Consider the following 126384-nt stretch of genomic DNA (forward strand, 5'->3'; position numbering starts at 1 on the left):
GTGATGTAAGTTGTGCTTCCTTTTGGTTGTGATCCAAGATCCTTTACTGGGTCCTGCAACTCATGAGAGAGAGAGAGAGAGAGAGAGAGAGGGAGAGAGAGAGAGAGAGAGAGAGAGAGAGGAGAGAGAGAGAGAGAGGAGAGAGAGAGAGAGAGAGAGAGAGAGAGAGAGAGAGAGAGAGAGAGAGAGGTTCTTATCTGTAGTCTGCAGCCATTAGTTGGGTCTTATCAGGCATCAACATATTGTACAAGTACATCCTCCTGTCCAGCAGAGAGCGGAAAACTCCTGTGTCTCTCTCTCTCTGTCTGTCTCTCTCTCTCTCTCTCTCTGTCTCTCTCTCTCTCTCTCTCTCTCTCTCTCTCTCTCTCTCTCTCTCTCTCTCTCTCTCTCTCTCTCTCTCTCTCTGTGTCTCTTGCTCTCTTACATCCCATAGTAGTTCAACCCAACTGGTGGCCAACTAGAGCACCACATCAACCAGGGGCAGACGGACAGACAGACAGACAGACAGACAGACAGGTGCGTGGACACATGGTCATCAGTGTTATTTGAAGACATCTAGCAGTGGAGTGTCAGTAGTGCAGAGTTCATCGGTGGGTCTCTGATCATCTTTGATCGTTTCAGAACATCGCTCATAGGGAAGGAAGTGAAGTGAAAAGAAGGAGGTTGTGCTCAATCGACAGACAACACAAATGAAGACGCATGTGTACACCAGAGAAAGTAACCACAAACCCGGTGAGTGACCAGATCACACACACACGGATCAGATCAGTTATTGATCATGACTGATAATGCCTGATCTGATCTGTTCATTGGTCATCAGCACAAAACATGTTACAATCCCACAGATGAATTATTTTACAGCATTGATAGAAAGTGTAAAAATGTGGGATTGTGCTGAATGTAAACAGAGAACTTGAACGTTGTTTATGTTTCACTACTGTGAAAGTAGTTGTTAAGTGAGTTTATCCTCTGAGAAAGTGTTGATGTTAAAACCTTAAAGACAGATGCTGACACATCACTCAGACGTTTGGATGAAACGTGACGCGAGTCCAATATTTGATATTTCCTGTCAGTAATGAAGGAGCATGAATTGACCTTCTGAACACAAACAATAAAATCATGAAGTGTTTGTTTGTGTGACAGAACCACCGACTTCAGCTGCTCTGAATTCATTTAAGAGTCGCTCGCTATCATGAAAGTTCATTACATTAAGAAAAAGAGGATCTGGAGTTGAGGAACAGCAGTCGATGTCTGAAGCAGTGAAAGGAAATCGATTGCAGAAGCGTGTTTTAAACAACTCAGGAATCATTTGTGTGTGTGATGAGTTTTCTGCAGTTATGTTTTTTTTTTGAGCATCAATGGCTCTGTTGATCTGTTGATCTAGATGGGAAGAATTGATAGTGAGCCCTATTATGATAAATACATGATGTTAAATAAGCAAAAACACACACTGACTATAACAATGTTTTATCAGCTTAAAACAAGAAACGTAGTTGAGTTCATGACAAGCTCAGAAGTGGAGTGACACCTGTTTATAGCAACGGTGTGAACATTTACAACACCATAACAAGACTTCAAAAACCAAAGTTCTTTCATTTCAGGTCCAGACAGAAGTGACTAAATGTTTGATCGGAGACTTTGACACCTGCAGATGTATGAGACGTTAATACAGAAACACAATGAGAAGATGCTGAGATCGTCTCTCACCGCAGGACGTTTCATCAGTCTCGGGTCATGATGGAGAAATCTTCATCCCCATCCTCACCCCCTCACTCCCCGGGTGTCATCCAGAGCATCGGTCCGGCTCAAGCGAGCCCTCCTGATGCTAATGATGCAGCGAATCGTACTGACCCAACCTCACCCGGAGGAGACACCGAACCGACCCCGACCAAGGCTTGGACACCTCGCCGGCAGAGCCCTCCCGTGTCGTCAGCAAACTCTGCCCCAATCTCCTCCTCGCCTTTGACACCCCTACCCCCCAATATTCCCGTCATCAGTCTAGGTCACAGCAAACCCCCCATGCTGGCCACCCCGCTGACAGCCCTACACCCAGCACCCCCCCTCCCGCACCGCCCCGCTGAACTGCGTCTGACGCATCTTTCCTCGCTATCCGGACCAGCGGCCGCCCTGTTACCCCCTCCGTTTCTACAGACGCACCCTTTCATCAACAGGTGAGTGACATGATGACAACTTTGAAGTGCTTCTCTAGAATCAAGATTTACTCGTCCTCGTGTCATTTTAAATACAACTCTACTGTCCTGAGCTCTGGTGACAGAAGTCCCGCCTGTCCGTTAAAAAACCAATCATCAACCAGTACAGACTAATGAATCTGTTGAGTTGGGGCTTTATTCAGAGTCAATCTGTGTGCATGTGCTAAAAACACTTTTTCAAGGTCATTTAAGCTTCTATGCAAGAACCAAAATGGTATAGTCGGTTTCAGTTTGTTGGTCAAAAATATGTTGTGTAATTGCGATTTTCAAGTAAATCGGACTTTAGTATTGTATGACTGAAATAACTGCCTGGAGGCATTGCAAACATGGCCGCCTAGTGGTGCCACTTACCTATAGAGACTTCATGTGTTTTACATGTACATGAAATTAAAATAAAGTAATTTGTGTATTCATTGATGCGTGCTGTCTGGGGAGGAATTTTGTCCGAACCCAGAGTCCCCCCCTTAACTGGGAAAGAAACCAGCCAAGAGTGAGGTGATGGGTGGTGGAGGGATGCTGTGAAACTTGTTGCGGGATAGAGACGGCTTTATATACCGGCTTCATCTTGCACTGATTGGATGGTTATCTGAAAGTGTGCTTCCTGAATTTTGTTAATTAAACCTTCAATTTGTGTAAAACTGGCGTGAGATCTTTCATCTGCTTCATCTCAGAGCATCACAGAATGAAATGGTTAATGAAAGAAGATCTGATAATGTCACGTCTGTAGATCGTGTCAGAAGCTCCTGAAGTGTTCCTATAGATTTGTGTCTTCAGTCATCTGCATTTGTTTCTGAATCTTTTCTGCTCATTTCTCCTCCTCAGTTCTTTTCTTGCTCCGTCTAGAGGCTTTGGGATCTTCAGTAGCGCTCGTATGAAGAGACGGCCGTCGACACACTTTGAATTGGATCTCAATGAAGGTGAATTTATTTTGTGAATGTGTTAAAAAAAGGATAATGATTCAGAGTAGGATGCGTTTCAGCCCTGCTGAAAAAGACAATAGAAACCATCACAGAAATTCTAGTGGTTTCCATTAAAATATCATTAGGAATCATTAGATTTTACCATTTAAACCACTACAAAATTCCTTTTTGTAGTGTGTTTTGGGCATTATTCCAGTAGGATTTAATGCCCCCACCAGTTAAGCCCAACAGTTTACCAGTAGAGACCCACAGAGACCATTATAGTTTCCAATACAACAAATTAAGTTCCCATTAATGCCATTAAATCCAATAGAATTTCTGTGATGGTTTCTAGTGTTTTTTTTTCTGCAGGGAGATCAAGACGATGATGGTGTTGTTGTGGTGTTTAAAGGAACATTCCCCTTTTTTTGAAAAAATGCTCATTTTCCAGCTCCTCTAGAGTTAAACATTTGATTTTTACCGTTTTGGAATACATTCAGCTGAACTCCGGGTCTGGCGCTAGCACTTTTAGCATAGCTTAGCATCAAGGTAATGATCAAGGACTTTGCTGGCGTAATATGGCTGCATGAGGTGCAATGATATTACGCAGCAGCCAAACATAGTCTGCTGCTATTGAAAGTAACCAAGAGGGGACTATTTTCGGCGCTGGGTAATATCACTACGTCTGCTACAGCCATGTTACGCCAGCAAAGTCCTTGATTATTACGCCAGAATGAGAGTATAATCCTAACCATATCTGCCTAAGACGGGTGTAGGCAAGTTCGGTCCTACAGAGCCGCAGTCCTGCAGAGTTTAGTTCCAACCCTAATCAAACACACCTGAACAAGCTAATCAATGTCTTTAGGATTTAGACATCAGGTTAGATTATCAGTGCTTAGGCTAAAATATGCAGGACTGCGGCTCTCTAGGACCGAACTTGCCTACCCCTGGCCTAAGAAATCATCATATCTGCTAAGCTATGCTAATAGTGCTAGCGCCAGACCCCGAGATCAGCTGAATGGATTCTAAAACGGTAAAAAAATCTAATATTTAACACTAGAGGAGCTGGAAAATGAACATATTTTCCAAAAAAGTGGAGTGTCCCTTAAAGGTGCCATTTGGTTGTCTTAGGTTTAAGTGTATTGGCAGTTTTAAAATAGCTCTGAGTGTCGCTCATACGATCAGAATGTAACTCTGTTTAGTTTGTCAATTTATTTCTTGATTCTTCGTTTGAATAATCTTACATTAATTTAAGCATCAAGTGACTTCACATTCTTCTGCTGTGGTACAGTAAAGCAGGATCTCAGGTTGTCTTCTGTTGTTCTCCTTCAGGTCCTCCACAAAAGTTGGCTCGCCGTGTTTTCACTAATAGTCGAGAACGCTGGCGGCAGCAAAACGTAAACGGGGCTTTTTCTGAACTTCGCAAACTCATCCCGACTCACCCACCTGACAAAAAACTCAGCAAAAACGAGATCTTACGACTGGCCATGAAGTACATTAACTTCCTCGTCAGGCTGCTGAACGACCAGGCGAGCGCTCGGCCGCGTGAAAGAACGACGGATGGCACAGAAGACGCCGCTGGCGAGGTGCGACCCTGCAGCCCCAACCTTCCCCACAGAGACTCCGTGACGGCATCGCCTGGATCCAGTTGTTATGGCGACACAGACGGCGAGGATGGTGCAGGTGGAAAATGTGGTAGCACTGGGATTGTGGAGAAAGTTCCGGAACAGATTCTGGTGGTCACAGCAAGTGACTGCCAGCGATGACCAACAACAACTAAACATAAAGCGATCCAGTTTAACTGCACTGTTACAAACTCTTCAAGACGTTGTGCGGTGAATTGACATTTTCTCTCTGATGACATCACGCGTGTTGTTAAAGCACAGATCTATAGTTCATGTGTTGATATGATTCTTCATGTCTGTTAGTTCTGCATTTGGTTTCCTCTTACAGGCAGAAGTGCTGACATATCAGAAAAAGCCTCAGATGGAGAATAAATAAACAACTTGACATCACTTTGACATATAAATAACATGGGCTTATTCACAGCATTGTATCTTATTAAATACCTTCAGTTGGCTTTGAAACTCTTTTGATTTGATTAGTTTTCATCTGTTGTAGATTGGGTTGCAGAATGAACTGAACCGTGTGTGAACAGAATGAGAATAAACCTGAAGCAGTGTGACACCAGTTTATGTGTTTGTATGAGCGGCTGTTAAGCTTATGACTGTGATTCCATCATTATTATTCCATCAGATGTGAATCAATAAGGATAACTGATGACTGTGTGGCGGTCTCTGGGACGGGGTTAAATTAAGTCAGAACTGAGCCTTAGATTATTATATATTATCCCCTGGTTTCACAGACAAGTCTTCAGGCTAGTCCAAGACTAAGATGCATGTTTGAGCTGTGTCCACTAAAAATAACTTGCCTGTGACACATTTTAAAGAGCACCTATTTCATTGCTAAAACAAGGTTATTTTGTGTATTTGGTATAAAATAATGTGTTTGCGTGGTTTATTGTAAAAATACACATTATTTTCCACAAACCATACATTTTTGCAGCTCCAGATTTCACTCTCTTACTGAAATTGGATTTAAAAAGCTTTGTGTCCCTGATTGGCCATCTAATCTATACGTTGTGATTCCCCTGAATACCTCTGAAGTCAGCAGGAAATGTGACGCTCCTTACCATGTTTGAAAGATTCTCTCACAATGCAATGCTAACAGGAGTTAACATACAGGCAGAAGAGTCAGAAGCGGGAGGAATTATGATAATATCGGTCTCTACATCACCAATCCCAGGAAGTAAACTGTTGTCTACAATCCGTGTGTTTGTTGTAGTCCAAGAAAAGTGATTTACGTTGAAGATTATAACTTGCGTCATCGATTACTTTGGGATTTGTAACCTTTTGCAAATCATTAACATTTACTAATACACACTTACACACCAAAGGAAATGTAAAATCATGAATTGGACCATTGGTGCTCAATTAAAAAAATATTTTAATTTTTTTTTTTTTTAAATATGCCAGTGCTATTGATTTGTCTCAAGAAACACCAGTAACATAAATTCTAAGGGATGTTTATATAGATAGTTAAAAATTTTAATTTAACTAAAGCCCAGTCCTGGCTTAAGCTCAGTCTGTGAAACCAGGCCTAGGACATTTAACACATTTCATACATACAAAAACATGACTGGTGTACTTTGACTGGTAATTTTTGTAATCTTGAGATTATAAAAATGGTAGCGATAAATTTAACGTGTGTGTTTTCAGTTCAGTCTGTGACCAGGATTAAGCCTCATCAGGGAAATCGGCATTGGGATGTGGATCAGACTATGTGTGGCAGTTCTGCTGATCAATTGAGTATAAATGATTTTTTAAAACAGGCCTTAGGACGGAGGTGTTTTTATGGCAGAATGGCGCAGATGTGACTCTTTCTCTCTATCCGTGGGTTTGTTTTTCAGAGAATAATTTTTCATTCTGCAGTGCAGCGCCGACTGTTAAATAGAGAAAAGGAAAATCGTGTGTTAGGAAGATCCGTCCGGATTCATGACAGAACCGTGAGAATGGGAACGAGCTGGAAAATCGTCTGTTTGTCCCACTGCAGCTGTGGTAACGTGAGGTCAGAGGTCAAGGGAGTTCGTCTGTGGATATCTGATGAGGTTTTACTGCATGACTTTCATTCTGTCAGGAAACACCTACAGTTGATGCCGTGTCATCGCTGGCCAAGCAGCTTCCTGAGGCAGCCGACACACAGTTACACACAGAGGTGGGAAAAGTCAAAACCTGCCCCTCTACACAGAGACCGCGTGGCCGAAAGGGAAACTTGCGTAACTGTTATTCAGGACCCGACGCGTGCGACGGCGCGTTATTCGTGGGTCACAGTAAGGGCTGGAGTGAAGCAACGGGGTGAAAACCACACACACACACACCTGCATAGTTTCATCATGACAGCAGTGGTTACTACGGTTACGACATCCAACACTGAGCACTTCCTGTGGTCACGCACACATATAACAAACTCACGCGACTGTAAACGCGACTTCTTGGTAATGTAAATCGAGATTTAGAGAATTTTATTTTTAAATTTAAAGTCACAGAACAAGTGAGTAGTTTGTTAATATTCTTACAAGTATTTTTTAACCCTTAAGAGATCCTGGGGACATTTTGTGATCATCTTGACTGTGATGATTGAATAATGGACAAAATTGCCAGAGGTGAATCATTTTTGATACATTTTAGAATTTCACATTTTTAAATTAGCTTAAAATGGCTAACCTACGTAAAAAATGACACATGTAATCCTAGGGACAAAAAATGCCCTATTGAAAACCATAACTACCATTTTTGACCCCCCACTTATCTTAACATAAACTAATACATACGTTTATGTCAATGTATCATTTTAAACTACTGGCCTTCAAGTTATAATTTTTATACTTGTCCACCAGGTGGCGCTACTTTTTACCATGTCATGCATTCATCAAAATGTCACAACTTTTGCTGTTTTCTGCGGACCGCATAGCTGCTGAAAAGATAAACCTTTAATGTTGAAAATGTGTGTGTGTCTGAGTGGAACGGGGTGGGGGTGATGTCAGGGTGGGGTCCGTGTTGAGTGGAGCAGGGGGGGCATATTCAACATATCCAATTCTTCTCTCTTTGAAGGCCACATTTTGCGTTATAAACTAATTCAGTAATAAAAACGATGAGAGGCAAGAACCGAAACAAAATCAATCTTCATTTTGTTTCTCGCTCATGTTGTTTATGCAAGTACACTGCTATAAGTATGAACAGTATAGCAGAAGTAGTGAAAATGGCAAGGCATTACAGCACACATAAGGCTCCTGAAATAATCATGCACTTCAAGAGCGAGGATGGCTCCTCATCTTCCTCCGAGGATTCTGAGGTCGACACGGAGGCCTCAGAGGTGGAAGTAGACCAGCTGGAGTCTAATTCATTAGAGGGATCTTCAGAAGACTTATCAGAAGGTGAGAGCGGAGAGGAGATGGATGAAGTGATGGCAGGATGGACATAAAAATGAAAAATCTTTTGGTCTCCCACAAACATGGAGACGCTCCGCTACTTCCCAGCAGCCAGTGATTTGATCCCAGGGCTCACACACTATGCCACTGCCCGAATCAGTGCCCGGACTTCAAGCTTTTCATTGATGCTGATGCATGAAATCCTGCAGCATATTGGGGCCACGACAAACCTACAAGGGAGACAATCGCAGACTGGAGAGATCTTGAGACAGAGAAACTGCAGGCTTATGTGGGGCTGCTCAATCTGACCGGTGTTTACAGATAAAAAATGAATCAGCCCTCAGTCTCTGGAGTGAGAAATCAGGACAGGTCACTATCCGGGCTACGATGTACCACAAAAGGTTTCACGGCATAAGCCGAACACTGTGGTTCGATTAATGTTAAAATATTGGCATATAAACGGTTAAAATTTCCACAGATTTAATTAACATTTGATATATATGTTTCAGGAAGACATAGTTTTAAAAGACTGAATTGCTTAAAGTGGAAAAATTATTGACGTATGATTTTTTTAGAGCAGTTTTTGGGAAGATGCAATTTTGGCCTTAGATCACAGAGTTTTGAATAAAATCTGACCTTGTTCAAAAAAATAACAATGCATCAAAATCAATGTTGCTACCAATCTTTCACCCATTTCAGGGTATAATAATAATAATAATAATAATAATAATAATCACATGGTAGTTCAAATGTGTTCTGTAAAAATAAATATGGATGTATGTAATCAAACGGGCATATAAAGGGTTCAAATTCCCACACATTTTATTAATATTTGATATGTATGTTTCAGGCAGAAGTAGTTCTAAAAGATTGAATCGTTTAAAATAAAAAATATTGATGTATGTTTTTTAGAGCAGTTTTTGGGAAGGTGTCATTTTTTTGGAACACTTACATAAGTTAATATATAAGGATCTCTTGAGGGTTAATTACCTGATTTTACTTTACTGTCATTGTTATCAGCTTAGTACATAAAGACAAAAGTCTTGTAAACGCCCAGTAGTCTACTTGGAAATAAACGTCATAGTGGCTTTAATTAAACCGGTGGACAAAAGTTGATCAGATGTCGTATTTGTATCCTAAAATGAATTAAAACATTAAAACATCTTTTGTGGTTAATACATTTTTAATTAAAGCTGTTAGAAGAAAACATTATTACACAAGTGCAAAATCCATCAAAAGTTTCAAATAGATATTCACATATTACAGACACATTGGCCTTATTTATAAAGCGTATAAAGACTTTGCAGTGGATTTTTTACATGTACAATCAAATCTGTGCATACACAAAAATCCACAGCAAAGTCCATATTTATAAAAACTGTCCTTAACGTGGAAAAGTGCTACGCGCCACGTCAGGGTCTGAGCAGACGTACACACTTTTGCTTGTCCAATTGCTGATGATTATTTGAAATAAAAGCCATTCTTGCTGCTCGAAAAGGATTTAAACATTGACAGGTGAGCTTTTATATGTCTATGACATTAATTAGGCATCGTTTAGAACTATTTAGCTGCGCACAAGTTCAAGATCATTTTTCTGTACGCACTTTTGAGAAATGATCATAAGATCAAATTTAGGACATTTTATACGCTGCATTTTATAAAGAAGCCCATTATCTGTGTGAATCATTACAGCTTAACATCACAATTTTATTGGAGCATGAAACACTTAAGTGTGATGTTTTAAATGCATGTCACGGCTGATCTTTTCATTTCGGCTGTTTGTCTCGAGTTTATCAAGACCAATAAGATAAATACAATGTATAGTTTTTCCTCTGTACACACTGTTTATATCATACATGATGAACATACAGACCTAAAAAGTTCACAGTTATTTCAGAGAGCAAATCTCTGTCCAGACAAAACCATCAGCACCCAGTTCATGCTTCACCCAATATCTGTTACTCTATTTTATGTTTACCGTATCTGCGCCTTCCGATTTCACTGACTACAGAACCCAGCGCTACTCCCACAGCGCCTCCTAAAGTTCCTGCGAGAAACACACCCAGCACCGCTCCCACCAAAGCTCCCAGAGCAAGCTCCTTTGGCACACGCTTCGCACCCGAACCCGCCGTCTCCAAGATGGAACGGAGCACTGAAGGAGGTTTAGCGCAAGAGGAGAGGAGCGCCGCGGAGTCCAGACGAACGTTTTTTTCTGCTCCGGCCACAAGCTGCTGCTCCTCCTCCTCCTCCTCGTTCAGTGCGTGCAGAGAGAAAGTCGAGTTCTTTCTGTCCTCTTTGTCTCGCTGTCTCTCTCTCCAAGCGGCAGAGATCTCCTCCTGTCTCCGCTGGACGTGGCTGCCAGCCTCAGGGTACAGCGAGCAGCTGTAGTAATCGCCTCCGCTCTCTCTCACCGTTTGCCGCACTTTTTCCAGCAGCTCCGTCAAGCCGCCTCTGTCCCCGCGCTGCAGCACATGGTAGCGGTCGCCGCATTTCTGCACGAGCTCCAGCATCTCCGGCTGCTTGGAGGCGATGTACGCCTCCACCCCTTCTACACCCGAGACTCCCTCCAGCAGTTCGGAGCGTGTGAAGAGGACGACGGTGTGCCGTCGAACAGCATCGGGGCCGAACACGCCCTCCAGCGCACGCAGGGCCGGCAGCTCGGAATTTCCGGGTCGGTTGACGGGGATGCACAGCAGGAACACGTGAGGGCCCGGGGCACACAGAGCCACGCAAGAGGAGATCTGGCTTTTCACCTCCTCAGGAGATCTCTCTGAATCGAACCAGTCTGGCGTGTGGACCACAGACACCTGATGGTCCTGCACGAGAGCTCGACTTTTCACGCACTGCTGAGAAGTCGCCGTGACTTCGTCTGCATCGAAGACCTCGCAGCCCAGAAGGAGGTTCCCGGCCTCGCTCTTCCCAGAACCGCGGCGACCCAACAGGACTATCCTCAGCTCAGGCAGTGAAGAATCGCTCAGAAGATCAGAGGAGGACCAGGTTGATGTTGACGTAGTTGAGATTGTTTCACTGCCATTCAAAACCTTCCCAAAACTGTGATGAACTGGAACATTAAAGACAAAACATCAGCACACAAGCATAGCAGACATTCACAGATGTGATTGATTGATTGATTGATGATCAGATCATTAAGTGTGTGATTTTACGTCTTTAAGTCATGTGACTAAATCTTTTGGCCTAACAGATGATGAAAGTCCCATAGACATGAATCTAACTCACTGGTGTTGACGTAGCTCTGATTGTTTTGATCATCTGACACCTCCAGCATGTTACTGAGAATGGCGCCCTCTAGAGTTACAAACACATCATTCACATTTGAAACACATTATTTTATTAACTTGATGAATTTGAACTTTTAATGCTATGATTTAGTTTCTGTCAAAGAAAAGACAAAAGCAGCAGTTGTTTTTCAGCACCTTTGGTGAGTTGGAAACTTGAGCTGCTCTCCAGTGCCGAATGCTTGAAGTTTGTTTCCTCAAACTCGTAATGTTGTTGTTGTGAATGAAGTCCATTGACCAATCGAGTCTCAATCGTGGCATCGGTTTCGGTTTCCTCTGTACTGATTCGTGTCCGTTGATCTGTAAATCCTCTCCAGTTTCTCTCCAGCATCTGATCTCTCACCGGCTCCTGAATCTCTTTGAATCCTCCATTCATCAGGATCATCTGCTCCACCTGAACAACCGTTCAAATCATTGATGTATAGTAAGGAAATTGATATTGTGCGGTGCAAATGTTTTTGTAAAAATGAAATTATTCAAACAATTACAAAAACAAGATAACTGAGGTAAAAGAATTATAGTGCAATTAAAATCTAAATTGTGTGCTGTTGAACTGATGTGTTTAAAACTTTGAAGGCACTACTGCTTGTGTAGTCATGTGTAGTCTATTGCAACATTTACTTAATAAAACGTTTAAATAAATGCATGTTTTCAAAGTCACTGCCCAGCAGGCATTTCAACGTTGATTCACAGTTGAACTAACGTCAAGGACAAGGTTGAATCACTGTTGATTTTGCAAATTGAATCAACGTTAAACAAACAACTGACATTATTTCAACCAAATTGACTTTTAAGAATTGTATTAACCTTTTGCAACAGTTTAGCATTAACTGTTGTATCAATGTTGAAACAAGAACTGACATTATTTCAACCATATTTCAACGTTGAATGTCGGTCATATGCTTGCTGGGCGAGTAATCGTGTTAAATAATCATAATGATTTTGCCCATAATTGAGCAGCCCTATGATCGTGAACACAGAGAGCTAAATCATTCTAGGCCAATCTCCCATTTCTTTCTAAAATACTAAAAGTCGTGGCTAGCCAACGCCACACATTTTTAGAGGAATGAAAAAATTCCAGATTTATGACTTCTGAACCTAGTTTGAAACCTTTTCTATTCTGTCTTTGAAACTATTGGCAGAGAAATAACAAACACTTCACAGTTAAAACCACAGCATGAATGCATGAGAAGTGTGCTCGAGGTACACGGATGACGTCATACAGCGATCAGTCTGCGCAGAATCCGACTCACCTCCTCCAGAAGCGTGACAACCTGCTGCCTGTCCTGAGGTTTGCGGTTATTGATCACATGACAGCGGCCGCCACACCTCCTCACCACCTCCCGAAGCGCCGCCTCCCGACTCAGGTACTGCTCCAGACTGCGACTCCCCAGGTAATCTCCACAGGTGAGCAGCACCACCGTGTGACTCAGCACCGACGGGCCGAACATCTGCTCCAGCTGATCCGGAATCCGCTGCTCCATCTCGGTGAACTCGTTGACTGGAATCAGTATGAGGAAGACGCGGGGCCCCGGGATGCTGGGGTCGAGGGCCCGTCGTGTCTCCGCCCGAATGTCGTCCTCCACCTGCCCGCCTCTCCAGTACCAGCGAGGGGTCTCCACCACGCTCAAACGCCGGCCTTCGGACAGCCCTCGCCGTACCTGACACTCGCGTGAAGAACCTGAGGGTCTCTGAGTTGAACTCTGACCCAACAGTGTGTCTGCTGTGAGGGTCTTTCCACAGCTGATGCTGCCCACCAAAACCAGACAGAGCTCAGAGTCGTTCCTCTTCTCCAGAGAAGAAACTGAAAGAGGAAAAGTTCACACGAAAACATTCAGATTGACGCTCTGTCATTGTTTCTCACTTAACATTAAAGAGCTCACAGGAATTCAGTCTGAAGAATCTCATTCTGTGTTTTATCTGCTGCAATGAAAAGCTAGCAGCTCACAAAAAATACATTCAGTTCATTGAGATTTCATTTTCTATCATTACAAGATTGAGCTACAACAACGTTCGACACTGCAAAAAAATGACTCAGTATTTTTTTCTTGTTTTCAGTACAAATATCAAAAAAAATCTTAATTAAGACGCATTTTCTTGATGAGCAAAATGACCTAAGAAAATAAGTCTAGTTACTGAAAACAAGACAAAGTAGGAAAGTCATTTTTTGCAAAGAATGCTTAAGAAGCTTAAATGCTCATGAGCAGTGTTGGGGGTAACTCATTACAAGTAACGTATTAATATTACTGTTCTGAAGTAACGAGTAAAGTAACACATTACTTTATTAATGTACACATTCATATTTATCGAACACCTAACCTGTCAAATGTCTTAAAAATAGGCACCAGAGCGATGTTTGTGGTAACCATGGTATAAGAGGAATAAATGAATCTCTGTGAATCTCACACCTGCTGTGTTGGGTGTGCATATTTTCTAATAGATCAACGGCTTGTCGTCAATTATTCCTAACATATTAATGTAGAATTACACACACTATGCGTCGCGGCTGAGCGGAAACAGTTTAAGTCAGAAACGGAGATGGGAGGGCTGAGCGACATTTTTGCGATGTAAATATGCAATTTCTGAATGCAGAACTTCTCTGTCATAGAAAACACCTGCAAAGACTGAAAGAGATAAAGCCTCAGACAAATAAGAAAAAGTAACACAAAAGTAACTTAAAAGTAACGTAAGCATTACTTTCCATGAGAAGTAACTAAGTAACGCAATTCATTACTTTTTTGGGGGGTAACTTAACATTGTAATGCATTACTTTCAAAAGTAACTTCCCCAACACTGCTCATGGATTCAAAACATAATGATTAAATGTAAACCATATCAGTCACTGTAAAGTACTATTCGGACGGGATTAGTTTTACATAGGGAGGTGGGGTAAAGCAAGTTTTTATCAGAGCTTCTCAGTAAGTCACTTTAGATTAAAGCATCTGACAAATGCACAAATGTAAAAAAGTTTTTTTTCCTCTAATTTCAGCCGATTTCAGCTACATTTAACACATGTCTTTTTTAACCACATAATTCAGTAAGAATGATGTTGAAATTATGTATAATTCTCAATTCATTTAAGATAACACTGTCAGAAATGATCTTAACATCATTTTCTGATCATGCACTGACACATATAGATAAAGACAAACACAGATTTTAGGAGAAAATGGAAGTCAATGTGAAGATGATGTCATTCATTCATTTATACATAAACTCTCGTCTGTTCTGTCTGAGGTTTAGGATTTATTGTTCTGTGACATCTAACCAAAACACACACAAGACACCAGTCAGTCCAGTTCAACAACATTCCAAAACACGCTCGCACACACACACACAAGAAATCATTATTTCACCAGATTAATCACTAAAATATATAAAATCATTCCTCTGTTTGTTCATTTATGACATCTGAAGACATCACACCCCTGAAGCTGTAATTCTGACATCACATTTCTAAAACACAGTTCTTCATTAAACATGACACCATCATCATCATCATCATCAAAACCACACCAGCACACAAACTCACATCAGTATTAACACATCTGTTTTATAATCTTACCATGAGAAGAGAAATCCATAGTGCTGTTGGAGAGATGTCTGTATGTGTCTGATCTCTCACGCTGTCAGATCACCGTACGTCCTCACAGTCTGACCTGCTGTCATTCTGATCAGCGCTGGGTGGAGGCAACGCAATCCATGCATCTGAATCACACCGATGCAGCCGCACCCACAACAACCATCCTGCAGACCGCTGAGGGTGTGTCAGTTTCACCTGAGCTTATCACACACACCAGACACACACACCAGAAACAAACACACACACCAGACACACACTGCTGTGCTGTAGACGGTGTGCATGCGTGCTAAAGATCTGATATGTGATGAATGTGGACTTTTCACCAGAAATTCTGCAGAAATTTCCATCATGAAACGCAGATATACGGCAAGCGTCGTCATATAGGGAAGCGAGTGATGACACAACAAACCAAACACAATCCACAACAAACAGACCGATTCACAGTTAAAAGAGAATATTAAAATCAGCTTTATTGAAGGAAAACACAACAGAAATATAAAATCAAAGACAAAGCTAAAAATGGAGCGTTGTTTGTTTAAGAAGCAGATTAAAAGTTGAAGTGTCTGTGGATTTGTCCAGTGCAAAACTGCATTTGAGTCTTTTCTTGATGTAGGGATGATTTCATATCGGCCAGTAGAGCAGCACCATCAGGACCGATCGGTTATAAACCCGGCATCACGTAGGCAATGTTATCTAGAGTGTTTGACTGATAACAGACAGATTCAAGGTCAGAATTAAATCATTTCACTCAACTCATGTTTATAATAATCCATCTGAAGAATCGGTACCAGCAGATGATGCGGACATCCGTTGAGCTCTGAAACCTGTGTGGTCAGACAGACCAAAGGACCCAAAGCACAGAGAACCGAGTCCAAGAGAACCGACAGAGAACCAGATACTGTCACCATCCCCTACATGAGACACACACACACACACACACACAATAATGTTGTGATGGTTTTGAGGCCCTGACACCGTCTCCGGTTACTCTCTGCATTCATGACACGTAAAGATCAAAGAGGGCAACATGTTCAGACTAAACTCTTTCTTTTAACTCACAGGTTTGTATGAGCGTTACTAGGAATCTGATCCCATCAAAACAAACTTTAACCAGTAAACGTAAAAGCCCACCTGCCGGACAGATGAGACGTGAGTGCGAGTGAATATACACCAGTCTGTTACCTCCGTCTCCTGTAGTCTACGGCCAATCAGAGACAGCGATTCGCCCAACAGGTGCAGGTGAGCGGCAGCATCGATGGGATCCACATCAGGGTCTCTGAGAGAGGAAAGCGTCGGCGTGTTTGCAGGTAGCAACGCCGATCCGTTCTGGAGCGAAGCGACTGCCGTTTCCTGTCTCTTCTGAACACTGACTCCTTCTGCAGGTGGATGATGACCTCATCAAACATCAACCAATAGAATCCACTTTAACACGTGAACTGTCAGGTTACTGACCTTTAGGCTTGCCGCCGTCTTTCGGCTGTCGAGACGTTTGATGTTGTTTGACGTGTTTGATGGCGTCCGATTTCATCTGTTTCCGCTGAAGATACTCTGATCTCTCTCGCCACACCTGAGAACCACCAAAGTGTGAGCAGAAGAGCAGCACCTTACACACGTGTGTCATCATGAGTAAAGATGATGAGGATGATGAGCACCTGTTTGTCTCCCTCTGGAAGCTGCTTCCAGGCATCAGCCAGCCGCTTACTCAATTCTCCGAAGTCTGAATCAACAACAACAACACCACCACCACGACAGATCGCAGACACTTTACAGTCTGATACAATAAACATTTATTTTATAATAACACCATATATTCTTAATACTTCATCCCATATATGAACATGACATGTACGGCTGTGTATTTTCAGTAAAACTACTCTCTCACACAATGCTACATTCCTAGAAAGGCCATGCAAATCAAGTTGTATTAAACAGCACATGACAGATCTCAGACACTGATACTTTGTCATGTTACGTACAGAATTCATACTGGGACTTCTCTGGGATGAATGCGTTGTGTGAATTTGTCCATGTGAGATTATAATGATGACAGACAGACTCACCGAGTCCCGGCTCCTCCTCCAGAATGCTGTTTCTGTACTCCTTATAAAAGATCTGATACGCAGTCAAAACTTTCTTTTTCTGAAAGACAATGAGAGCGAAACAATGAGAGATTAATGCTTCACACAGATTCATGATTACTGAAGTAAAATCTCAAATAACAGCTGTTGTTGTCGTCTACTAACTAAAGCTAGGGCCAAGATTTTTAAAATCATAGAGACCACAAACATGATTAAAAAGAATGGACGATTTAACACGTTTGTTCCTATAGTGCTCCTATGTGGTCATGACAGCGCACCATCAGATTAACTTCACAAACAACACCAGTCTCAGCTGAGAACACAGGAAATCTCGTGGAGATCTCGTGGCCAAACGTGACTTCACAGTAAACAAACACGGCAAACAACGTTCAAAAAGAAATGTCATTAATAAAATAGACTGCTTTTTTACATCTCTGATGTTCATCTCACTTTGGACTGTGCCTGCTGCTCATAAACAGATAGATTGATCACACGTCACTTACGGTGGATTATTATTAATGAACCGATCACAGATAACAGAAACCTGACTTATATATTGGTGGTTTAATGTGTTTACTCTAATGGGCTACTAAAATAAACACAATTCACATGCGGTTGGTCATGGGAGGGGTGTCTACAGAGAAATAATGTTACTCAGACACAAGACAAAGGCTTAAATCATTTCAAGTGCTTTCTTTCTTTTCTTTTAAACACAATGCCAGGTGAGAATAAAGTCCAATTATATAAAGTAATAATACTAGAAAAGATTACAATTCATTTCATCTACAAGAACTATGTTTGGATTAACTTGATTAAAAACTTTCTTGAAAGTATCAATAGAAAAAGATTTCTCACAGAGACAGAGGAAATACAATCTAGTAGAATATGTTGAATGGATGATGAATTCTGACAAGATGAACATTTTGGAGGATTTCAAGTGCTTGCCCTTAATGTTACACTTTTAAAACAGAAGATAAACAACCCTGCTATTCTTGCAGCGGATACATCACGTGTCCTGCAGACTTCACCTGTCTGTAATTATCAAACACCTCCATTAGCTGCTTCAAGCTGTGTTTTTAGCTCAAATCTGCAGGATGGTAGCTCACCAGGGTCCTACATTCATTTCTTAAAGATCTCTGATAGTACAGCAGCAGTACTCATGCTCCTAACCTCCAGCACAGACGGACAGTTTTTCTCTCCTTTGTTTGAAAAATCTCCTGGTATGAAGCGCTGTCAAAAGCATGACAAACCAGCAGATGGAGATATATCCCTAACCGTAAAGCCAGAAGCCATTGCAGAGTTTTCCCCTGAGCACGCCACAGGCTTTACCCAGCTACACGACAATGCTGCAAGCAGAGTTTCTAAAAAACTTCACCCTCGCAGGATTTGTATACGTTTGGTTTCAGTCACCTGATACTGCGTTGAGACAAACGGTTAAAGCGCATAGATAAAGCTTTGGTTTTAAAAATACCTGTGTCCGTGTGGATAGGACCTTAGACTTGTGTGGAAAGACAGCATATACTACATGGATAAACGTATTGGGACACAGCAAAAAATGTTAATTGTTAAATAAAGTGAAATAAATATACTATTCTGAATGTAACTTGTGCAATGGTGAGAAAATTAGCAAACTTATTTTTTTTGTTGTTTGTTGTGTTTTTCATTTTATTCGGCTTAGGCCAAGAATTTTCTTTCGGGGCATCCCTATGCAATATCTTCACACGGAAGGTGACGTTTAACACCCTGCCCAAGAGGATGCAGCACAGCTTGCAATGATGCTGCGGACAAACGCATGAAAACAGCGACATAGAGCGCATGCACATGTTGCAGGCTCAAATAATTGAAGTAAGTGACAAAATGTTTTAACCGAGAACCGAGCGCTCTATCCTCCCCATTATTAGCAGACACGCCCCTTGCTGCTGATTGGCTACATGTGTATTGTGGTACTCTGCCAGATACACTTTACCAAAGCGTTTTATCCAATGACTCAAATGGCATCATCAGATTTATCTTGTGCTCTTTCTCATCACCTTGTCTTTGCTCTTGCGTTTGCCTCCTTCCTCTCTCTTCTTCTTCTTCTTCTCCTCACGCCTGTGATGACCCCCACTGTGTGCACTCCATTCTGTGCTGCCATTGGCTAAGACAAGAGGTGAAAGATGAAAATGTTGCAGTGACATTCAGACTCACAGCTGTGTCGATGACGTACCTGCCGCTGCTGTTTTACTGCTGTGTTTTTTCTCACGATGTTTGTCCTTCTTTTTCTTACTCTTCTTGCTTTTCTTTTTCTTCTTATTATGAGATAAAGATTCGTGGATCGTAAGTTTCCCGCTGCCGTCGGCGGACGATGATCCGCTGCTGTCGGCCGCAACATCGTGACCTAATCCACCGTAATGACCTGACAAACACAATCACCGCATCAATCAAACACAACAACAACACGAGACTCCACACAGCTGGCAGATGAGTTGATGGCACCAGAGATGATGTCATCACGACTTCTATCACCTCTGGTGTACACCGGGGAAAATGGTTCACATAAACCCCAAACAAACTTTTATCTCTCTCTAAACCTGACAGGTGTAAGTAAACATCACGCCCACCTTCCAACTCCACCTCCTCGCCCACCACGGGCACCACCTGCGGCTGTTTCCTGGATGAGGAGACGTCTTTCCTGCGCTCCTTCGATGGGGAGAAGGAGGGACGCGGCGCTTCGGAGCCCACGGCTGTTGGGGAGGTGATGGCCTGCAGGAGACCCATGGCTGTCATGGTCGTCTGAGGAGAACCCGACGGGTCAGGAGACAACAAGTGCGACCGGTGACTCTCTGAAGACCGTTTCTGCTTTTTGTGGTGAGATCCAGAGCTGTGGTCTACATGGGAGACACGTTAACAACCCAAAACAAATTTAACAATAACACACACAGACACAGACAGTGACGTACCTTTGTAAAAATGTTCTTCATGTTTGGTTTTCTTCTTGTGAATCTCGCTGCTTGTGTAAAAGCCGTGAGAGTCCTGTGAAGAGCACAGTTCAGTTTCTGTTTGATGAGAGCAGATGATTTATATGATGATGATGATGATGATGATGTCAGTACCTTCAGTTGTTTCTTCGAGGACTTCCTGACCTCTGCATCAATGATTTCTTCTTCTCTTAGCAAATCTTTGTAAGATCTTCTCTTCTCTCTCTGACTGCGACCCGCGACCAGACTCACCTCACTCTCCATCTACACAAATACACCCGTGTTTATGTCAATTTAAAGAAACTTTATTGGCATAATTGTGTCTCTTACAATATTGCCAAAGCATTATACATAACACATACAATAACTCAATAGTAAGAAACATTAAGGTGGATTAAGTTAAGGTGCTGTGTGATGGATGAAGTACTACTGCAAATAAAGTCATGGGACATTTACAAAATAAAACAGACTTTGAAATATAAACCTTTGAAGTATATAAATGTCATGAAAATTATTTAATTACAGTTAAAGTGATTTTTTAAATGTAGTAAAATAATGTTTTAACTGTAATAACCATGTTGTTTTATTTGTACATAAGCCATGGTTCATTTTCTTAAGGGCATGTGTGTATTTATATGTGTGTGTATTATATGTATGAGTGATTGTTTAGAAGTGTATTGTTTATAGCTGCTAACACGCTAGCCGGCTAAACTTATTTATCAGTGTATAATCCATACAAACTAAACACTGCTCCTCTGGTGGAGAGAATAACTCAATATGTTCGTTTTTATAATACTGATCAACTGTAATTTCTTGAATTAAAGCAAATGCATTTAATTACCTTTATAAAACATTAAACCCCTCTTGTAGTCATCTTGGCCGTGCGTCAGTTTCTCACCGGATTGTAACTTGGCGCGCCGTGACGTCATGGCGCACGTCAGCGCCTCTAGCGGTCTGGCGGTGTATTGTAGCGTGACGGTAATCTACCAAACCCAGACAGGAATGCGATACAAGATCAAGAAGTCAACAGATTTCTGTCCTGCAGTTTTCAGCTATTGTGTGTCTGTTGTTGTTTTTTCCTTCTTCCTAATTTATTGTGTCTGCTAATGCGCTCCGTAACCAAAGTCAAAATGAAAACTATGTACTATATAAATATTACACATTCAAGAATGTAAACTGCGTTTAAATTGCTTGTATTTGAACACATTTCTCCAGTATATATTTATTCGTGTCAATATTTACACGCAGTGACTGACATCAGCAGTACAAACAAAAAACTTCAGATTGTTTGTCTGAGTCATGTTTACTGAGCGCGTTCTGCTGGCTCATGGTTAGCGCGTTCACGCTGAGTCACGGTTATGCTTTTCTATTATCGCTCACACGCACACAACAAATCAAACACACTACAAATCACACACAACGCACAACATTTACACAATAAACATTAACCTGAAGTTCTCATACATCCGCGCGCTCTCGTGTTGTCAGATATTTAACATAAACTCGCAGTAAAATTAAACGTTTTGATACTTTAATGAGATTTAAAGTCGAATTATCAGATGCCAGGTTGTTTGATTTAAAAATCAGATTTCTGAGATCAGATAAATGAAAGGACGTTGGATTTCCACATATGCACTCTAGATCACGTGATGAAATTTTGTTCAGAGTCATGTTTTCAACATCACACCTCGAGCTCCATGTGTTGAGTCATGTTTAGTTCTGGACCTCCTCCTCCTCCTCCCATTGTCCTGTGATCTGCTGCTGTTACCCTGTCTCACTCACTCATTGTGTCTTTGTGTAAGAGAGAGAGAGAGAGAGAGAGTATATAAAGCAGATCACTCCAGTCAGACTCAGATCATTCATTATCAGACATCAGAAGCAAACGTTCATCTGCTGAGTGAGTAAATCTTTTGTCTATCTTCATTTTTAAGCTTTTAAAACAGAGATATTTGTGTTGTCAGCTGTGTTTTATGTTTATCACAGTGGATTCTTTAATTCTATAGAATTGCAATGATTTGTGTTTAAAGTCACAGGCTGTGTTTTCGTTTTTGCTCAGAGAAATGAATACGATGGAGAAACCCCAGACACAGCTGATCACAGACAGGTGAATCTCTCAAACTCTCTTCTGTCCTTAAATGTGATTCATTTGAAGAGATGTTTAGCACATAACATAAAGCACAACAGCATCAACAGACAGACAGACAGATTATTGAAATTTGATGTCAGACAGTGGATAATAATGATTGAATCGGTAGTTGTCGCAGTTGAATGTAAAGGATTCAGTGATGATGATGTTTATGGGTGTGTGTGTGTGTGTTTCCTCGCAGTGATCTGTCTGAACAGATTAAAGCCGTCACTAAAGACAGTCACACCAGAGCAGAAAACACTGAACTGATGCTGAGCTACCAGAGAGGACAGGTGTCCCTAAAACAATATCAGGTAATCTGTCAATCATCTTTATCCAGATCGATCTCAGCTAATGGAGTTTTAGCGATCGACTGATAAAAAACTCATCTGATTTGTGTCCTGCTGTGTTTTCAGATGCTTCTGTGTTCGCTCTATAAGATTTATGAGGCGTTAGAAGAAGCTCTCGACAGGAACGCCGCACACGACTCCGTGGCTCCCATATACTTCCCACAGGAGTTGGCACGTCTGCCGTCCATCGGGAAAGACCTGGAGTATTTCTACGGTCAAAACTGGAGAGAGAAGATCACAGTCCCGGCCGCCACGCTGAGATACGTCCAGAGACTGAAAAAGGTGAACAACCAGATCCATCTAGTTTCCGAAACTACCAATAGCCTTGTTAATAAAGTTGTAATGACTGACTGGTATCCTGTTCTCTAGCTGTCTGTATCAGATTAGCTGAAAACCTTTTAAGAGGACATTTGATACAGTCTGAAAAATATTTATCATCTCATACTGTATTAATAAAGCTCATGTTTTCTCATTAAGGTGGGCAGAGATCACCCTGAATACCTGTTAGCCCACGCTTACACGCGCTACCTCGGTGACCTGTCGGGTGGTCAGGTGCTGGGTCGCATTACCCAGAAGTCTTTGGGACTGAAGAACGGAGAGGGCTTGTCATTTTTCTCATTTCCTGCGGTTAGCAGCCCAAACCTCTTTAAGCAGCTGTACAGGAGCCGTATGAACAGCGTGGAGCTGACGGAGGAGCAGAGGAGAGGAGTCCTGGAGGAGGCCATCACTGCGTTTGAGCTCAACATTCAGGTGAGGTTTCGTTGTGTACTCATAAGTGATGATCATTTTATTATTCATCAGAGGGAATTGTTAAGTGATTTTGTGCTCCTCAGGTTTTTAATGAGCTGCAGAACTCTGTGTGTGAGTCAGAAAACAACATGAGACAGAGACACACAAAACAAAAAGACAACACAACGACTGCAGGTGAGATACACACAAACAACACAACACAAAGAGAAGAAGTGTTTCATTACAACATTCAACATTAAATTATGTTTGTGTCTCCTCAGATCTTCCAGTGTCTGAATCGAGCAGCTCGTCTCTGATCCCACAGTTTGTGCGAACGCTGTTGGGTGTGTTTGTGATTCTGGCTGTCGGGATGGTTTATGTCTTTTAAACAAACACAACACCTGCCACTCACCTGTTTATTGTGTAATAACGTTCACATGTTTAATAGAACCTCACTTCAATGCATTCATTTAAAACACACATCACTGTATTTTTACTGTACATGAATTCAGATCAGATGTATAATCTGTGTTTAATATTTATTATTATGCATTTCATTTAATCAGACTCAATCCAGAACTGAATGCTCAGAATTTTTTTGTATATATATGTATATACATATGTAGTTGTTGTATTAATACTATATTTTTGTAATAAACTCGTTTGAAGATTTATTTGATGAAATGTTTGGTCTCTCATATGTTTCTTTAATACATGTAGCAAGAAAATGAAATTCTCTATCATTTTCTGCGGACCCCTGAACCTCAGTTTAAAAACACCTGGTGAAGTCTAAGTAATACGCAGAATAAGAAAGGTCAAGAATTTCCGTATACCCACTTTAATACTTAAAGAGTAACTTAACCCTTAACCAATGTTTTTTAGTTAATGATCTGTAAGAATGGGGCTTTATTAGTGCTGTTCATTGATTTGAGTAACTTTTTTGACATTTGGGTATCAAGTGTTTCAATACTACAATATATGGTGTAAAAACGTTTGAGTGCCGCCCTCTTCAGGTTTAAAAGTGGCTACTGCGGTTGAATTTTCCTGTTGGATGTTGCGGTACCGAGTGATGTAAGCAGTACGATCCTACGTAAGCAGGTTCAAGCTCACCACGTCTTTGTTACGATCTCACCACACACTTGGTACGAGCTCAGTTCATCCCCTCTATCTTCATTGGGATCTTCCCACTTTTTGTATTTTTCAAATATTGCCAGTGGGTGGAGTCAAGCTCAGACCAGGCGTTTTATTTACTCTTTAACAGCCAGAACTTTCATTCATAAATTATGATGTGAAGCCCTGATATATACCTTGGTGGGTCAGTACCTGCAGAGTTTACCTCGATCAAACACACCTGAGCATGCTAATTAATATCTTCTTGGAAAATCCCAGGTAGGTTTGTTTGATCAGGGTTGGAACTAAACTCTGCAGGGCACCAGCCCACCAGGGTAGGATTTGAAAAACCCTGCATTAGGCTACAGCTGCATCCGAAAGCTTCTGACAGGAAGGAATCAAGACAAAATTCAATGTTGGGTTTACTTCCCGTCTCCTGAGATACCATCATTGTCCTGTCCCACAATCTATGCATGTGTGCGTGGGGAATGTGATGGGTCGAGTTCAAAACAATAAAATGGCAGCCAAGAAGTTCTGACTGTAGTATTTTAGTATGAAATTAGTATTGTAGTTGTTAAATATTCGATTAGTTATCACATATGTGCTTTCTGTTTATATTTCAAATAAAATTCCATTTTGCTGCTTACTAAGGCTGTCCGAACGCAGTTATTGCCTCATGAGGCAGCGGGGCAACCAGTCAGCAGCTTAAGCTTTCGTACACAGCCAAAGGCATGAAGGCAGCTCTGGGAAACGCATTCAGATAGACTTCATAGTCAGCGTAATAGAATTCTGTTTGATTTATTTATAAACAGAGCACCTTTGTGATAACTAATCGAATATTTAAAAACTACAATAATAATTTCTTAATAGAAATTCAATCAAAAGATGTAGAAAGTGAAAAAACACATTCATTTACACAACATTTGTGATTCAGACGTTTTTTTGGCAACTCGATCACATTCCCCCCCATGAATGCCCAAGCACAGAATTGTGGGACAAGACGATGAAGATATAGGAGACAGAAAGTAAACATAACATTAGATTCAGATGTGCCTGCTAGAGTCACTTTATCTTGAGTTTGACAATGAGTTTATAAAAGCACCATCAGACGCTCATCAGTACCAAAACAGTTTGATTGTCAGCAGTTTCTATTCGTGTGGTTTGTCAGCTCAAGGTTATTGAGTTCACAGACTGTGCTGAGAAATTTGGACCAGTACACAAACTTAACTTCAGTCATTCTGAGAGAAGAAATGCTGGATATCATGGCTAACAGAATAACAGCATTCACTGATATCAAGAAAACTTTCTACAAAAACAGAGATTCACAAGCAGATAAACAAGACATCCAAAAACTTCATAGAAGGCACAGCGACAATGAACCTTTATCATTGCTCCTTCACTAAATGTTTTCCAAACATCACATTATCACAACACAAAAACACACAAGTGTGAACATTATATTTTAGATTTATAATGTCAAAGCAGTTAAAGTATGACAACAGATTATAGCTCATTTACAACATCATTTAATGTTTTTTACATTAACTCAGTGAATACATACATTTCTATTAAATACATCTGATATGAATTCATAAGCGGCCACACGCACACCAAAGGCTGAAATCAAATCTTTATAGAAGTGTTGAGGTAACAAAGCTGTGGTTGTGTTCAACGTGAACGCAGAAGCAAATCTTCAGAGTCGATGGAGGCTTTCAGAGAGAGAAGAGCTCATCGTCTTTCTGATCCTGTTTGCTGGTTTGCTGTCGAGGGCTTGTGTGACTGACGCATGCGGATGACGTTTGCTTCATAGAGGGAAGATGATCTGCAGCTTTTGCTCGGTTGGCTAAAAACTTATCAAAATCTGTCAAAGAATTAAAAAGCAGAAATCAGATGAGTGACTTTAAATATATTTGATCAGGTATAGTATAGCGTGACTGATCATCAGATTCTTACCCTCGCTGGTCACACCATCATCATCATCAACGTCCGGCTGCAAAATAACATTCATTAATCCCACATCAGAAACGCTCATTCATTGCTATATTGCTGATCTAAGACTGAAGTGGGAGAATATTTTCTTTACCGATTCTGTGGTCAACCAGTTTTCAATATCATCCATAACAGAGCTATGTGGAGCTGGAATCTGACAGGATACAAAATACCACACATAGGTCAGTCAAATCTTTAGTTTAACTAGGCTTACATAGTAAACTATCTAGAAGAACAAACACACAACACATGATGTCATTACTAACATCACAGCTTCACATTGAAAATAATCTGTTATTGATTAATGAATTAATTAAATGTTAAAAACGCTTCAGTAACACCACAATAAAAACCCACCAGACTCTCACAGTAAATCCACTGAGACTGACGGATCCAGCTGCTCTCAGTGTCCTTTACAAACAAACAAACAAACAAACAAACAAACAAACACACCCATACCCACACACACACGCAGACGCACACATATACACATACACACGCGCATACACACGCGCATACACACACACACACAACACACACACACAGAACCACACACACACACACACACACACACACACACACACACACACACACACACAGTTTTTTTTAGTTAGGGTTAGTAGCCGGTCAGTACATGAAAAATTAACAGCACACAAACAGTGAGAGATGAAAACATTCCTCAGCTTTAATAAAGGAAACTTGTTTACCATATCTTCTACATCTTAAAATATCCTAGGAAATCTTTTTCATCTTTCTCATAAAATGTGGTACAACTACACTGGCCAGACAACAGTAAAGTATAAAGTATACTTGGCTCTCTGCATTTGTGCGCTTCCCGTATGCCTTAAAAAGGGAGGTCGACCTCACAACCCGTCCAACTTGTAACCCAATTTTTGAGACTTTATGCATACAACAGCGCATGTGCGAGGGAAACGAATACACACAGTAGTGTGCAGTTGTTAAAGAAGAGTGCAGAAGCTAAAGCAGAAAGAAATTATTACTTGATGAGCACTTCATCCAAAAGTAACCACGTTTATACAATCTGTATTTAAAACCTTTTATCCTTCATTTACGAATGTCTGGTAAATCAGTGGTTCTCAAACTTTTTCAGTGTGCGGCCCCCCCCCCCCCTGTGTACAGTGCATCCCACTTTGTGGCCCCCCTTGTGTATGGTGCATCTCATTGCGCCCCCCCCCCAAAGATAAAGTATGACATATTCTAAAACTTACATTTTTAATTAATTAAATTACGCAATTTGCATAGGGCCCCGCACCACTAGGGGGCCCCCTTGATCTCAAAATAATTTAAATACCATTATACCAAATCAAAAATATTAATCAATTCTTGTTAGTATTGACGCCTGGGCTCAGATTGATAAAAGTACAGTGTGAGTGCGTGCATCTGGGCGAGTAGGGAGGGGTGACATGCTCATCTACTCATAATGCTTTCATCAGAAACAGACTCCTCTGGTAGATCGTAAATTAGGCAACAATCTATTTAAATTCACACTTCAAGCAATCTTCAAACAAATTAAAGAGAAACTTGAGATCTAAGATTTAAAGTGACAATTGCCAGAGATGGAGCAGGCTGACACAGAGATGTGTCTGTAGCTAAGATCACAGTAAGACCACAATAAGCTGTTTAAAATGTTTATATTATATATCCTTTTACTGCATGATCATATATGTTGCTGAATCACTGTGTTTTAACACTATAGTGATGTTTGCTTTACCTTAGTGTGTATTATAATTCAATATCAATGCTCATCGGAATTAAAGTCACTTAATCTGCCCTTGATCTTGTCACATTCTTGGAAATAGTACTGTATAGCAGAAAAAACTTTATTTTCTAAAGGCCACAAAATTTTGCATTTCATTTAACCCGGCTGAATCGCCACACTGGTTTCCTTCTTTCATATAACAATCATCTAAGGGTGAAGACATTTTGAACGCGTCCTCTTTCGACCACTTTCAACCACATTCAGAGGTAGTCGAAACCCCTTTAGATTGGATTGCTTTTGTAGTGTTAACCATATGTGGTTAAATGTGTTTGAACAGCCACACACGACCGCCTTCTCTCCGCCCATTTATCTAATCTGAGGTACTAAACACAACTTTTACGTCTTTTTTGACTTCTGGTGTGAACACACAGTGAACAGCGCTATTTTTTTAGCCTTTCATTGATAAAACTAAAGCGGCTGATCTCCGTAGTTTTGTAAGTGTGTGAAAGTTGCGCCATTCTATTTCATCGATTGCGCTGAAATATCAGAGAAAGCTTTAACATATACACGTACAAAACACTGTGCAGCATGTTTACTAGCTAAACAAGCAGCGGACTCCGACATAATATTATTTCGCGTCCATATAAACTCATATAATCATTACTCCCGCTCGCGTTTGAATGACAGCGGAAAGACTCGCCCACCGTCTCACGGACCACCCCCTCACAGTACTCAGGACAGATCTTAATATCAAGTGTAAACAGCCCCTAAGAGTAAAGGTGTACTGACCCCTGCGGTGACCTGCAGTCGTGTGTCAAGCGCTTCAGCGAGACCTTCAACAGCTCCTGGATCTTCATACCGAACACTACACACAAACACATCAAATCTCATTTCAGTTCACTCAGAAGAGCTGTTGAGCTGTGAATAAATGTCACAAACCTCTTTCTCTGTTCAGCCAAAGAGCTGCTTCTCGTCTGAGCAAACATATCAAACTCTTTATCTGCATGTACTGAGAGAGAGAAAGAGATGCACAGTCTATTATCTTAGGACACAAAATATCACAAAAAATGAAAATATTCCTCACCTGAACTGTTTATGTTGGTGGATGGATTGTGGGCTGTATTGGCTTGATTGGCAGCTGAGAGATTGTTGTGATTGGATGATGGTGACACAGGATTCAGATCAATTAGGTTTCCTGTATCGGTCTGCTTAAAAAAAATCCAATAATTAAATCATTTGAAAAGTATAAACAATCAGGCAATACATGCACACCTGCAAATCTCAATCATGAAAAGGTTAGGGTAAAAATATTTTTACCATATTTTGCTGTGAGTAACTTTAAAAGAAAATGGCATTGTTCATTCAGCACCAATATTATAACAACATTATACCCAACTGAATTCACCATTGTTAACAATAAAATAAAGATTAACCTGTGCCTCCAGATGATCTGTTTCCCCTCTCTGCATCTTATTTAATCTATCAAACCTTTATCGAAAGAAAGAGAGACATAAAGTTTATAAACATAAAGGAGTTTGGGTAACACTTTAGTATAGGGACCAATTCTCACTTTTAACTAGTGTCTTATTAGCTTACATATTAGCGGTTTATTAGTGCTTATAAAGGACATATTAATGCCTTGTTCTGCATGACCATATTTTACATCCATTAACCCAATCCAATACCTAAACCTAACGTCTACAACAACTACCTTATTAGCTATTAATTAGCAGTAAATTGGGAATTTACTAAGGCAAAAGTCATAATTAATAATCAATAAGTGTTCCCCATACTAAAGTGTTACAGGAGTTTGTTTTACAGCAGCATTTAAACTCATGTCAAAACCTTTCATAGCGGATGAAGATGTTGTTCAGGTCATCATTCATGACCAGAAGTTCTCCGATCATCTCCTCTTCGGAAAGATTAGGAATCAACTCCACAACCCTCTGCTGCATCTGCTTGCACACTGAAAACAACTGCTGCTCACACACAAACACACAGACACACACAGACGCACACACACATCAGTGAGAGAAACAAATATATTTGACAACAACCAATCTTATCAAGCACAGCTACTAAAGCAACAACAAAAAAAATCCAAAGAAAAAAGTGTAAAACACGCACGCACGGACGCACCTGTAGTAATTCTGTATCAGATGCTGTAGTTTCTCCAGGTTTGAGTTGATTTAACATCTCAGTCATGACAGTCAGATTTCCTTTCACCAAATCCAGCTCAGATCTTATTTTCTGTGGATATTAAGCAAATTAAACAAACTAATACTGACCACCCAGGACAACTGACCCCAAAATGCTGACCCCTACACCACTGACCTAAAAACTACCCACCATAAATTTACTGACCACTCTAAACTATTAATCCCAAAAGTACTGACCTCTCTAGACCACCTACCTTAAAGATAACCCCCAAAACTACTGACAACAATAGACCCAAAATACTGACCACTCTACTGACCACTCCAGACCACTGACCCCAAAACTACTGACCACTCCAGCCTACTAACCACTAAACCAGTGGTGTCAGGTGGGCCACAGTTTTATGCCATTTTATGAAATATATGAATTTATCATAACGCAACGCATCATAACCTGAGAACCACGCCCACCGGGGGAACACAATCCATCCGTCTCCATTGACTTTGTATTACATGAGGCTGCCTCTTTGTCATTTCTGGCTTATAACAAAAAAACAGAATAATGCCTAAAGCTGCTGTGTGACAGGGTGCACTGCTAACAAGCCAAATAACCCAGAAATACGTTTTTATAAGCTATGGACCCCAAAAACTAGCGTTAAAGACACAAAAGTGGAAACAGGCAACTTTTTATAGTACTACTAATATATAGTATAATATACTAAATATACTACCAATATGGCGCTTTTCCATTGCATAGTACCCCACGGTTTAGTTTAGTTTGGGTCGGGTCAGCTCACCTCACTTTGGCGTGGTGTAAGATTTAAAAAATATAGGAATTTATTACTTGGTCACAACTTGTTACAACCCCCGTGCTGATAGTGATCAAAAACTATTGTCACAGCTGTTTATCCAATACAGTGGGGGTTAAAGGTGATCTTCTGATTGGTCAATTTGAATGCATCAAGTTAGGTTTAGTCACATGGTCAAGAGATAGAGGATATAGGTCAAGGTTTTTATGATTTCTGGGCTTTTGCATTTTGGCTTTTGCGTTGGCCTTCTCCCTTTCCTTTTCTTCTTCACCTGAGCTCTGGGGTTCCAGTTCTCAAGTGTGAATCTCTTTCTTCTAAACTTTCTTTCTCTATCTTATCAGGTAACATCTCACATACATTGGAAACAGTCAATTGTTTGTATTATTTACCGTTTCATATATTTATAGTGTAACCATTTCAACTGTAACTTTAAGTCAGTACTGTAATTAAACCTTTTCATTTACAAATCTGTTGTTTAGTTTTGATTTAGTGTTAATACTTAAACGCTCCATATTGCAATACAATATAATTTGTACTCTAGCAACGCTCTCAGATATATTGTGTCCGAAACCCGGGAACGATTGCAGTTTTGTTCCCCTTCCGAAACCTGAGATCCCTTACAGTGGTTAGCTTTTCCATTAAGTTTAGTATCACTTTGCAGTGGGAGGGATTATAGGCGTGTCGTTATATTTGCGCTGCCTACTGCTGTGACATCATACAAGTGAGAGCGTTGTTGTACATTTATTTATTTCTCAGTCTGCCACAAAGTTAAAATTGGCCACCACAAATAGATGTTTGCACAATGCGTTTATCACTACCTCTGTCTCACATTACAGTTTCTGTACAAACCAGCGTGGTGTCAGTCGGGGGCGCTCCGCTGAGCCTCATTTAAGTTGCATTTAGCATATATTAAGGCTGACGTGCACGTCGCAAATGTGCCACCACAAACTGCAAGAATTGAAAAAAACTGTTATGTTGTTCCTGATTCTCAACCTGTGGATGTTTTTCATCGCTAAAAGGGAGTTTGGGAACTTATAGCAGAACACAGATGACAACATGTTTGCTAAAGACAGCGCAAGCTCGCACAAAGGTAAAGCTAATATTTACATTATGGCGATGACGCTGTAGTGACAATTCTCTCAGACCAATCAGTGATCTACAGTGTTTTCGCGTCACGTTTGGTATCAGCTCGGGTCGCTTGCAACCCCAACCGAGGTGGTACGAAAAAAGTATCGGGTACTACGTACTGCACCCAATGGAAAAGCTCCCAAAAGTAAGCTGACCCGACCCAAACTAAACCAAACCCTGGGGTACAATGCAATGGAAAAGCGCCATATTAGTAGAACAGCGCTCACTAGAGGGAAACGTAGTCAACAGCTTACAGCTCGACAGCTTATAAAAACTTATTTCTGTTTTTTTTTGGGCTTGTACACCCTGACACACAGCAGCTTTTAGGCATTATTCTGTTTTTTTTGTTATAAGCCAGAAAAAAAGAATGGAGACGGATGGATTGTTTTCCCCCCAGTAGGCGTGGTTTTCAAATGGGGGTGGTGATAGCGTAGTGGATAAGACACACGCCTTTGGTGTGAGAGACCCGGGTTTGAATCCACTGTGACACACCATTGTGTCCCTGAGCAAGACACTTAACCCCTAGTTGCTCCAGAGGCGTGCGACCTTTGACATATATAGCAATAGTAAGTCGCTAAGTAGCGTCAGCTAAATGAAGAAGTAAATGAGCATAACTGCGCTCTGTCTCTATTAAACTTCAGGCAACCAACAGAACAGTATTATATTATTTGTGATTGTTTAATTAAAATTCTTTGTTTTAGATTGTTCTGTATCACTCATTTTCTTTGAAATGGCACAAGGGGCGTGAACCCTACACCAGGGGAGCACCACTGCTCTAAACTATATCCCATTATAAATCAAATGTTTTCTTAATTGTCCTAAAGACCATCTATTTATGTAAAATGAGTGTGTTGAATACCTGTTCTTGTGAAACGGGGGTCTGTTGCGATGGTGAGGAGAGGTTTGTACTCGGATCAGACGGCGACACAGACATCTCATTCTCTTGAATACTCTGAGTTCAGAGAGACTTAATCATTATATTTCTGATCATGAATCAGGGCAGCTTTAATAGTTGAAAGAGATTTACCCTGTTAGGTGTGTGTATAGGGGAAAGAGAGTCTAGATCTGTCATGGGAAACTCAAGTCCCCTCCGCCTCAAATCTTCATAAACACTTACAACTCCAGAAAGAGACGGAGTGTTCCTGAAGGCATCGGCCCACGCCTGAAACACAGAGCCCAGCATTACCACTCTACCTGACTCGACCTGGGTCATTATATCCTTAAAAAAAATGTATTTCGTTCTGTAATTAGTTTTTTTATTTCAGTTTAGTTTTAGTTCTGTTTAGTAGTGTATAAATCCTTTTGATTAAGTTTTTTTATGCCTTTCTTTTAGTTTTTATTTACTGTTAGTCTTGTTTTAGTCTTTAGCGTAATATCATGGTAGCGGTGGTCAAAAGTTGACATACACCTTGCCAAATCAGGAAAGGATTTTATAAAATAAGGTTTGTTTGGCATTTAGTCCTAACCCTAACCCTGCTCTGTGCTTTATTTATTATCACCATATGTCTTTGAATGTTGTTATTGGTGAGTTTGGGTCCTCTAAACAGTTGAGAAATGTTTATCTGTGGAGAAAAATGCTACGCTTGGTACTTTTCTTTTAGACGTCCAATCACAGTGGAGGAAAAGTATGACAAATACCACAACAACCAATTAGCTCATCCTACTTGTACAAACTTATGTCTGTGTACAACGACAGAAAATCAATGCAAAGTTTAATGTTCTGTTCACAAGTGTCCATTTTTGTACCAGAAGACATCCCTGGACTAACATAATATAATTATTTGTTGACTAAACAAATTGTTGATTATCTGCTAAATCAAACATATAAGATTAGATTAATCTTAAGTATAAGATTAGTTTAGCGGACATTCCATATCAAAATCATCAGCTGATGCTGCCAAGCATGACTTTACATAGTTTAAATGATTTAGTCTACAGTACACTGAAATAATAAAGTCTTCTTCAGTTAGTTTAATGGTTAAGCTAATCGTTGGCAATGAAGATGATGATCTCTGAAACTTTTTCTGAAACTCTTTACTTTAGTTAAGTCCCACAAATGCTACCATCAATTCTGATCACCATCCACTTGCTGTTATTTGAAGCAGAATCATGTTTAAAAAAAAATCCCATATTGGTCTCATTCACCATCACTGCTGTGCAGGTCAGGAGACCAAATAGACATTAAACTGTCACATACTAGTCAATAATGATCCAGCAACATCTGATTATTTATGATTCAGTAACTCTGTGTTTAACTGCTGGTCCAGCACCATTTAAAATACAAAAACTCAACTTTTGTTTTTCAAAATTTAATTTAGTTTTAGTTTATTTTAAGGTCCACATTATAGTTGCAGTTTAGTTTTAAACATTAGCTTTCATTTGATTTCAGCTAACGAAAATGTTTTTTTCCCCTAATAGTTTTAGTTTACGTGATAGTTTTCGTTTACTATAATAACCCTGGACTGGACGTGATAATCGACACCGTCACGCACCTGAATGAGGCTCAGCACTTTGTCGTGTAAGATCATAGGAGGGTTGTTTTTGGGCAGTATCGCTCGTACTAAAACCCCCTCCACAAACTCTTTTCCACAAACATAAACATGGAAACGATGGCCGCAGTTTTTCACACACGTCTCAAGAACCTGAAACACACAAAACCAGCCAATCAGGATACAGACATCTGCTCACAGAGGAAGTGATACACCTTAAAGTCACTTACCGTCAGAGCCAACATCACTTCCCTGAAGTTCTTGTTACCCACAATCCTCTTCTTTAAAGCTTTGACTGCATCTTTGGGTCTGAACAAACAACAGAAACACATTCAGACTCAACATGACGGTCAGTTTTACCCATCACTGAAGTCTTACCCATCATCAGTCTCATTGATGACATCACAGATCTCCAGGTTCAGGCTCCAGTCCTCTGCCTGCAGGGCAGCACTGGTGGCTTTTTCTGAAGACAAATGACCAGAAAGAAATAACACGGCTGACTGAATAGTTAAAATAAAATGACTCAATACATTACAGAATATTCATACCCGTCAACATTGGGATATGAAAATAAGGGAATTTTAATGAACACAACAACACTGCTTTTCATCCTCCACCCTCCCTCGGAAAAGGGTTGTGGGGATACAGCTATGGTGGATGTCATTTGACTGATATGTTACAGATATACTGACGCCTGACTGCTTTAGGTGAATGTAGCAAAGATCAAAGTGACTGGGATTTTTTATAAAAAGATTATAAATACGGGAGAAATACAGGGAATTATTTAAAAGGGATGATGGCGGGATAGAATGGTAAATACGTGAGTGTTGACAGGTTATTTTATTAAACCGATTCAATTCAAATTCTATTCAAATTAATTTTGTTTGTTTTATTCCAGAAGACTGTAGATGCAAAACATTTATGTACATTTGCAAAAGTCATCAAATTTAGAAATGCAAATTTCATAATGCAAATTTCTTACACCAACTCACGCGCGCGCGCGCGCGCGCGCGCAAACCCCCCCCCCCCCCACATGCGTTCATGTGACAGTCAGCTGCTTTAAGCGCAGTCTGAGGCTCATTTGTTTAAGGAAGAAAGCAAACGTGAAAATGTTAAATTAAAGAGGAAGTTAAATGAAGCTTCTGACTCTGAGCAGAATGAACTTTGACTCTTCGTGAATGTTTATTGTCGTTTACGTAAGACTCACCTTTAGCCGTGACGCGACCCGTATGGACGAGCACAAGTTCACTTTATTTTCACTTTTAACAATGACTCAATATTTTAATTTACGTTATTACATAATCGTCAACATTATTTCAATCATTGTTGAAGGAGTGAATTGTAACTTTTCATGCATCGATAAAACCTACAGACACGCGTCAATGCGCCGCATAAATAAATAACGCTCGCGTGAGAATGAAGTAAAGTTATTAATAGCGTAAAGTTTAACACTTACGAATCCTCTGGCCGACAGGAGACGAGAACGGACCGCCGATGAGAAACTCCATCACTATGTAAACCTGTGACGCGCGGCGCGTTCACAGCAGCTTAGAAGATAACTCAAGCGCGCTCACGCGAAAGTGCAATCAATCGATATCAGACCTGAAAGACCGTCGATGTTGCGTTTGAACCATAAAAATGTCATAGGCACGATTTAATAATGTGTCGCTTTACTGATGATGTGTTTAACATTCAAATTAATATCATGTGTATTGAACTCGAGCATTTTATGATGAAAAAAAAAACAATAAGAGCCTGAATCGTAATTGTATATGTTTAATTTTATTTTATTATAGCATTCTATACAGCTACTATAAGAAACAGTACATTAGTGACAATGAAGAAGATCAGGTGATGTATATATACAGTACAATACAGGTGCCATTATTAAATCATGAGACTGGCAGCACTTTTGCCTTGTGAAGAGGATTCACAGAAACAATAAACTTACTAAACTAGTACTTTAAAAATCTATAAGAACTAAAATAACACACACATACGCACGCGCGCGCGCGCGCACACACACACACACACACACACGCGCCAATCCTTATGATGAGGCATTGTTTAATTACATTACATAAATCATAACAAAAACAAATCTTTATTTTATTTTGCTTCTTTGGCTCTGGAGTTTGTTGGACAGTCATGATGGGATGCATGTATGGTCAGATGTGTGTTAATATGGGATTGGTCCGTAATGCGCTGTATAAGCTGCAATGATGCCGGCGGTGTCAGCCATGTGTTCACAGGCCAGATTGACTTCACACACCTCCCACAAACTGATATACAAAGAGATGAAAGAACACAATTACACACAAACTACTGAATAACACAGACATTAAACAGTGATGAGAGTTTCATCAGTGCAGATACATTATCAGACGTGTGTGTGTGTGTTTGTGTATTTGTGTTTACCTCTCCAGTTGTTGAAGAGTCAGATCGGCTGCATTGGCTGCGGCTCTTCTGCGTCGCAGAAGTCTTGCAGCCACATCTCTCTTCATCAGCACGTGATTGGCAGGTGTTCCTGAAAAACATTCATATCCCACATCAAGACTGAGAGGACCACAGATTATATTTGTATTTATCAAACATTCATCATCTGTTACCCCTTTATATTACACACAGACACATTTGTCTCTTACCTTCAGCGCTGGCTGAGTTTGACTCAGAGGATGAGGAAGAGGATGAGGAAGAGGCAGAATCAGATGTCGAATCAGATGCAGAATCAGATGCAGAATCAGACGCAGAATCAGATGCAGAATCAGATGCAGAATTAGATTCTGATGAAGAGGAGGAATCAGAATCGGCGGCAGATGAGGCAGATGATGAGAGAGAATCAGGAGCAGCGGTCTGAGAAGCCACCAAATCAGCCAGAGTATCAGCACCTGCGTCGACCTCTATGTACACTAGACGCACATACAGCACACTGTTAGGATCTCAACACTAATATATTGATACGCAAGCTCACAGACGTGTGTCTCACCTCCTGTAGAAGTGCAGAGAGACAGCAGAGCGCAGGCACTTAGAAGAGTCAAAGTCTTCATGGCTCCTCAGGATCTCCTCTTCTTCTCAGAAGATTGTGTCGCTTCTTCTTCTTCTTTGTGTGTCTGATGTCCATCTGATCGCCGCTGTGTTTATACTCGAACCTTCACCCACACAGACTCTTGCCGGAGTTTGTGATTGGTTTGAGAATGGAGTAACGTTCATGCCCCTTACTGCATTCCAACATCAACACACAGACACACCAGCTCCAGAAACCACAGACTGGACAAACGGACAAACACATGAATAGAAATGTGAGAAACCGAGCCAAAACCCATCCACACATGTGCCATGAAGGTCCGTTACAGAACGAGCCCATGTAGAGCTGGCTGGATAAAACCGAACGTTTGCCATATATGTGGGTCTAAGTAGGCGATGCTTCTAAATGTAAAACATATATTTTTCTTCAACGGTCAATTTATTTCATTTCAAGGTTTTAAATGTTCCTGGATTAAATCCGATATGTTTAGCCACTGAGATTCTGGGAGTGCACAGGAAAATCTCACTGGCAACTTATAGATGTAATAAATCTTGCTTCACTTCACTTTGTGTGTCTCCGTTATACTGCAGGATGCTTCATTCTGCTTGGCTGAAAAAACTTTCCACAGGTGTGCATTATTTTCCAGGTCTGTCGAGCGCATTACAGTTTGCATCATGGCCACATTCCCATCTCAGGTGTGCATTGTTCTCGAACAATTCAAGGACCTGTTGTCTATTATTCCTTACTTATGCAATCAACTTTTCTACACCCTTAACCCCGAATAAGTTGACTTTACTAGAAAATTGTGCAGAAAGTTGTTGCAATAAATCATTTTAGTTTTTACACAGGGTAAAACTAAACAGGTTAAGTTGTATTAACTTAGAACCTTTAGTTGGTGTAGCAGACAAATTTTTTTTTTTTTTTTTGAGGATAAGCTTTTAAAAATAATTAAGTTGAACAAAAAATAGTAGCCTAGGTTTAACTTAACACTTCTAGTTCAGTAAACTTAATGTTAAGTTGGGTAAGGGTTATAAATTGGGCTCTGTCCAACATCTCCACTTAATTAAGTTCAAAGATTTTCTATTTTTAATTAATTTATATTACTTTTAGGATTATAAATGGTATTATAACACAAAATTCATGACTGTATAAGTCAATCATTGAATAAACTTGATTCTCCAAAGAAACACAAATAAAAATAAATTTTTGACATGCATTGTCAGAACCGAGCCCTTAAGGTGACAATGAAGTAAAAAAAATCTAAAGTTTAGTTTCATGCACTCACATGAAATGTTCATGTGCAGAATTTTTTAATTAAGTTTAGTTTTACGTGCTTACGTGAAACTTTCGCACGCGCACGTGAAACTAAACTTTATTTAATTTTTGCTCTATGTGCCCTTAGGGGCTCCGTACTGTGGAGACAGAAATGCAATAAAATGTGCTAAACACTGTGCTAAACACCTGAACGGTGACTTCACAAAGTTATCATTTACAACAAAACAACATTAATAATATAAGAGCTTGAACATCTATGACATTAATGAATAAATCTTTAAATATTTAAAGTTCTTATCAGTTCTTATTCTGTGAAAAAGCTTTAAAAAAATCTAAATATTCAGGCGAAAAGGACTATGGGTATTCCTCACAACATGAACTGATAATTTTAAGCTCATGTTATTATGTATGTTTTAGTTTAATGCATTTTGTACACTGAAAAGTTATACTAAAAGTTAGTTAAAACTACATTTTTAAGCATACCCACTTTCAACGTTGAAATTTGGTTGAAATAAGGTCAGTTGTTTGTTCAACATTGAAACAACGGTGAATAGTAAATGGTTGCAAAAGGTTAAAAATCAAAGTTTAAATTTGATTGAAATAATGCAATTGTTGTTCAACGTTGAATACATTTTCAAAATCAAAAGGTAATTCAACGTTGATTCAACCTAGTCCTTGACGTTGATTTAAAGGTGAATCAGCATTGAAATGCCTGCTGGGTAGGTCCAAAATAAAATATTAAGTGATAATATTTGTGTTAATACAGGTATCAATGCAGCAGGTTTAAAGAAAGCTCTTAATAAAAGATCAGGAGAAGCTTAAACATTCAGGTCTGTGACTTTCAATCATCATAAGAGCGTTTGTAGTTCGGCCTCCGCGCCCAGCGGCCTTTTATCCTCCATCCCTCCTCCACCTCCTTCTCTCCATCTTGAACTTGGGGCTCAAGCCTGGCCTCAGGTTCGCTCTCTTTTCTCCCTTAAGGTTCAAGGACAGCAAGCCAAGTGTGTTTACCATCAATTATTCAGACTGAATAAGCAGATAAACTAGTGAAACAGCTATCAAACAAACTGCTTTCAAATCTGTTTGAATACACACAACTAAACACAATCACATCATGTTAAAGGCATCAGAGTTTACCGGGATCCCCCACAAATCCCAACTTCAATCACGGGCCGGTCACAACCTACCAAATATAAAATAAACTAAAACACAGCTGTAAGCATGAGGTTCATTTACAATGTTCCTGTAGGGCCGCGTGTATATTTAGTTCACAAGAAAATCTCATCATTCATTGTTGTTTTATTCTCATGAGCTGTTATCTTCATGATCATACTGCCAACATGTTAAAATTATATTCATTATTACTATTATAACTTATCATCAAGCATCTGAATAAATAAACATGGGCTGTTTATGAACTTCTCAAATCACAGATTCATTGAGACACATTATATACACAAGTCATGAATTAAAAAGAAAGAAACATCAAACACTTTAATATCTGGACACAAACCAGGTTTACAGTAAATGTGTCTCAATGCTGTAAAGGTGTACACAGAATAAATCTGAGACACGTGAACTCTCCTCTCTTGACCTCTTGACTCGCATTAAGAGAGAGATTTCTTTTGGCGTCTGTGCAGTGTAATTTCAATGTCTGGTACTGCGTCCGTTTCGCAGAATTACAGCAGCAGCGCTGGACGCTGTGTGTTGTGTTCAACACGTCCTGTCCAACGTATAATTTTCACTGTTGTGTGGATGGACGTTTTCTATGTTTGTAGTTCATTCCCAGTGCAAAAGCCAGGTGGACACAAAACACAGAACAAGAAAACCTTCAGTAACAAACTAAGAGAATGACCTAAACATCTAAGAACTGAAGATCTCAGAGAAGAACACCTACTAATGCATGCAGGGCTGAATTAGGCAGATATCCCCTAATAATACACATCCAAAAAACGCTCCCTTAAATTCTGGTCACACTTAAACTCAAGTCCCCCGAACACACTTCAATATGAAGCCCTTAAAACCCAAGAGAAGAGACCTAAAACCAGTCCCATCTGTCAACTGGCTCTAAAACTCCAGACCAGCACTAATGAACGCAAACAAACCACAATAAACCAAATCATTAAAGAAAGTCAAACTTTATATTTGGATCATTGGGATAATGAAAGTAAACTAGAATGTTATCGGGCACTAAACAGAAAATACAGTCTGTCAGAATATCTCTCCACAGTTAGAGATGTAAAGCAGAGGCGAATCCTCACTAAATACAGACTCAGTGATCACAGTCTGGCAATAGAGAAAGGCCGACATAGACAAACATGGCTCCCAAAAGAAGACGAATCTGTGTCCATTGTGACAGTGGTGAGATCGAGACAGAGACACACTTTCTCCTTCACCTAAAGGATTATTAGGAACACATGTTCTATTTCTCATTAATTCAATGGTGTAATGGTGTGTGGGATGTTTTCTTGGCACACTTTAGGCCCCTTAGTGCCAATTGGGCATCGTTTAAATGCCACGGCCTACCTGAGCATTGTTTCTGACCATGTCCAACCCTTTATGACCACCATGTACTCATCCTCTGATGGCTACTTCCAGCAGGATAATTCACCATGTCACAAAGCTCGAATCATTTCAAATTGGTTTCTTGAACATGACAATGAGTTCATTGTACTACAATGGCCCCCACAGTCACCAGATCTCAACCCAATAGAGCATCTTTGGGATGTTGTGGAGCGGGAGCTTCGTGCCCTGGATGTGCATCCCAAAAATCTCCATAAACTTAAAGATGCTATCTTATCAATATGGACCAACATTTCTAAAGAATTCTTTCAGCACCTTGTTGAATCAATGCCACATAGAATTAAGGGTTAAACACAGTATTAGTATGGTGTTCCTAATAATCCTTTAGGTGAGTGTATAAAGAGCTTAGAGAAAAACACTTTCATACCAGAGTTTCATAGCTCTTCAGATTCAGATGAAATGAAGATGTTACTGGGGGAAGACAGACACCCATCAGCTGCTGCTAAATTCATTTATCAGTTAAACACCATCAGAAATAATCCACAGCCCTGATCTTGTACAGTAATTTTATTTTACCTCTCATGTGCCTCTGTATACTAAATATCCTTTAATGTTATTTGTCTTTATATGCAGTAGTACTTCCTCCATCACCCAGCACCTTAATTTAATTCCACCTTAATGTTTGTAATTATTGTATTGTATACACAATCATGCCAATAAAGTTCCTTTAAATTGACATACTGAAATTGAGAGAGAGAGAGCAGGGGTAGAAAGAAAAGAAAGAGAGAGAGAGTGAAGGGGTATAGAGTTCATTGAATGCTGTAGTCAGTTGTGGGTTTCCACATCATTGCAGACACCACAAACAAACCACAGTGTGTGCGCTGCATGGGCCGGATGGCGTTATATAAAACAGGCCTTATAGAGTTGAGTATTTTTGAGTTGTATGTCTACAAAAATCCAAAACAAAAGTCTGAAAAACACAGAATAATTAGAGTGAATGTTTTTAGCCTGTAATGTTTTCTGCAGAGGCGAGCGGCGGTCTGGACGTTCACTCTCCATACGATCCCTGCAATGAAGATGTGGTGTTCCCATAGACGACTCACATTATTGCATTATTTCTGTTTAAACGTTTATACACGCTGTTATTCTGAGAACAAGCTATAGTTTGTTTTTGTCCTGAACATCATTTCTAATGCAATATTTCAAAAGCCCTGAGCAGGTGTTTGTCTAATCCTATAAACGATGAAATAATAATGTACAAATGATTTTGGTTAAAGCGTTATCTAATCTAATTCACCATATAAGACAATCTGTCAGTTTATCAGACTCTCACATCAGCTGTGAATGGCATTATTCTAGAAGATTCAGTTATTCGACTCCATCTTGAATCAGGATAATAAAGAGAAACTCTGCGTCCGTGTGTCGATTCAGTTAAAAAACTCACTCATTATCCATTATCCTACAGGCTCGCTCAGAAATAAATTCACTCAGATTCAATTTTATTTTATGTAAAACATGTTTTATTAATTGTAAGGATGGATCAGTCGTGTTAAAGTTCAGTTTTGTCTTCAGGTCTTTCAGTCTCTGTCTGCTTCTGCAACAGAGAGAGAAACTTTTAGTTTGCTGTCATGCAGGTGTGTGAGCATCTGCAGGTTAAATTTAACCGGTAAGAAGCTTTACCTGCAGGTCTCCACTCAGAAAAGAATCACAAAAGTTCTGCACACGCTCAGTAGAGATTTCACCCTGCGGCAGGAGCCATTTCTGATCTGACTCTATGTCATAAATGCCGATGCGGGGCAGGTCACGGGACTTCAGGCTGAAGTATTCCAGCACGCGAGCGTTAGATTTATCACCTCCATTCACCAGCACAAACAATATCTGCATTTCAAAACATACAAGCATAAATACACTTTATAACACACACACACACACACACACGCACGTTCTGGTTTCCATGTTTTTTGGGGACATTCCATAGACGTAATGCATTTTATTCTGTACAAACTGTATATTCTATTCCCCTTACCTGCCCCATTCCCTAACCCCAACCATCACAGGAAACTGTCTGATACCTTAGATTTTCAAGAAACATCATTCTGTTTGATTTATTAGCTTGTTTCCTCATGGGGACATCAAAATGTCCCCATGAGGTCACAAAAACACTGGTATTCCTATCTTTGTGGGGACAATTGGTCCCCCCAACGTGATAATTACCCGGCCACACACACACACACACACACACACACACACACACACACACACACACACACAGAGAGAGAGACAGTGATTCAAATAATATAAGGTTGGATTGGGTTGCACACCCAACTCAGAAATCAAAGAAAAACAAACATAAGATGAATAAATTTACTTTCATGCCTCCACACCACTCTGTGTTCAATATCATAATCAACACTTTTCACAAATTCATAAGAGATCTTCTGACAGTACGAGAAAAAGACCAAAAGCATGTAGAAATATTTAAAGTAGCCGTCTTACAATTAACCCCGCGTTAGTTTCTGCCCTGCTCAGTCCTCCCATTGAAAACTATACATTTTGTCCTTTTAATGTTTTTAAATAACTGCAGTATAACATTAAATAATTCTGCTGTGTCTGTCTTTAATATTTTTTATTATGTGGGAACCTTTATATAAAAGCTGTAGTTCAGTGGTGTAAATATTTCTCACTCAATACATTCACTTTAAACTAAACTGATTTGCTGGTTATGTGATGAAATGATGAAAAGATACAGAGACCACTTTTGAAACCGTCACTTAAAACAAACATCAGTAGTAGTGGCGGTCTGGTCTCACAAACACATGTCGTCACATTACATGAATATTCATGTCAGTTCTGGAATGATGGAGATTATTAGGGTCATTTGGAGCACAGTTGTGTAATCTATTCAGAAGCCTTTAATCCCATTAAACTGTGGCCTCACCCCATCCATGCACTAACAAACACTTTCTCTCTTAGTTATTTAAGGTAGGTGGGTGGTTATTTTTACCATCTGTTTAATACCTTGCCAGAGTACTTGGGTGCAAGAGCCCTGAGTTTCTCCTGTAGCGGATCAGAGCTCCCTCTGTTGGTCAGGAGCAGCAGGTGCGTCATCACATCTGACTGAAACAAACCCACTGCAGACTGAAACAGAGAAAGACTTCATCATTCATATTAAACCATTTCATGAGAAGAAAACCCAATGAACAGAGAAGAGATTTTATCTTGATTGTACCACTTGATTGTACTCGGTGATATAGCGAATGTCATTGATGATCAGAAAGCGCACGAGACCGTCAGTGTCCAGTTTCTTAGCCTCTGCAATCTGCAGGTTCTTCTGAAAGACATCAGCCTGTAATACACACACACGCACGCACGCACGCACACACACACACACACAATCCATAACATCTTTCTGAGGCAGTGGTGGGTTATAATTCACATACTGTAGTGCGTTATTTTCTCACAGTATATATTAAAGCATAAATATATGAAGAGTTTGGTTCCAAAACGCAATAAATCCATTTTGACAAATTTCGGTAAAAACGTGTTTTCTATACCAAGAAAGTGTCAAGATGAAAACCACTATTTTCTGTTACAAACTTTCACATAGCATCTTTAGGTTATAAAAACATAAAAAATTCAAATCCATAACTTGATTTTCAAAGATTTATTATAAAAACAGAATTTTTTTTCCACAAAATGCATCCATGACAAGTTTTATTCAAAATGCTATAAATCTATTGAATCAATAGCTTATATAAATGTGCATTCATCTTTGCCATGTTATATTCATTTAGTTGACTAGTTGTACACACTAATTAAAATTTAAACATTAATGTCGTTAATCAAAACACTTACTTTGCCATGTTAAGATCACTGTCATTGCTGCGGTTATACTTGACGTCGTCGCTAAACGTTTTTCACAGCGATCAGCTGTAAAATGTTTTGGTCCTGCTCGATTTTCGTTGACTTTGAGTAAAATTATGTAAAGTTTTTCATAAGATCCCCTGCGGTCAATGTGCTAGAATCACATAAACTTCACAGATGCTGTTGGGAGAACAAGCACCCGTCTCCCGAGTGCCTCTTGCGTAAATTATTAGATGTTGATGGCTTACGTTTCTATCCCCTTACAGAAAACCATCACATGTTTATCAATGCTATTAAAGTATTATTTTGTTTTTGTTTGTTTGTTGATCACGAGGTACAAAGTAGATGACGAAAACTAGGACTGTAATTTCTAGAATGGATTTATTGCGTTCTGTAAAAAAGGAGGAGTGCCGTTTATTGTGTTTTGGGAAAAAAGGGAAAAAAGATGACAGAATAACACGGTGGATATTGGAATTTGCGTAAAATTAAGAATTTACTTTTTAATACTGACCAGATATAATATTGATTCTGGCAGTAACTCATTTTTTTCAAAAATGGCGTTTATTGCGTTTTGGAACCAAACTCTTCATATGAGGTTGTAGTTTTACCTTTCTGAATATGGAGATGGTGTCAGAAACGATGCCATATTTGGCCCAAACTTCCTTTTCAGTGCATACAGCAGCAGACAGCGTCTCAATCTGTTTAACTGCAGCTATAAACTCACTGTACCCATGAGCTTCATCATTCTGATAAACAAACACAGAATCTGATCCACTTATATGACTTTATAAAGACTGATGCAGGTAATAATAACAACGGACCCCACGAATACAACTTAATGACACAAAAACATTGAATAAAAGTCCATTAAAACGAATAAACCCAAGCGCTTTAAAAACAAACAGAACAATGCCCGACACCGTCTTCATTATAAGAAATATAATTCATGTTGAACTAAAGGCTAGTGTTCATCTCATGACTGTTTATGGAACGCTGAGGGTGCCAATCCCACAAATCCTGGGAAGATCCCACAGAGAGAGGGCACAGAAATGTCTCCACACACAGTGACAGCAGATATTTCCTGTAGCTGAATCCAAACATTTCTCTGGTGTCACACAATGAGCCTCTCCTCACATTCATTCAGATACTGGACACACAGACACTCACCTCAAAGAACCCAACTACAGACACTTCAGAGGAGTCAATGAAAACTTCAGCTGATTCAACATCATTCAGTCTGGGGAGGACTGGAAATCAACAAGATGAGTTAAACATGATGACCGGGATCAAAGTAAACTATGCTGGGAAATCAGTAACTACAACTTCTGAACTGCATCACATGCACAAATACTATATTATTATTATTATTATTATTATTTAGGCATCAGACAGACATACACTTATATATAGCTCTCTGGAAGAATCATCTGCATTTCATAATATGATGTTCAGTTTCATATGTTTGCACGTCTTACCTTCATCTTCTGCTGTCATGCACACAATAAATAAAGAAAAAGCAATGAGAAACATCATGTTGAATGACAAAACACAGTGAATAAGACGTGAATTGCTCACAGGTTGTGTTCTTGAAGGTCAGGGGCCGCTGTCCCCCGCTCACGTGACCTCTCCGGCTGCTGATCATTGGTGGAGGTGTGTGAAACGGACAGGTGTGCTGCTGGTTGGAGTACGTGTCATTGAAGCCACACGTGTGTTTTTTCCCTATCTTCACTCTTCTATGATCTAATATGAAACTGGTAAGCACAAAGACTCATGTCAGTTGTAATGAAAGATGATTTTTATAGAGCACATGATGTTATTTTCATGACAGCAGCTCATTTATGAGAATATTAAAAGCTTGATATTCTTCTATAGAGAGAATTACTGAGAGATTGAGTAATGACGGCGTCCTCTAGTGGAGGAAGAGACTTCACTGCCACGTCTCACACACTGTGTGCTATCTAACTTTACCATCAGATTGAGCAATATTATACACAAAAGAATTAAATTAAAGTGTTTGTGATGACAGACAGCTGTTATATTCTCACAGAGACACGTCTTCATGAAACAACACATACATCTGAGGTGAGACATACAGCAGCAAGCTAAAGAAATCATCTGACCTCACAATCTGAATGACTGTATTTAAAAGTTTACAAAATCCAGATTAATATAGTGGTAATAAACTCTCTCTCTCTCTCTCTCTCTATTTAAGTGTGCTTTATTGGCATGACAAAAAACTGTACATTTGTATTGCCAAAGCAAAAATCTTGTTGTTTGAAATTATGAATCAAATAGATATAATTGTGGATAAATGTTTGATTTTTCTATTTAACTCATGTTTATATTGAAATCATTTGATTCCCAACGTCGTATAGGCCACACTGGCCGTTGTGCGGGTTTCCCGAACACAAACTTGTCCGTACCAGAGGTTGTGGCTAAAACAATTTAACAATGCCGCCTCCGTGACCTCTTGTTAAAAGGTTCCCATGTAGCCCCCAATAATCGCCTATACAACTTAATACAAAACTATAACCAGGGATTCAGACCAGCTCCATCTAGCTAAATATATTTAAATCTTATAACTATATAACAACTAAATTATAGCAGAGATAATTATGACTGAATAGCATTTCATATACAGTTTGGTGAAGTGCTTTGGGGTCCTGTGAGCTTAGAGGTGGAGAGATAAGAGATACAGAGAGAGAGAGAGAGAGACAGAGAGAGAGAGAGAGAGAGAGAGAGAGAGAGAGAGAGAGAGAGAGAGAGACAGACAGACAGACAGACAGACATCTGACTGCCTGAAGGTGTGATGTTTAACAAATGTGGGCTCTGTGGGAACTCCACTGTAATCTATAGAGAGTTGTTTTCCCGGGCACCCACTGTGCACCCATGCTGAGCTTTTTAGGAAAGGGATACCTTTTGTCAGGATTTGACACCAATCTTAAAGTACAAAGTTGTTAAAATGCTAAAAACAAAGTTGTGACTGCTGAGTAAGCGCTAGTTAATGCTATATGCTAGTTAATGCTATGCTAGCGTTTAGGCTGAAGTTCTACCATTAACGTTACAGTTACGTTATGCTGAAAACCACAAACTTACCACTCAGAAATGTCCATTAACAATCTCCAAACAATTGATTATTCCTTAATCTGACTCTTCATCTGATCCAGACTCAAACATAAGATCTGTTTACACACACACAGAGCTACTGAAGGAGAAACAGCCAATCAGAGCAGAGCTCAACATTATTATTCATGACCCTTTCAAAAAAAGATAATAATAGACCATTTCATTCTAAAGGCAAATCCTATGGTTGTAAATGGACACAAAAAACTGACTCTGGATCATTTTTTCATTTAATAAAGCCACAAACCTTCTGTGTAGATATCAGAGAACAATTTATCAGATTATTAGAATCTTTACACCTTTAAGTATAATGAAGACATTAATTCAGGTCAGATTGATTTTCTCATACAGACACATATTGTGCTGCTAACACACGACAGTCCTTGTGTTCTCCTAACAGAAAGATCAGTTTTTCTCTCTCTCTCTTGTTCAGTGTTAAACAGATTCAGTCCAGGTTTATATCAAGTGCTTTAGTCTCTTCTGAAGAAAGATTATAAATAAAAGCTGGATTTCAAAAAATAGTTCAAGGTCAAGTACAGGACAACACACATTTGAATGAAGTTTTGCAACAGATATCTAGTAGACAGATTTGTTGATATGTCTGAATCTTTATATGCATATTTACTTTCATTGCTAAAAGATGAAGACATGTAAAGTGCAGTTTGTAAATAAGGACAGGGACGCTTGTATAATAACACCTCATCTCACCTCTTCAGCAAGAGTAAAGACGGAGGATCAGGCTTCCCATGAAATCCTCTGCTTCTTATTTTAGCAGCAAGACACTAAAAACAGATGCAAGCAGTTATTTGAATCTCGCATTAAACTCTGATCTGCCTGTGATTAGATAAATATATAAAAGAAAATTAAAGCCACATCCACATGATTATAGCCAAATTGATCAGTAAGACATATACTGTAAAATTCCTTGTTGCACTTAAATGTTTAATTTCAAACAATGTAAATTAATAAGTTATTTAAAAGTTGCTATAAATTATACAAATAAAGTTGTAATAACATATTTATACACACACCTCACTAGTCAAGGAGGTTTAAATGACTTGTTTATGAATAATTTTATATTATTTGTTTCCCTCTGTATTCAATGGTATCCACAATGACATATATTAATAATAGACATTCATAAGTTTATGTTCATGCATCTATGATCTTGTTGGTTTTTTATGTCATTAAGTTAGGGTTAACCCTACCCCTATCTCTAAGTCAAACAAACAGAGATGAAGATGTTATATCACACACAGATCTGAAGGTGCTTAATAAAATCCTTTGATCCGTCTTTCTGTCTGCATGTAAGAGGAGGTGAGGTGAGGAGGTGTATAAGAGCAGAGACACAGATCATATGAGCTCTGACTGACTGAGAGAACAACAACCAGAAGACAACTCTACATCACAAGGTAACATTCATCTGAGATCACATAGAGACTAGAGATTGATTTACAGCAGAATGAAACAGTCACATAGTAATGTAGACATTTATACTAATGGTGGCATCTCTTATACTTTCTTTTTTATCAAAAGTTTGCATCTGTTGTTAATGTACAATAAAGCAACAGAAACAATTGTATTGGCATTAACTAACATTAACAAAGATTAATAAATGTTGTCAAATTATATTGTTCATTATTTGTAAATGTTAGCTAATGCATTTACTAACAAGTTGTTAAAACAACCTTACTGTAGTGTGTTAGCAATGTTACCAATATGATCTTGTAGTTTATGTGTTTGCTAAGAAATAAACCCATGCCATCACTGTTGTATTTGATACGATAGCAGTAAAATGACAAAATCTATACTGAAACACTTCTGTCTAAATTTCAGAAGAACAACAGAGTTAATCCTTCAATATGAGATGATGAAGCAGCTTGTTATTTACGCCGTCTTTATGTGTTATACTGAAAACAGATATTTGTAAATAAACTAGATCCTGTAAGCAGCAGATTAGGATGTGCAAAATCACTGTGAAGATAAACGGTTTACCTGATGATGAGAGACAATCATATATGATGCACTTAATCCTCCGTTTACACTTCAGCAAATAAAACAATGGATGTTCCAACACCTGCAGACAAGAAGGGACCTCCCAAATTCAAAGCGAGGAGCATTCGCACATTTAAAAGCAAGGCACCCAAGCCGGGTCAGAGGGGTTTTGGTGATGATATTCCCGGGATGGAGGGTCTTGGCACAGGTAAATCAGTCTGTGTGTTATTTAAATGTATGAAGTGAATTAGATTAACATCAGATAGAGATATGCAGTGATGAGCCTGAAATCTTCTCTTGTTTTCATCAGACATCACAGTGATCTGCCCCTGGGAAGCGTTTGGTGACATGGAGCTTAGTGATCTGGCCAAATTTGGAATCTTGTAGTAGTCTTCATCACCTCCTCCTCTTCCTTCTGTTCAATCTCTGGGTCTGCTGACTTATGTCAATATCACAAACTTCATCATCCACTCACATGGATATGAAACCGGCGACTGATGACCAGATGACTTCCATCTAACGCAGAACCACAAAATTCCAGAGGATTTCATTTAAGCAGGAGAAAGAGAAACGTGACAATATCAATGTGTGGCTATGCTCTGAATGTCTTCCACTGCAGCCACCATTACTTTTTCAAATGCATATAATAGCTTTTAATCCCCTTATGGAAATTAACCATTACATTTAAACCAAAGAACCATGATTACTGTGGTAAAAGTAATTAATACACCCCAAAACTTACAAATATGGTTATTACAATTTTTTTTCCGTAAGGGTCACACTCCTATCTACATATATATATCTTTTCATACAAATTAACTATTTTTGTAACTTAAACAACTAGGCTATTTGTAAATAATATTAATGCGACTGTGAGAGAATGGACTAACTTTACTTTGAGATGTTAAAAAAAATAAAAAACTGTGTATAAAGTATTTCCACAAACCTGAGACGAGCATTTTCTCAGAAAATCATTAAACTGTGTGTCCATCATCAGATCAGAGAGACTGATAAACTGTTTAAAGTGAATTTAATATTAAATCATGTGAGAAATCGAGGTTCTGTAAATATCCCTTGGTGATGCATACCATTTTCTCATGGTATAAGCACGCAGTCTTGCGTCAACGTCTGTCACGTGACGTAAACGCGCCTTTACTGGAGCGGCGCGCGATCGTAGAAGACTGATAGGATTTGAGCTCCCGAGTAATCTGAGGTGAGTTACTTGTACAAGAATAATGTTATCACTTGATATTAAAAAGTAATGAGAATAACATCAGAGTAAAGATGTGTGGATTACCTGACGTTAAGAAATTATCATTTTATCTCCATTTATCAACGTAATGTAAACATAAGCTGAAAACCACAGACTCGTTACGTGATTGTTTAAAAAACTGTTTATATGGACATTCAAATACAAATTACATCACAAATGGAATCAGAATATGTAGATAGAGAAAGAATTGAACTGAAAAACACGATTACACTGTAAACCAAAGGAGAGTATGTGAAACAGGATTCATATTTATAAGGTGCAAGAATGAAAGAGATGCCATCTTGAATAGTTTACAGCACAAACGGAGGAGATTCAAACCTCCATCATCAGAAGAGCAGCTCGGCTAATACAGGGGGGACACGTGACAGGGAGGAAAGGAAAACAAACCTGTTGCGTCATTCGTTTTCAAAAGCATCTTTAAAAGAATTTAGGTAGAGAGATATTACATAATACTGTGGAAAAATGTATGCATAGACTGCTAAGTACCTTTTAAACATAAAAACAAAACAAAAACTGTCTGTTTGTGGTCAGTTTTTCATTACACGTTGCAGACATGGCGAGCATTACCTCAATCCACGAGCAACAAACTGTGGTAAAATTCATTACAAACTCTAAAATGGCTAAATGTTCTTGACCAGGATGTAGTTTAGACACAAGACCTCTGAATCTACCGAAAGAGAGGTGTTGCAAAAACAAACGAAACAAACAATGAAATGCTTGGTGATCACAAGGGCACGCTGCGACTGTATTAACATGCTGCATTCCCATATCCGGCCTTTATGAAATATTTAATGAGCCACTTCAAACAATATCAAAAACCTATAGATACAAAAAAAGAAAGAAACCAAACAACAGAATTACAAACACGCTTACACACAATCAAGAATGTGCTTGACTCATCTTTGGAACCAAAATTCAAAAAAAAGCAAAATACCAATATACTGACGAGGAAGAGGACACACTCTGCGAAGAAGACAAAAATACTATGGAGTTCAGAAGCATCACATTTAGATCCTCCATCTCTCTTCTCTACAATTTGGGCTGAAAGTTGCATATTTTACAAAACTATGCTAATAAAAGAGTGTGTGTCGGTTTTTTACAAAGAGCTGTTCAATTCCAAAATCTGAACAAAAATGTTTTTTTCTAGCATAATTTAAACACTTGCTTTAAATCATCATGTGAATGTGGACATTATTTTTAATTTTTCTATATGGTTTCAGATGGTGTCCTGCTCCTTCAAAGCCAACACAACCATAAAAAAACTAAGGATAATAATAATAACAATAATAATAATAATAATAATAATGTTTGGTAAAATTTTGAGTCTATTCTAGTGTATTTGCATATAATTACTATTTAATTTTAAAGGTATGCCTCTTCAAAGATAGTCTGAACGGAGGTACTGTTTAAAGAACACAAAGCTTTCAGCAAGACGGAATATTATGACACGTCGTCCCGTTTTTTTGTGCATCACAGTTCGTTGATTGATAACATCTGTTGGCATTGCCTTTCATCCATGATCTTGAAGGAAAACCATGATGGTCGTGTCTTGTTTCTGCGTTTGGGATAACAGCATCGTCCTCACTTACAGAGCCGATGGGATCCACGTATTTTAAGACGATCCTTAAAATGGAGACGAGTGCAGTCCAGATGAATGTCTCTTACGTTTCTTAAAGAATATCGATAATTATTGTAGTGTGAAACAGTGAAGGGTGACATAAACGTATTCACTTTAGTCCTGGCGCTCTGTGCACACGTAGTTCAATGGCCACTAGAGGCAGTCTAGAGCCGTTACTGCATGCATATGTGCAAAGAGACGAGCCGAAGGAAGAAATGATTTGAGCTTGACAGTCAAGTTTCAGTCAGATACCTCTGTTATTGTGTAGTGTTCAACGTTATCTTGTTTCCTTGAAAAACCATCCACTTTCTCCATGTATTGATTTATATAGTTGCATTCCTTATTCAAAGTTTGTTCGTAACAGACGTGTTTCGCAAAGTGTGATTTGTTTTCCCTCTGAGGCCAGCAGCTATCGGTGAAGTATCAGAGCCATAGAGAATCTGGAAGTGGATTAACGCTATTTAATATGGCGCAAACCGGCTGTATCCTCCTCTGTAAATCGTCGCCTGTCAAATAGACAGTATAAGGTTAGTGTAAGCACAAATAACAACTAGATTTAGTGATTATTTAGGGCTGTAAAGAAAGAAAGAGGCATGACTTACCATCGCTCCCACTCCATATGCTGCCGCGGCTGCCGCCGGAGCTGCTAGCGCAGCCGCGTACGGATCTGCCGCGTACACACGGCCGTAACTATACAAATATAGAGAATAAGCAGAGATATTACGTAATGCATTTTGCCACAGGGGGGAAATGTTGAACAATATGAAATATGGGTCAGTTTTTTTTCTTGCAGGTCGACTACTGTCCATGCTGAATAAAATTTAAAAGGGAAACCTATTAAAGTGTAAGCATTTTCTGTCATTGAATAACAGATTTTCATAGACAATGTTTCATTTGAATATTTGGAGGGGGCAAGGATAAATGACAAACCTGTCACTGTATGCGGCCGCTGCTGCCGCCGCCGCCGCTGCTGTTGGACTCGCTACTGCCGTTGGCTGCGTGTAACGATACGCCGTATAGCCACTCTACAGACCAGACAGACAGAGATAAAAAGAGACAATCTTCAAAATCCACACAAGTAATGAAGCAGGCACAGTAGTCAGTTAGCAGAAGAAAAGACTTGAAAACATGAAAGAAAAGCACATCTAAAATCCATTAAACAAGCATCTGCCCCTGATGTTCAGTCAAACCGCATTCTGATTACCTGTTACGCACCGTGAATCTTCCTCAGTGGCAAACAATGCAGAGTACTATGGTCAACTATGAGTATTTCTGCTAATGACTGACAGCAAATGTAGGTTTTAATGTTGTTTGTCAAAGAGGGAGACACGAGCAGTAATGGGGATTGTGAGTGCATTAGCGTCAGTGTCACCTTCACCCCCGTATGCACAGGTACACGCAACCAGGGGTGATCACATCGATTACTGGTGCCACAGACAGACAGTGAGATTAGCAGAACATCCACACAACCACACAGACAGCATGCACCCCAAACCGATCAAATAACAAGCCATTTCCGCCATTCTCTCCTCAGCATTCTACCCTACGGCAAATCAGAAGAGACTCTCCCATAATTCCTCACGCTCCTGCAGAAATGAGCTGAGGAGGGAGGCAAGACAGGAAGAAGAGTGGGAGACAGACAGAAAGAGAGAGAGAGAAAGAAAGAAAGAAAGAGGTGAAAGAGGTAAGGGATCAAATGAAAATCAGAGAACTGAGACTCATTTGTGAAAAGTAAGGGGGGAAAGAAGAAGTAAAGAGAGAAACCTACAGAAAAATTACGTGTGATTGCATGCTAACACAGATCGAGTTAACATGCTGTAGAGAAAGAGAGAGAGAGAGAGAGATAGAGAGAGACGGGACTCTGGGAAGGGGACAGAATCAGATCCACTCTGACGAAACCCAAAACATCCAGAGTCCTTAAAAAAATAATCTTAAGTATACCAGTAATGCACAGCAAAGATCGCCTGCAGTAGATTATTTAAAACAACGGAGGACTCGTATTTACATTGTCAAGTGTAAATAATCTACTGCTCAAGGGCTGGAGGTATGACTGTATGAATCGTCTGAAGGTAGAAATGCATTGACAGTTCAAATGTTTATACTGCACTGGACACATGTTTGTAACTGAAAAGAAACATGTAATGCTGAAAACAGGGCTGCTCAATTAATCGAAAAACTAATCGAGATTACAATTACATACTCGCCAGAAACCTCAAGTACAGCTGTGCATTTGTGCTCATTTCTGTGCGTTTCACCAGTATGTTTGGGCACCAAATACAGTGTTGAATCAGAGACTTTAAACTTGATAAATTGACATGTCCTTTAGCCATTCATTTGTTTGTGGATTATGTGTTGTTTACATTATATTATTTAGTTTTGGACTCTTAGAGGGCCGTACACACCAAAGCTTTTAAATGTGGCTAAAAATGCCTAAAGGGCGCCGAATACCAGCTGTTTTTTCAGCAGAGCGCTTTGATAGCTGTGATACTTCTGTACGATGCGCCGGTTGGTTGTTGTGATATTTGTCCCGCCCTTCCTCCACTGTGATTTCACGGCCTTGTGAGAACTGAATTTGACTTCCAGAGCTTTTCACACAAAGTTGCATCTCGTTCTACTCTCGGCGCGGAAAAAACGCAAGCTGCTGGTTTATTTGAAAAATGCCGCCCTTCCATTGGAAACAATTAAGAACATTTGCCGGCCGCAGGCGTAAAAGCTTTGGTGTGCACGCTCCCTTACAATTTACCATGTAGCTGCTTTACAGAAGGTTACAAAACATTTCATAACTTCAATGTAAAATCCATTAATTGGCAATAATAATAATAATAATAATCGCAATTACAATATTAAGGTGAATCATTGTCAGTTTTTTATCATATCTTGCAGCCCTAGTACAAAACACAAAAAAACAAAATCTAACTTGCTGCATTAATATTTAACTTATGTGCAGCACCTCTTTATTACTGAACTTTTTAAAACTATTTTGTTGACAACAACAAAGAGAATCCTGCACACTATCTGCTTACAAAACAGTATGAAAATTTATTTATTAGCAATGTTTCGATCACATGATCTTTATCAGGCATCCTAAAGATCATGCCACCATACCGTTGCTAGTAAATACATTTTAATACATTTTTACATTTTGATAGTGTTGTTGTCTGTAATTGGACTTCATTGGTCTTCTCTCCTAAGCACCTATCTATGCGACACTAATTTAAAACTATTGTTTATTCATTCATTGGAGCACAACATTATGCAGATGCTTTTATTTAAAGGTACTTTGAAATGAGGAAATGTTGCAAGCAATTTTTCATACAAGTTAATCTGTCATACCGCCCACCCCTAATAATGCAGTTTGATTTATATTTACACACTACTATGATTAGTATTGGTAATATTTTATCCTGCCAATTATTTGCGTGCACTAAATAGCTCTTAATTAAGAGAGAAATGTGAGGAATTCAAGCAGAATTTCTTGCTCCCCCTTCCATGCCCTCACTCCTGCCAGATTACTGTGAGTTAGTAGGGAAACAAAGACAGCAGTCTCACACGATCAATATCAAACAAATGTATTAATCAGAAGTAGAGATGCACACTATCCGTCTGAGAGCCTACCTGAGGCATTCTGCTACTAACCAGTGTGTCCTGAAACACTATTCTACAGAGAAAACAGAAAAAGCTATCGTCAACCTGTACACACACACACACACAAACACGCGCGCACACACACACACACAACTGAGACACTTGAGTTTGCACAACACACACACTCTTGCGCACACAGAGCCGTTGAATGGACTTAACCTGGTTGAATAACATCATTTGATTATCATAGTCACGAGATTAACAAGAGCTCAGTTCTGCAGTCTTACTTTTATTCAAGTTTGACTCAATGAGAAAGAAAACGGCTCTGTGTTGCCACAGTTTGCACGCGGTAAAGCACTCGGAAAGAGAGAAGGAAAGAGACAGGACATGAAGACTGACTGGAGACAGAAAGTGTCGTACTTACATACAGCTCTGCAGCTCCATAAAACCCATCCTGGTACACCACACTGAGAGAAGAGAAACAAAACGACAGAACGAAAGCGCAGAAAAAAAAAGGAAGATGAAAGAGCAAAGGAAATCAGAATAAAATAAAATCAACAACAGTGCGGCATCATGTAGCCGTTGAAGAAAAGAAGAAAAGAGAGAGATGGTAGGACAGACCACGAGAAAGAGAAAGTGAAAACATTAATTCACACACATGCAGTGCACTCGGTCATAAAACAGGTCAAAATGCCACTTTAGTCCCAATTCAAATACCCCCCCCCCCCAAAATGCACAGCGTTTAATTATAACGCACATATATGCCCATAAAACATTGGGAGAAAATGGCATTTTTGTGTGTAATTTAAGTGGCTTTGATTATAAATATGTATATATTGGCTTGAACTCATTCTGAACAGCACGCCAGAAGCAGCATATGGTCATGCAGCATGCAGAAAACTTGAGAAAAATCAAATCTGCTGTGTGCTTTACCCAGGATAGGCCTGTATGGTTGGCTGAGGGACAGCGGCTCGCACCGTTCCGTACACGGGCCGTCCGCGACCCCGCAGATGATGAGCCCCCCTGAAGGTTGCGGCTGTGGATGCGGCGGCCGCGGCGGCAGCGGTGGGATACGGGAACCCTGGAACTACAGAGAGAGGAACGTGGTCGTAATACGCACGCAATACACGGTGGTTTTCAGGACAACACACAACAGATGCGTCAAACATCTTACCTGCATAGAGCTCGGGTCCATACATAGCGCTCACCATGGGACTCAATTTCCACCCAGCTATAAACCCCAAAAAATAAAACAGAAAGAACACGGATTACCTCATTGCTTAAGACTGCAAGGAGAAGGGAAAATGAAAAGCAACAAAGCAAGCAAGAGAAGCAGTTGTTTACCGTAGGGCAGTGTGCTAAGACCATCGCCGTTAGCATACGGACTAACCAACTTCTTATTGGTCATCACTCGAGCTGTGGCGTTATTGACCTGTTTTATCAGAGAAAGACGAGAATCGGATTAGCAACATTGGATTTCAAAAGCTCTCACATTTAATCTTGAGCTATTCTTATCATCCAAGAGCCTTTACGTAATTCTGCAAACAAGGCTAATTATGTGAAAACTGCAGAGTGTTAAGATTTTAACGTGAAATGGAGTTTCAAACTCATCTACTATAAATGCATTTTACAAAAGGAAATATTTCACAGGTACAGCAGAAATTGTGGACTCATTGATATTCCCTTATATTGCTTCATGCATCAGTTAAACTTTCACTTGATCTTCAAACATTCAACACAAAAACCCATAAATCAATGTGTAAAGCAAAATGAAAACAGGGCATTCCACTGCTAATGGAGGAAGAAGATAAAGAGAGAAACAGAGATCACACATGACAAAATCAATACACTGTGCACAGCATTGAGCAAAATCACATTCAGCCAATTACAGTTCATTAACCAGAAATGAGCATATCAGCCAATCAGCAAGCATCAGATGCAGCCTATGGACCAATTCAAATACTCTGCAGCCTAATCCCACCCCCTCGGAAAAAAAACTAAAACAAGTCATACCGAGAAGGGAGGGGGGGGGTGTTCAGAAACAGAGGGATGCAGGAAAGAAAAAAGAGCCAGTCGACACATTCAATGAAACCACAAAAACAGGAGAAGATAAAGAGAGAGAGAGAGAGACAGAGGAAAAGACTAAGAACAATTCACCCAATCAGAAACGCCAAACTCAAAAAGCCATCCAGTTTGTTATGAACAAGTACACCAAAGTGCGTCAAATGAAAGGAAGCCTGTGATTGGTTGTTGTCAGACCTTGTGAGGAGTGACGGAGTTCATGGGTGAGAGAAAGAGACAGAGAGAGATGCATATGCTACATGTCACAATAAATGAACTCATGAAGCCTGAAAAACACCAGCAGGCATCAACACACTTCTCTACCACGCTAAAGACCAATAATGCAAAACACCATCACACACACACACACACACACACACACACTCTCATGAGTCCAAAACCAAACACCAAAAAAAAAAAAAAAACAAGCTTGAGTCGATCATCCTTACATGAATATAAGGGCAGAAATATCGTCTGAGAAACAATTTCGATGTGTGTGCGTGCACGTTTAGGGGCGTTTTTGTCTCAAGCTGTGGAATCAATCAGCAGATATCTGAGTCTGAACTGGTGGAAGCATGAACCATTGAAACAATCACTAATGACTTACTGAAAATCACAGTTAGGGCAGGGAGGTATGACAGGGTATAATCGAAAGAGATATTAGCAATACTGTGCTTACTGTGTAGACCAGTGCTCCCTAAACATCAACAATGACCCTTGAAGCGGCCAATTAAAGAGTTCGTTCACCCCAACATGACAATTTGATCATACGTCACTTACCCCTGTGTCGTTCTAAACCATCAAGTCCTTCAATTTACTTCTGAACACATTTTTAGATATTTTTGATGAAAACTGGGAGGCTTGTGATTGTTCCATAGACTGCAGTTTGATTACCAAATCTTTTCCCAGAAAATGATGAAAGACAACGGCAAAAAGGTAGTAGTTCAATAATATTATTATAAAGTGATGAGAACACAAAACTAACCGTCGGGTCTTCTCCTTTGTCCGTCAGTACGCGTTCACGAGCCAAAGTTTTTTGTCAACGTTTTATTTTCCCTTTTTTATTTAAGCCATTTTGCAAACATAAAAAATAACATGTAAAAAATACTTAAAGGGGACAGAGAATGAAAACCCATTTTTACCTTGTCTTTGTTGAATAATGGTAGTCTACCCGCATTCACGAACATACAAAAAGTGCTAGACATGCTAAACATCTCATTCTCATAGAAATTCCTCTTTTAGAAATGTCAGCCAGAAAACGGCCCAATCTGAAAAACTGATGCTTATGACATCACAGGCATCTCACTGCCCCTCCACTTTAAAATAATTGGGTAAATTTTTTGAGTGGCAGCAAAGTCAGCCAATCAGTAATTAGATTGCAAGTTAAGCCAGTAGGGGGAGCCAAATAGGTGCAAAACCACTTGTTTAAAATCCCCCACCCTAATAGAGCTATCTGAGAGAGGTTTTTAGTAGGGATGCACCGAATCCAGATTTTTTAGGTTCGGCCGAATCCCGAATCCACCGTTTAAGATTCGGCCGAATCCGAAACCGAATACCGAATCCTACTCGCATCCTTATTCCATTAACACAGTAAGGCACATTAATGAAGTAAACAACGTCCACAGCAGTGTATTTTTCATTTTATTTAATTTTAACTGTACATTATGCCAGGATGACAAGTTGGAAAACTATTTTGACAATTACCATAAGCCTATGCATAATAAAAGCGATGCGTTGCGACACGTTCGTTTTTCCAATAAGCAAGCAGCTCCGCGCTGAAAACTATATACTTTGAGTTAGAAGCTCCGCTCGTCAATGTCACAGTCTTCACACGGCCGTCCAATTACAGTGGAGGAGGGGCGGGACATTACCACAGCAACCAACCGGCTCACAGAAGCATCACTCGGCTGAAAAACAGCTGGCATTTGGCTGTTTGCAGCCGTGTTTATAAGTTTTGGTGTGTCCAGCCCCTAAGGCTCACCGAAAGAAAAAGCTCATCTCCACCTCAGCACCTGATGTGTGTAATCAACGGCCGCGTGACGTCGACCAGCGTAGCGCAAGCCTAGGGTTCGGTGGGAAAAAAATCTAGGATTCGGCCGAACCCGAACACCGTCAAAAAGCCCAGTATTCGGCCGAATCCGAATCCTGGATTCGGTGCATCCCTAGTTTTTAGGAACCTTCTAAGGCCTTAAAGACCCCAAAAAAAAAAAAATTCTACATGTGTCACATCACAGAACAAGGATAAATACCCTGTTCAATCACTATGTCCCCCTGAACAGCTCATAACTGCACAAATTGAGCATGAGGTGTAGTCTGCTCGTGAACGCGCACTGAAGTACCGAAGATGAGAAAAAATTGTTGAATAAAATAGTTTCTTTGCGCATAAATGTTCTTGTCACTTCATAATAATGTTGCACGATGCATCAATACTTCAAAAGTACCACGATTCTCTGAAATTAAAAACGTCACGGTTCCTAAATTTATTAGTATTGATACTTCTAAGAATGACCGCGTTCCAGATTTGCAAGAGATGCATTGCCTCCCTATGGACGTGTGTGTTTTTTCTCTATGCACACAGCAGAAACTGCAGCTGTCATGTGACAAACACAACAGCGAGATGGCTGCATGTGCAAGCACAAGTGATACTGTGCCGCCGGTCCACTACTGGTTGAAAAAGATTACTGGAGGAGTGAAATATGTCCCAATAGTTCAATCGCGATTGCAAAGGCAAAGCAAACATTATTAGAATGTTTTCCCGGTTTTATAATATTTTTAAGTTTTACATTTCAAATATCAAATGGTTTGTGCTTTCTTTTATAAAATGTCACAGCAAATGTCACAGACACACGCACGTGATGTAGTGACTAATATCTGCGGTCACAGATTACTAATGTGGAGAATTAAAAAGTCTCGGGTCGGGAATTCTGATAAGCTGTCGGGCAAGGGCCAGGCTAGGGCTTAAGCATCTTGGGGCAGGGCCGGGTCTGTGCCTATATTTCAGGCCCATGCATTGCTCTACTACTGATGACACATGGACCTTTTTATATGGACCAAACGGCCCTCTATACAGAGTTTGAGTACCCCTGACACATTAATGTATAAAGTTCACAACTGTGTCCATCAAACTCCAAAAATTATGTGAAAAAAGTATTTTTCCTTCTTTCATTAGTAAAACATTTACTACATGGTAGACTCAACTATTGGTTTATATCGTAAAGTGAAGAGATACCGGTCATACCGCCCATCCCTAATGAGAGCTTATTGGAACCACAGGATGGATGGATGGATGGAGAGATGAGGAGAAAAATGAAGGGATTTAGTGTGACAGAATCTCATCAGCTGTGTCAGTGCGTGGGAAAGTGTTAATGATCATGAAAGATATGGAGGAGAAAGGAGGAGAAATGGCGAGCACTAGGGAGGGAATGTCATTTCTGTCAGTACTCTGTGGTCCTTAGCGACTACTACAGACATGAAATATAAAAATGGTGATTGATTTTTATAAAGCTGATTTTCCATGCCTCTGTGTTGCATAATATATCAGGACAGACCTCGGGGAAGAGATGCCATTAGGCTAGCCGCAAACAGACGCCGCTAGCAGGATGCGTTCGGCCGAGGGCTGCCGTCGTCTCCGAAATGGGGTTAATGCATCTCGGTTCCCTCCAAAAATAACACGCTAATCAGTGCAAAAGAGCGAAAGACCACAGTTTGTAAAGCTTGAGGGGGCTGGAGTTTAGCTCTCAGGGGATTGTGGGATTGATCAGGAATGAAGCCGTACATACACAAACTTACCATGAGCCAGGAAACGGCGTGACGACACGCGAGCAGTTACCGTGGAGACTGACAACAATAACAACAACACAGAAATCGTCAAAGGGAACAGAAAAGAAAAAGTAAAAAAAAAATGAACAACAAAGCAAACAAAACAATGCAAAGAATGTGTGAACAACCAGAAAAGATAGCAAGAGGGTATTAGAAAAACAAAACAAAACAAAAATCAAAAGAAAGGGGGGCAAAATGTGAGGCAGACAATCACACACTGATTTAAAAACAACAAGACAAATCTTCAGGTGATCAAATCTGTCTGTTGGTGTGCTAAAGAGCCTGCGGCCGCATTCGTCTGTTTCATAAAGGAGGGAGGAGGAGAAAAGGGACGTATGATTAGAGAAACTCAAACAAACACTCGCAGGGTTAATGGTGTGAGTCGGAGTCAAAGCTGGAACTATGAGTGAAGTTTACAGGGACGTCTAAGAGCCGTTAGTGAGTAACATGCCGAACAAATGACATCACTTGAGGGAGGGGCCTAGACAGTGACATCAGAGGTAAAAAATAGATACATGGACAGGAAGTGATGCAACAGACAGGAAACAGTGAGAGCAGTGCTGGAGAGATAGACTGGCCAGAGAGAGAGAGAGAGAGAGAGAGAGAGAGAGAGAGAGAGAGAGAGAGAGAGAGAGAGAGAAAGAAAGAGAGAGAGAGAGATAAGTGAAGAGATGTGATTTGATTTGTGTATCACTCTCTTCACACATCTCCCCTCACGTAACAAAACATTAGGGTGTTATTACATACAACACAGTATCATGATAAATTCAACTTCTCTTCAATTAATCAAATGAAAGGAATCTGAGTAAACACAATGGCATTCAAAGCAAACAAAGAAATTACATTTAAAACTGATCTGCTTACAAATGTGCTGCCCAGATTAAACCCATTTCCTGCTTTTGAATGAATCTGACAGTTCGTAATGGCGTATGGCCTCTATCAGACTCATGCAAACCCAAACGAAGCTCCACTGCGCTATGGGCTGTGTCCGATCCCATGCACAAACAGCCATAGACACCAGGGGGAGCCACAGAGCAACTTCACAGGCATCATGCATCTAACAACAGGGGTGTCAAAGACAGTTATATATACACACACATTAATAATAATTACTACAGCAGGACAGATAAACTCGCTTTAAAACACACCTCGCCATTCTCATGCAGGTCTGTGGATGACATAGAAGACATATCAGGAAAATAAATGTCTTTTTCAAAACAACCCCTATAGTAGAAAAGGGATTACATTACTTCAAGTCAATGTTATTAATATTTACTAATGCACTGTAAAAAGTTGGATTTACTTTAACTTAACTTTATTAACTTTTGCTTTTTACAATGTGTCTAATGCCAGATGTAATGCACAAGTTGTGTAAGGATAAAAATGAAATGATTAGATTTCCTGCGCTCTATTTTGAGCAACATAAATCCACAGATAATACATTTTAAAACTATTGTCCAGTGTAATGTTGTGTTTTGTCTAACTTTTGACACCCCTGATCTATACACTAACTTTGCCATTAGATCTGAAACAACCTAGACAAATTTAGAAATAAAATGATTTAGGCTGGTTTAAAAACAAAGAGAAACGATTTTCCCCCGGTCTATGAGAGACAAACGCAGGCAGCCGTCTCAGATATCATGCAGGAGGGTGGAAAAAACCCTCGAGGAGTTCAAGAACGACTCAAACACCCAGAAAACCAGAAGGCCAAACACGCCTGGCTCACGAGGGAAAAACACACGTGGCTCCATGCAGCTCTCCACCGTACACACACAGCAAGCAACGAGCTTCTTTTCATCTCCCAGAATCACAGTACAAATCTACAAATGCACTAAAAAAACAAAGCCATTTCCTCACATTATGCACACAAACGCCATAAAAAAGGTACAACACCACAGTTGTGAAAAGCATTCAGAATCACCTAACGGTCTTTGTGTATCATAAGAATCCAAGCAAATGTTTATGAACAAAAAAGCCATTCAAACCAGAAAGAACAGAGACGGCATCAAATGCAGCACGCGATTGGCTAACAGATATATTTTGTGAGCATGCTCAGTACGATCGTTGTTGAACTTAAATGTGGAAAAAACACATGCTGTTAATAACCAACACTCAGCCAGACGACAACCAATCACAGAACAGGCGAGAGAAACTGACACGGAGTCTATAATGGACTGCAGTCGAGATGCAACCATGCATTGCTAAGCTCAAACACACACACACACACACACAGCTAAACATCTCAAGTATTAAGAAGACACTTGTGTTTAAATCGGATAGCAGAAAGAGACAGAAACTCACCTCGATCTTTCGTCCTTCTACGATGGTTCCGTGAAGTCTCTCCCGGGCTTTCTCGGCATCTGCGCTGGTCTCGAACGTCACAAACCCAAAACCCTGAAGCAAAGAGGTGAGAGGACGAGACATTCGACACTTTAATCGCATTCCTATTTCACTCAATCGCTCTAATACTCAAGCTTAACATCATTTTGTGTGAGGAACAGACCCATAATTCAATAAAGACCATCGTCCTTCCTGCTGAACAACTCAAATCACTTTTGTTCAAACGTGTTACAACCAGCCACTTAACACAGGACCAAGTCTTTTATTTTAAACTGGTGTGTGCCATTTTTAAATGTCAAAGAGCACAAATTAATTATAAGGGATCTGGTGGAGAAGGAATAACCATTGAATTATTTGAAAATAGTACACACCCAAGTTGGTAATATGGCACGATGCGAGGCAGAGTGGGGTCTGTTTCACAACCAAACCAAAGCAAAAGATTTGAAACACAGTGCGTATGGTGCTTTAACGCAGAAGTTTTCAACTTTGGCCATCGACATCCATGTTTCTGCAGAGTTTAGCTTTGACGCTGAATAACCTCGCTTACCTTGACTAACTTGTTCAGGTGCGTTTGATCAGGGTTGGAGCTTAACTGTGGATCTCGAGGGCCAGAGATGAGAATCTCTACTTTAAAGCCATAAAACCCAATTAAATAAAAGTACTGAATTTAAGTCTTACCTTTGACCCTCTCTCATTGAAAATGATCTCCACATCCAGAATCTTTCCAAATTGCTATAAAACAAGAAATAAAAAGATGCATAAACTGTGCGGCAAATGTGCTCTTAAAAAGCAAAGCACACAGCTGTTTCCATTTTATGTAAAAGATGGCACTGTATCAAAAACAAAACACTAATGTGGCATTACAGCTTTGATCACCAGGGGGCAGAATTGGCCCTTGTTCTCATTACAGTTATGACACAAAGTCATTTCTTGAATCCTAAATCTAACAAAGCGTCTAGTACCCCAAACATCTGCCGCAGGTCCGGGTCTCTGAAGCGAAAGGGGATGTTAGAAACGTGAAGGCGTTTCGGGGTGCCTTTCGCCTCTGAAGATTCATCACTGCCCGAAGCGCTGATAGGAACCAACTGATTCTCTGTCTGAGGAGAGCTGTCTGACAGCTGAGAGAGAAAAAGAGAGAGAGAGAGAGAGACGGGCCTTAAACACTTACAAATCTGCACAGGTGAAATAAAACTGACGAGGTGCCACCAAGATCTTTGTCACATAAACTAAACCATCAGGCAGTCATTTAAAACCAGTTGTCGTTTGTCCTCCAAATGGTGCGAGTGATCAGAAGTCACCATATGCTCATGGAGGGGGGTTAGCACTTACTTGGGGATTGCTGGGGATAGAGGGGGTGCTGACTACTGCCGGGGTCTCCGTTTGCCCCTGCCCCCCTGCAGGGTAATTACCGCCTCCCCCAAACTCCAGTGCGAGGCCGTTCTGAGGGGGAGGGGGAGGAGGGAAGCTGGAAAATGGTGGAGCAAGACCTTCCTGAGCCACCATTGCGTCCTGTGACCCCTGTGAGAGAGCGAGAGAGAGATATATTAATTGACGTCTCATTAGGATATACAGAATAAAAATCGAGCGAGTGGGATAAGAAAAACATGACCAGAAACAGAGGAATAATGAAATGATCTGGAATGGAGAGACAGACAGACATAACAGCTAATTTCTCTAATGTAAAAATTCCTCTCACAAATGGCACTGAAGATATATTTCTGTCTTTCTGGTGACAAGAGGATTCAGGCGGCTCTTTAAATATTCATGAGTCCCTCATTATTAATGTAGTGCTCAGTACAGATGGACAGAGAGGAAGTTAACACAATAACAGAGTCTGAAAGCTCAGGTTTTACATCAACTCCGGATGATGAATTTATTTTGATCAAATGTAGTTGATATTTGTAAATGTTGATTTAACATCAAGACTCGTCTGAGCATTCTCATTCAAATATTCACGTACATTCCAGTACATATTGCTGAAGTATATTTGTTTTCCATGTTTCAACAAAACATACACAGCATTTTTCCTACCAATATTTTAGGGGGGGTGCTGACCGGATTTTTAACGCTTATTTTCATGACACATCAATCGTTTTCTGTCACCATGCGCTCAGTTAATCTGGGTCAACGCAGAACCGCATTCAGTCGAACGCTGAGAAGGCGCGAGGGTCATTAGACTTTACAGAAAAGAGGAAAACAAAGGTCTTAGACATCAGATGGATAGACGATGAGAAATGTGTAAAGGATAAAAGTATATAAAGCTGTTCCATTACAATTGTCTAACAGGATAGCACAGATTATATATGGTATTGTCTACATAGTTTAATAAAATAATCTGTTATAGGGCAATTTTTCCTTTATTATCGTGGCTGTATTGCCTGGGACAATGAATGCGATGTTGCCCAGCTTGTCAGTAAACTACGGCTTTGTGTAGTAAATGCTGCTCCATCTAAAAGCAGGTGATGGTGATTTCCTACTAATCAAGGAACCGGCTTTACTTACGAGATGAACATGACAATTATCTAATCAGCCCTTACCTGCAACAAAATCAGTTACAACCTAACTAGTGATTGTTTTCCAAGCTGCTGACCTAAGATCAGCATATGGAATCTCTATGGCTAAAAGACATCTATATTTTGCTGATACTGTCATGAGTCTTTTGTGGTATCTCATGACTAAAATTTGTCAATAAGGTTGTATGATTCTTTGATTCATGACTTTGATTCTTGATTCAACTGTGCATGACGTGCAACAAATGCATATAAAGTCGATTTATCTATTATCAAAGTATTTCTCAGTAATAAAGTCATTTTGGAGAAAATGTAAATAATTGCATTGGCATGCTGATTCAAGTAGTGCCCTTAAATGTTCTTCTTGTACTCCTAAAGTGTAGTAAATAAGGGATTATTCTCTGTCATTAGAAAGAAACACATGAACACCATGATTTCTTTAAGTGTTTGTGTCAGTGCCCCCCCAAAGCTGTAACCCTGATACATCACTATTAAGCAGTATTATTTTAATACCTCTGATCATCAGTGGAGTGTTTATATCTTAAGGAAAACGCATGCAAGCACTTTTTCAAACACTGTTGTGTAGTACAAGAATGCTGTCATGATGTATTCATCTTTTCACATTACTGTAATGAAAAGAAATAGATGGAAACTGACAAGATCAGAGTCGATCAACATAACATCACATAACATCACAACAGAGATGGGGGGGGGTCAGGGTGGAATGGTGCATTCCTGCTTCCAGCATCCGACATCTCTTCCCTACATGGCAACGTGGTGAAAAGAGAAAAAGAGGGAGAGAGCGCGAGCACTGTACGAGATACACACAGTATTTATAGCTCAGAACTATATGCAGGCCTGCACAGAACGCTCTGCATGATTTAAACGTCTATCATTCGTTTTTCATCATGCACAGTGCATATTTTGGATCATCTGATGATGCTTTAAGCTCCATTTTAACCATATTTTTGGACTCTGTCCGAACACAGCTCCAAGACGTTAATAGACTAAATGTTGTAAATAACAAAAACAATTCGCTCATGAATTTAAATTCAAAATTGATCATAATCAGTAAGCTTAATAATGTTATTTTGTCAAAGAAAGAGGAGTAGGAGAGACTTTCTTCAGCTCATGTGTACACCAGACAGAGCGAGTGTTTCTGCTTTAGTTACGGGTCAGCTGGCGTCCCGTTATCATCCATCCGTGCAGCTGTGACACGAGTCTACAGTAACACACAACTGATCCCTCCATCATCTCTTAACACTGTACAGCGTGTAGATCAACACTCGCAGTAAACCTGCTGCATACTACAGATGTATTTCATTTCGTCACCATCCATTTTACTTTCATAATGGAACAACATATGCAGAAATGTAGTTTGTGGGATCTAAGCACGTCACATAGGAGGATCTGTTCATGCTTCATTAAACCCAGACGGGGCCTCTGCCCAGCTGTGCCGTCAGTCAGACCTAAGCGTCAAATTTATACTTCTGCATCGAGTGTACGGCGTAGACTACGCATAGACGCATACCCTACACTGTAGCCTGATGTGTACCTCCCCAAAATGTAAATGCGCCAAGTCTTCGTGGACCATGACCACAGTGATTGGTCAGCTAGAAACCCCTCCCACCAGGTCAAAACAATCTGCCATAGATTTCAGCTTACAACTAACATGGATTGTAGGCAACAATTTACTTCCTGGGATTTGTGATGTAAAGAAAAACAAAATTATCAGAATTTCCAACAACGTACACAACAAGCTACTGCTTCTTCGACTTTTGTCTTGATGTCGTTTGTTTACACCACTACTAGCGGTCTACCCGTCCACGTGGACAATGACACAGAAGTATATCAATCAACCTTTAGATGCAGCTCATTGGCCGGCAGTAATCTGACCTCACTGCAGTCTCTTTTGGCAGGCACGACTTTTTACTTCCTACAAGCTCACGGTCCAATCAGTGCTGCAGTCGTCTGTGAGTCCAAAGGTTCTCGATTCAAATCTCCAAACAAACCACGAGTGCTTCTGTTTGAGTGTGAATGTTTGTCTGTCACACTCCACCCTCAGCACATGGGCTACAGCCAGGAAACTCGTTGATCTCGTTTGGATAGAGAACGGCGTCTTTACACAACGCACACACGCTAATGTGCACAAAATGTTTGGGAAAAAAATCTCAATTGTGTAGTTCAAGTGTGTCATCAGGTGGCAGATCAACTTCAAACATATGATTTTGTCGTTCTGTATTGTCTGAGAAGCGCAGTTAGAATCTGTATGTCCAGAATGAACATCATCCCACGTGGTGTTTGATGGCAAAACATCTCTTGAACTGAGCGTCAACTATCACACAAATAACACAACAAAAGCAAACTGATCCCACAACAGGCAAGTTTAACATACGTAAGACTCACTTATGTGAGATTGTTTCAATTATTCTGGTCCCTACTAAATAATAATGTTGGTAAATTACAACTTATGAAAATATTTTTTCTCAGGTTCTTTACAGTGTCTACTCGAATAAACAACTCTTTGTTGTGTGTGTCCTATACAGTGTTTTATAATGAAAGATGTGTCCAAGAGGTTTTTGAGGGGAAAAATATGATATGGATTTCTATTTAACAATGTTAGCCATGAGCATTATATTCATAAAGATTTCATTTTAGGAGTCTGTGTGTATCAAATGTCCTACACAATACTTTACAGTAAACAGACAGAGCGAGAGATGTGTAGTATACGGTTTCTTATTTCCAAGTGAAAGCATGCATAAATCCACAGTAATGTTTTGGAATATTATTAAACCTGTAGTTCATCGTTTCTCTCTAGTTTCAGTTTGGCAAAAATGTTTTTGTACAATTAACTATGTAATAACTTTTGGTTGTTAGATCAGAAAATTAGTAGGGCTGGACCATAATATTCGAATATTTGTTCTGTGGGTTGACGTTCGATTTTCAGTTTTGAGATTTTAATATATATATATATTAAAATTTCAAAACTGAACATCGAATGTCAACCCAGAGAACAAATATTCAAATATTATGGTATTATTTTTTTACAGCGTTAATGCAGAGCTTTTGCCAAGCAGGAAATGCGCTTCAAGCTCACGCTCTATAGGTGGCGCAGAGAGACCAACAGCCACCAAACGCCACCAGTGGAAGAGATCGCCTCGAACGTAGAGCATGCTTCCTGCTTTGGCATTCACGCTAATAGTGTTGTAAATAACATTCAGTTTCTTGCAAAAACTGATTGATTTGCTTCACAAGACGTCAATATGTCACACGGAGTTATGGGGGATTACTGTTGTATTGGATATATATGCTTTAGCTCTTAAAGTGTGCAGATCAGTTGACTTGCATGACGGAGCACTGGGGTTTCTGCAAAATATCTTCTTTATTGTTCTACTGATGAAAAAACATATTGGATTGTGTAAGTGTTATAAATAAACTTGATTTTGAAAGTATGCTACCGTTTTATTACAGTTTGTTGAACTTCGTTTATTTATTTTCGTTGTTTTATTTAAATGGCCTACCCTTTACGCTGTCAGTAATTACTGTGCTGCCAATATCTGATACAGGAATGTTTGTTTGTTTGAAAAATGTTAGGCTACCTTATTAAAAGTATTGCTCTTGTGTTTTGTTTCACTAATGCTGTTCTCGCAGGACGCGTGACAGGCACGCCGCTTCGAAGGAAGCTTCAAATGTTCAATTTGATTTCCACTAGAGCTTCGGAGCTCAAAAAATGGTATTCAGAACAGTCCTATACTGGTATTTATTGCATATAACGCATCTGTGGGTCTTATTTGGGGGAATGCACCAATGACCTAAACACTCGTATGGGTTGGAGGATAGGCTGTGGAAAATGCAGCAATCTGAGTTTTACATGCATTAAGATAAAGCTCATATTGAGTGAGAAAACAACTATGGATTTGGACAGGTGGTAATGGATACATGTGTGCATATGTGTGTGTTAGATATATAAAGATTTGCCTTTACAAAGCAGCTGTGTGTGTGCGTGTGTGTGCATGGCAGGTAAATGTCTCTCCCACCCTTCAGGCCAAATGTTGGGTGGGGTTCAAATACCTGAACTTCTCTCAAGAGCTGCTAATAAATAAAAAACATCTGCAGTCTCGCATTAATTTTTCAACTACGGAGTTTTACTTTGTGTCCAAAACCAACTGCGCACACACAAACACGTGTTTTACTTCACACAATAAAAAAAAAACCCACACACGTGGACATTGAGATTTGAAGTCAAACATGAATCACGTATGTGCCTTGTTGACTAATCTTGTTCACTATAATTACGGAGACATTTTATAAATAATAATTCATTTAATTTGTGCACACACACACACAGAGATTGAAATTTGTTTATATCTGATGCACACACACACACATCTGCATTTAAAATGTGTAGGATTTTGCACTTTTCCAAAGCTTTTGACTGTCACCTTTAAAAATCAATGTCCATTCCCTCCCTGCCCCCCAAATCAATTCCTGCTTTTAAAGAAACACGGAGATAACAGCTGCTTGGACCCTCGGGAAACCACATGAGAGGGGGAGGGCGAGAGAGGGAGAGAGAGAGAGAGAGAGAGAGAGAGAGAGAGAGAGAGAGAGAGAGAGAGAGATTCAAAAATATGAGAGCCTAAAGAATAAAGATTGATTTGTATGGCTGCAGTTTAATACCAAAGCGGTGTATGAGAGAGAGAAAGAATGAGAGATGAAGACAGACAGATGAAGGAGGACTGTTGTTAGACACCTGGTCCTTTCACTCAAGAGACAGCTGGAGAAACACACGAGTAACACATGAGACTTTCTCTACCTTCATTAGTGTCACACACACACACACACACACACACACACACACACACACACACACACACACACACACACAAATGCACTTAACAAAAATAAAGACATCTTACTGGATGATAACGGTGAATAAAACACCGGCGAGTCTCTTCTGCACAAACACACGGTCACTGCAGCAACATGAATGATTTAAAGCACAGAAACACTCACCGATAACACAGGAGGGTAAAAGAGTCCCATCATCCTACTCCAAACAAACTACACAACAAGACTGTGTGTGTTTGACTCTTACATGTGCTTACTGTCCTCTGTATGTGACTGACACATCTAAATCTCTCTCTGCTTTAGATCGTGTGTATTCATGTCTTCTGTCCTCCTGCAGGATGACTCTCTTTCTTCACTCCTCCCCCTGCATGTGCGGCTCTCTCTCTCTTTCTCTCTCTCTCCTAACCGTAAAGATCCCGTAAAGACACGTGCCGTATTTAAAGTCCTTTACTTGGTCATTTTTTCCGCAGCATCTGAAGCGTGCATATAATCTGTGATTTCTCAAGATCGTAACAAACATGTGATGCTCTGTTCTGTCATGTTGGTGAATGATCTCTGATAGTGAGGAGCTCCCTGATACAGTTTGCAGACATTTCTCATTGTCAATGTTGATCCGCGTTTGAAATGAAAACGGATGCAGAACCTAGCCCATAGGACCTACTCACAACTATATCGAGCCCTTTAAATCCACACAGAAAGACCTCCTAATCCAGCTGATGGACCTTCTTGAAATGAAATTAAGGGAACCATCGTCCTCTGTCTCTAACAAACTAACAAGCTGATGAGTTGTATAAAGGTGTTTTATATAAGGAGAAAGACATAAAACATTTTGGGAGGGGGACGCAAGTACAGGTTTTTCTATTGGTCATCATTTGTCACAGCAGCACTTGATTTTCTTTAGAAAAGTTTGAGTTTTCTCCCAGTATGTGACCCTTTGTCCTTTGGTTGAATCTGATTCAAGTCTTTGTGGTAGTTTGTGATTTTGGGGCAGATGTTTGATTTATTTGAGTATAATTATCTCTTTATATCTGTACTGGTGTAAATCTCTCTTACACTGATGTATCTGACAGCTTTCCTCCTACAGAACCTGCTCATACAGATCCACTTCAACACTTACTGTACACGTATACTACAGCGACAGGATTCATGGCATAAATGTGACAGCAGGATTTTTATCGCATCGCTGCATTCAGTATATACAGCTTCTGTGAAGAAATGAACATCTCTGTCTTTTTCTCTCATGTTGCCTCATCTAAAAGTGTACTTGTAATATCTGATCTGAAATACTAGTCTGGTGACTAGTGTCATCGCTTTAAGAGTTTTTGTTTGTTTGAGGTTTATGAGGTAAAATTTACCAAAAAACAATATTAAGATTTCTTACTATAAACAACACATCACCAAACTTTGAGCATGGTTACATTTTATTTTATTCAATTAAAATTCAACTCCCTGAACTTAGATTTGTCAAATTCAACTACATATTCAAAATGGTGCAACACACATTAAACATAGAAAAATTAACATGCTAACTAAAACCACTTTATCCTCTGTAGAAGTTCTTTATTTTACTATTTGTTAATGTATAAGCCTGCTAGTACAGCTCACCCCACACACGTTACTACACGTATACAGCATGTCATAGCAAAGTCCTCAGGAATGTCATGCTTTCAGTATTGAATATGTATTAAATTATTCTATAAGTCTACAGTATATCATATTTAAAAATACAACACAATCATTAATACAATATAACAAAACTCGGGCTGTCAATCCATTAAAATATTTTATCTAGATTAAATCACATAATTGTCACGAGTTAACTTGTGATTAATCGCAACTTAATCACACATTTATATCTGTTCTATATTTACCTTCATTTAACTCACTTCAAGATTTTAATACTCTTATCAATATGGGTGTGGAGAAATATGGATGCTTTATGCAAATGTACATTTATTATTAGATAAAGAGGCAGCAAAAAATAATTTTGAGAAAAAAAAAGGAATTAAAGATTTTTGAAGGTTCAATAAAAAAAAAAAATCACATCCATACCTTAAATATTTCAGATCTGTCAGTCAGCACGAGGAAGATCATTTTCATGTTTTATTTCTCTTAATAACGCTTTTAACATCAAACAAGTCCTGCACTTTATTTTCTCATTCCTGCATGTTTTAAAACTGATGGATGGATACACACAAATAAACATAATTTTAGATGATTATTTAAGGTCCAAGTCTGCATCTCAATTTATTCAACAAGGCCAAGGGTCAAACAGAAATTGTGTGTTGCATTAACTGTACATTAATAAAGCACGTTCATTTTGACAGCCCTAAAAAAAAACACAATATATATGAAATGATAAATGTATGATGCTGTCACAATACCTCAATGATAAGAATGAATAAGTTTAGGTAAAAAAAAAGATGTAGAAAAAGAAGTCAAAGTTAAGCAGCTGCCAGCGGGTGATAAAGGGATAAAAATACAGATGTAGGATTACAGCGAAAAAGATCAAGAGTCAGATTAACAAACACCAACAGAACTCAACACACACACACAAAACCTGCTGCTCCTGTAATCTAAAACATCCTCATTAAAAACACACATCTGTCTGTTCCATCTGAGAAAAGTGTTTTGATCTTATCAGGTGTTTTCAATGAGTAACACTAATATTTAGTGCCTTGAGGCTGCTGTGAAATTCATTATAGCTGAAAGTTTCTTGAAAGGTTTAAGAAATCTCAGGTGCACTAGTAAACTGGTGTTTGGTAAACGCTGTTTCTTGGTGAACATATTTAATCATGTCATGTATAAAGTATTGATCCTTCTATAATTGAACGCCTGCTGAACCTTGACATTTCCACTGGAAACCTCCACTATGTTTGTAAACAAACACCAGTCACACGTGATCATTGAGTGACTTTTCACATTTATATTTATCATCAACTGAGACCAAACTGCTCGATTTTGACAGACAAATGTGCTCAGGAGGTAAATGCAGAAATCCTACACGAGAGCAGCACACACACACACACACACACACACACACACACACACACACACACACACACACACACACGGATGGACAAACTCCAATTGAAAATAAACCTAACAGTAAAGTGATTTAAACCTTGATCAGAACTTTCAGAAAAACTTTAGTAGTCTTGTAAACCTCCATCTCTGGTGATCTGTCTCACTGTCCACCAACTACACAAGCTGCATATTAAACTCATGCACACGGGCTCCATGTCGCCAAGTAAAACTTGTAGTTGTCATACACATTATGACAAAACATGTAGTCACAAGACAAAACAGCCACTGATCGATGTCATTACAAGACTATGAAGAGTCAGGACACCATTTAATATAACAGTTACGTTTTGCAGGTCCATGCTGAAAAAAAAACACAAACTTATCACTCAGAAACGTCCATTAACAATCTCCAAACAATTGATTATTCCTCAAAAGCTGATACAGACTCAAACATAAGATCTGTTTACATACACACAGAGCTACTGAAGGAGAAACAGCCAATCAGAGCAGAGCTCAACATTATTATTCATGACCCTTTTAAATAAGATAATAACTATTAAACTATTTTACTCTAAAGGCAAATCCTAGGGTTGTAAATGGACATGAAAAACTGACTCTGGATCATTTTCGCACTTAATAAAGCCACAAACCTTCGGTGTCTCTCTCTCTCTCTGACTTTAATTGGGCTTCATGTTTAATTGGTCTTTAGTTGTGTATAACCAGATTACATGCACCTCACCGCTCCACCGGGCTTCAGTCTTATCTATTGTTTAGACATTAAAACAAGAGGACCACATAAGGGGACAAACAGCAGAGAGCGCGAGCGGACGGGGCACTCACGGTGTCAGAAGTTTTAGGGCAGGAATCGAAGTTTAATAGTTACTTATTACCAAAAGATATGCTGTAGTTAATATTTATTGTAGATGAGCTTTAACACTGATACCAGATAAACATTTGAACATTACACTGCACTGAGAACGAGGGCAAATTAAACTGCATTTAAAAATGAAAGATCATTTAGATGAGATTTGCAGAGAAGTAGTGGTGATCCCCGTTTTGCTGTTACGTCTCTCTTTATATTTTCTCGATAACCCCCCCCCCCATGACAAGTCCAACCTGGAACGAATGTTTCTACTACATTCCCCTGAGGGAACACTTAGGACTGCGCACATTACGAGAGACAGAAAGCAAGAGAGACAGAGAACTATCCAATCTATAAATCCCTAGAAATAATAATTTCTGTTTGAGTCTAAAAGTGAATCTCAAACATCTGCATCATTTCACCACAAAATCAATTAAAAGAAACAATCAGAGAACTAGATAGAAAAGTTTGAAGACAAACTTTATGTTGGCTTGACAAAGCCTAGCCTGAACGTTTAAAACAGATTGAGAGAAATTTAAAACAAGTTTAGTTTAGTATTATAACTTTCCGTAAACATGATACCAAAAGTTACCATGTTAGCATGTTTAGCACTAAGCTAGCATGATGCTAACATGAATTAGCATGAAGCTAGCATGATGCTAACATGAATTAGCATGAAGCTAGCATGATGCTAACATGAATTAGCATGAAGCTAGCATGATGCTAACATGAATTAGCATGAAGCTAGCATGATGCTAACATGAATTAGCATGAAGCTAGCATGATGCTAACATGAATTAGCATGAAGCTAGCATGATGCTAACATGAATTATCATGAAGCTAGCATGATGCTAACATGAATTAGCATGAAGCTAGCATGATGCTAACATGAATTAGCATGAAGTTAGCATGATGTTAACATGAATTAGCATTGTGCTAACATGAAATAGCATGAAGCTAGCATGATGCTAACATGAATTAGCATGAAGCTAACATGATGCTAACATAAATTAGCATGTAGCCAGCATAATGCTAACATGAATTAGCATGAAGCTAACATGATGCTAACATGAATTAGCATGAAGCTAGCATGATGCTAACATGAATTAGCATGAAGTTAACATGATGCTAACATGAATTAGCATGAAGTTAGCATGATGCTAACATGAATTAGCATGAAGCTAGCATGATGCTAACATAAATTAGCATGAAGCTAGCATGATGCTAACATGAATTAGCATGAAGCTAGCATGATGCTAACATGAATTAGCATGAAGCTAGCATGATGCTAATATGAATTACCATTGTGCTAATATGAATTAGCATGAAGCTAGCATGAATTAGCATGAAGCTAGCATGATGTTAACATGAATTAGCATGAGGCTAGCATGATGCTAACATGAATTGGCATGAAGCTAGCACGATGCTTACATGAATTAGCATGAAGCTAGCACGATGCTAACATGAATTAGCATGAAGCTAGCATGATGCTAACATGAATTAGCATGAAGCTAGCATGATGCTAACATGAATTAACATGAAGCTAGCATGATGCTAAGATGAATTAGCATGAAGCTAGCATGATGCTAGCATGATTAGCATGAAGCTAGCATGATGCTAGCATGATTAGCAGGAAGCTAGCATGATGCTAACATGAATTAGCATGAAGCTAGCACGACGCTAACATGAATTAACATGAAGCTAGCACGACGTTAACATGAATTAGCATGAAGCTAACACGACGCTAACATGAATTAGCATGAAGCTAGTACGATGCTAACATGAATTAGCATGAAGCTAGCACGATGCTAACATGAATTAGCATGAAGCTAGTACGATGCTAACATGAATTAGCATGAAGCTAGCACGATGCTAACATGAATTAGCATGAAGCTAGCACGATGCCAACATGAATTAGCATGAAGCTAGCACGATGCTAACATGAATTAGCATGAAGCTAGCACGATGCTAACATGAATTAGCATGAAGCTAGCACGATGCTAACATGAATTAGCATGAAGCTAGCACGATGCTAACATGAATTAGCATGAAGCTAGCACGATGCTAACATGAATTAGCATGAAGCTAGCACGAAGCTAACATGAATTAGCATGAAGCTAGCACGAAGCTAACATGAATTAGCATGAAGCTAGCACGAAGCTAACAGGAATTAGCATGAAGCTAGCATGATGCTAACATGAATTAACATGAAGTTAGCATGATACTAACATGAATTAGTATGAAGCTAGCATGATGCTAACATGATTAGCATGAAGTTAGCAAGATTTATTATGAAATTAGCATAAAGCTAGCACGAAACTAGCATGAAGCTAGTATGACTTAGCATGGAGCTAGCATAAGGCTAACATGACCAAAAGACCCAACCCCCATGTCACTATGATGTTCGGATCCAGAGATATAAGGCTTTGTTTATTATGTTGCTAGGGTGCTCATATTTGGTTGCTAGGGGCGTGGCTTAATACCTCAATAAGAATCCTCCGAGACTGATTGGATGCCTGAGTAAAATGAGCCCACCCCCATGTCTCTGTGACACTGTGCTGCAAAGATATCCATCTGGGCATTTTATAATGGCAGTCTATGGGATATGTTGCTAGGGTGCCCAAAAATGGTTGCTAGGGGCGTGGCTTAATAGCTATGGGGCGATCCTGAGAGACTGATTGGATGCCTGACTAAATTGAGCCCACCCCCATGTCTCTACGACACTCTAAAGTGAAGATATTCCATCTGGGACGGTTTTATTCCCTTATATGGGCATGTTCCCTCCCCCATTATAAGTCAATGGGGAAATTTGGGTGGTCCTTACGCCCCAGGGGTGAAACTTACACCCCAATGTGATGTATGTTCTTACACAGTCTGCCAGCCTCTTCAAATGTGGTAACCCACAAGTTTCTACAAATTTCTCGCTTGCAGCTATGACCCGTCAAAGTTTGTCGCAATGTTAAGTCAATGGAAAATTTGGGGTGTTTGAGCGCCCCGTTTAGGAATTCGGTAGGTCCCATCAGTTAGAAAAGTCATAGCACCCATCTACGGACCAGTCTTAAAAGTTTTGTAAAGTTTTGTGGGTGTAGCTTGAAAGCTCTAGGAGGAGTTACAATTGGTAAAAAGTATGAACAGAAGAAGAATAATAATAATAATAATAATAAGCTTAGATCGAAGAACAGTATGTTGGCTTTGTCAAGCCAACATAATTAAAATAACATTAAAATAAATTATAAATGTAATTCTATGAGTTAACTACGCTAAAATTCAATAAAGCTTTTTTCCAATCTGGTTTCTGAATCTTTTGTTCTGCAGATATTTGAGATTCAGATAAAATCTAAATAAATGGCTATCCAGAGAATAAAGACAGAAACATCTGGAGCCCATGTGTGTGAAAGAGACCGCGAGAGCGAGCAAGAGAGAGAGAGAGAGCGAGCGAGCATGACTCATACAGAACCAGAGTCATGTGCCCCATTTCCTGAAGGATTGACGCGCTCTCCCTGCCAACACTTATGAGCTGAGCTGATTTTCAGTGGAAGAACTTCCAGATCTTTTGCGAGTCTAAACACAACGACTCCCTCAAACTTACTGACCTGAAACGTCCCGTTATAGGAAAACAACAGAACGAAGGCGATCACGGAGAGAAAGATGAGTGAGCAGATGGTCCGTATGAAGAGAGGGAGGAGTTCAGTGGAGAACAGCAGAGAGGAAAGATGAGACGAATGTTTCTCATATGAACCTAGACGAGACTTTAAACATGTCTGGAGTTTAATGCGTGCGTGTCATAAAAGAAAGTTTGAAACAAAGAGATGAAGGGCATTGCTGGATTTTATCAACAAAACCCCTCTGAATTATTAATCAGACCTTTTAGAAAAGTTTAACAGCCTGGGACAAATCAAAATAATGTGAACTTCAGTTTAACAATACTGAAAGCTCAGTCACTGCGAGGGTTCACATGCAGATATGAGTTTCTGGCTTCAGAAATATCAGTCCAACCCCTCATGAGGTCACAAACTAAGACCTTTAATTAAGACAAATTAAAACCCTTAGGGCCGGTTTTCCGGACAGGGATTAGACTAGTCCTAGACTAAAATAAACGTAAGAGCCGTCACTGACATCAGGATCAGGATTTTTGCAGCCGATACCGATGACAGATTAGTTGTGTTCGTGATTGGCCGATAGATTTGTCAAGCTGATATGAAAGCTCCCTGATGTCTGTTGTGTGTGAGCACAATCATAGCATCCCTAACTGACGGATCTTAAAATACATCAGTGCCCTTTGTTTTGCCTCAAAATGCACACAAGTCATGTTTTTAGTTCAATGTGGCATGTTTGTTCAAAGATGTGATATATTTCATAATTAAACTAAGGCCTAGTGCTGGCTTAAGCTAATCCCTGTCTGAGAAACCACCCCTTAAAGTTTGGCAAAGTATAAACATTACAGTGTGTAGCAAAAGAGGGTGCAAGTACTGGGACATCCTGACACAAACGCTGTTGTCTACACCAGTGGTTCTCAAACGTTTTTGCCGTGCACCCCCCTCGTGTACGCTGCATCTACCCGTGGCCCCCCAAAGAAAATGTATGACATAAAACAATCTTAAACTTAAAAACATTGATACAATGTAATTATACAATGTAGTGCTGTTGTTTAGTAGCCTTATTTCTAGGTTTAAATACACAGAATTTATGATAAATTATTTTATTAAATGTCATAAAACTGCCAGCACAATCTTGCAGGCACCCAGTTTGAGAACCAGCGGTCTACACAACACTATGATTCTTAACAATAGCACACATCAAAATGCATTATTTTTTTATGTAATGTTTACTATACAGTTAAGTGATGCTTTTGCATAATTTTAATAATTCAGTGCAGTGTCACTAAACTCCCTCCCCCTGCAGTGAATTGTGGGTAATGTTGACTGCTAGAGTCTGCATTGATTTGCACTTTGAATTTTCAAGGGAAGCAGTAGCCCATCCGGTCCGTTAAGCATATCATTTCAACATTATAATTTGGGACTATTTAGAGAAGATAATAAGTGAATTGGTGTGCAGGGAGAGACATCTTTAAAATAAGCCTGATTCCAAACTAAACGTCACATCAGATGAGGTAACAGGCATGATATCAACCGAGACTTTAGTAGAAACTTAAAACGTGTGTCTGTGTTCTGTTATCTGTCGAAATAAACATCACCACACCCCGAATGTATTGCCCCACTCATGGGGGTCAAAGTTCAAAGCTGCCATGGTAACAGATGTGTGCAATGGTATAAGGGTCATTACTGAAGATGTGGGGGTAAGTAGGGCACATTACAGCCATGATAAATATGTCTTCTGTACAGCAGCCATCACGTGGAACGTGTGTGGTGTACGCGGAGTCACAATTCATGACAATTAAACAAAACATCAAGACATGAAACCTAAATTCTGATCTTATCAGGGCTCCAGAGCACACACAAAAACATTTATTGGTCACAGTGGTGCCAATAATAATACTTTATTTTTAATAATACTCATAAATGTTCTGTTATGTCTGTGGCGCATCCGGTAACTCTCCATTGACGTTTCTCCTCACCCCCATCATTCCCTCACTTGATCAGGTAATCCCAGCAGCAGTAAAGCACGTTCACAGCTGTGTGAGGTGAGCGATGTACAGAATGGTTGGTGAGATTTTGTGCGATAAAGACAAAACAAAATGAGGCAAAAACGAACGAGTTTCGCATATATGCAGTGTGGAGCTACTGCAGAAAACACAAAATTTACAACAGCGTGTTCAAACTTTAAACAAAACTATAAAGCTCCTCAATGAGAGTACTTTATATGACATGAAGCACAGCACCTCTCAACGCATCATCTCCATGCATGCAGAAATAGTGAGGCAGCTTATCATAAATAAAAATGTGTTTACTTAATGGTTAAAGTTAGTTTACAACAGATTTAGGTAAAGCATACAGTAGCTTTTAACTTTCATAAAAGTGCAAAATGTGCTAACTGGGATTATAGTAAAGATGCTGAAGAGATTTTTATACATCTCACTTTTGCATATGATAATAAAACATTTTTGATAGACCTGTTTTGGTCTAATTGAACTTATTGTACTATTATTAGTTTTATTCAACTCATACTTGATATCCATAAATAAAAAATCATCTGTAATAATTATATTTATGCATTAAACATATCTGGATTTTGTTTTAGTGTTTTTCTTTCTTGTGACTACTCACAACTCTGGTGCCACCAAATTTAGTACAGGTGCTACCCCATTTAAATGTATTCTGGAGCCATTGATCTATTACTAAAAGCCAAACTCAATCACACGAAACACAAACTAATAACTTTATATTCAAATCTCATCATCTTATATTGCAATCAATATGGTGAAGCACAAACAGCACATCATATCATCATTAAAAAAATGCAAATGACTCCATTTGGGTCTTCTGAAGTGAAATGACGGGTTTATGAGAACAGCTGAAGAAAGTCACATAGATCTGAGACGGGATGATGAGGAATAAATTAGTATTATTCATATATAATATAATTATTCATTTTCTTATGAGCCATTTCCTAAATAAACCCCTCACACCAAACCCAATCTCATACTTAATAAAACACCATATGTAATGTAAAACATGCTGTAAACATGCAAAGGCTTATCTGCAAATCTCTGATGTGTGTGTGTGTGTGTGTGTGTGTGTGTGTGTGCTTTAGTCCCCCCCCAATCCTGCATTAGGATAAATGTGAGATCAAGAGACTAATGCTACTCTGAAACCAGCGCAGATCTCTTTAACACAACACAAAGCCTCTTTACTGTTACTGATACAGCAAATCCTCCTCTGATGCCACATGTGTGCTACAGAAAACTCTTTGACTTTAGCACAGCACAAAGATTTTCCATGACTTTTGTGATTCCTGAATTAAAAACTTAAAAATGATTAACTAGAGATTACACTCACAAAGAGAAGAGAAATGTCTGGCCAGGAAATGATTTCACTACGGTATTAACTTACATAAATGTTCCCAGCTTATACACATATTAATGTTAAAATTACCAAGTATACCAGTGCGTTATACACTGGGAATGTGATAGACTCACCGGGTCTGTGGCGTTCAGACATTTCACTCCAATCGGACATTTCATAAACCCAGATATAACTGCTTTGCTGTATTGTTTTTTTCACGTACGAGCATCTCTCGCCCTCCATTTCTGTCTCTCTGCTACAGGCAAATTTCCAGACAATCTCTCCACACAGGATCAATACCATTTTTGGGCTACATGAGAGGCCACACACACATCTGCTCAGTCTCAAGCCCTTCATGGTGCAGCTCAGAGCAACCGTGAGCCATTAAGCAGTGAAAATGAGCCATTAGAGTCCATAACACATGGAGAGAAAGAAAGAGAGGGGGATGGAGGGATGGATGGATGTGCTGATATGAAAGATGAGAGTGTGTAACGAAGTCAAAGTGATGATGGAAAAGTACTGCAGTATGTAGAGATGAACGGAGGCCGCATATGAGAGCACCCCATTCACTGCAGAACAGCCCCTAGGGCAGATAGAAAAGCCCCTCACGAGGCCGGAGCCACTATGACCCCCAACACAAAGATTAGTGATTGAGTTTCTGCTATCGATTTTCAATATCACTGATTATTCCGTCATATATAAAAGCCCTTCGGTAAGGGTCAACGTTACATTAGACCTTCAACAAAGAAGAGAAAAACGGGCTTCGTTTAAGATCTCTAGGTGATCGTTAACGCTTACCTGCTCGGTCTCCTCGGTTCCGTCCATTCGCGCTCGTTTGCATTCAGCAACGACCGAGTCCCCCGCCGTCGTGGCGCCCTCCGGCTCCGGATCCCCGCGTTTCATCCCACGAACCCCCGCCGAACCGGAGTCCAGATCCCTCTCCCGCTCCATGATCCCGCGGGTCACGGGCAGCATTAGAGATGCGACGTCGGTCGACATTAACATTGAAGTGGGCCGCAGATGTTGCGTATGAAAGGCGATTAACACAGATCAGATCTTCTGTTTTGAGGATCGCAGCTGGTTTATGGATCAGATCTGATGTTCATCTGACGCGTTAAAAACCGAGGCGCGTGTGTGCCGCATTAAAGGCCTTTGATCAAACGCGAATATTTCAGGCCTGGACAACAATAACAAAGTCGAACCGCGGGCAGAAAAATCTCCGATCTCCAAAGCGCGTCCGTGTGTTCAGATGATCTCCTGATGTTCAAGAGCAAAAAAAATGGAGAAGATGCGTTCGGAATGAATGCAGAGCGAAGCTTAATACGTCTGAAGGTTTCCGATCTCAAACGCTCTTCTGTCGATCCCACTAAATGAAACGCAAATCATAAAGTTCGCCTCTAAAAACAGTCGTTGCGAAGAAACGCGAAAGAAATTTGATTCATCATTTCATTCCTTCGAGCGTTTCTAGCGATTTCCTAAAACAAAGGAGTGGCGTGGAGCTGCTGTTTTTCCTTTCTTCTCTTCTCCTCTCTCTCTCTCTCTCTCTCTTTCTCTCCCTCTCTCTCTCTCAATGGATTCTTGCGGCGCAGAGGAAACGCGCGCCCCTCCTCTCCGGTTTCCTCGCGCTCTTGTTACAGTCGCGCTGTTTTATTCCTGCAGCAGTTTAAGCTCGACGCTGTTTTAGTGCTTAACTGGCGAACTCGGAGCGAATCCAAGGATACATTCGTCCAGGTGTTTTCAATTCTGCGTCTTTCTTCTGCAGAACCGCAGTGCTGCGATCGTGAAAACGTCAACGTGTAACAAGCCAATAATGTATTTTCCTTATGTAAAAACTATTGGATGCACATTATCTAAAAAGACTCATTGTACTCGATTATATTGTATGGCGACGTAATACGACAAACAGGCCGCATTGCTGTGATTATGGATTGCGCTTCAGTATTTTTACGTTTTTGCAGTGGAAAATGAAGGCGCGGGTAGCGAGTTAACGTTAGACACGATCGCTTTAGTGATGTTTGCCCGACATCTGGCGGCCACATGATGCCATAACACCACCCCTAAAAACACATGATATTAAACGGTCACGATATCAAAAAGCGTCAAGTAACGGGTTTCGTGAACTTTCTAAATAATTTTAAGTTTGGCGAACATACATGTTCATGAACATAACCTCTCGCTAATGTGATTGATGTGTTTCTGTAGTCCTGGAGATGGCGCTGCTGTTCAAGTGCTCGGCCTATGAAAGGAGGTGTAGTAGTAATTAAGCGCACCGGTTACCACGTGAGGCTGTTTTCTTCTTTTACCCCTTACGAAAATTAACCATGGTTTTAGTACAGTTAAATGCAAAAAAACAAACAAACAAAAAACATGGTTACTTTTACTACAATAAAACCATGGTTAATTTTCGTAAACACACATGTTTATAGATGACGAGGTTGCAGTTTAATGTAATAACAAAAAGTTCCATGCAAATGTTTGCACACATCACAAAAATTCAAGCTTCAGATTTATATTAAGAATAAAAAGAAATAAAAATGAAACTTCACCATTCTATGATTTTGAATCTCAAGGACTTCAACATCTGTTATGATAGCAAAGCAACAGAAATGTTTTCATAACTTGTTTTAAGTAGTAAACATTAAAACGGTATAATATAATCAGTTTACAGCTTCTCATTCCCTGGTGTAAAATAAACGGGAGTCTCCAGTGTAAAGACACAATTATGAGTAAGTGGAAAAAACTTCAGCATGTGTGTTGAGCTGCTCATGGCAGTGTTGCCAGGTTTGCGTTTTTCCCGCACAATTGGGCTATTTTGAGAATACAGTTGCGGGAAACAATTTCGGGTTGCGTTTTTTTTGGGCTAGTTTTATAGTGTGCAACGGCCGAGAAAATGTTTATCTGTAGAGTTATAAAATGAACATTCTTTATTTTCCTAATGTGCATTAATCTCATAAATAATACCTGTCATCCCAAGGACCGGTGCAGCATCAGGAAGTCAGTGGAAAAGTGAGTGGAGGGGCGGGTTTTGCTCTTATTATCACATCAGAAACAAGAAATTATCTTACGTGAGGAGTTACGTCTATACTGAGAGGATATTTACAGACCATGTGAACCCATCTTTGTGTGATATTTTCAAGTTAAATAAAAAAAATTAAATACAGAGATAGTATGTTAAAAGGGCAGAGTACACTTTAGATGTTCTTAAGATAATCTTCAGAAGTACTGAAGTAGAATTTTTTGTATATTTAGAACAGAATAGTGTATGAAAATAGAGCATTTTAAGTGCATTAAGAACATTTTCATCTGGAAAGTACATTAAAACTTTAAAAGTACTTTAAAAGAGTTTATTTTACAGCCTTTTGTTGTAATCCTGCAGTTTTTTAACTGTGATTGGACAAATGTAAAAATTGGGCTAGTTTTCATTCCTTTTGGGCGGGTTTTAAGATGTCATTGAGCTGGTTTATTTTTCTTTGACCTGGCAACCCTGGCTCATGGTGAGAAGAGTCATGCAGTCTAAAAGCAACAGCTGCTATGAACAAAGACATAGAGGAACATTACAGAGCTGCCCTCAAGTTCATCATAATCACTACAGACCACTATAATTTACATCCACAATACAGTTTGTCTTCCGTTTTAAATGTATATTGTTTTACCATTACAAACATCATACATTTCTTGATGCCAAATGCTTTGGTTAAAATGTGTGTGTGTGTGTGTGTGTGTTGTTGCTTTTTGTCTCTCTCTCTTTCTCTCTGTATAACACATCCTTCTGCAACGACAGTCTAAAGTCGAATCATTTAAGGGAAATGTACTGTTTGACTATGAATATGGAATTCAAGCAATGTGAAATGAACATTGTGTCATCTTACATAATAAAATTTTAAATATTTATTGCTGAAATAAATGTGGAGACACAAAGGTAGCTATGTAAAGAAGCTATTTGTTCCATTTCCCAGTAGTAAAGAGAGGTAGAGTGGGATGTGTGTTTTTGCAAGATGTTACAGTAGATTTACTCATTTTGTCCTTGCATCACCTGTTTACGTGGATCTCTGTGCTCATTCTGAAGTTACATCATAAAACTTTGATCATCCCTCCCTCCCCACATCACTAAACTTTTCAGCCAGACCCTCTTTAACCAATCACAGAGTTCTTCATCTCTCTTCATCTTCTTGTTGACCTGATGGAACTGAATTGATTGGTTTTGACCATAATGTCCCACCTCTGTCTCCCATGAGAAAACGTTTGTATGGAAAGCACGAGATGGCTGAAGACACATCTGACTTGTGTGTCGGTCAGACGCTGGCAGGGACCCAACTCGATCCACTCCAACTCTGTCAGAGACTGACAGTCATACAAAATTATAGCAAAAGACGACTTAGTTGGTGAGTTGTCTATGATATGCTTCATAGTTTTATATAATGTATTATTTGAAGATTAGATTCGTAGAGACCTCTTTTCAAAATCCGCATTTAAAAAAGAAATTGAAATTGATTGTTTTTTTCTCTTCATTTTGGCACCATCTTGTGTTGATTTTGAGTTGATACTCGTCATACAGTCTCTATCGTCACAGATCATTAGAAGTGACATTGTGATTTTCTCCACAGAACTTTGATCATGGATAACGTTTCTGCTTTGATTCTAAACACAAGCATTTCTGGGTGGCGTCGTCCACTGTGGTACATGTATGAGGAGTGTGCTGTAGCTCCTTACGGGTTTATCTTCTACTTCTCTGTCAAAGTAATTAATCTCATTGTAGGATTCCCAAGCAACGTCCTTGTGATGCGGCATATTTTGACGAAGAAAAGTGAAGGCTCAACCTCCGACATCTTCTTTTTGAACCTGTCCATTATAGATGCATTTTTCTCCCTCATGACGGCTCTAGACTTGTTTAACCGCCTTTACCTGGATGATGAAGACGTCTGGTACTTTCTACGCTTCTCATATGGCGTGAAAGACATGGCCCCCCTATTCCTCACCTGTATTTGCCTTGACAGGTACATCGCCGTGGTCCATCCCATAGTATTCACAGGGATCCGAGACAATCGTATCCGGATGGGCGTCTCTGTGGTGGTGTGGGGACTCATCCTACCGTTCGCGTTGACCAAGTCCATCCTGGGGACCAGAAGTGTAAACGAGGTGTTAGGGGGAGTCATCCTGTTTGCATTGTTCCTGATGATCTTCTGTAACTTGTCCATCATCTGGGTTCTCAGGAAGAGCGTCGCCGGGAAAGAAGTCATGAATCCGGGCAAAAAGAAGGCCTTCAAAACAGTGATTACAGTTCTCACTCTCATTGTGGTGAACTATCTTCCTCCAGTGGCTCTAATGCCGTTTTCATACGCTTACACATTTAGGGATTTACACTGTAAGATCAGCGTCTCGGTGTACAGCATCATGAACCTGAGCTGTACAATCGAGCCTCTCCTCTACATCTCTAAAATGGAGAGATCTGTGCTGTGTCGCTGCCTAGAGAGTCCCTCAAAGAAACTTGATGACAAATAACGTCTGAAACCCAGCAAAGAGTCTACGTGTATCTTCATGTCAAAATCACATTTTGGTGTGTCCGGTAGTAGAAGCAAAAACCATGAATAAATGTGCAGTGTTCAAATTTTTGTTTGATATTTGTGATGATGATGTCTTGTGTACAGTCTGGGTCCTGAAAGAATCTCATTGATGAGTCATTAATGTAATTTACAGCTCAGTGTAAACAAACTTTAGAAATTGTGTTTTCTGTAATTGTGTTTTCTGAGTGCCGTGTTTCTGTTCATCTTCATCCTCTGTGTTTACCTGATTTTTCATGTGTGATTGCTATTAACTCTGTTTGATTAATAATATGACTGTGTAAATATAAAGGAAAAGATCAAATGTACAAAAACATTTCTTTACAGTTCATTTCACATTAACACTGAACTCTAAACACAAACTTCTCACTAAAACACACATTTTACACTGCAATGCACTTGTTTTATAAATGTTAAATACAGGTAGGCAAAAGTTGAACACAACTACATCACAGTTTTCATCAAGCAAACACAACAACTCAAAACTGTACACATTTATTTTTACCAATTGTGTGGATTTGTAACAGTCTGAGAAGTGAGAAGCTTCTTTCATTGAGAAGTTTGTGTTTAGAGTTTTGCAAAAAGAGTGGATGAATTGACAAATGGGTTAAGGTCAATGAATTTGGTTCAGAGATTGGGGTTTAGTGTTTTAGCAATTCAAAAAAAACTGCAACTATAGACATGATCTAATAACTGCATCCCAATTGAACTACTTTTCACAGGTCAGCAAGTAAGATTTCGTCACTAGAACATGGTCAAAGAATAATCAAATAAAATTACAAAACAAAATAAATACATTAAAAATTGATGTTATTGTTTGGTTTGCAGCAAGACTATTGTTTTAACGTTAATTACCTGCTCTGACTGATAACATTAAAACTTGATTATTTGTTTGATTTAATCAGTGACATGCATAATCTTTGTTCCACAATCTGTTTCCAGTCAATCTAAGTAATGCTGGGTATGTCAGGAAGGACAAAGTCAGAGATTCAACTGCAAATAACAAGTCTTTATTGAAAAGTCTTTATTGAAATAAACACCACAAGACAGAGCCCGGGAGAGATGAAGACCACTGGATAGATCTCGTCCCTTTTAGGTGGTCCAAGGGGTACCCCAGAAAAAAATGTGTACATTAAAATGAAAATGCATTCATTTGGTTCATTTTGAGACTGAAAACAAGTAAAGAATTCTGTTCCTTTGTAAACCTTGCTTTTTGTGCGAGAGTTGGTCTTATAACCCGAAGATCATCGGTTCAAGTCTCACATCTGGGAGGTTGGGACCTTGAGGTTGCTTAAGCAAGGCACTTTATCCCCAGTTCCTCCCCCAACGCTGCATTAATAGCTGCTTACTGCTCCAGGTGTGCATGTGTTTGTGTGTGTGTGTGTGTGTGTTGTGTTCACTACTCAGTGGGATGGGTTAAATGCTGAGGTCACATTTAAGGGCTCGTTATAGCTGTGCACAGGTCCTACGGCATAGGTTCCGCGAGGGTTTCATTTATAATTTTGCATCGTCGTCCGTAAACACACGTGCAGACGGCTGGAAGGCAGTATCCACATGTGTAACCAAAGCAGCCGGGCGACCGTGGACCAAGCAGCTTGGCAAGTTAACCCACAAACGAAGAAGAAATAACAACTTTTTGTGTATGATTTGAGAAGACCAGCAGTGATGAAAGTAAATAAACAGCGACTTTTGTTGCAGTTTGAGTTAAATCACTCCTCAACTTGGCGCATCTTTGTTTTTTACTGTCACAAACGGAAATACCAATGACGCAGTTTTTTTACCTGACGGGATTTTTCCAGGATTGTTTGATTTTTTGTTAATTCTCACGGCCAATGACTTGCCGGAATCTGTGTGTGCGTCCTAACCCTAACCTTACCCTGAACGATATATCTTGATGCAATGTTTTGTTTATTATAAGCTTATATGAGCATGCGATGCGCTAATCTTTTATGCTGGTAAATATTCTTCGCATCAGCACCAATAGTGACGAGTTACCTGATATCTGCTTCAGTCAAGTTTGCTGACATTTCTAGTCGTGAACGTTGATTTGCATGTAAATCCCTCATTTTAAAGAGCTGAACCGTAACTTCATTGTTGTGATGACACGCATGTCCTCACTATGACACTCCCATTATGGCATTGTTTCTGCTTGTTGTTCACACTGAGGGCTTTCCGGGGGTGTAACGTTTGTGGACAGAGGCAGCGTGTCCAAGTGCAAGTGACTTTAATATTAACATAAAGTGATACAAAATACTAAAAGTATAAAATGGAAACAAACACAAAACCAAACCAAACCTGTGAACCACATACAAACAACAACTGATACAGGACAACTGGGACACTGGGCATATATACAGTGACGGGATAACAAGATAACAAGACACACCTGGGGAACAACCAGCACACAGACCAATGAACAAAAGAACTACACAGAACTACAAACATGGCAAACAGAGACATGACTACAAACTAAGAGCATGGGACAGCAAAAAATAGTTCAGGTGGGTGGTGGAGTGGAGGCGGAACAGGGGGAGGGTCGATGGGCCAAGCCCGTGAAGGGCCGGTGGAAGCTTGGAATGGGGGCAGGATGCCAGAGCGGAGCTGGCAGGGTAGGAACCAAAGACCAGGGCGGAGTCATGACCCATGGTGGTGCGGTTCTCTGGGCCTGTAAATAGAGACAGGAGAGAGAGGGGCTGGCAAAGCCAGGTTAGCAAGTGTAGTGGAAAAATAATACTATTTTAATAATACTATAACGTCATTCAGAGATGATTTCTTTACTTGTACACAGACTCAACACATACAGAAAGGAAAACGGCATGCGAAGTGAGGCAGACTCAAATCTCCTTACATTATATACTGTCATTGGGTTGCACCACCCCCTATGCTATTCTATCATAACAACTCCTTATTAGGTGTTGTTAGGCACTTCTGGGTGTTTAAACAAATTTTACTTGTCAGCTAGATCTAAAATGGTCAGCATAAGTTTTGCTATGCATATCTTCACACCTATTAAAAACAGTTGCACACTATACACTCTACCTTGAGCAGACATCTTGTTTAAGTTCCTGTTTTAGACTTCCTGTTGCCCAAGTATATAAAAATTACATGCCAGACACATAATGAAATAGCCTGGTTAGCCAGACCTACATCAAGATGTAAGGTCTGGCAACTCTTCACACAAACGGCTCAATGCAAGGGGCGGGATATAAGGTTGTCCCTCAAAATGCCTCTGCACGCAATAGGATAGCGCTATGACGGATCAGAGCAACGAAGAGGTGACGATATTACCGTAACCAGTCGGCAAAACTCCAAACACATCTTTCTTGCTTAAAAAAGACTTCAGTAGGGTTTATTTGCTCTTCTCTCAAAGAAAAACATAAATCTAAGTCCTCCAGAGTCGCGGCCAAAGCCGCTTCAAAAGATAGCTGTTCGCCAGCAGCAGCAGCCATTCTCTGTTTTCAAGTAGGAACCGTTGCAGCTCTGTCATCATCATGTTAAGCCCGCCCCACAGACGCTACACACGATGTGATTGGCCTGACCAAATTTTGGTTTTTGGACCGGTTAAGTGTATTGTGAGTGCCTAGACTAAACCCTGGCAGCAAATATATTTTGCGGCCGCTAGGGTGCGTCTAGATTTCTAGGCTAATAATGAAAATCATAAAGTCATTACTTGAAGCATAAAAAATACAAAGAATAAATGCATAAAGAATAGATTTCTATTACACAAGAAACATGTAAGACAAAGTAGAGAGACTTGTAAACTCAGGAACAGCTTTCTTGGCTAAGGAAGGGAGTTCAAGATCGGCCATTTTGGACCAAGCTGGAAGTTCAGGGAGCTCGGGGTCGGCCATCTTGGGCCAGGCAGAGAGTTCAGGGAGCTCAGAGTCGGCCGTCTTAGGGCAGGCAGAGAGTTCAGGGAGCTTGTTGAGTTGTGCCACACTACTGTTGCAGCTAGCAATGCATTCGGAGGATAAATGATGGATGGAGATTAATCTTTAGCCGTTTTAGGCATATTTATTAACTGGCTGCCGACACATCATTCTCACGGTCGGAGCAGCTCTCACACACAGGCAGAGATGAACACTGAGAGAACTACGGTAGCTTACAGAGGACACACATATACGTGAACGCGTTTACAATAGCTTACACTTTGGTGCCCTCTTGTGGCTTACTCATATGCATAACACAAAACTATACATTACATACATATACAACTGAGGACATTCCAAACATATTTAACAGAGCTCAGGATCTTGGGCCTGGCAGAGAGTTCAAAGTCGTGCACGGCCATTTCGGCAAGGGCAGAGAGTCTATAAAGCTTGGTAGTGACCCTGTTAACTTACTTACCGGATACAGGGGACTCTGAAGTAATCATCTTAGCCTTAGTTACCGGTAACTCAGGAATAGGCCTTATGGTCAAAGCAGTTTCAGTTAAATGGGTCGAAACAGAAAGCTCACAGGACTCAAGTTCACACTTTTCAACAAAACCAGATAGTGCAGAGGACTCACGTGACCTAGGTAACTTTGGTGATTCACTTGACTTCGGTGATTCAACCATGGCAGAAGGTGCAAATGGCTCAGGTTCGGACCTTCCAGTCGTAGTAGAAAGTGTAAATGACTCTGATTCGAACCTTCCAGCTGTGACGAGGAATTTAGTAGTCTCAGGTTCATGAACTTCAGGGATCTCCTGCGAAACAGAAGAGCAAGAAGCAGTCCCAACATAACACATAGCCAGTGCAAACACAGATGATTCAAACAATTTAAATGACTAAGTTTATTCAGATGACTCAGAAGATTCAGATGATTCACTTGGCTCGGTCGAGACAGATGACTCAATCAATTCGGTCGATGAAACAAGTGGTCTAAGGATTCCAACCGCTCGAACCAACATAATAGGGGTATCGACCAAACTGGCCTTAAAGGAGCATTTCACCCATAGAAACATTAATCTTTATTGAAAGTGCGTCATATTTGTAGATGAAATGTAACATACATTTAGAATTTGGTGCCTATTTGACCCAGAAAAGGGGTGTTTGTAGTCTCACCCCATCAACAAAGATATTGGACTTCCTGCTTTCACTGATGCAAAATGATGATTTTTATATCATTGAAAGAAGGAAGTGAACACTGAAATCTGTATTTCTCCTGTCTCAGCTGAGGCTAAGGTACACTGAACTTGCAACCGATGGGCAACAACAAGGATGGAATGTGAGGGTACTGAGGAAATGATGCAAGACCCTTCAAAAACATGACTGGGGTTCTAACAATACGAAGCTTAATGCAAATGGGTATGCAATGCAAAAGTCTCCCTTTAATTGCATATACCAGTGTGGCAACCATCTTGTGTACTGGTTTGGGCATGGCGGTAGCCATCTCATGAACAGGCTCGGGTACGGCGGCCATCTTGTGAACTCACTCTGGTATGGGTTATCTTGTGAACTGAGTTGGGTGTGGCAGCGGCCATCTTGCAAACAGGATCAGGTGTGGCGGCGGCCATCTTGTGAACAGGTACAGGCATTGCTACCAGTGTGTCACACATAGACTTCGTTGACCGGTCCATCTCGTCTGCCTGCGGACTTATCTGGGAAATGGGTAAGTGGAACAAGATCCAAGAAGTCCTGTGTTTGATCCTCAAGGGAGCGGGAGCCCTGATAAAGCATAAGGAGTCTCATGGCTGGAGACCAAAAAGCTGCTGGGTCCATGGTGTGGTGTGGGCTAGTGAAAGTCACTGCCGGCTACTAGTTGATCAGTTGATCTGAAATATTAGGAAAATTAGACCTTTCCTAAATGAGCATCCTACACAGGTCCTAGTCCAAGCTCTTGTCCTGTCCAGGCTGGACTACTGCAATGCGCTACTGGCTGGACTTCCAGCCTGCACAACCAAACCCCTACAGATGATTCAGAATGCAGCGGCAAGAGGTCTGGTCTTCAATGAGCCAAAAAGAGCGAACGTCACTCCTCTCTTTGTCAAGTTACACTGGCTCCCTATAGCATCTCACATCAAATTTAAAGCTCTGCTGCTTGCCTTTAAAACCACCACTGGGTCAGCACCCCCTTACCTTCGCTTGATCCCTGCACTCTGTCACCAAGTGACGGCTTGTGGTGCCATCTCAAAAAAGGAAAAAATATAGTCGCGTACCTTCTCTGGAGCTGTTCCACAACTGTGGAATGATCTGCCGGTCGTGACACGATCTGTAGCTGTCTTTAAGAATCGGCTAAAAACCCATCTCTTCCGCCATTTACTCACTTCCTAATATAGGACTTACTATCTTTCTCTTTTCCTTTTTTCTTGATCTCTATCTGTAGTGGAGAAGAGGAAGATTTCCTAGAAAGAGCTGTGGGAGATGGAGCCAAAGGGCAAGTTTTACCGTCAGGACTGCCTACGATGTCCTGCCTTCTCCTGCAAACCTAAGCCAATGGTATCCTGAAGACCCCACGTGCCCTCTTTGCTCATGTCTAGAAACACTGAAGCACATCTTAGTGGGACGCAAGATCAGCCTCACTCAAGGCCATTACACCTGGCGGGACAACCAGGTGCTGAAGTGTCTTGCTGCAGTGTTGGAAAGTCGCTGGAAAAGTGTGAATGCCCTTCCTCCCCTATCATCCCAGTGGCAGCTAACACCATTTGTTCGGGAGGGTGAGGGTCAAGCCACCCTCACCACCTTAAGATCAGACTCTGGTCAGCTGGGCAGAGCACGGGACTGGAAGATGTTGGCAGATTTGAACAAGAAACTTTGCTTCCCAGCTGAAATTGCAGCCACCAACCTGCAACCAGACCTTGTTTTGTGGTCAGCCTTGCTCCAGCTTGCCTACATCATTGAGCTCACCGTGCCCTGGGAGGTGCAGTGGAGGAGGCCTATAAACGGAAAAGGCTGAGGTACACTGAACTTGCAACCGATGGGCAACAACAAGGATGGAATGTGAGGGTACGCCCAGTGGAAGTAGGTTGCAGAGGGTTGTAGCCACCTAAACATCCAGGCTACTCAGGGAGATGGAAGTGCGAAGAAAGGCCCACTGGCAGGCAGTTCAAGACCTCTCTGCGGCTGCAGAAAAGGGAAGCCAGTGGCTGTGGGTGAAGAGAAAAGACTCTGCCTGGGTCTTCAAGTGAGTTGATGGCACCTTGGGAGTGAACCGGGGACGCTGGGATTCACTGCTGAACCCTCTGGAGGTGTTGTGGGCCTATCAGCGAAATACCAAGGAAGGAGGGTGCCCACTTGACAACCCAAAGGGTGCCATCACTCAATTGACCATCCCACTGAGTCTCAAATAAGCCTCAGGTAAGTATTAGGGATATCAACAATTGACCGGTGTTGCTGGGTAATTCGGTAGATAGTTTGCCACCAATTGCCACTAAACCTGAATTAACAACGATTTCTTGTTGTCTTGTGTATTGCTGTAAATAGTATGCCATACAGAACCGTTTGCCAATGAACCTGCATTAACAACAACAGTGGGGCTTCTGGCCTTAGTCAAATGGGTTGGCGTGTATGGTTGGGTTGTGGTGAGATTGTGGCATTAGAGATTGAGGTTAGGTCATGTCAAGGGTTCATGCACTGAGTTACGCGAAGGGAGCAACCTCAGGAGATGGAAGGGCTGAGAAGTAGTGTGGCAGAGGGTCACTCAATTGACCATCCCACAGAGTCTCATTGGTGCCTCAAGTATGCATTAAGGGATATCAACATCAAGTCCTATACAACAGATCTGTACATTCTTAAAAAAAACTAATCAACCCTTGGTTAGGTATACTGTGTTAGACTTGATGAGACTAGTTCCAGTGCACTTTCGTATTGCTCTTCTTGTGTTGCTATAACTGCTTCTTTTGTTTACCTCATTTGTAAGTCACTTTGGACAAAAGCGTCTAAATGATTAAATGTAAATGTAAACGAAAGACACAAAGGCAGTGTTCCATGACCTTAGAACTGCATTAAGTAAGGATTCTGCATTAAGTAGGGTCCTCAATTAGTCTTTTATTCTTCAGAAGGTTTTGTTTGCACATGGTCTAGATGCTGTGTTAGTTTTGTTCCGTTGACCTCTTTTATAGGCCTAGTTATTTGTTAAATATTTATTAGAAATATTTTTTGGGAAAATATTTTCTCACCTTATCTTTTTTTTATTGGTCAGTCCCTCACCGACTGTACAGAAACAGAAAATTTCCGGTCATAAAAATATACAGTAGGATCATAAATATTTATAAAAGGCACTTTTAAGATCCATATGATTAGCCTGGTCCAACCAGACTCCCGAACATTCATTTCATTTGTACAGAGAGTCTGGCCAGCGTTACTTCCATTAAGGAGGGTCCTCTGTTGAAGTTTAAAACTATTGGATCTGCCAGGAGTCACTCAGGATCTGCCATAGCCAATCGCTAACGTGTGGTTGTGACGTTTCATGCGCCGAAACCGGCCGGAAACAACAACTCCGAATGATCAGACCAACAAAACTTAGCAAATATTGTTCTTGTTCCGGCTTTAACTTCTGTATATTTGGTAGTTTTGCAACAACAGACTGAATAGCTTTTTCATGTCTTTCTCAACTGCCACACTGGACTACAACTCAAACTGACGCACAACCTCAACATCATCGTTCTTAGCAACCCCCCTCTGTTCGTTTATTGGACCTGCAAATTTTTGCAGGAGAAAACGAAACTCTACACAGCAGTCCCAGACATAGTACTGAAGCGAACTGAAAATTAAGCGGTAGCACGTAGGAGGGCGGAGCCAGGCTAGCCATATGATTATTTCAGGGAGGAAATTAGGGAAAGTTTTAAGAATGTGCACCTGCACACAATTTAATTGATAATTGTGCTTTTTAAAGTGAAACTTGCCCTGCTTCTGGCATGCATATGGTTTTACAAATCGAAAACCTTTGGTTCAAATGCAGAATCTGCATACGCACCATGTGAGAATGAAATCTACAAAAAGTTTTATACATAAGGCCCCTGGTGTCTGAGAAGCAGAAAGAGGTGTGTGAGGGACATCAAGCATAAAGTACTGCGAGAGCAATTTAAAAGCACAGAAAGCAGTTTATTCTCACAATAATCCATGTCATTGACAAAAGTGAACCAAGCACTGTGAGAGAGACCAACTGTGTGCATAATTGTGGAAGCTACCGTAGCATCTCTTTACACTTCAAAATTGAGGTTGGATGCAATTCACAATCTCACCACTAGATGTCGCACAAAAAACCACATTACACCTCTAAAATGTCTCCTAAACAAATTAAGAATTGCAGGATAATTGCACCACAGCACAAGGTTCAGTATGTTTAGGTTTTCTCTCGGACACACTTAATACTCTCTCGAGTGTGCGCACACTATATGGGATTACTTTTGTGCCAATAAAAATATCTAAAACTAGACAGACATTAAGGGCTGTCTCAATTGCAATCTCCTTCCAGGGCACTGGGATGTTTGTCCCCTAAAAATGACCACAATTCAACATAAAAACCAGTGAACATTGATGGTTCCTATGTTCCCTTACCAGAAATCATTTGACCTTTTCTAAAGCTCTTGAGTCAACTCAATAAACTTCATAAAATGCTATTTATAAAGACAAACATTTGTTTTAATATAAACACACAGTGCTAGACAGGAAGGGACCACAATCCACATAATATTTAAATATAATACTGTAAATTAAATGTCGCAATATAGTGATTTCAGTCTTGTGATTGTTTTCTTTCTTTTAGCTTGGCCTCAATCCTCTTTTTAATAAATGTAGATATGTTAATTGCGTTAAACTGTTTTCTGGCATTAAGGATTTTAAATTTGCACGCATCAACACATTGGCAGTTCTAATAAATAAATATGTATTGCTTGAAGTCACATTTACAAATGTGGAGACCCATCACAAAAGTAGCTACGTTAAGAAGCTATTTGCTTCATTTCCTAGTGGCAGAGAGTGGGATGTGTGTTTTTGCAAGATGTTACAGTAGATTTACTCATTTTGTCCTTGCATCACCTGTTTACATGGATCTTTGTTCTCAACCCTATGGAACTGAATTGATTGGTTTTGACCAAAATGTCCCGCCTCTGTCTCCCATGAGAAAAGCTTTATCTTAGAGAGCATGAGATGGGCGACGGTCAGACACTGGTAGGAACCAACATCCATTCGTTCTCCAAACCTCCTCGTTTTCTGCAGGGTTGTGGCAGAGACCGACAGTCGCACAAAATTACAGCACAAGACCCCCTTGCTGACTAAAACCACAAGTTAGATAGTTGGTAAGTTGTCTATGATATCTTTTCTAATTTTTAATGATATGACAATCTTTTAAACTTTGTATTCATTATTTTTGAAATCATTGTTTTTTGATTATCATTTGATTTTGTCACTGTATTTAATGAACTTGTGTTGATTTTGAGTTCATACTCGTCATACAGTCTCTATTGTCCCAGATCATTAGAAGTGACATTGTGGTTTTCTCCACAGAACTTTGATCATGGATAACGTTTCTGCTTTGAATCTGAACACAAGCATTTCTGGGTGGCATCCTCCGCTGTGGTACAATTTTGACGAGTGTGCTGTAACCCCTTATGGGTTTATCTTCTACTTCTCTGTCAAAGTATTTAACCTGATTTTAGGATTCCCGGGCAACGTCCTTGTGATGTGGCAGATTTTGACAAAGAAAAGTGAAGGCTCAACATCCAACATCTTCTTTTTTAACCTGTCCATGCTAGATGCATATTTCTGCCTCATGACGTCTCTAGACTTAATTAACCGTCTTTACCTGGATGATCAAATCATCTGGTACTTTCAACGATTTGCTTACGGCCTGAAAGACATGGCTCCCTTATTCCTCACCTGTATTTGCCTTGACAGGTACATTGCCGTGGTCCATCCCATCGTATTCACAGGGATTCGAGACAATCGTATCCGAATGGGCGTCTCTGTGGTGGTGTGGGGACTCATCCTAACGTATGCGTTGACCAAGTGCATCCTGGGTGTCTTGAGTGTGAACGAAGTGTTCAGTGGAGTCATCCTCTTTGCATTCTTCCTCATGGTTTTCTGTAACTTGTCCATCATCTGGGTTCTCAGGAAGAGCGTTGCCGGGAAAGAAGTCATGAATCCGATCAAAAAGAAGGCCTTCAAAATGGTGATTATAGTTCTCGCCATCATCGTGGTGAACTATCTTCCTCCAGTGGCTCTAATGCCGTTTGCGTCAACCTACTCATTTGTGGACTTTCGCTGTAAGATCAGCGTCGCAGTGTTCGGCATCATGGACCTGAGCTGTACAGTTGAGCCTCTCCTCTATGTCTCTAAGATGAAGCGATCTGTGCTGTGTTGCTGCCTAGAGAGTCGCTCAAAGAAACCTGTCAACGTTAGCGTCTAAAACCCAGCAAAGAACCGCCTGAAACGTTTCAACTGTCTGCGCATCTTCTCATACGGTGTGTCCCCACTCAATTATATTCTACATTTTTTTGTTTGTCACTTGGTAGATGCCAAAAATCATACATTAGTTATTTTGCAAACTGCTAAAGATTTAGTTCATAAATATGATTCACTTGATGTCTTGTGTACAGTCTGTGTAGTGATGCAAACCAGCTGATAATAGTTGATGTTATTTACTGCTATTGTTAACAAGCTTTTGAACTGTGTTTTCTGAGTGCTGTGTTTCTGTAAACATCATCTGTTCACTTGATGTTTAATTGTTAATATCTCTGTCTGATTGATAAATAGACTCTGAGAATATAAAGAAACTGAAACGTGCAATGATACTTCAGAGTTTATTTTTTGCTGTCAGATAATCTCGTTCGTTTACTTCTCACAGATTAGATCACAGGTGCATAATTAAGAACATTACCAGTCACTAATGAAGATGTTAATTGAAATGCCTGGGAAAATAATAAATAATGAGCCAAAGTGACACAGATGGCACAAGCTTGTAATTGTTTAACTAGATGATTAATTATCATGAAAAACATTTACAGTAGGTGATCACATGACCTTCTGTTGACACAGATTGCTGGGTACAAGAATCATTTTTAAAACCAGAACAAAAAGAAAACCAAAGCACATCAACCTTATGACCAAAAATCACATCGGAAAAGTAAATAAACGTGGGCACACCAAAGCAAATGTATTTATTTAATTAAGTAAATGTTTTAAATTTTTGGAACTTTGTGCTGACTTTACTAAACCACAACAAAACAAACAAGAAAAAACAAACAAATCGTTATCATACAATCATATACATCATATACACAGAATTTCCTTTAAAAAATATTTGTTTTGTTTGTTCAGTTTGAAAAGATAAAAACTACATATTTATTTAAAGGAAAAAACACCTAAAATTTTTTATATTGTACTGTATATGTTCTTAACGCAAATGAGATGAATTAATACATACCTATCTTTTTCAGTGTGTGCACTTATTCTTTGTGCAGCATGTTGTGAATGTGTTAGCATTTAGCCTAGCCCCATTCATTGGGATTCAAACAGGGATGAATTAAGAAGCCACCAAACACTTCCATGTTTTCCCTATTTAAAGACTGTTACATGAGTAGTAAAACTAGTAAGTATGGTGGCACAAAACAAAACCTGGCGATTTTTTTAAGCGGATAAAAAATGAGAACTATATTGTATGGCAGAAGAGCACTTAGTTTGCAGCACTTCGACCTCAGGTGATGTAACATCAACTAGCTACTCCCCCTTTTGCTCAAACTTGCATCAATATTACTGCGCCCGAGGTCAAGGGAACCTGAGTCCAATTTTTGCCGCCTATACACAGGGCCGAATTATCCATAGACGGGATTGAGTGAGTGTCCTTGCAATAGGGGGGCACGGAGAACTCCAGACCTTGAATAAATTTTTTTATACAGAACTGTCAGAAAATTATGGTTCATGATGTTGACGGTCACTCATATTGTGCCACAAATCAGATCTGAGGACTGGTTTGTGACAATGGATTTAAAGGATGCCTATTTATTTTTCCTGCTCACAGAAGGTTTGCCCTTTTGGGCATGGCATACAATATCGGGTCCTTTCCTTCGGCCTAGCTCTATCCCCTCACACATTTATAAAATCTAAGACAACTAGATTTGAGACTGAAAGAAAAGTATGTTAGTCTTAACACACACTGTAAAACTTTTCTGTAAATTTACAGGGAATTTCTAACAGTATTGTACTGTATTTTCAAAAAACAGTGTTAGACTGTATATTTACAAAATATTTACAGAATGGCTGCAAATGTACAGAATTGTTCTGTTTTCAGCACGCAAAATTCGTAATACAGAATAATACTGTAAAAGCATTGCATTGTGGGATTGATTTCCTTTGCGCTCAATTTTTGAATGTGAGCAACAGAGCTAGTGCTCTTTATTTGGTTATTTATATGAACAAAATAGGCACAACGGTACAGATGATGACAACGCGTTCAACTTTTAATCTATAGCTGCCTGTGATGCGAAAACATACACGGAACAATTACAAGTTACACATATGACGATGCGGCAGAAATGAGAGGATTATGCTGCAAGAAGACTGGGAGAATTCAATGTGTCTGTGATGAAGATAAATGAAGATTGACTGACTGAGCATCATTGACACGGTAAGACACTGTTGTTTTATTCGATTGCATTTCTGAACGGTTTGCACGAGTGGGCTGATTTTAGGAGCTGCGTTGTTATTGTCACTCCACACAGAGTAAGTTATGCTAATTTGCGAAACTCTTAACAGACAGCACACAACACGTTGTTAAATATGTTTTTGTAACTTATCTGTGTGTTAATTCTTTCGTTTTCGATGATTGAACATGATCATTTGAATTTCCCTAAAACAACGTAATGTTGCTGTTTGTCGGTGCGGTGTGAATTAGCTTAGCTTGCATACACATAAAGACCTAAACATTTAAGCTTGTTCTCAAATATAAACCAAGTTACTTTGATATAAAACGTTGTGGTTGTAGTCTGCATTAAACCACAAAAGTGTTGTTAGTCAAAGCATTGTCCTAAGGTAAGTTGCCTTAATGTAAAGTTAATAAACAACGACTTCAAAAGTTTACTTTTCCCAATATAATGTTACTGTTATTCTTGTCCCTTAAACTACTAATAACTATATATATATATTCGTTTTATATGTGTTTTAAAGGTATTATAAGTGAAGTGATGTCAGACTTATTTCAGATAAAAAGTTTAGTTAAATTGTAACTATTACCTCCATTACAAATTTGTCACGTCATTTAAAAGTGTTTGATTAACATATTTTTGCAATTATCACTCAAATTTGGTGATGTATAGTATATTTTGTTTTTGTATGTACTATACTCCTATATACAGTACCAGTCAAAAGTTTACTTGTCCAAACTTTGGCCTGGTACTGTATACAGTACTAGTATAATATACTGTAGTATATATGTACTGTAAAATGTAATATACACATTTTAACCAAATATCTGTATTTGCATCAGCCCCTAAAAAAACATATTGGTTGGGCTCTAGTTATGTTTAATAGTTATATTTGTAAACGGCTAAATAACATCACAAAAATACACAAATGTTTTATTTATCTTTTTTTGTGAATTTCAGGTCCGTCTCTAAGCAACCAGCGCTGGATGTTGAGCATGGAAGGTCAGGTTGTGTGTGAAGGAGAGGAGCCCAACTTTACCATTTTAACCTCCAGGATCAGGAAGCGGTGGCATGCACCCTTGAGTTCAGAGGTTAGATACACATTTCCCATTCATATGTTAAAATGATTTTTTTTTTCATTTTGTGAAGGTCTGCATCAAGATGCAAAGCGTAAAACTGAAACTTTATATTTACATTAAATAAGTAATTATGAACTGTATTCATCTGATCTCAGTTTTTCTCCGCTTACACATGGTTTTTGCGCTGAAATACTGCCAAAAGCATTGCAAGTTTGCAAACAGTGGCGTGCAATCAAAAACACAGTTTCAGTTCGTTGTGTAAAATAAACCACTCTAAAATGTGTAAATGACTTGTTGAATATAGAGGGTAAAACTATTTCCTGAAATAACCTGACATTTACTGCTCCCTTTGCACTTACAGTTTTGTTTTAATTCTCTCACTTATTTCAGCTAGCTAGCGCGTGGTTAAATAACAGCAGTAGTTGTCTCAGTATCCAGTAGATGTTGAGTTATTTCAGGAAATAGTTTTTCGCTCTGTATGCAACAAGTCATTTCACACATTTTAAACTGGTTTATTTTACACACCAAGACAGATTCTGCGTGATTCATTTGTGTTTGCCGTTCATAAAACTGTTTTTGAAAAAATGTCAGTTTGCATACTTGCAATGCTTTTGGCAGTATTTCAGCCCAAAAACCATGCCAAACGTGTAAATGCAGAAAAACTGAGGTCAGATGAATACAGTTTATAATTATTTAGCCTAAATATGACGTTTTACAAGACACAAATGACCAAATTAAGCCAAATAATTCAATTAAATTGCACAATTATTAATAAATAATAATAAATAATTATTTGTTGTTTTTTAATTAATGTGTAAAATAAGAAGACTTCTTAATTTACTGTTCCCCTCTTGATTTGCTCCCCTATTTAATGCCCTTGTGTTTGCTGTCCTGTGCTCGATCGTCTGGTTATCTGGAGTCTTTGTTTCCATGTGAGTCTTTGTATAAAGTCAAATCAAGTTAGTTTATTCAAGTCTGTTTTGTCTAGTTTAGTGTTAGCCTGAAAGTCTGTCTGTTCATTGCCTTGTTTACCCCTTGTGGGTTTGTTTTCATTTTTTTGTTCAATAAATCTGTTAAGTGTTCACCTGAGTCTGCAATTGGGTTCTGTCTTCCTACAATCCTGACAGAACGATCAAGCCGACAAAGAACCCAGCAGGCCAGCATGGACACATCCCTGTCCGCCCGATGGGCCCACCAGGCCCATGTGTTATTCGGTCTCCACCAGAGGGAGGCCGATGTCAAAGACTTTGCCTTCAATTTTTGAACAAAGGATGCTGAGACCCCTCCTTTGAGACATGATTAACTACCTGATTAATCGTGAGCCCAGGGTCCAACTGGTACTGTCCAGTCTGCTTACCACTATCCCGGAGGATTGCGTTATGGTGGTTGCATCGCTGGAGGATCCTGCTCCGTCCATCTCGACTCCCGAGAACCCTGCCCCACCAGTATGCCTTCCCCGGAAGGGTCCCCTGCCACTGTCTCTATGTCCTCCCTAGACTCTCTTCCCTACCCAGTTAACCCTGGACTTCCTCTGCTTGCCCCATTTCCGACTCCTCCTCTGCCCTGGAACTCTGCCTTGTTCCCTTCCGTTCCCCCCATCCCTTCTGGTCCTACCCTACCACAGCTTGTCCCTCCTAAACCCAACAAGCATGCCCGGACTCCTCGCCCCAAGCCCTCAAATTCACCTTTTGGACCTAAGACCCCTTCCTCGCCCAGTCCCACCCTGCCTGGACCACCCCCTATGAACTCTGTTCCCCCTCCCCCCTCCCTTGGTTGTTGTCTTTATTGTCACTCCAACCCTGTCGTTGTTTATTCCTGTTTACCCTTGTTATTATTTGACATTTTCTGTTGGTTTGTGTCTGTGTTTCAGTCTGTCATGTCCCGTGTTTAGTGTTCCCCTAAGGTACGTCTGGAAGCCACTCCTTAAGGGGGGGTTCTGTCATGGTTCTGTCTTCCTACAATCCTGACATGTTGTCACATGAGGGTGTGAGCTTTTGGAATTTCCAGCCATTTGAAATTAGTACACCGGTCCCTCCACCCCTTTCTGTTGTGTGAGGGCTGTGGGAGAAGGTGTTAGAGTCCTCTGGGTTGATCCAGGTCTCAGTAAGTGCTAGAAAAAAAGATCAGAATGTAAAGCAATAGCTGTAATGAAATCAGCTTTGTTTACAGCAAATTGGCAGTTCCATAAGCCAATGGGAAAAGTCAGTGAGGCGGTGGTGGATTGTGAGAGAATGTGGAGAATATTAGCATTGCGTCGGCGGCGACATGATCCAACTGAATTACTAGTTGTAGTGACAGTATAGATTTGAAAACACATAGTAAAATAGAAGAATAGAAAATGTACAAGAAAGGAAAAAGATCAAGATAAATATATAACAAAAAAGTTAGTACAAAATGTGCAATACTGAAGTGCTCTGTTGGTGTCCCTGCCCCACAAATTTAAATTCAGCATGTGAGACAAAGTAAACAATACAGCATTTCTCAGCAATGAGACCACACTAAAACTTAACAAGACTATAAGCAAATCCACTTACACATTTCTGTTGACTCCTTTTGATAACTGCTTCACCTAAGGAGACTAAGGAGGACTCACATGTCCTCTTTGGTTTTCCCTCACTCACCTGCTCGGGCTGCATGTCATGGTGCAGGAATGGCCTGAGGGTCTCCTGTTTTTTTCCCCAATCTCTCTGCTCCCAGGAGATCTGGAGAGGGTCCATCAGCAGAGGATTCACCAAAGTATCTCGTTAGTCTCACCTAAGGAGACTAACAAGAACTCACATGTCCTCTTTGGTAGTCTCTAACTCACCTGCTATGGTTGAATGCCATGGTACAGGAATGGCCTGAGGGCTTTCTCCCCCCCCCCCCCAGTGCTCTGTTCCCAGGAGTTCTGGAGAGGGTCCATCAGCAAAAAGGACAGAGTATGGTTTTTGAACCTGGTTTCCCTTCTAGACAGCTCCCCATTTCAGGTGCTGATCAGGAGGGATTTCTGGTCTCAGGCAAGGAGCAATGTGTTTCACCCCTGCCTAGAGCGAATGAGTTTGTAAGTCTGGGGTCTGAGGGGTATAAACTCACAGAAATGGGTCTCTCAACCATGGTTGTGTAGATTATTTTACATTCCAAAGCTCCCTCCACCAGGAAATGATATGCATTTAGATGGAAGCTTTTTGCTGCGTGGTGCCAGAGGCACTCATATGACCCAGTTAACTGCCCAGTAGGTTCAGTTCTGGAGTTTTACAGGAAAGGTTCACAGCAGGGCTGTCTGTTTTGGCCAATTAGGTTCATGTGGCAGCTATATCTGATTTCCACACCTTAGTGGTTTGTCCCTCATTAGGAAGAGACCAACCAGTTATGTGTTTCCTGTGTGGCATTTGGTGGCATGGGATCTGTCTATGGTGCTAGAGGGCTTATCAGGGCCAACATCTGAGCCATTGGATACAGTGTCTGAGAAGTTTCTCAGACACTGGAGGAGATTTAAAGGCTCTCTTAGTTTCACCAACCTGTCTCGAGTCCACTCTGGGCATTGTTAAGGCTTTTTTAAACCCTTGGCCATATTTAAGGATATGAGCCAAAGGAAGGAAGTGAGCACTGGACATAGCAGTTATTTTCATGCTTTGGTTTCAGCCAAATCAAGCAGACTTTGCGTAAATGGAGTGTGGAGACTATCTCATTTGCTTATGAAGCCTTTAGACGGCCTTCTCCTTTAATCATCAGAGCGCATTGAACTAGAGGTATGGCAGGATCTTAATCCCTTGGAGCAGGTGCCCTGATTCAGGATGTCTGGTGATGCGGCAGGTTGGTCCTCACAACTTACTTTTGTACAGTTTTATGAGTTGGATCTCATTTCTACTAGAGGATCTTGGGTGCTTAGGTCTTAGTTGCGCTTTTTACACACAGACAGGCACTCGTTGTATGGCAGATTGGGTATAGCGTTCCCATAGCATCACTATGGTGACACAGCGCAAGTTCCCTCGAAAGGGAACGTCTCAGGTTACGTATGTAACCCATGTTTCCTGAGAAGAGAACTAGATGCTGCGTCTCCCTTGCCATACTTCCTGCTACACCTTTGTAGGGTGGTGCCAAATCCTGACAAAAGGTAGCTGCATACAGCCTCTAATGACTGAATCTAGAAGTCCTGTTGAATTAACTAGGACCTCCAGGACCGAAGTTGCCCTTGCCTGTTCAAGGGTCAAGGTTCAATTTTATTGTCATTACTCAGTACAGGTACAGGGTAACGAAACGCAATTAGGATCAAACCAAAAGTGCAATAGCAGCAGTGCAAAAAGGTTGCATAACTGTAGGACATAATCATGGACTATAAACATATACATACATATATATATATATATATATACATATACATACATACACTCATAAGTTAGGCAAATAAATTTAAAATAAAGCAAATAAGATATGGAATGAGGAATAAAATCAGCAGGGATTAGAGTTCAATAGAGAAACAGCTCTAGGAAAAAAACTGTTCTTTAGTCTGCTAGTCCTTGCCTGAAGGCACCTGAAATGCCTACCGGAAGGCAGGAGAGAAAACAGTGTGTAGGCAGGGTGAGAGGGGTCCTTATGGATGCTGCGGGCTCTGTGCAGACAGCGTTTCTTCTGGGTGTGCTTGATGGCAGGTAGTGGAGTCCCAATGATACGCTGGGTGGTTTCACCACCCGTTGCAGTGCCTTGTGTTCTGCAACAGAACAACTCCAATACCATACTGTAACACAGTTGGTCAGGATGCTTTCTATTGCACAGCGATAGAAGTTCATCTGAATAGTCTGGGAAAGCTTATTCTTCCTAAGTGTTCTCAGGAAGAAAAGGCGCTGGTGAGCCTTTTTGACCAAATTGGAGGTGTTGGTTGTCCAGGACATGTCCGTCGAGATGTGGACCCCCAGAAATTTAAAAGACATGTTCAACAACCGATCCATTGATGTGGATGGCATAGTGTGTGCCACCTGTTCCTTTTCTGAAGTACACAATGAGCTCCTTAGTTTTGGTGGTGTTGAGGAGCTGGTCATTCTGTGTGCACCATGTGGCCAGGTGCTTGATCTCCTCCCTATAAGCAGTCTCATCATTGTGGCTAATGAGTCCAATAAGCGTAGTGTAGTCCGCAAACTTGATAATAGAGTTAGATCCGAACACAGGCTTGCAGTCTGAGGTGAAAACAGAGTATAGAAACGGACTTAGTACACAGCCCTGTGGTACACCAGTGTTTAGTGTGATGGACGTTGAGCAGGTTGGACCTGATCGAACAACGGGGGGTCTGTTGGTCAAAATGTCCAAAATCCAATTGCACATGTGGGTATTGATACCCACATGTGGGTATTGATACCCAGGTCTGCCAGCTTAGCTATTAACTTGTTTGGAATAACAGTATTGAATGCTGAACTAAAGTCAACAAACAGCATGCGAGCATAAGTATTTTTATTGTCTAGATGTGTGAGCACAGAGCGCAATGCCATGGAAACTGCATCCTCTGTGCTCCTATTACTACGATAAGCAAATTAGTATGAATCCAGTGTGGATGGTAGGGAGTCTTTTAGGTGTGCCAGAACCAGCTGTTCAAAGCACTTCGTAACAATAGGCGTAAGTGCTATAGGGCGGTAGTCGTTAAGGCACATCGGGCTGGAATGTTTTGGCACTGGCACAGTGGAGGTGCGTTTAAAGCATATTGGGACAACTGCTTGAGCAAGAGACAGATTGAAAATGTCTGTAAAAACACCAGCTAGCTGTTCTGCGCATGTCCTGAGCACACGTCCTGAGATTTTATCCGGTCCCGCAGCCTTGTGTGTGTTGATCCGGCTCAGTGTGTTGCAGACATCTGTAAAGGAGAGTGTGATTGGCAATTGGACAGCTGAGGGTTTAAACTTAGTGGCAGTTTCATTGTTGTCTCTTTCAAAGCGAGCATAAAAATAATTCAGCTCGTTCAGGAAGATGACATCAGTGGTTACAGGGGTAGAATGAGAGGGTTTATAGTCACTGATGACCTGAATACCCTGCCACATATGTCGAGGATCAGAATTGGAAAGGTGTCCTTTTATCTTCGACTTGTAGCAGAGCTTAGCTTCTTTGATGCCCCTCTTCAGATTTGCTCTGGATGTACTATAGGCCTGTGCGTCTCCTGATCTGAAAGCAGTATTACGTGTCCTCAACAGGAGTCATACTTCCCTACTCATCCAGGGCTTCTGATTTGGGTATATGATAATCTGCTTCTGGGTTGTAACACAGTCAGTGATGTTATTGATATAATCCAGTACAGAGGAGGTGTAACAGTCAATGTCCATGTGAGAGCCACTGGTGGCTTTAGAAGCAAACATACTCCAATCTGTTTGTAAAAACCTTTCCTGTATTATTAAATCTGCCCCTTCAGGCCATACCTTGATGGTCTTGACTACTGGCTTCACACGAGTGATGAGAGATACATATTTAGGAGTCAAGAACAGAGAGAGGTGATCCGACTGACCCAGATGGGGGAGAGGTGTTGCAACGTAAGCTTCAGCAATTTTTGTGTAAACATGGTCTAAGGTTTTGTTTCCTCTGGTGTGACAGAGAACATGCTGGTGAAATTTTGGTAATACTGACTTTAAGTTTGAATGATTTATATCACCTGCAACAATAAATGCAGCTTCAGGGTGAACCGTCTGTTGTTTGTTGATGGCTGCATAAAGTTCTTTCATAGCAAGCTTAGCATCAGCATCCGGGGATATAGGCTGACGTTAAAAAAGTGGAGGTGAACTCCCACAGTAGATAAAACGGTCTGCATTTAACCATCAGAAACTCAAGGTTAACTGAACAGTGACTCCCAACAACGGCAGAGTTTGTGCACCAAGCTTTATTAATGTAAATGCACAATCCACCACCCCTGGTCTTGCCGGAGCCATCTAACGTTCTATCCGCCCGGAATATGTCACGTCCCCATAACTCAATAGCGTTGTCCAGTATTTCGCTGTTTAACCATGTTTCCATGAAAATCAGGACATTACAGTTCAAAAGTTTCTTACTGTATGTGATGCTGAGTCGTATCTCCTCCATTTTGTTCACCAGCGACCGTACATTGGCAAGGAAAATGCTGGGTAAAGAGAGCCGATGTGGTGTTGACTTTAGCTTAGCTCTTAATCCTCCGCGCTTCCCCCGCCTTTGTTTATGGTCTCGCCGCCGTCTGCGAGCACTTCCGCCCGGCAGGGTAGAGTGCATAGCCTCGGGTGTTTTGGAAATCTCAGGAAGGAGTTGCAAATCATCCACAAAACTGTCGGAAATCCGCAAACCAATATCCAAAAGCTCACATCTTGTGTACGATCTTAAGGCACAACTGTTTTGTGCAAACAGATTCGAGATGAGCAGGAAAAATACCGCAATATTGCAAAATCTGGAGAGACCTCGAGCCTCACGATTTACTCGCGCCGCCATATTATCAAGCCTACATGTTCTACATGCACAAAGAATCTGAAACTGGTCTTGTTTGGTATCATTGGAAATGTCTCAGTGCAAGTGGTACAATGGGCTTATTCATATAACAACAGAACTCAATGTTAATATGTAACAATACCTTTAGCAAACTTCACTCAATATTGATTGACACCTTCCATCTTAGACAAACAATCTGCCACTGTATGTAAATGAAGGACAGCCATGATTTTACAACAACCAATCAGGACCAAATTCCTATATGCTTTGTTCTCTCTGGATATTAAAGGAAAGTTTGTAAATGGTTCAGGTGGGATTTTCTATATTAGGAAATATACCCCATGGTGTTGTGTCTTTGACACAGCATCATGTATTTCTATTTTACTTTGAGCAATCTGTAGCCAGATCTTCATTGTTTACCAGGCATGCAATGTTTTTCATTTGATTACAACCTTTTATTAATTCATGTTTCGTATTTGAATTGGATTGTAAATTGACTTCTGAATTATGATTTTCATACCTGGTTAATAAATTGTTATGTTTAATTTATTCTGTGTTGCTCTGTAAATGTTGACACTGCAAGAAATAACGATGTATCCATAGCTACTGTAAGGGCTGAAATCAGGCTAGGTTCGGCCTAAATCTCAGTTAGATAGCACATAATGCATCAGCTGAGGATTTGAGAGATACGACTAGCACTTGGGTGTTAGCTTAAGTGTACTTTGAAGTGTGGAGGCTAACAATATGTATTTCCATGTAGAGAAACATGTAAATGTTATCTGACCACTCTAAATATAATCAGCTTCAACCTCTGATTATTTCAATATTATTCTATGTAAGTGTACATAGGAAACTATGGCATGATTATACAAAGCTATTGTCAGACATTGGTCAGTTTATTCTTTTAATGGAGTTCATGACCTCTGGTTAGAAATAATTATTGTAATAAGTGTGACCTCTAAGGGGACTAAATAAAGTATGCTTAAAATTGAGCAAGCATAGAGCTGCCGTTAAAGCATATAGTCCAACCTCTGGCAGCAGCCAATACTGATTTGCTTACGATCATTGAGCAGTATATTAAAGGCGCTCTAAGCAAATTGACGCGTTTTAGACCATAAAACATTTTTTTTTACATACAGCAAACATCTCCTCACTATCTGCTTGCTGCCTGTCCGCCGATCAAACTGTAAAAAAACGCAATCTCTGTAGACAGCCCAGGCTTCACAAACGTCAATAACAACATATTGGCCAAACCTAGCACCAAAAAACAAAACAAAGTGTTCTAGCCAATAAACAACAAAAAGGATTTGGGGGTGGGGGTTGGGCGCGTTCACGAAAGCACGGAAGGGAGGGGGAGGGGGAGGAGTTAGCTACGCTCCGTCTGTTTGAAAACAATTCAAACGTCAACAAAACTAACGTCTCGCAGATTCGCTTAGAACGCCTTTAATTATTAAGTCCTATACTAGGATCATGTGTGACTATGAGAACCGAATGAACGAGTGTAATACCAGAGTTAAACCAGAATAAACAAACATCAATCCAAATTCTGTATGTGTTAAAAGGTAATGTTTAATCCGATTCGTATTATAAACTACGAGATTTTATCTTTTGGACTTAGATAAAACTCCATAAATTACATAACATCAAAACGTCATCAGTAAGTGCCATAAAAAACAAAAGCACACGAATCCTTCGCTCTGCCGACTGGTTTCTGCCATTGGGCCAATGGATGGTTATATTTTCTCCTTACACCTTCTTCGGCATATTTTAGCTAGCAAAGGTGTTTTTCGGGTTGCTATTTATACTTCCTGGCTCCTGCGTCACCCCGTCAGTGATGTTGACCTCCATTTATGTAATCTGATGTCAGGGCCGGAGTGGGGCCACTTTTCAGCCCGGGAGTTTCAGGCCCAAGACCAGCCCACTTTTTCCGTAGTGTTATTCCAAATTAGCACTTTTTTCAAATTGGATAAATAAAGCAACAGTTAAGCTCTTACTATAGTTTTTATTAATATCATGGTTCAACAAATAAGGTAAAAGTTAAATAATATTTCACTTAAGATGAGAAGCTAACAAAAATATTCCTCTACACTCTAAAAAAGGCTGGGTTACTTTTTACCCATAATGGGTAAATATTGGACAGAACACATGCTGGGTTAAAAATTACCCCATGCTGGGTTAAAAATAACCCAATGTTGGGTTGTTGTTATGCAACCATGGATTATAATAACCCAACAGTTGGGTCAATTTTAACCCAGCACCGTGTTCTGTCCAATATTTACCCATTATGGGTCAAAAATAACCCAGCCCTTTTTAGAGTCTATTCCACAAGGAAAGGTTGATAAATTATTAGCATTCCTGATGCTATGAGGCCTATGATTAATCAGATGCAAATAGAAATATAAAACCCAGTCCCAATTAAAAAAGAAAACAATTTGACAAAAATATTGAATCCAATATTGGGTAAATATATGTCATAACAAGTGATTTATAAGCTTTTTTTAGGCTGGTCATTTTTGACTGGGAACACAAAAGGTGTTATAGGGTTCTGAACACAACCTGAGGGTTAAATAACTTTAATTCATATTGTTTACTCATGGCCTCCTCATTTTCAGCGGGGGACTGGCTTATATGCTGCTCAGAAGTTGCAAGTATGCTTGCATAATATTTGCAAAGTCTATGAATCGCCATGTATACACAAAAGGCTAATATTTAAACAAAAAAAATGTTGGCTTGTAAATAGTTTTTACAACGGTATGAGCCGAATAATTACGTTGCTAATGCTAATCATTACTAGGCTTATTTCTCTTTAAGTTACCTGATCACTTTTGTTTGTCCTCTTGAAAATAAACCTGTAAGTTTGGCAGCATCCTCCTCCAATGGCTTTTTCCTTCAACCTGTTTTTTACGCACTCCTCCTCTCAGACGCGTATCGTTAAGCCGGTCCAGCCTACCGGAGAAAAGTTTAGGAAAAGATGTGCTATGGACCGAACCAACTCTATGGGAGGGGAGGGGAAAACCTCCTCACATGGTACAACCCATGCAGAGGCTGCGCGCTGCAGTGTCAATGCGAAACGTGTGAGGTGTCATTTAAGAGAAGATAGACTCACTAACGTGACAAATGTAAAAAAAAAATTCGACCGGCCCAAAAGTGAAGTGGCCCAACTGGGAATTCTCCCGGTTCTCCCGATTACCCACCCGGGGCCTGTCTGATGTACACATTCAGATGAACTCACACCTGGAGGCATTCCCAAAGCATAACTACAGCAATGCTGTTGGTGAAGCAGTTATCAACAGGTGAAGCAGTTATCAACATGAGTCTACAGAAACGTGTGAGTGTAACGGCAATTAGTTGTTGATTGTTGTCGGGCGTGGCCTGCTGAGACCTGAAATATACAAGAGGACACTGCCACTCCAGCTGCGCTCTCCAACATCTAAACTTTCTCCCACAGTCCTCGCACAACAGGAAGGGGTGGAGGGACCGGTCTGCTCATTCCAAAGGACTGGAAATTACAACAGCACACACCCTCATGTGACAGCAGCTCTTTCGAGTCACATGTTGTTACTATCACCCACCCTACTAAAATCCTTTTTCTAGTTCACTATTGCCCCCCCCAGGTAAACTTGGACACTTCTTGGAGGAGTTGGATGTACTGTCTTCATTCCCAGAGGATGGTACTCCTTTAGTAGTACTTGGTGACTTCAACATCAACTTTGAGAAATCACAGGCAGTCAACTTCAACACCCTGACTGCGTTGCTGCTGTTCCACTTACCACACACAGGTCAACTTACACACATCTGATCACTTCCTCCTCACTCTTGAACTCAATCTAACTCCCCCAGTCACTGCACAGTCTCTCCCTCCCGCTTATCCTCTGTGGTCTCCTCCATGCTCCCCCCTCCCAACCAACTCTCTCTGTTAGATACTAACAACGCCACTGACACACTATGTTCCACTTTTACATTCTGCTTAGACAGTTTATGCCTTCTGACATCTGGACCGGTCCGAGCCACACCATCTGCCCCTTGGCTATCTGATGTTCTCTACGAGCATCGCTCCAGACTCAGGGCTGCAGAGAGGAAGTGGCGCAAATCGAAAGATCCTGCTGACCTCTGTCTCTATCAGTCTCTTCTTCCCTCCACAGATGTCTCCTCTGCTAAGACCCAATACTATCACTTAAAAATCAACAGCTCACCTGAGTCTTGCACTCTCTTCAAGACCTTTTCTACTCTTCTTTGTCCGCTGCCCCCCACCTTCATCTGGCTTAACGGCTAATGATTTTTCTTCCTTCATTGTGAAGAAAACAAATACTCAGTAAGGCAAGGCAAGGCAAGGCAAGTTTATTTGTATAGCACATTTCATACACAGAGGTCATTCAAAGTGCTTTACACGGAAATGAGAAAACAATATATAAAAAAGAAAATGTAAAAATAAGAGATACACGATAAAATCACAATAAAAACAAAGATATATGAGAATTTAAAATAACAATTAAAGAAGATAAATGTGATTTTAATTAAAACAGTTTAAAATGTTAAAAAGAATAAAACAGGAGTAAAAGTGACTTGAGTTAAAGATAATTCACTTCAAAATGAAAAACCCTGCCACCATCCACCCATCCCCACGCTGCTCCAAACCTGCACACATCCCCCCCCCTCCGACGAACACAAAGAAGATACCCCGAGAAATGATGGCAAACACACAGCAGCAAGCAATCATAGACCTCCATAGTAGGAAAAAAAATATTTTGTTCCCACCATGGAAGCCCACGGCCACCCACCCCTGCGTTCCCACCACCACCCCCCAAAATATCCTCCCCCATGCCCACCAGAAAAAAAAGAAACCCACACAGGTCCAGAACAACACGAGGACGAGAAAACGATGACAGAGCCCCCATTTTAAAGTGAACCATCCCTTCAAAGTGCAGTCAGTGTGAAGCAGCACAGTGCTCATTCAGTTAATGAAGAGTTAAACAGATGTGTTTTTAATCTAGATTTAAAAGTGTTTACTGTTGAAGCACATCTGATCTCTTCTGGAAGCTGATTCCAGCTAGAGGTGGCATAATAACTAAATGCTGACGCACCTTGTTTTGAGTGAACCCTTCGTATTTCTAACTGACCGGATCCTGATGATCTGCGTAATCTTTTAGGTTTATATTCTTTTAGGTTTATAGTCATTTCTCTGAGCCACCGCTTCTTGCGCATGCTCAAACCTCTGAGGCATGATCGCTTCCCTCATTCTTTCTTCTATCTGAAGTGGATGTTTCCAAGGTCTTTGCTTCTAACCATCTGACTACCTGCCCCCTAGATCCAATACCCACTCATCTCCATCAATCTCTCAGTCGGTGATCCCTGCTCTCACCTACATTATCAATTCATCTCTTTCCACTGGTCCCTTCCCCGTAGCATTTAAAGAGGCTCGGATAACCCAGCTGCTGAAGAAACCCACACTGTCCTGCTATGCTAGAGAACTACAGACCTGTTTCTCTTCTTCCCTTCATTGCCAAGACTCCTGAATGTGTAGTGTTCAACCAGCTCTCCTCTTCCTTCACCCAGAATAACCTCCTGGATAGCAATCAGTCTGGTTTCAAAAGCGTTCACTCCACTGAGACTGCGCTGCTCTCAGTCATTGAAGCCCTAAGGCAGGCAAGGGCAGCCTCCAAATCATCTGTGCTGATCATTAAGCTAGGTTCCTTGACCATCATGCCATCCAGGACAGCCAGAAACCTGGGAGTGTTCATTGATGATCAGCTTAGCTTCACGGCCCATGTTGCCAGCACCGCTCACTCTTGTAGATTCATTCTCTTCAATATTAGGAAATTTAGACCTTTCCTAAATAAGCATGCCACACAGTGTGAGGGATTGCAGGACAGATGAACCCAAATGCAGACGATGTCGGGGGAAAACAGAAAACACTTTATTTTTACAAACAAAAACCCACGAGGGGGTAAACAACATGAAACATGAACTAGACAAATAACACTAAACCTTGAGTTTGACTCTGATAACTATACACGAACACGAGCAACAGAACACAATGAACCTGCACAGAACTAAAGATACACGGACATTAAATAGAAGAAACCAAACAAGATAACGAGCGGGAAGAGGTGATGGGAGAAAACCAATGATTACTAATAAGCAGGAGAACGAGGGGGCGGGGTCACAAGACAAGACAACGGAGGCACATGGCCCACAAAACAAGGCATGAACCTCCACACAAGGCCTGGGGCTGCCAGAACTCTGCCACCATGACAAAAGACAAATATAACAAGACTTCAAGGCAGAGTCCTGACACACAGGTCCTAGTCCAAGCTCTTGTCCTGTCCAGCCTGGACTACTGCAATGCGCTACTGGCTGGACTTCCAGCCTGCACAACCAAACCCTTACAGATGATTCAGAACACAGCGGCAAAATGGGTCTTTAATGAGCCAAAGAGGGCGCACGTCACTCCTCTCTTTGTCAAGTTACACTGGCTCCCTATAGCAGTTTGCATCAAATTCAAAGCTCTGCTCCTGGCCTTTAAAACCACCACTGGGTCAGCACCCCCTTACCTTCGCTTACTTATACAGCCTTACGTACCCTCTCGAAATCTGCGCTCTGTCACCGAGCGATGGCTTGTGGTGCCATCTCAAAAAGGGAAAAAAACATTATCGCGTACCTTCTCTGGAGCTGTTCCACAACTATGAAAGTGCAGCTGTCTTTAAGAATCGGCTAAAAACTCATCTATTCCGCCATTACCTCACTTATATATAGTATACTGTGTTAGACTTGATAAGACTATTTTCCATTGAACTTATGCATTGCTGTTCTTGTGTTGCTATAATTGCTTCTATTGTTTACCTCATTTGTAAGTCGCTTTGGACAAAAGCATCTGCTAAATTACTAAATGTAAAAGTAATGTAAATTTAGTCGCAAACAGCCAGCTTTTGCTTGACCGAACCTACACCAGATTTGCTTCACCGTGTCTGGGTGTAGTTTTCATTCCCCAGAGCTCAGCGCATGCCTCAACAGAACGTCTGCTCCATGTAGATTTTGACCCTATGTACCCTGTGGCGACATACCACACCTAACATTGGGCCTTGAGACAGACCCCAGGGGCCTCATTTATCAACATTGCGTAGAAAATGTTCTATATTTTTACCTACGAATGAAATTTAGTATGTGCATAAGTACAAAAAAATCAGGATTTATCAAACGTGTGCACGTGGTTCGTACACACATTAGTAAATAATCCTTGATGATAAATCCCATGTGTTCTTAAGCACCATGCTTGTGCACGTTCATGGTTATTTGCATTCCGAAACGCCTTCAATGAACCATATATGGTGACAACACCTCCCCTTATAAGTCACGTGGTTGTGCTTTTTCCCTCATCGCAATAATGGCAAAGAGAGCGTAAAAGAGGAATTTTACAGACACAGAAATTGAGTTACTGGTGGATGAGGTTAAATCCTAATAACACATCCTGTTTGGATCACTTAGTGCGGGAGGAATGACTAACAAAAGAAAACAAATCTGTATGGGAACATGTTACCAGTGAGTTTAATTCCGTTGGGTATGAAAACACTTCTAGAAATAAAAAAGGGGTTTGACATTAAATTATCAGCCAAAATAAAGAAACGTGTCACAGCACACCGATGTGAAATCAGTTCAACTGGAGGAGGACAGACAACGACAGAACTTTCCTTGAACAGCCGCATAACCAGCATCATCGGCGCGATCTTTGAAAACGCGCTCCCGGCGGAATGGATGATTTGCCAAGTCTTCCAATAATGCAAGATAAGCCATTGCACTGTGTCAAGCATTTGACGGAGCTTTCTTATATAGGGTTAGACGATAATTTCATTAATTAACTTCAACACTGATTTGCAGTTACTTTATTAACAGTAATCATTTTTAACACCTGGGGGTGGATAATAAATAGACAAAGTGAGTGAAATGACTTAATGTAATGTAAATATAATACAACGCAGTGTCTGATTCCCTTCTCAGAGAACAAGGGTTATATACGTAACCCGAGACGTTTGTATGCAGAATCTGCGTTTTTATGTCTACGCACCTTTTAAGAATGAATTCTATGGGATGTTTTATACATGAGGTCCCTGGTGTCTGAAAGGCATCAAGGCACCAAGAGGTGTGTGAGCGACTTCAAGCATCAAAGTACTATGACAGCAGTTTGAAAGCAGAGGGAGCTGTTTTCCCTCATAATACTTGATGTCATTGATAAAAGTTGACCAAGCACTGCGAGACAGACCATGTGTGTGCATAAATGTGGCAGCTACCGTAGCATCTCTTTGCACTGCGAAATTGAGGTTGGTTGCAATATGCAATCTCACCACTAGATGCCACTGAAAACCCACATTACACCTTTAAAGCCCGGATTACAATGCAGGATTTTTGCCCTCCTATAAGATCATTACCTTATCACACTGTGACATGGATCGTTTAAACTCGGGTACGACAAGCATGTAGACTGTACGATGATGACAGGGAAGCTTTGGCGGCTGCGTCACACGTTAGCGCAAGTCACCATCATGCACTTGTGGTAAACAAATATTAGTACGCAGGTTGTAGCAGCAAACACACTGTGCAGTGATTATGCTGAATTTCTGACATTGTCAGAGAACTATCGTAGGCTATCTTTCGATGCAAGACCGGGAAAACAGCCATCTTTGAACCTCTCTCACTGTACGACATAGGACCACCGATAAAGAGCCACGATCACAGAAATCGCGACGATTGTTTCAAGATGGCAATCTTTCGTCTGGGACAGCCAATAACCGTGCAGTGTATCCGGGGCTTTACATGTGTTAATAATTGCACAACAGCACAAGGATCAGTATGTTCAGGTTTTCTCTCAGACACACGTAATCTCTTTTTTATGCACTTCATCTCTCTCGAGCATGCACACACTGGGATTTCTTGCTAATAAAAATAAACTCAAATTTTCAAGAAACAAATAAATATTTTCTTTGCTTTTTAAGCATCCTTTTCAAAAATCAAGGTTCATTCATTCACCGCCAGAATTGATTTTTTCATAATTTTCATTTATTCTTTACATGTTTGCCATCCTCTTGTGTGGGCGGGACTTAATTTAGCATCTGCTTCGTTCACATCATTTCAAACAAGTTTATATAAGCATAACAATTCTCAAAATTACGACTATTCTCGAAATATTATGTCTTTAATCTCGTATTGCTATGACTTTATTTTTGTAACTTCTCTAAATATCATGACTTTTTTCCTGTAATGTTGATGTTGTTTTTGAAATATTACGACTTTATACTAGTTACTTTATTTAGTTTGAACTTTTTCGTGACAAACTGTAAATTAAATGTTCCAATATAGTGCCTTCAATCTCGTGATTGATTTTATCTTTTTATTTTAGCTTGGCTTTAATCCTCTTTCTTATAGGTGTAGTTGTGTTATTTGCGTTAAACTGTTTTCTGGCGTTAAGGATTTCAAATTTGCATGCATTAACACATTGGTAGTTCTAATAAATAAATATGTATTGCTTGAAGTAACATTTACAAATGTGGAGACCCATCACAAAAGTAGCTACGTTAAGAAGCTATTTGCTTCATTTCCTAGTGGCAGAGAGTGGGATGTTTGTTTTTGCAAGATGTTACAGTAGATTTACTCATTTTATCCTTGCATCACCTGTTTACGTGGATCTTTGTTCTCAACCGTATGAAACTGAATTGATTGGTTTTGACCAAAATGTCCCGCCTCTGTCTCCCATGAGAAAAGCTTTTTCTTAGAGAGCGTGAGATGGGCGACGGTCAGACACTGGTAGGAACCAACATCCATTCGTTCTCCAAACCTCCTCGTCTTCTGCAGGGTTGTGGCAGAGACCGACAGTCGCACAAATTTATAGCACAAGACCCCCTTGCTGACTAAGATCACAGATAGTTGGTAAGTTGTCTATGATATCTTTTCTAGTTTTTAATGATATAACAATCTTTTAAACTTTGTATTCATTCTTTTTGAAATCATTGTTTTTGATTATCATTTGATTTTGTCACTGTATTTACTAAACTTGTGTTGATTTTGAGTTCATACTCGTCATACAGTCTCTATTGTCCCAGATCATTAGAAGTGACATTGTGGTTTTCTCCACAGAACTTTGATCATGGATAACGTTTCTGCTTTGAATCTGAACACAAGCATTTCTGGGTGGCATCCTCCGCTGTGGTACAAATTTGACGAGTGTGCTGTAGCTCCTTATGGGTTTATCTTCTACTTCTCTGTCAAAGTAATTAACTTCATTGTAGGATTCCCGAGCAACGTCCTTGTGATGTGGCAGATTTTGACAAAGAAAAGTGAAGGCTCAACGTCCGACATCTTCTTTTTTAACCTGTCCATTATAGATGCATATTTCTGCCTCATGACACCTGTAGACATGATTAACTATCTTTACCTGGATGATCAAGGCCTCTGGTACTTTCAACGATTTGCTTACGGCCTGAAAGACATGGCTCCCTTATTCCTCACCTGTATTTGCCTTGACAGGTACATCGCCGTGGTCCATCCCATTGTATTCACAGGGATTCGAGACAATTGTATCCGGATGGGTGTCTCTGTGGTGGTGTGGGGACTCATCCTACCGTACACGTTGACCAAGTGCATCCTGAATGTTCTGAGTGTGTACGAAGTGTTCAGTGGAGTCATCCTCTTTGCATTCTTCCTCATGGTTTTCTGTAACTTGTCCATCATCTGGGTTCTCAGGAAGAGTGTAGCCGGGAAAGAAGTCATGAATCCGGTCAAAAAGAAGGCCTTCAAAACGGTTATTACAGTTCTCGCCATCATCGTGGTGAATTATCTTCCTCCAGTGGCTCTAATGCCGTTTGCATCAACCTACTCATTTGTGGACTTTCGCTGTAAGATCACCGTCGCAGTGTTCTGCATCATGGACCTGAGCTGTACAGTTGAGCCTCTCCTCTATGTCTCTAAGATGAAGCGATCTGTGCTGTGTTGCTGCATAGAGAGTCGCTCAAAGAAACCCATCGACGTTAGCGTCTGAAACCCAGCAAAGAACCGCCTGAAACTTTTCAACTGTCTGCGCATCTTCTCATACGGTGTGTCCCCACTCAATTATATTCTAATTTTTTTTGTTTGTCACTTGGTAGATGCCAAAAATCATACATTAGTTATTTTGCAAACTGCTAAAGATTTAGTTCATAAATATGATTCACTTGATGTCTTGTGTACAGTCTGTGTAGTGATGCAAACCAGCTGATAATAGTTGATGTTATTTACTGCTATTGTTAACAAGCTTTTAAACTGTGTTTTCTGTAGACATCATCTGTTTACTTGATGTTTAATTGTTAATATCTCTGTCTGATTGATAAATAGACTCTGAGAATATAAAGAAACTAACACGTGCAATGATACTTCACAGTTTATTTTTTGCTGTCAGATAATCTCGTTCGTTTACTTCTCACAGATTAGATCACAGGTGCATAATTAAGAACATTACCAGTCACTAATGAAGATGTTAATTGAAATGCCTGGGGAAATAATAAATAATGAGCCAAAGTGACACAGATGGCACAGGCTAGTAATTGTTTAACTAGATGATTAATTATCATGAAAAACATTTACAGTAGGTGATCACATGACCTTCTGTTGACACAGATTGCTGGGTACAAGAATCATTTTTAAAACCAGAACAAAAAGAAAACCAAAGCATATCAACCTTATATGACCAAAAATCACATCAGAAAAGTAAATTAACGTGGGCACACCAAAGCAAATGTATTTATTTTATTAAGTAAATGTTTTACATTTTTGGAACTTTGTGCTGACTTTACTAAACCAGAACAAAACAAACAAGAAAAAAAAACAAATCGTTACATCATACACACAAAATTTTCTTTAAAAATATTTGTTTTGTTTGTTTTTAAATCAGTTTGAAAAGATAAAAATTACATATTTATTTAAAGGAAAAAACACCACCATTTTTTAATATTGTACTATGTTGTAGCATCTGGCTGGATTGCCAGAACCGGATCATATCTGATACCTGGATTGCAGAATAGCTGAGTAAATATGATAATATGTGTTGTGCCCCCCTGCCTGACTAGTTTCTGGATTCCTACATTAAAGAGGCTCCAACATCTCAGTGGGACATTTTATGGTACCTTTTGAAGCTCAACAGAGAGCTGATAAGGAGGTCTGAATTGACCTAAAGAATGTCTTTGAGACCATATGACAAACCCTTAGAGATCTTGTCTGTAAATACATTTATGCATGTTTGATGTTTGTTGGTTCCCTCTTTTATAAACTGTTTTTTTAAATGACTTGTATTCTCATGTACAATTGTGTTTCTATGACTAAGTCTAGATTACACATATAGACACATATAGAGATGTTTAGTTTGTTATTCATACATAAGAATGAATCACAACTTAATGCTTGTTTAAAACCATTCATATTGGGTATCAAACTGTTCCCCTTTCAATTTCCTCTTTATTGATAAATATGGTATGACGGTAGAACAATTCATTCTATTTATTCAATGATCTGGACTGATATTTTGCAAAGGGAACCTAGAGGCATAAATATGCAAAATTAACAGTTAAGGGGACAAAGAGAGTTCCCCTGCTCACCTCTGATTGGTCGATTCCAACTTGGATGGGCTGGCCTCCTCAAAGGATAAATACTGGCAAAAACTTTATCTCATCAGTTAAGTTGAGTCCTTTCATCATCTCTTCTACAAGTGAGCTCTTCCAGCAACCTCCTCCCCCCTGCCTTTTTTTGTTCTGTGAGTTTAAGGCCAAACTCACCTGAGTTTGTGACTAAGAATGGATTTTCAACAATCAGAAAACCAACAATTCACATCTAAAACTTTCGGAACAACTCTTCAAATGGACTGGACGCTCGATTCGCACACAGACAACCTGGTCTGTTCTTCCAGCATGAAAATGCTGCAACTGGACCTGCAAGCCATCTTCTTTCATCTGAACCTAAGACTTTCAAATGCCTTCAACTGCACAGACAGGCAAGTATCCTATATCTTAGAATATAGCTGCGTTTAAGTCGGTTAAGTAAGATGAATGTGGTTTATGCAACTCACTCTCTCTCTCTCTCTCTCTCTCTCTCTCTCTCTCTCTCTCTCTCTCTCTCTCTCTCTCTCTCTCTTTCTATTTCATGTTAAATGTTCATGTTTGTCCATTGTCTATGTCTCATGTAATCCCAGTAGAGTAGTCGAATAAATGTGATTCTATTTCATCCCTACTGACCGCCAGAGGCAGTGCTTAAGCACTGAATGATCCATCTCGCGCATGCGCAGGTCGAGTGTTTATACCAACAAAGTCACCCGTGACCCCTGATGCCTACGGAGAGTCTATAACTTCCGGTGACATCAGAGGATCTGTTCCTTTTCATCTTCTCGCTTCGCAGGTTGTTTTTTCCGCGCTAGCAAAAGACTAGGATATTGTGTTTCATTCGTTGCTGGTGGCCTTGTGGCATTGTATTGTCGGAGCAGCGAGTTGCTCGCCCTCCAAAGGCCGCAACGGAATCCACCGACAGGTGAGTTACAAACTTTTTACATAACTGCTCGTTGGTGCATTTGTTGGTGACGGCTGTGTTTTCGCTCCCTCTCCCGACATTTGTAATCTAACGTTAACAGTTACCTTTATATTATTGATTCATCTGCGATTTATTGTTGTAACACGGACGCGTTTTTGGTTGATTGTTCAGCTGCGCTCGTGTAGTTACTTCGTGCCAACTCGGTTGTGCCGGTTTATTTTGTTAAACGTCTTTTTGCGCTTTAACTGCGCTTTGTGTATTTAGTACCAACTCGGTTGTGTCGGGTTTTCGTTTAAACGTTCGGCGCTTAACTGCGCTTGTGTATTCGTGCCAACTCGGTTGTGCCAGTTTTTTGTTAATCGTTCGGCGCTTAACTGCGCTTTGTGTATTTTGCAACAACTCGGTTGTGCCAGTTTTTTGTTAATCGTTTCGGCGCTTAACTGCGCTTTGTGTATTCGTGCCAACTCGGTTGTGCCGGTTTTTGTTAATAGCGCTTACCCTTAACTGGCTTCACAACGTTTGCGGTGACGGTTGTGCTTTCGCTCCCGGCACCGGTACTGCGTTTAGTGTCTTATTTTTTCGTTGCCCTAAGCTGGTGGAGGCAGTGCTTTCGCTCCCGTTCCCAGCATATTTGTGCCTCAGGGACTAGATTGGTGGCAGTGTTCCCGCTGAAGCTAATCTTTTTTCTTTTTTGCTACATTTGTTGGTGAAGGTTGTGCTTTCGCTCCCTCTCCCGGCATCTGTACTGCATTCTGTGTCTATTTTTTCGTTGGGATAGTTTACCCTTAGCTGGTGAAGGCAGTGTTTTCGCTCCCGCTCCCAGCATAGGTGTGCCCCTGTGACTAATTGGTGGCAGCGTTTCCGCCGAGGCTACCTTTTTTTCTCAGTTGCCAGCATGGTTGGCAACCACTCCTGCTCGGCCTGTATGGCTCCTCTGCAGCTTGAGGATGGCCATGATTTATGTCCCTCATGTCTTGGCTTTGAACATTTAAAGGAGGGTCTTTCTGACGACCCCTGCATGAACTGTGGTATCATGCCTCGGGCAGTGAGGGCAGCTAGACTGGCTGAGGTGGAGCAACTGTCGGGCTCTACTTCGTCGATTGGACATTTGACCCCAGCCCAGCGACTGGTTCCAGATCAGACTGGGCAGTCTAAACGTCAGGCTGCTGAGGCCGCAGGCCCCACTCCTGCAAAAAAGGCCAAGGGACCCCGGCTTGCCTCTAAAGTGGACCAACTAACAGCGGAGCTCAATACTATGAAGTCCCTCTTCCTGGCTTTCCAGTCCGGGACTGGAGCAGAGCCGCCAGATGATTTTGTCCCTTCGGCAGCCTCCTTGGAGTCGGAGGACGATGTGCTTTCCATGGCAGCTTCAGCTGGCCAGTTTAATGAATATGAGCCAGAGGTACTTCCACAGATGGGAGCCTCCCAACCTTCTGCGGCCGGCTCCCGGTCTTCAACCCATAGCTCTACTGGTGGTGTTGAGGACTGCTCTATGGGAGCCATCATTCGTATGGCTCTTGCTCGTCTCCAGTTGGACGTCCCGCAAACTCAGCCGGCTCCGGCCAGTGCTTTTTTCAGGCGTGTCCCAGCCTCCGTCAGCTTTACTGCGCCCCCATCGGAGGAGTATTTGAGGGAGTTGCAGGCATGTTGGAGGGATTCTAAGGCCCTCTCTCATGCAACGTCCGATGGCCGGACCCTGGCAGCCATGCAGGACGCACAGAAGTTCGGATTGGACCGCATGCCAGCAGTTGAGCCGACAATAGCGGCTCTTATCATCTCACCTGATGAGGCTTTGAGGCCGGATGCTAGGTGCCCTCGTCCCCAGTGCCGGGTTACAGATGACCTGCTCTGTAAGGCCTATGATGCAGCGGCTCGCATGGGACGCATCGGTAACTCCATGTCCCACCTGATGCTCGCTTTGTCAACT

The 126384-nt window shown here is 40.3% G+C and overlaps 12 protein-coding genes across 20 annotated transcripts; 6 read left to right on the forward strand and 6 right to left on the reverse strand.

Annotated features, from left to right (window-relative positions):
• The first annotated feature begins 354 nt into the window (after positions 1-354).
• On the forward strand, positions 355-5294 carry lyl1 (LYL1 basic helix-loop-helix family member). The gene is made up of 4 exons (XM_065293946.2): positions 355-732; positions 1602-2171; positions 3033-3127; positions 4442-5294. Exons 2-4 carry the CDS (start codon positions 1735-1737, stop codon positions 4873-4875), a joined length of 966 nt encoding a protein of 321 aa, XP_065150018.1. The 5' UTR covers positions 355-732; positions 1602-1734; the 3' UTR covers positions 4876-5294.
• A 3966-nt stretch (positions 5295-9260) lies between these two features.
• Positions 9261-15114, reverse strand: LOC135783266 (GTPase IMAP family member 8). The gene is made up of 5 exons (XM_065293944.1): positions 14958-15114; positions 12646-13196; positions 11531-11786; positions 11334-11402; positions 9261-11157 (listed from the first exon to the last, which is right to left on the reverse strand). The coding sequence occupies exons 1-5, from the start codon at positions 14974-14976 to the stop codon at positions 10055-10057; spliced, it is 1998 nt and encodes a 665-aa protein (XP_065150016.1). The 5' UTR covers positions 14977-15114; the 3' UTR covers positions 9261-10054.
• Positions 15115-15419: 305 nt separating this feature from the next.
• Positions 15420-21161, reverse strand: LOC135783265 (HMG box-containing protein 4-like). The gene is made up of 12 exons (XM_065293943.1): positions 20852-21161; positions 20146-20274; positions 19993-20065; positions 19654-19920; positions 19260-19448; positions 19084-19190; positions 17036-17114; positions 16628-16692; positions 16428-16542; positions 16158-16351; positions 15764-15886; positions 15420-15681 (listed from the first exon to the last, which is right to left on the reverse strand). Exons 2-12 carry the CDS (start codon positions 20272-20274, stop codon positions 15637-15639), a joined length of 1386 nt encoding a protein of 461 aa, XP_065150015.1. The 5' UTR covers positions 20852-21161; the 3' UTR covers positions 15420-15636.
• Positions 21162-21797: 636 nt separating this feature from the next.
• Positions 21798-23888, forward strand: LOC135783264 (heme oxygenase-like). Of its 2 annotated transcripts, none has more exons than XM_065293941.2 (7): positions 21798-21907; positions 22067-22114; positions 22338-22449; positions 22552-22767; positions 22963-23235; positions 23319-23409; positions 23496-23888. In XM_065293941.2, the coding sequence occupies exons 2-7, from the start codon at positions 22071-22073 to the stop codon at positions 23600-23602; spliced, it is 843 nt and encodes a 280-aa protein (XP_065150013.1). In that variant the 5' UTR covers positions 21798-21907; positions 22067-22070; the 3' UTR covers positions 23603-23888. The 2 variants fall into 2 exon arrangements, with proteins under 2 accessions (XP_065150013.1, XP_065098957.2); XM_065242885.2 differs by having other exon boundaries at positions 21875-21907; positions 22038-22114.
• A 2054-nt stretch (positions 23889-25942) lies between these two features.
• On the reverse strand, positions 25943-36177 carry LOC135783263 (target of Myb1 membrane trafficking protein-like). 3 transcript variants are annotated; one of them, XM_065293939.2, is made up of 16 exons: positions 36072-36177; positions 34994-35078; positions 34846-34924; positions 34619-34768; positions 33154-33288; positions 32986-33078; positions 30173-30283; positions 29879-30012; positions 29467-29521; positions 29118-29238; positions 28973-29042; positions 28823-28898; positions 26671-26724; positions 26408-26467; positions 26278-26314; positions 25943-26185 (listed from the first exon to the last, which is right to left on the reverse strand). In XM_065293939.2, the coding sequence occupies exons 1-16, from the start codon at positions 36121-36123 to the stop codon at positions 26037-26039; spliced, it is 1461 nt and encodes a 486-aa protein (XP_065150011.1). In that variant the 5' UTR covers positions 36124-36177; the 3' UTR covers positions 25943-26036. The 3 variants fall into 3 exon arrangements, with proteins under 3 accessions (XP_065150011.1, XP_065150010.1, XP_065150012.1); XM_065293938.2 differs by having other exon boundaries at positions 29118-29241; XM_065293940.2 differs by lacking the exon at positions 26671-26724 and having other exon boundaries at positions 29118-29241.
• A 204-nt stretch (positions 36178-36381) lies between these two features.
• bglapl (bone gamma-carboxyglutamate (gla) protein, like) lies at positions 36382-37754 on the reverse strand. Its single transcript, XM_065242923.2, has 4 exons — positions 37602-37754; positions 37261-37524; positions 37034-37142; positions 36382-36897 (listed from the first exon to the last, which is right to left on the reverse strand). The coding sequence occupies exons 1-4, from the start codon at positions 37660-37662 to the stop codon at positions 36795-36797; spliced, it is 537 nt and encodes a 178-aa protein (XP_065098995.2). The 5' UTR covers positions 37663-37754; the 3' UTR covers positions 36382-36794.
• Positions 37755-42935: 5181 nt separating this feature from the next.
• On the reverse strand, positions 42936-46913 carry LOC135720807 (endoplasmic reticulum resident protein 27). Its single transcript, XM_065242924.2, has 7 exons — positions 46778-46913; positions 46470-46549; positions 45911-46048; positions 44668-44784; positions 44457-44576; positions 43119-43316; positions 42936-43032 (listed from the first exon to the last, which is right to left on the reverse strand). The coding sequence occupies exons 1-7, from the start codon at positions 46833-46835 to the stop codon at positions 42988-42990; spliced, it is 756 nt and encodes a 251-aa protein (XP_065098996.1). The 5' UTR covers positions 46836-46913; the 3' UTR covers positions 42936-42987.
• Positions 46914-50486: 3573 nt separating this feature from the next.
• On the forward strand, positions 50487-51199 carry LOC135783356 (retinal cone rhodopsin-sensitive cGMP 3',5'-cyclic phosphodiesterase subunit gamma). Its single transcript, XM_065294043.2, has 2 exons — positions 50487-50628; positions 50731-51199. The coding sequence occupies exons 1-2, from the start codon at positions 50487-50489 to the stop codon at positions 50805-50807; spliced, it is 219 nt and encodes a 72-aa protein (XP_065150115.1). The 3' UTR covers positions 50808-51199.
• Positions 51200-51796: 597 nt separating this feature from the next.
• rbfox2 (RNA binding fox-1 homolog 2) lies at positions 51797-84853 on the reverse strand. Of its 6 annotated transcripts, none has more exons than XM_065242891.2 (12): positions 84124-84850; positions 66446-66634; positions 66079-66234; positions 65795-65848; positions 65078-65170; positions 58241-58328; positions 58071-58127; positions 57830-57983; positions 56927-56969; positions 54242-54336; positions 53914-54001; positions 51797-53817 (listed from the first exon to the last, which is right to left on the reverse strand). In XM_065242891.2, exons 1-12 carry the CDS (start codon positions 84328-84330, stop codon positions 53773-53775), a joined length of 1269 nt encoding a protein of 422 aa, XP_065098963.1. In that variant the 5' UTR covers positions 84331-84850; the 3' UTR covers positions 51797-53772. The 6 variants fall into 6 exon arrangements, 4 of the variants coding, with proteins under 4 accessions (XP_065098963.1, XP_065098962.1, XP_065098961.2 ...); XM_065242890.2 differs by lacking the exon at positions 56927-56969 and adding an exon at positions 57321-57363 and having other exon boundaries at positions 84124-84849; XR_010521334.2 differs by lacking the exon at positions 51797-53817 and adding an exon at positions 57321-57363 and having other exon boundaries at positions 53958-54001; positions 84124-84852.
• A 140-nt stretch (positions 84854-84993) lies between these two features.
• Positions 84994-89784, forward strand: LOC135783355 (P2Y purinoceptor 1-like). The gene is made up of 3 exons (XM_065294041.2): positions 84994-85121; positions 85528-87707; positions 87930-89784. The coding sequence occupies exon 3, from the start codon at positions 87940-87942 to the stop codon at positions 88822-88824; it is 885 nt and encodes a 294-aa protein (XP_065150113.1). The 5' UTR covers positions 84994-85121; positions 85528-87707; positions 87930-87939; the 3' UTR covers positions 88825-89784.
• Positions 89785-98990: 9206 nt separating this feature from the next.
• Positions 98991-100211, forward strand: LOC135720810 (P2Y purinoceptor 1-like). The gene is made up of 2 exons (XM_065242927.2): positions 98991-99102; positions 99311-100211. Exon 2 carries the CDS (start codon positions 99321-99323, stop codon positions 100209-100211), a length of 891 nt encoding a protein of 296 aa, XP_065098999.1. The 5' UTR covers positions 98991-99102; positions 99311-99320.
• A 20498-nt stretch (positions 100212-120709) lies between these two features.
• On the forward strand, positions 120710-121947 carry LOC135720811 (P2Y purinoceptor 1-like). Its single transcript, XM_065242928.2, has 2 exons — positions 120710-120839; positions 121047-121947. The coding sequence occupies exon 2, from the start codon at positions 121057-121059 to the stop codon at positions 121945-121947; it is 891 nt and encodes a 296-aa protein (XP_065099000.1). The 5' UTR covers positions 120710-120839; positions 121047-121056.
• The last annotated feature ends 4437 nt before the right edge of the window (positions 121948-126384 follow it).

Source organism: Paramisgurnus dabryanus, chromosome 7, assembly GCF_030506205.2.
Source record: "Paramisgurnus dabryanus chromosome 7, PD_genome_1.1, whole genome shotgun sequence".
NCBI lineage: Eukaryota > Metazoa > Chordata > Actinopteri > Cypriniformes > Cobitidae > Paramisgurnus > Paramisgurnus dabryanus.

Excerpts from the sequence above, each read along its gene's own strand:
- rbfox2 (XM_065242889.2), bottom strand. The coding sequence starts at position 84,330 with ATGTTAATGTCGACCGACGTCGCATCTCTAATGCTGCCCGTGACCCGC. Across the intron at positions 65,849-66,078 it reads ACCTGCGGCAGATGTTTGGG|CAATTTGGAAAGATTCTGGA; the intron begins GTACTAGACGCT and ends CTTGTTTTATAG. Across the intron at positions 58,329-65,077 it reads TAGAAGGACGAAAGATCGAG|GTCAATAACGCCACAGCTCG; the intron begins GTGAGTTTCTGT and ends CTGATAAAACAG.
- LOC135783356 (XM_065294043.2), top strand. The coding sequence starts at position 50,487 with ATGGATGTTCCAACACCTGCAGACAAGAAGGGACCTCCCAAATTCAAA. Across the intron at positions 50,629-50,730 it reads GATGGAGGGTCTTGGCACAG|ACATCACAGTGATCTGCCCC; the intron begins GTAAATCAGTCT and ends TGTTTTCATCAG.
- bglapl (XM_065242923.2), bottom strand. The coding sequence starts at position 37,662 with ATGAAGACTTTGACTCTTCTAAGTGCCTGCGCTCTGCTGTCTCTCTGC. Across the intron at positions 37,525-37,601 it reads TCTCTGCACTTCTACAGGAG|TGTACATAGAGGTCGACGCA; the intron begins GTGAGACACACG and ends ATGTGCGTCTAG. Across the intron at positions 36,898-37,033 it reads ACTCTTCAACAACTGGAGAG|TTTGTGGGAGGTGTGTGAAG; the intron begins GTAAACACAAAT and ends TTTGTATATCAG.
- LOC135783263 (XM_065293938.2), bottom strand. The coding sequence starts at position 36,123 with ATGGAGTTTCTCATCGGCGGTCCGTTCTCGTCTCCTGTCGGCCAGAGG. Across the intron at positions 34,769-34,845 it reads AAGTGATGTTGGCTCTGACG|GTTCTTGAGACGTGTGTGAA; the intron begins GTAAGTGACTTT and ends TGTGTGTTTCAG. Across the intron at positions 26,315-26,407 it reads ACTGGTTGACCACAGAATCG|CCGGACGTTGATGATGATGA; the intron begins GTAAAGAAAATA and ends GTTATTTTGCAG.
- LOC135783265 (XM_065293943.1), bottom strand. The coding sequence starts at position 20,274 with ATGGAGAGTGAGGTGAGTCTGGTCGCGGGTCGCAGTCAGAGAGAGAAG. Across the intron at positions 20,066-20,145 it reads CCTCGAAGAAACAACTGAAG|GACTCTCACGGCTTTTACAC; the intron begins GTACTGACATCA and ends TGCTCTTCACAG. Across the intron at positions 17,115-19,083 it reads AACGCAAGAGCAAAGACAAG|AAAAAGAAAGTTTTGACTGC; the intron begins GTGATGAGAAAG and ends ATTGTCTTTCAG.
- LOC135783264 (XM_065293941.2), top strand. The coding sequence starts at position 22,071 with ATGAATACGATGGAGAAACCCCAGACACAGCTGATCACAGACAG. Across the intron at positions 23,236-23,318 it reads CGTTTGAGCTCAACATTCAG|GTTTTTAATGAGCTGCAGAA; the intron begins GTGAGGTTTCGT and ends TGTGCTCCTCAG. Across the intron at positions 23,410-23,495 it reads AGACAACACAACGACTGCAG|ATCTTCCAGTGTCTGAATCG; the intron begins GTGAGATACACA and ends GTGTCTCCTCAG.
- LOC135720811 (XM_065242928.2), top strand. The coding sequence starts at position 121,057 with ATGGATAACGTTTCTGCTTTGAATCTGAACACAAGCATTTCTGGGTGG.
- lyl1 (XM_065293946.2), top strand. The coding sequence starts at position 1,735 with ATGATGGAGAAATCTTCATCCCCATCCTCACCCCCTCACTCCCCGGGT. Across the intron at positions 2,172-3,032 it reads ACGCACCCTTTCATCAACAG|TTCTTTTCTTGCTCCGTCTA; the intron begins GTGAGTGACATG and ends TCTCCTCCTCAG. Across the intron at positions 3,128-4,441 it reads TGAATTGGATCTCAATGAAG|GTCCTCCACAAAAGTTGGCT; the intron begins GTGAATTTATTT and ends GTTCTCCTTCAG.
- LOC135783355 (XM_065294041.2), top strand. The coding sequence starts at position 87,940 with ATGGATAACGTTTCTGCTTTGATTCTAAACACAAGCATTTCTGGGTGG.
- LOC135783266 (XM_065293944.1), bottom strand. Across the intron at positions 11,787-12,645 it reads TTGTCACGCTTCTGGAGGAG|GTGGAGCAGATGATCCTGAT; the intron begins GTGAGTCGGATT and ends ACGGTTGTTCAG. Across the intron at positions 11,403-11,530 it reads AAGTTTCCAACTCACCAAAG|AGGGCGCCATTCTCAGTAAC; the intron begins GTGCTGAAAAAC and ends TTGTAACTCTAG.
- LOC135720807 (XM_065242924.2), bottom strand. The coding sequence starts at position 46,835 with ATGATGTTTCTCATTGCTTTTTCTTTATTTATTGTGTGCATGACAGCA. Across the intron at positions 44,577-44,667 it reads TCACCGAGTACAATCAAGTG|TCTGCAGTGGGTTTGTTTCA; the intron begins GTACAATCAAGA and ends TCTCTGTTTCAG. Across the intron at positions 43,033-43,118 it reads TTCTGAGTGGAGACCTGCAG|AAGCAGACAGAGACTGAAAG; the intron begins GTAAAGCTTCTT and ends TCTCTGTTGCAG.
- LOC135720810 (XM_065242927.2), top strand. The coding sequence starts at position 99,321 with ATGGATAACGTTTCTGCTTTGAATCTGAACACAAGCATTTCTGGGTGG.